The following is a 115277-nucleotide window of genomic DNA, read 5'->3' as shown; positions in this document are numbered from 1 at the left end:
ATTTAAAAAACATTTCTGTAAGTGTTAAGTAAAAACATACAATACATATACAATATAAACATGCAAAAAAAAGTAAGAACTCAGGAAGGGGCAAACACTTTTTCACACCACTGTATTTCTATTTCAATGTAGTTGTACAGTGTGTAGGTCGCCTTTTTTAATGCTATCATCAAAAGTGACAGACATACCTAAAAAGTGTATTTGATATTGGAAACCACTGTAACATACACAGTTTGAACAATAACACTGCTTAAATATAGGAAAATGAAAAAAATACTGAAGTAATCAATCAATTCAAATGTATTGCACGAGTTAAATGAAAATTGTACCTAGATAAAGATTTTAAAAGAAACAGTTGTAAAAGATTTGATGCAAATATATGGAACTTAAAAGCTAAATACAACTGAACTACACAGGCAATGATTCTTCAAGTACCACTGGAGCACGGGTGTCAAACTGGTGGCCTGGGGGCCAGATCCGTCCCGCTGCATCATTTTATGTGGCCCTTAATGTTTCTGTTTCGAAAATATTAAAATTGCAAATTTTATTCACTTGTAATAACGTTTAGAAATTGCAAGCATTTTTTTCTTGCCAATCCCCCTTTTAACATGTTTTTAATGAGTTGGAAAAACATGTTTTTAAAGGTTTATGATTTTAAAACTAGTTATCCATCAATTTGTTGTGTATATGTAATTATATGAGGTGATAATTCATTTATATGGGTTCATAGTCAACCTACCATGCATGTTTTTTGGATGTGGGACGAAACCGGAGTACCCAGGGCAAACCCACGCAGGTACGGTATTTGAACAGGGGTGTGTAGACCTTTTCTGAATCACTTTATACACCTACGCAATCTACATATAAAATGCAAATATGCCTTGTAATTATAGTAGTTTTGTAATAGTGACATACTGTAATTGTATATAGTAGTGAAATATATATTTTTTTAAATGCAGAATGAGCCTTACATCTTGGCCTGGTCTGGATTTGGGACATTCTTTTAATGTGCTCATTTCCCATTTCCTCACATACAGCACGTGACAGTCAGGTTGTCATGGAAGTGCTTGTGTCACAGATACAATCATAGTGAACGCTTGCTCTGTGACAGTGAGGGCTGACAGCAAAATAATGAGACATTGAGAATGGTATCTTGTATTTTTTTGCACTTCCCCTCTATGCCCTGGTTAAAAAAAAAAACATCTGCCCTCTTAGCTAAAATCCATTCTCGTCTTGGGTAGCAGCTTTTCCAACTTTCTGCTTGCTTCTCTTTGCCGGTGGGGAATTAATGAGGGCCCGAGCAGAAACGTCCAAAGGATTTGTGTTTACAACAAACCTGCCAAAGCCATCAAGGATGAGATTAATTAGCTTCAATGATGACTCATTTGTCACACAAATGGCCGGCATGCTGCCAATACTGCTTTAAGTTGGGAGGAGGACAAACACATATATTCAAAGAAGGAGACGTCAATAAATATCTGTATTGTAATGTAATGGGGAGACTTTTTCAGAGAGTTTACATGTGTTTAATGGCACCAATGACTATAATGTAATTTTTAGAATTAGCGTTAAAGAGGTTCAGTAAACGGTCATTCCGTTTACTGAACCACTTGTGCTCCAACGTTCCTACAGTTGTAAAGTATAGAATTGATTACTTTTAAGACATTGGACAAACCCCAGTTCCAATGAAGTTGGGATGTGTAAAATGTAAACGAAAACAGGATACAATGATTTGCAAATCCTTTTCAACCTACATTCAATTCAGTACATTACAAAGTCAAGATATTTAATGTTCAAACTGATAGTACAAATAATAATAATTCATTTAATTTATTTTAAGCCACTGACAGTCACTGTACAAATATTGTTAAAATAAATGGAATAAAAATAACAAAACACAAAACAAATCGTATGGGAAATGTTAAAGTGAATTGGGAGTCCACAATAAGTGTATCTTGAGTTTAGATTTGAAGAGGGTTAAGGAGTCTGTGTTTCGGAGGTGAGGTGATAGTGAGTTCCAAAGACAGCGGTCAGAGAGGCTGTAGGCTCTGTCCCCGACGGTGGACAGAGGGGCAGAAGGGATGGTGAGTTGGATGGAGGACAAAGATCTGAGAGAGCGGGAGCATATGGCAATGTGAAGGAAGTCAGCAAGATATGGCAGGGGATATGAACGTGGAGATCAGTATTTTATATTGGATGGAGTATTGGACAGGGAGCCAGTGGAATTGTTGCAGGGCTGGAGTGATGTGGTGAGTGGAGGGGGTCCTTGCAATAATACGGGTGGCAGAGTCCTGGAGAAGTTTTGTCGTGGCTTGTGGGGGATACCAAACAGGAGAGAGTTGCAATAATCCAGGCAGGAAGTGACAAGGCCATGAAGAAGGACAGCAGCAGTGTGGGGGGTGAGGGAGGCACGGAGGAGATTGATGTTTTGTAAGTGAAAGTACGTAGGCTGGGTGATGTTGTTTATGTGTGCTTGGAAGCAGCGTGTGCTGTTGAGGACGACACCCAGACTCTTAACCTGAGTGGAGGGGGAAACAGAGGAATTATCAAGAGGAATGGAAAAACTGTCAAATTTGGCTAGACCAGACTGGCATTATTTCTCGTGATTATTATTATTATAATTGAGCTAGGAAGCGATGGTCTTTTCCATGATATTTGAGAGAAATGGGTGGTTGGAGATGGGACAAAGGCTATAGGAATTATTTGGATCTGATCCATGTTTTTTCAGTATTGGGGTTATGGCTGCAGTTTTTAATGCTGTGGGAACAATACTAGTAGAAAGAGATGAGTGGATGATGTTAGTGATGAGGGGAAAAGGAGGTAAGCTTTTACCAGAACAGTAGAGAGGAAGTCAAGTTGGCAAGCAGAGGGCTTTGGAGTGCCAAATTTCTGAAATGTCCGTAGCAGAAAGTAGAGTAAAACTTGACATGGTTGTTAAAAACACAAAAAAAACTCCAGGATGAAATCAAACAGGAGCAAAGACTGATGTCTGAAGCCAGGCTCCTCTGAACAGGAGGTCAGGGCTCCCGTGTAGAAACCGGCCAAGTGCGATTCTGCAATAACAGATTAAAAGGAGTTTAAAACGTTAAAACAAACTAGAAGAAATCTTAAAAAAAATAAAATAAAATATCATAAAAAAGAAAGTGGTGACCAGCAGCAGCAGATCATGCCAGCGTTCATTCACTCAACCACTCAACCAAATGATCACGTCTGGACAATGACATCACTGTTTTTTGTTTTGTTGTTGTTGTTTTTTTACAAACAATTTCTCATTTTGAATTTGATGCCAGCAGCACGTTCCAAAAAAGCTCAGACAGAGGCAACAAAAGACTGGGAAGGTCAAAGAATGCTAAAAGAAAAAACCCTGTTTGGAACATGCCACAGTTAAACAGGTTAATTGGAAATAAGTGAGTGTCATGATTGGGTAGAAAAGGCGCATCCTCGAAAGGCCCAGTTGTTCACAAGCAACGATGGGGCGAAGTTCATCAGTGAATAACTGCGTGAGCAAATAGTCCAACAATTTAAGAACAACATTTCTCAACATGGCACGGTGGCCGACTGGTTAGAGCGTCAGCCTCACAGTTCTGAGGACCGGGGTTCAATCCCCGGCCCCACCTGTGTGGAATTTGCATGTTCTCCCTGTGCCTGTGTGGGTTTTCTCTGGGCACTCTGGTTTCCTCCCACATCCCAAAAATTTGCATACTAGATTAATTGAAAAATCAAAAAATTACCTGTAGTTGTGACTGTGAGTGTGAATGGTTGTTTGTTCTAAGATGGACTGACATAAAGTGGAAAACTGTGCTGTGGTCTGATGAATCCACATTTCATATTGTTTTTGGAAATTTGTCCGGGCCAAAGAGGAAAAGGACTATCCGGATTTGTATCAGCACAAAATTCAAAACCCAGCATCTGTGATGGTATGGTTGTGTGCAGCGGTGGGTGGTAACGTCACATTTGCTCAAGTAACATTTTGGATAAATTGTACTTGTTTGAATGCACCATACCTTTTAATTTTACTTAAGTATTTATGTTAAGAATCGATAGTTTTGCTCCGTTGACGGGTGCTGTTGTTGGCAGTGCATCTGGCAACATAAGCTCTATTTTATGGTCATAAATCACTGTAAAACATGCTTTTTGGGGATACGTGCCATGCTGTAATCTTAATTTGTCTCTCTCTCTCTCTCTCTCCCTCTCTCTCTCTCTCTCTCTCTCTCCAGCTCTCTCTCGTGTACACGGATGCTCACATGCACTCACACACACAGACACACACACGCATATTGTTATATTGCAGCTATTTGCTAAAATCATTTTCATTTTTTTCCTCATTAATGTACACATAGCACCCCATATTGACAGAAAAAAACAGAATTGTTGAAATTTTTGCAGATTTATTAAAAAAGAAAAACTGAACTATCACACAGCCATAAGTATTCAGACCCTTTGCTCAGTATTTAGTAGAAGCACCCTTTTGAACTAACACAGCCATGAGTCTTTTTGGGAATGATGCAACAAGTTTTTCACACCTGGATTTGCGGTTCCTCTGTTATTCCTCCTTGCAGATCCTCTTCAGTTCTGTCAGGTTGGATGGTGAACATTGGTGGGCAGCCATTTTCAGGTCTTTCCAGAGATGCTCAATTGGGTTTAAGTCAGGGTTCTGGCTGGGCGATTCAAGAACAGTCACGGAGTTGTTCTGAAGCCACTCCTTCATTATTTTAGTTATGTACTTAGGGTCATTGTCTTGTTGGAAGGTGAACCTTCGGCCCAGTCTGAGGTCCTGAGCACGCTACAGAAGGTTTTTGTCCAGCATATCCCTGTACTTGGCCGCATTCATCTTTCCTTCGATTGCAACCAGATCTGTGCCATGCCACAATTCTGTATCTGAGCTCTTCAGGCAGTTCCTTTGACCTCATGATTCTCATTTGCTCTGACATGCACTGTGAGCTGTAAGGTCTTATATAGACAGATGTGTGGCTTTCCTAAGCAGGTCCAATCAGTATAATCTATGTGTACATTAATGAGGGGAAAAATGAACTTAAATGACTTTAGCAAATGGCTGCAATACAACAAAGAGTGAAAAATTGAAGGGGGTCTGTATACTTTCTGTACCCACTGTATGTGAGGGCATCACTAATGCTGAAAGCCACATGCAGTTTTTGCAGCAACACATGCTCCCATCGAAGCAACGTCTTTTTCAGAGACTTGCTTGTTTTAGCAAGACAATTCCAAACTACATTCTGCGCATGTGACAACAGCGTTGCTTCAAAGTAAAAGAATGCAAGTACTAGACAGGCCTGCCAGCAGTCCAGACCTGCCTTCCACTGAAAATATGTGACGCATTAAAGCGCAAAATACGACATCGGCGATCACATACCGTTGAGCAACCGAAGTTGTTCATCAAACAATAATGGGAAAGTATTCCACCTACAAAGCTTCAACAATTCGTGTCCTCAGTTCCCAAACGCTTAGTGAGGAAAGGAAAGCTTTTTTGGAACGTGTTGCAGGCATCAAATTCAAAATCAGGGAATATTTGCAATAATACAATAAAGTTGATCAATTTCAACATGAAATATATGGTCTTTGCAGTGTATTCAATTGAACATAGGTTGAAAAGTATTTGCAAATGATTGTATTCTGTTTTTATTTATGTTTTAGACAATGTCCCAACTTGGTTGGAATTGGGGTTTGTCGTTGACACACTTGACTTTGGGACTGGATGCCAGCCAATCATAGGGCGCTTAGAATATAGACAAATGACAATTCACACTCACATTCCGATCTATGTACAATTTAGAGTTTTCAATCAACCCAAAGCATGGTTTGATGGTTTGTCTATATGTGGTCCAGGATTGTCAGGCAACCAATTCAAGGTGTAGCCCGCTTCTCTCTCTAAATGTCAGTTTAGGTTAATGCAAGACTCTAAATTGTCCATAGGTGTGAATGAATGCGGTGGTGAATGGGAGTTTGTCTACAGGTGCCTTGCAATTGGCTGGTGACCAGTTCAGTGTATATCCTTCTTCTCTCACCAAAAGTCATCTTAGGTTAAATGAAGACTCTAAATTGGCCATAGATGTGTGTGTGTCTGTGTGAATGGTTCTTGTCTTTATGCAATTGGCTGAGGAACAGTCCAGCACCCCGCTTCTCTCGCCAAATGTTAGCTGGGATAGGTTCCATCTCACCCTCTAATGAGGACAAGCGCTATCGAAAATGGAGGGATGGACGTTTGTGAAATTCAGGCTGATGCGACTATTCGAGCAGCTGACTGTGTGCATGGTTGGGAAAGTAAGACCTTATTAGTAATGTCAGGCAGCCCCAAGGCCAGACAGTCAGATATGAATCACACGTCAGTCTCATCTTTACTCCTTTATGAACAACAGTGCAGTTTGTGCGTGTGTTGTGTGTCTGTCTGTTTTTGTTTGTGCGTTTGTTGTGGTGACCTGGTGGGCGTTGGGCGCTCGCTGCTCATTCCCTCGCCTCGTGTCTCGCTGTGTCTCGTTGCATTGCTTCAGTTTTCTGTGCGCACACTTGGTTTCATCCAACATCCTGATGCAATGTTGTTTCCAGCCTGCACCCAATTTCTGCACTTCGCCAAACAAGCCTGGGGTCCAAAAAGCAGATGTTTTATGGGGTCCTGGTTGACAATTAACCTTGGGATGTGTTTCATCTTCCATTGGTGGATTAGTCTAAAAAGTATATACTCTTTTATTAGAAGTGGAAGCTTCCTGAACAGCAACAATGCAAATACAGTGAACCCTCGCTGGAGCAAAAACTCTTGAATAATTGACGCCCCCACCAAATGCATAATTGCCTCGATAAAATACTTCCTACCCCAAATATTTCCCCAAACTATGATCTCAAAACACTATTTCATTTCAAACTCATTTTACAACATTACCGTTAAAGGGGCTCTGAGCAGGTATCTGTGTTTTGTTTCTAAATACATTAAATATGTTTGAAGTGCTGAAAAGATAAGCAAAGACTTAGAACAACTGAACTGTTGAGATATAAGCATCTTATTCACTGTTTGAATTTTCCTGATTTTGTGAGCGGGGCTGAGGCGTATACTTTCTAGTATGAGTTCCCTCTCCCACTTTATAAGGACAAAGTGCCGTCATTCCGTTTGGTTGCTCAGTTGAGTGTTAGCTGTGCTTAGCTTCCATAACAAGGCCCCTTTACCACTCCAGCTTGCCGACTGCCTGACTACCCGAACTTCCTCTTACCGTCTCGCTGTCGTCAGGTGCCGCGTTCGGCTGTGACATTATGGCACCACCTACGAGGGTAAATTGACGTGTGTTTATTTTTATGATTCTAGTCGACAATAACCATTCAACTTTGGAGTTGAGCCTTTTAACGTGATTTTACATCAAATAAGCTATCACCCCCTCAGTATGTTTGATTCCTTTGGGCTCATCCATTCGACACGCCCACAATGTCTGAGAGCCGAGAGGTGGCCCTTATTATTCAAGTTTTGAAACCTGATTTTATATAAAAAAAAATTTTAATTCATCCAAATTTGGCAGGCTTGCTAACATTACCCTTCTCTGTGGTGTGTCGACTTTAGATGTCATTGTTATGCCTGCTTAGTGCCACTTTAAAAATAAATTGCTGATTTGATTACTTGATTTTAAAAAATGCATCACAAATGAGAGGACGCTATATGTTGCTGCTTCACAACCTGTAAAAAAAAAACTTTCCTAATTAGCAGTTTTATTACTCCGTGATACATACATGCACAAATCTTTTCATACGTAAACAGTGCTGTTTTGCAGTTCACCTACCCTGGTCCCGCTATAGCATGCATTTCTTTGAGTAACTGATCTACTTATCTATCACTGAAATCCTCACTATCTTGTAGATATCTGCAGTGAACAGTGATCATTGTTTATGGGATTTTCCAGCATTTTATTTGGAGTGTGCTCATTTAGCGCTTAATCTACATCACCACGGTGCCCACAGCGCTTAACGGAGGCTCACATTCACCCATCAATACACCAATGACCCAAAGACACTTCGACAGTGGATAGTCGTACCGGCTGACCCTTCGGACACTGGACGACCCGCTCTACTAACTGTGCCACTGGCGACCACGCAATATTCACATTACGTCAATAGAAATATTGACTCAAATGGAGTCAATGTATCATGATTCCCTATCACCGGAGCCCAAGTCCAATCAATTGATATGTATATATATCCATCCATTTTCTGAGCCGCTTCTCCTCACTAGGGTCGCGGGCTGCTGGAGCCAATCCCAGCTATCACATTCACACCTACGGGCAATTTAGAGTCTTCAATCAACCTACCACGCATGTGTTTAGGATGTGGTAGGAAACTGGAGGGGCCGGAGAAAACCTACCCAGGCACAGGGAGAACTCCACACAGTCGGGGCTGAGATTTGAACCCCGGTCCCCAGAACTGTGAGGCAGTTGTCCACCGTGTGTGTGTATATGTGTACACACACACACACCCTGAACTGGTCACCAGCCAACTGCAGAGCACATACAGACAGACAATCATTTACATTCACGCCTACGGACAATTTGGAGTCTTCAAGTAACCTACCATGCATGTTTTTTTGGGGGGGGCGGGGATGTGGGAGGAACGAGGAGTACCCGGAGAAAACCCATGCAGGCACGGGGAGGACATGCAAACTCCACCCAGGGGAGGCCGGATTTGAACCATGTGAGGCAAATGTACTAACCAGTCATCCAGCGTGCCTTATGTTGTCATTTGATGTTTATTTGTTTATCTGCTTGTGGTAAAACGGAAGGTTATACTGTCTATTACTTTTCATTCTGACTGATTTCTAATAATGTCTATTTCTCATTGCTCGTACTTTTTACTTGTCAATTGAATGATAAATTGTGGCTGTCATGGCCCGTTTATCCCTGCGTGTAGCTTCAATTCGATTTACAACGGCATACAAGATAAAAATGTAATTTTAAAAAATTCTGTGTTCATTAGTGTTTGCGCCTATGTGATTAAACTCTGACTCACACATCCAAGTACGGTATATCCATATTTATAAGTTGAACAGTAAGTGGCTCTCCATTTGCTTTGTTGTGCTTGAAAGGCTGCCCACACTTGCTCTCCAGCGGTGGGCGGTTTCTCATTGTGCGGCCACATTAGCTTTGCAGCCTGCAAACACGCACACACACACACAAAAAACATTGTCAGGCCAACATTAACAGAAATACGATGACATCACTCTGATTTCGTCTTTTGTGAGGCTGTTTCGCTAAATTACGTCAACTTACGTGACAATTGAAAGTGATCATTGAAATGCGTTTTACTGACGTCCCATCAAGGCACAAAAGAGTATTTTCAGACTAATGCATTGCTTTACATGATGATAGAAAATGGACGCCTCATTTTCCTTTTCAAACAAGCAAGGGGAAAGGAACAGTACCCACACGATGTAAAACTGAAGTACATTGTAATGTAGTCCATCGAGGATGGTATAATTTACATGTACAAAATGCTAAACGTGAGCACTGACAATAACAAAGATCTATGCATGCATCCAGTGGCTGACTGAAGGGAAAAAAGCCTTGATTTTATAAAAAAGCAAGGTGCAGTATATTTGTGCTTAGTGATACAGATCTGAACACAAAATGATGTGGCAGCTTGGAGATGAAGTGCTGCCTCCTTGATGGAAAATACAATTCATGCTGTGTTTATGCGGGCTCACGTGCTTCGCAGCTGGTTTTTTAGAGACGTGGCTCAAACTGCAGTCACCCTTAGCGCCACCCCTAGTTGTCAGGGTAACAAAATCTGTACTTGACATTGGCCCAACAGTATATGGGTCAGGGTCAGCAGAGGCTGGTGGAGTAGGCGATTGAAGACTGACGAGCTTGACTTGACCAGAAGATGACATGGAAACATGGAATGTGGAAGAACCGCATGCATAGTGATCGAGTCGTGACAGTCAGATGTGATGTCGGCCGGCTCGGAGCGCTGGAATGTAAGCGCCCCACCTTGGTCCACTATTGCATTGAAGAGGAGCTACTGCGAATGTCAAACTTTTAATGAGAGTCAATGTGTAAAGAATTGTGCACCCCGGAACGGAAATAAGTCACAAAATCAGAAAAAAGAGAATCCTCATTAACTATGTAATATTTCCCGGTGCGCCCACAAAGATCGACAAATATAACTGTCAATTCATACTCCCGTAGGACGATTTTCAGAAGTTGGAAAATTTGTCGGAACACTGGCTAATGCAGGATAGTTGGTCCTACTGTGTACAAAAAAAGGTAATTTAGGCAGTGTTGATTTCTTTCTCGCTGAGAAAGCCGGCAATTTCAGCATCTCTTCTGAAATCCTTTTCTCTTATGAGCTCCTTCCACCTGGGGAAGGCTAGCCTGATCTTTCTCCTCAATTGAATGCTCGGCTGCTTCAATTGCCTTTTTCGCTTTGTCATAGAAGGCGTACCTGTCTCCATTGCATATCCATCCATCCATTTTCAACACTGCTTATCCTGTTCAGGGTCGCGGGGCACTGGAGCCTACCATTGCATATCCGTGGTACTGAATTGTGATACTGCAGTGGTGCAGATTTGCCAGGATATTGTAATACGATTATTTCTCCTCTGGTGTCTCAGTCTCCGCGCTGAATAGCAGAGAAGCACCTAGTTATTCCGGCAGACTATCATGGCGCTCGCGTACTGGGTCGCCACTCTTATGTATACATACATTTAAAATTCTATGAGAATGTGTCAGATTATTAGCAGAGGTCATAATACACAAATGATAACACATATAAACGCAGACATTGATTTTGGCCAGTAAACAACGGAAAATGTTACACAGTGTCCCTTTAAGTTTTTGTCTCTAAGGACAGTGATGTGGTGAACATCGTCAGTGGTGGAGTGACCCCTAGTGACCATTTTTTGGGTTTGTGTCAGCTAAAGATGAAATTATTGGGTATACTCTGCGCTGTCGACAAGGTGTTGTATACGGTAGCTTCAAAAATTATGCCAATTTTGAAGAAACAATCTGTGTCCCGCGGTTACATTCATCTTGACAAGTGACATTGTGAGAGACTGTGAACATTTTTTTTATAATGTCTCCTTTATTAGAAATTGTTGTTTGATTAGTGGTATTAAAACATTTCTTAACATATGTTGCAGTGACCATGAGACTCGGAAGGCTTCCAGTCCTCCAAACAAAGGCACGTTAATACTTAGGACTGAATTATTCTCCTGACACGGAAAATAAAAGATAGCTGAAGTTGTGGGATTTTCACGCTGAGAATTTAAAATGAGATGAGTCTGAAAATGTTATTTTTCTGCTCTTACATTTCTCACCGTTATCAGCGTAAATCATCATGCAGCACCATCCTCCGAGGTTTCTACAGATTACTGTATTTTCACGACCGTAAGGCCAACTTAAAAGTTTTAAATTTGCTCCAAAATGGACGGGGCGCCTTATAATTCGACGGCGAGTTCCAAAATCTGAAACTGTTGCTGTGTGACTTTGATGAGCGCTCCGCTTGACTGACTGGGAGCATTTCCTGCCGACAGGCTGCTTATATAGAGGAAAGGCGGACGTGGCTGAGGACAGCATGCGGGCGTTAAAGGGGGAAGGGTGCGCATGAAAGAGGACGCTAAAGGCACGCCCCCAGTAGGTATATAGCGCGGGTATGTGCATTGTGCAAAACAACCTCAGTTTGGCTAAGGACCCCCGAAAATGGCACCTACGAAGAGACACGCTTTTTTTTTTTTTTTTTTTTTAAATAACTTAACCTTATTTTGAGGTTTTAAAAGGAAAAATCCTAAAACATGAAATGGTTTTTCTCTGCTCTGGTGACAGATCTCACGTGATTCCAGCCAGCCAGAAGTGAGCACCAGCACGGTCTGGATTACACTCTATAGATACGTATGTGTTTTCCTTGTGAAAAGGTGCAACACTTTTTTGTCGTACCTGCAAGGAATGTGGGCGTTTCAACACCCACGCTTTTCCCGGTGAAAGGTTTCATCACCAACACATTTTGTCGCACCTGAAGGGGGTATGGACACCCACACTTTTGCTGCAAAAGTTGTTTTTTTTAACACCCACACGTTTTGTTCCAGCCACAGGATATGTACGGTAAATGTTTTGACACCTACACCTTCTTTCGCTGAAATGTATCAACACCCACACTTTTCATCACATTCGTGGGGGTGCAGATTCTTTGACACCCACTTTTTTCCCAGTAATATATTTCTACACTCCCCCTTTTTGTTGCACCTGCGGGGTTTTTGGGTCTTTCAACAGCCACACTTTTCCCTGAGAAAACGTTTCAACAGACACACTTTTCTCTGCGAATGGTTTCAACAACAGCGGCAACAACAACAATTTTTTGTCTCATACAGAGACCCGCACCTTTCCTGATGAAGACTTACAAAACCCATACTTTTTGTCACACGCTCAAGAGATGTGCCTGTTTCGACACCGACACTTATTCTCTGTGAAAGGTTTAAACACCCACTCTTTTTCTCACACTTACTGGTAAATTTGAGTGATTCCACACCCACACTTTCCCTGTTGAAAGGTTTCGACTCCCACACTTTTTGTCGCATCCCAGGGGATAAAGATGTTTTTAACACCCAAACTTTTCCCAGGGAACAGTTTTATCAGACACCCTTTTCATTGTACCAGAGGGGGGCGTGGGTGTTTTGACACTCACACGTTTCAACACGCACACTTTTCATTACACTGGCATAGGATGTGAGTGCTTTGATAAATCAACACCCACACATTTCCCTGATGAAAAATTTCAACACCCACACTTTTTGTCTCACTCCTGAGGGATGAAGGTGTGTCACCCACCCACGCTTTTCCTGGTGAAAGATTTCAAAACCCACACTTTATATCACACCTTTTACTGTAGGATGTGACTGTTCAGACACCTGCACTTTTCCCAGAGCGAGGTTTCAACACCCACACATTTTTGTTGCACCCACATAATATGTGGTTGCGGTTAGCATCTCGAATATAGTAACAGCAAAACCCAGAAAACGGTTTATTCCCCCGACATGCCCCACAATTTATACCACTTGCTTTACCTTTGAATAGCAGGATAATAATTTTCCCATTGATAGAAATATGTGGAAGGTCCAAATATCACCTGAATATAAACAATTACTTGTACATTGAAATTGTTGGTAAGAACTGTATTATGAAAGTGTAATTACATATGGTGCAAGACATACACTTACACAAATTAATGCAATTAATAACGGTTGGCTATGAAGATCCAGCCAGCTGTCATGACTTCTTTCCCTTTCCCTTTCCAATGATGACATTTTACAAATGTCTTTGGAGGCTCCACGCTAGGAGAGCATAATTGTTGACCCCACTTCCCCAGTTGTGGTGCATCGAGTTGTCCAACTTTTAAGATGGTTCGACTGCTGTGAGCAGATATGGCTTGCAAAATGAGTGTCACCATTTAAATCACCCCTTGAAAGCCATTTTCTTTTAACGTGCCGTTGTCCTTTTCCTGCTTTTATTTCGTTGTTCGATCTTTTCTCCATCATGTTGATAGAAGCAGACACATTTCACTTCCAGTCTACTCTCAACTCCACCTACCCTTGCCTGGAGTTCCTCAGACATTTGACTCATTGTTTTTTTAAGTCCAAGTTGCACGGAAAAAGACGTTATTGAATTACTTGGGACCTTCAGGGTAAACAATGCCCCCAACATAAATGACACAAGCCCTTGCATAGGTTGTGTAATCCGACCTTGAGTCACATTTGTTCTTGTTGTTCCAAGGGAGGGCTAGTAAGCTGTCTTTTTGAAGTGGTGAATCAAAATTAATAATGTGGCAGCTTGGTAGAAGTCATGATGCTGGCTCAGTCAATTTGCCAATGTAGATTTAAAAAAAAAAATCTTCAATTGATGGTACATTTTTGCCCTCATCCAAATGTTACAAAGCAAGCCTCTTCATTCGTCTACTTAAGATAAAACTGCCCCACTGGCAACATCCAAATTAATCTCTTCACTTCAGTATGAGGTAGTTCTGTTCTGTACCACTGTAACAACCACAAGAATGAACACAATTTGAAATCAAGTTGCAAGCAGCGATCAATAGGCCCTCACATTATCATGGTAAATCAATAAAAGGATCATAAAACCACATAGCAGAAGGTCTGCTCCTACCACTGCTGATGAAAACAACAAACTCTCAGAGCAGACATTCGCGCAATGCTAGGTAACGTCTGTTTGGAGGGCTGCACTGAAACGTAGCGTCAACAAAAACACACTTCTTCCTCTTGAAAGGTCTCCGCAGGAAGAGATGCTGCAAAGCTTCAGAGAGGCCTGCATTGCAATTGAAGGTTGACCAAAATGGAACTCTGCATCAGCAAAAGCTCGATTCGGCGGATGCTTCGGAGAGTGATAAAGCTTTACGGTACTGACTTCCCGTTGTAGAGCATCATCATCTTCCACTTGAAGCCTTTGAAGAACCTGAAGTCGGTACGGAGGAACTTTATCACTTGCCTGGAGCATCCGCTAACTTAAGGTTTTGTTGATGCTGAGTTCCAGTGCCGCGCTATTCCTCGGTTTTGTGCCTGCTCTGGAAGTTTGGTGTTTTCATCAGTGGTGTTCGTAGCAGGCCTTCCACTGCATGATTTGTCAAGAACAGATCCTGTTTTGAGAAATTTGCCATGGATATTGTAAATTGTACTATGCGTTGGAGCTGTGTGACAGCGATGAAGCTTCTCAAACTGAGCAGATGCCTGTCCGAATGTTATCCGATATGAAATCGAAAAAAGGAAGCATGTAGTGTCACCATGTATTTATGAATAACAATGTTAGGAACAATTAGGTGTCATTGGGTAATTTTCCTGCGACAATGGGGCTCATTTAGGTGACAATTCTACTAGGAGTCCGTCATAGTACTTGCCCTAGAATGAAGCCAAATTGACCGACCTGTTCGATTTGTTCAACCAATTCCGTTTCAATCATGGAAACTGGTGTCTGGAGCTATTTATTTTTCAACTTTCCAAGGGGTGCTGACTACAGAGTGAGATAACTGAGTAAGTGTTATTTCGCATGGCTGTCCTGTCCACAATCTGAGAAGACAAGTCACCATGAGCCCATCTGGACAGAACCTCACTCAAAGTGACAGCAAGTCAAAAGAAAACCAGTTAATCTATTTTTTTCTCTGTATTTATTTATTTTTAGTATATTCTGGCAAGGTTCTCGTTAAGATCTCATCCAGCAGAAGTTCCACTGGGGAAATTGCAAACAAGACAGAAATCCACAAGGGATGCCTGGGAATGAGAGGAGAACACACATACAAACACACACACACACGCACACACACACGTGGAAAATAGCATGTATCCACATTAACTGCTAACATCTGTAAATGACATTATGACGTCCAATTGGGACAAGGAGTGGGGAAACCATGCCCAGTGTCACGTCTTGCTTCTTCCACCACGTATTACATATTGGAGGGTATAAGGTTTTAGCCACACAAAATAGTGAAATGGTGAAAAACGCTATAGCTCCACAAATGGGTACTACATACAGTAGTTATAAATCTTTGCACGTTGTCCGAGATGATCTTCAAACGTGTATTTACATGTTACAAGCACTGAATTTATTTTGTAAGGTCTTTAACAAATACAACCAAAATGATGGGAAGATTACAGAGGATCAGCTCATGATCCAAAGCATACCACATCATGTGTCTAACATGGTGGAGGCAGCATTATGACATAGTGCACATGGATAATGACCCTAATGACCTTCTTTGGCAAATGAATGGAATATTCTTCAATGGGCAAATCTGTGTCCTGATCTAAACCCAATACAGCCACTTAGCCACAATAAGGCCACTAACTGAGGACAAAACAGATTTGTTCTCTTTTCTTCATTATCACAAGGCGCCGGTTGGCATTGCAGATGAGAATCTCGTCAGTTGCCTTACGTGAAATAAAATAAATATTATTATGCCAGGCGGCACGGTGGCTGACTGGTTAGAGCGTCAGCCTCACAGTTCTGAGGACCCGGGTTCAATCCCCGGCCCTGCCTGTGTGGAGTTTGCATGTTCCCCCCCGTGCCTGCGTGGGTTTTCTCCGGGCACTCCGGTTTCCTCCCACATCCCAAAAACATGCATTCATTGGAGACTCTAAATTGCCCGTAGGTGTGACTGTGAGTACGAATGGTTGTTTGGCTATATGTGCCCTGTGATTGGCTGCCGACCAGTTCAGGGTGTACCCCGCCTCCTGCCCGATGACAGCTCGGATAGGATCCAGCATGCCCGCGACCCTAGTGAGGAGAAGCGGTGAAGAAAATGGATGGATGGTTGGATGATTATGCCAAGCAGCATTGGGCTGTTTTTGGCCACAACTGTAGAAACCTGTAGAAACACTCCCTTAGCAATGATGTTATTGGTCAGCAGGCAAGCAGGCGGGCTTTTGGCAGATACTGGGATGTTAAACTGCTTCGGCGCATTTGAACCTTACTGAGGTTGCCATAGTGATCCACTATCTATGGTTAAAAAGAAAGACTATGTAATACCGGAAGACCTCAGTAAAGATCGCTGGCTTGATCTCTGCCTTGACGCCAACGCCAAGAATGACTGTTGGGTGTCAGGAAAGTGACGTAGGTATGAAAACACAGAATATGTCAGGTCACAGATCCGTTGCAAAATAAACAAACACGGCATTGTTCAAGCCTGGGATTTGTGACATTTGGCTTCTCTTCCCTGCCAAACAAATGAGTGAAAGAGAACGCGGGTGCCCACGCTTGCATCAAGTGCCATCCGCAGCATTTTTACAGCAAACACTTCTCTTACAAGGTCAACGATCGCACGGTGACGCAACAGCAGACGCTTTGAAAAACATTTGCAGCTCTACTAATTATTTTCTGTGCCTTTTGTTTTATTCATTCAAACAGGGACAAAGTCAAGAGGTGCCACGTAACTGCAGATATTATTTTACCTTAAAGCACATCACTCGTCGAGTGATTCTAATGCCTTGAGATGCTTGTAGCTCTTTTTTTTTTAAATGTATAAAGTATTTATTATTCTATTCTTTAAACCAATTTGTTGTCTTTTGGGGGCCTCAAAATGCCCCAAAACTCATTCCTACTGGGCAACTCAGCTGAATGAGCCCCAATTAGAAAAAAAAGTAGATGGGCGACGTTGAAGTGGAACACTTTTTTCCTTATGTTGTGTAATGTGAACTGTATCATTACTAATCTACCGTTCAACGGGAATCAAAGACTTTCAAGTCGAAATCCTCTAGACGTTCATTTTATTGTTTGAGCAGTTGTAGCAGAACATATTGATGGATCGAAGTTGAAGGTCCTTCTGTTTATTGTAACCCATGATTCGGAAAGCTCATTGCAATAGCAGACACCCCACCCATCCATCCATTTTCTGAGCCGCTTCTCCTCACTAGGGTCGCGGGTTGCTGGAGCCTATCCCAGCCATCTTCGGGCGGGAGGCGGGGCACACCCTGAAGCGGTCGCCAGCCAATCGCAGGGCACATAGAAACAAACAACCATTCGCACTCACATTCACACCTACGGGCAATTTAGAGTTGTCAATCAACCTACCACGCATGTTTTTGGGATGTGGGAGGAAACCGGAGTGCCGGAGAAAACCCACGCAGGCACAGGGAGAACATGCAAACTCCACACAGGTGGGGCCGGGATTTGAACCCTGGTCCCCAGAACTGTGAGGCAGATGTGCTAAACAGTCGCCCACTGTGCCGGCGAGGAGACACCCCACCCAACAATAGTTTGTGTAGCCCAAAGGAAAGTGAATGTCCAGTTCCAAAACACCAATAAGATACTTTATTAAAGGTTTTCTTCTTGATCATATGGTACATTTAAATACTTTGTGGGAAAAACATACAGACGTTCTTTCTGTTGCAAAAGGCGCCTTCTATTCTCCAAGAGCTTTTGGCACAAAGTACAAAGTGAGAGCGTGTTAGGGAGGAATGGGTGTGTTCTGTGTGTTTGTTGCTGACAGGCAGGTTACAGCTCAATGAACCTAAAGAGGAAAGAGAGCATTCAAAAATATCAATATGGAGACCATTCACACAACACACTCCAACACGCTGGGACATCATAAATCAATACAGGATAGAAAAGCTTCGCTTTAGGCATTGGCAGCGCTTAGCAGAGAAGTGCGTTGGCTAACTTAATCTGTTGCTTCAATTCTTTTTGTGGTTTGAACTGTGCTTTCTTCTTTGAATTCTTTTAACAGTTCAAAAACTATAATTCAGTTGGACACCATGGACGTGTGTAATACAAACTCTGTGTAATAGAAAGAACAGTTTTAACTTGGGTTAGTCAAATCACACATTGGTCGATCCCGTTTGCTCTTAAAAGACACATTGTTAGTGTGACCGCTGGTGTTTCTTTCTACACGATAGTTTTCTTAATGTAGGATAATACCCATGGGGAAAACTTAAGCGGGGTACACACCAGTGGCCGCTGGTCAATAGGGGGCGTCACGGTGCCACCCCACCATGCACGGGGGTCATCGCATTTTCCTTGAAGAGAAAAAAATACATTCATGAAAGTATTGATAGTAAAATAAAAATATTTTGAAACTATTTTTAGATGAGCAGGACAAATAGTATACAGTGATCCCTCGTTTTTCGCAGTTAATGGGGACCACAACCCCCGACCACAACCGCGAAGTAGGATTGCCCCCCCCCCCGTAGGAATTTTCGTGTATGTGTATGTGGGTACCAGAAAGTTTAAAATATGTAAACAGTATTTATACTTTTCATATTTGAGACAAAGATTACAACAGTATACGTATTTACTTAAATCTTGAATTATAAAACCTTCTGCAGTAATTAACATTCCTCAACATTGCCTTCTGAGAGAGGCGAAGAGGTTTGCGTTGGTGGCAGAGGAGAGGCTCTCACTTGACTCGTAGAGGCTTCAGGTTCACTCGGAGATTCTTCTGCTGGAGGCGCTGATGGTGTAGCTGGGGTTTTACTTTGGAGAAAAACATGGTGATGGGTAGTTGTTGTCTTTGTTTTTTCTTTTGCTTCAAAATTCCCCTGTACAAGGACATAACCCCGTCTCTTATTACGCGGAGTTACCACACGTTTCGCTTCCTTATTGAAGCAGTTTTGCGGATGTTTCCTTCCTCTTTCTTGATGTACCGCACTGGAGATTCATTCACGCCAAAATGGCGTGCCACAGATGCATAACTTCTGCCCTCTTTGATCATATCTAAAAGTTTCACTTTTTCGCTGATGGTCATCATCTTCTTCTTCCTCTTGGGCGCCCCGGAGGAAGCTTTCGCAGGGGCACAGCGCTTAGGCGGCATTGTAAAGGCTTCCCTAATCAAAAAAAAGTTATCGCTTAAACAAAAGCAGTTATCACAAACATAGCACTAAGATGCAGTATGCGAGACAGTCAACAGCGTGGACGAGACTGGCGAGACACAACAAGGGAAGATGCTGGGTGAGGCGGCGATGATGCGCAGACAATCAGCTCACGGGATAAATCCACTTGTGCTCTCATTGGTCGATGTCACGCCGGGAACCAATCACGCGCCTTGTATGAGTGCCCGCGGCATGTACAAAGCCTCTGAGTCAATTCATCTCTGTTTGGCATGCAGGGAAACCTTCTCTCTCGTACATCAACATGAAACAACGCGTCTTTCCGCAATATGGCTGCTGATATGGCTGTATTTTTTCATTTTTATTTTTGAATGAATTTATTTTTATTTTTGATGAATATTTTGGAAAAATCCACGAAGCACTGAAGCCGCAAAATGTGAAGCGCGAAGTGGCGAGGGAACACTGTATCGGTAATGATGAGTTAATTTGCTCATGTGTGTGGTCCGATTAGTGACGCACTTCCGGTCTGGGGCGCTTGTCTTTACCCACTGACTCTTGTTAAATGTTTGACATGCACAGTAGCTCCCCACTTAATGCAATAGATAGGACCAAAGTGGGGTGCAAGATTGTAGCACCCCAAGGTGGCCGTCAATTCGCGACAGATAAATGTGACATTGACTCCATGGTGGGGGGGGGGGGGTCGTCATATGTAAACAGCAGCTCTCGAGTGACAAGTCAAACATTTGTTTTTATTTTCTGAGTCCGTACCGACTTCAGATTTTCTGAGCAGACACACCCCTCAACACAAAAGAATCACCATCATCATATATATATATATATGTATGATAATCGTCCTCAGTATCAGGATAATCTTGTAGTGACATCCGACAACTGGGCCTTCACTGACTTTGATCGGAAGGGAGTGAAAAATGGTCCAATTCGGCCAGATTATCAGTAAGCGCATACCCCTCTTAATCCACAGGGGTGTCAGGGCTCATACCCCAACAGAAACCATATTGTATCTTTTCATTGCATGGTGCTGAAAATGTATCTGAAGGGAAAGAATGATTAACTGTAATTGCCCTGAACAGTGTTGTAAATGTCCTTTACAGCTTTCATCTGGAACAGTGATTCCCAACCACTGTGCTGTGCGAGATCATCGAGTGTGTTGCAGGAAAAGATCCAATTTTACTTTTTATTTACTAAAAATAATGTATCTTTGTTCATCTCTCTATGCCAGTGACATAGTGACAGTGGCAGGCAGAACAGTTAAATTCTCCTCCATTAGATGGCAGAAGGTACAACTAACCTGTGTGCCCACCTGTTGGCATTCAGATAAGAATAATAGCGTTGTGTTCAATGAAACTGAAATAGCTGCTAGATTGTTGTAGTCACGAGGTTCCATCCATCATTCACAGAAGAGTTTTTAATGTCCAAGGTTATGTCAGGTCTACGTCCTTTCACTTTAAAGAAAAGATGAGACCTTGTATTAGCAGTTCCACGGAATCTCAACTTCCTTTTCCTCCACTACACGATGCCCTCGCTGCGCTTGCTCCTCCACACCACCAGAGCAGTCATGAGGAGGGTGACCAGGATAGGCATCACGATGAAGGGGCCCAGGATCCGGTTGGGGGGGTCCCTGAGCAGACGCCCTGACAGCGAGCAGTTGTGGAAGTACGTCTTGTGCACGCGGATGAAGAAGTCGTCCACCAGGAGGTTGGGCCAGAAGCAGTCCATCTTGAGCGCCACCAGGTATGTGCAGTTTGTCAGCTCGCCGTACAGTCTGTAATGCGGACCACATGGTGATACACAGCAGTCACAACACAATGACCACTTGGACAATATATTGATATCCAATACAAGAACTGTATAAAATATTTTGCCTTTGCAGAGCTAAGCTTGTTCAGTTTTGTAATGGACGTTGTCAGGGTATTTTAAGGCTCCTCCTGCTCTTCCTATTAACTTGAGTTCTACGGCACATCAATCCGCAACCACAACAACAAATGTGTTAAATTAATACTGCTCTGTGTCAATAAAAGAAATAGAAATATTACATTTGTAAGGACAAACTATTTCATATACGGTGGTACCTTAACATACTGTATGTGCAAGTTACCCATGCCATGGGCACGAACACACCCAGAGGTGGGTAGAGTAGCCAAATATTGTACTCAAGTAAGAGTACTGTTAATTTAGAATAATATGATCAAGTAAAAGTAAAAAGCAGTCCTCAAGAGTAACTGGTGAATATCTACCACTGACGACGCAAATCTGATAATATTTACTGTTGATGGGCTGGAATCAGAGGATTTGGACCATTTTAAGGGAATTAATTAATTATTCAATTTGATGATCGACCAATTGGCGATTAATCGATTAATTGTGACACATCTACTTTTTTTTTTTTTCCTAAAAAGGCGTTTTTAAAAAACAAAGTGTTTCATATTTCCAGTATGTATGCCACTCACCTGCTGACTCAAACTCATATTATATTTAGTAGGGGTTTATATTTAGCGGTGCAAAACAATTGTTCTGCGCTGTTCGGCCCACAACAAATAATTGCTGTCAAAGTAAATTTGACTAACATTCGAGTTTCAGTCAATTTAACCACCAAGAACAAAAATAATGTAGCACAAATTAAATCAATGTTGTTTTTGCTGTCAGAATGCATGTTATGTCCTTCCAGATCGATTGCTACTTGACATCCTTGACAATAGCAAATCAGTGGCAAAGCGACACTCGACCACACAAGAGTCCACATGCGGGCCGAGAAATGCTGGAGCCGTTTTATTGCTATCGCAAGTCACAGACTTGTAAAAGCAGCTTGTTACCTGAAGAAACAACCAATAAAAAAGGGAAAAAGGGCCTCACACTAAATCTGATGCACTTAAATCCATTAGATAATGGATAAAGGCCAATTGATTCATTATTTTAAGTGATTTTACAGCTTTTTTAAGCATCTTAGGACATGAGATACATTAGATTGTGAGTTCCAACTGTTGTGTTTGTATACACTGAAAAAAGTATTTAAAAAAAAGACGTCATTTGTTCATTTAAAAATTTTTTTTTTAGAAAATTCAAATTGTTGAAAAATATTAGCTTGTTCGTTTCAAGTGATGTAAATGTATTTTCTTTACTGTAATTGAAATTTACAGCGGGGCGCAGAACTGACATGTTTCATTTTGACCAAAGGGTTTTCTTGAATTGAATTTGATTTGCGCATGCATTGTGGACTTGGACGGAAGGAGCAACGTTGACATTGGTAATGAAAATAAATAAACTTGGCATTTTGCTAACATGACTGTTAGTATAAAAGTCATTTATGTTTTTAAACATGTATCTGTCCTTGACTGGACGTAATATTCAGCCCTCGCATCGGACGCAGGCCAAGTAGACGGTATCCTACTGGGGACGAGAGGAGCTGCTACTTAAAATGTTCATATTTCGCTCAGATAAACCAGAGAGCCATAAAATGTTTTTAAATAACAACGGTAAAAGCCTATGCCTTGTTTGAAGCTTGTATAAATGTGTGCGTGTGTTGTAAATTAAGCTAAATTAGCAAGATCTAACAATTTAAATATTAAGCGTTGGATTACTTTGATTTTTCAAAATTATGCAGTGTTTTTTTTTTTTTTTTTGTCCCGCCCCCCCAGTATAGCAGTGTCAGTTATTTGCCAACGTTATAGCTATTTGGCTTCATGTGTACTTCAAAAAACTTTTCAAATATGCCAAATACACACATGCAGATAATCGGGCCCAATTTGACCCCCATTACTCCCTTGTGATGAAAGTCAGCAAAGGAACGATTGCCGAATGACTCCAAAAGATTATCCTGAGCGTTTATTCTGTGGTGTGGGACGTGTTCATGACTTTTTTTCCCTCCTCGATCTGCTCAGAAAAAAACGCATGGTTTCGACAATCGTAAATGTAAATAATTGTAATTATTACTAAATGTGGCCCAGAAATGAGTTTGACACACATTGGTATGTGCGTACCTATCTTTACTTTGAGGTGATTTTAATTGTTGTATTAGTTCACGCAGACGTGGTTTGTGCATCAGGTGTCGCCATCCCCCAGTGGAGGGGTCATTTTTAAAATGAGAAATGCAATGTTGAAGAACACATTATTAAGCTGTGTTTTTTTGGGCCTACATGTCCCCTATGAATGCCCCTCGCTATGATGCCCCCAAGGCAAATGTTCAGTTTGACAGAAAAATACAGTGGTGCCTTTAGATACGACTTTAGTTGGTTGTGTGACCACGATCGTACCTCAAAAAACTTGTATCTCAAATCATCTTTCCCCATTGAAATGAATGGAAATGTCAATCTGTTCCAGCTTCCCAAAAGTAGCAAACAAAAATGCTTGTAATGTGTTTTCTAATACGAAAAATAGCACTCACCAATATTGTACTATATAAAAAACATGCTTTACAGTAATGACATTATTAAATAGAGTGTCAAAAAAGAATGCTTTAATTCAATGGACATTGTGCTGTTCTTTCTGGTGTGTGCACATTGACCACCTGGGGGCAGTAAAATACACACAGAGACACACACGAACAGGACTTTCACAACTGACTATACTCAAGTAGGCTGCTGTAATAATTATCGTTCTTTGCAAAATATAAAGAACATACACCTGTGAGTATTGTTATACTATCTGTCTACATGCATTGATTCACCACTTGTGTTCAAATATCCATTGCTAAAAGGGTTATAACACTGCGGCACTGATAATATTTGTTAGCCTGTCTATGGTGTTTTGCATTGTACATTAGCATTAAGCAAAACGTACTGTAGTAAGGTAAAACGACATGGTTGTAACGTTATTCCCTGTTTTATGTTTAGCTTGACAGTTAACCACAATTCTGAAGCTTAAACAAGTCCCTCCCCCCCTGTGCTCTGTGTTTTCATCGTTGGTGAAGGTTGCCAGGGACAGGCGGGTGGTTATTTTCAGACGTCCTGCAAATTGCTATTGTGGACATGCTAATTGGCAACAATACACTTGAGCAGCGGGGGAATTTGGAACAGCTCATTTATTTTCTAGACGACCTGACGTGCATAATCAAATTGTGTCAATGGAGGAGGGAAACAGGAGGAAATAAACTCCCCGACGTGTTGTTGTGGTGGGATAACATAACATTCCACCACTCAGACATACGCTAGACTGCTAGGCGGTGCTGCCCAGGATGTCAGTATTGTTCTATAGTAGAAGGAAGGGTCCTTGCCTCCATTAAACTGTTTCCTGAGCACTGACGAGGAATATTGAGGAAATGGTGCATATTAGAAAACTATTAACTCAACTAAACATCACTGGTGTGTTTGTTATTTTCGATCTTTATTTTATTTGTAGTTGATTTATTTGTATTTATTTATTTTTTACTATTGCAATATTTATTACATTTTTATTTAATTTTGATGATTGTTTTTCCACATAAAATGTATTGAATGTAATGAAAAATCTTTATTTCATTATTTTTAATGTTGATATTTTTAGAGCATTTTTAAAATTTAAAATAAGTTGTAAAATGTGATTAACAATTTTTATTTTATTTCTCATTTTTATGTATTTATTTATGTATGGATTTTTTATTTAATTGCTTGTTAATTAATTCATTTATTTATTTTTGATTGCATTTTTCTTTAAATAAATTGTCATGATCTGTGTTTATTTTGTTTTTGTTTTTACTTCGTTTTGAGTAGATTCCGTTTTTCATGTTTTGCCGTCTCACGTTCATGTCTTGTCTGCTTGTTTGGTTTTTGTCTCCACCAGTTCTCGTCAAGCCTCTACCTTGTATCGACCAATCATCTCCCTCCACCCAATCGAGTCTTGTCCAGGTGTTTCTTGTTTTGTCTCGTCAGTTTGCTTGTATTTAGTTCCCTGGTTTCTTTCAGTCCTTGTTGGGTCATTGTCGTCTCACATCATGATTTTGAGTCCTGTCATGACAGTTTCCCTGTTGTTTTGTAGTGGTGAGCGTTTAGCTTCCCTGTGTTTTCTTACTTTGAAGTCTGTTTTTTGTACTTTGTTAATTGAGTGTTTTCTTCCACATGCCTTGTTTTTTTTTGTTTTTTTAAAAATAAATCTTTTTTGAATACATCCTGCACTCTGGCTTTGCCTCCCTGCCCTTGGGTCCACCTTTTTGCCTTGCCCACTAACACCATGAAAACATTTGTCACAACTGTGACAAAATGATCATTTTTATGACGCATTTTGCGAATAGTGAAATTTTGTTTTATTTGCATTTTATTGTGTTTTTGTATTCACTTTTATTTGGATTTAAAATTTTCGTGTTCACCATATAAGTATTGTAGTTTGATAAGCAAGCTATAGTATTTTAAATTTCCATTTAACTTTTTTCATTTAAAATTAAAATTTTACCACATCAATTTTCAAAAATTTGATCAACAATCTTTTAGTTGTATTTCTTTTATTTTATTTACTTTTTGTTGCAATTTTAGTTTTAATATTAAAGTATACAATTTGTAAAATTAGATTTTAAACTATGATTTATTTTTATTATGCATTTTTGTACTTTTATTGCATTTTTATTCAGTCTAAAATTTTTATTTTTACCACAAATTTTGTAAAATCTGATAAAAAAAAAACTTCTTTTATTTGTATTTGGTTTTTTAACAATTTCTTTTACTTAAGTGATTTTTTTTTTATTTCATGCTTATTTTTTATTTTCATTTCTTTATTTCTTTTATATTTGAATTTTATTTTATGAAGAAAACAACTTGGATAAAGAATATCAAAATCAGTGTATATAGTTGATCGAAATACCCGCCAACCCATATAATTTCACTATCCTTTTCTATGTCATTGTGATTATTATAATCCTAACAAAGAAGACATAATGCAACAAATGCATCTGCCAGATGTGCAGCTAATCACCATAATCAGATGCAAATACAAGCATGATGCTTTAAAGCCACGACATTTGTCATGCCCAATATATAGGAATTGCTCCCAGACAATGTTGTACTAATAATAGTTAAATAAATTGCACACATTACACAAATTTGTTTGTGTAATTTATATTGTGAATGCGGAGACACGCTTAAAGACACCATAACACAAACACTTGAATTGTTTTTCTATCTCCAACTGAACAGGAATGACATCAGGTTGGTATAAGGTGCAAGTTATTTGAACAAATAATCTGAAACATTGGCACATTGGTATTGTAATTTATGCCTTCAATACTGAGAACTTGGAGCCTTTCTTTTGTGTGAATAGACAATGAGGTTGCCAACTGCATTCTCATTTCAACTCTTCGTTGAAGGGAGAAAGGAAGAGGAGCAATGAAGCGTTGGATCGAACAATTGAAATGTAATAGTAGTACGTGAGCAAGAAGATGATGGAACTTGAAATTAAAATGGCTTTCACAGCCAAAAGGAGAACAATGGAAAACACTGACTCTCCTGACACCAAATGAAGATAGGTGAGGAGAGGACGATTGCATCACTGCGGCTTATGCATACTTCCACCCCACTCTCACATTTATATATTTTGTACATCTATCTTGTGTTCAAACTCTTAATACAGTACACGCACGCACTCATTCATGTCATTAGGTGGACTGGCGCATTCTGATGAGATCCAAAACAGGAGCAGTATCATTGTAAAGATATCAAAAGTGGGTTACACACAAACTGATTTTTTTACATGGCAACCAAACACCCATGACTAGGGATGGGCGAGAACCCATACGAGGTGTTGGTATCAGGCCAATACATGCCTTATTTTAAGGTATTGGGTACTCGTGAAGGCTGGGCTGCCGATACCAGCCATTGATACTTAGTGATACTAATACTAAGTCCTCGTCGCCAATAGTTGGCGCGTCACTGCGGCGGTTTAAAACATCGGTGGATCCTCATATGCGCCAGAAGGAAAGAAAGGTCTTTGTTCTCAATTATCTGTCATTGTGTCAATTCAAATTTCATGTATCAAAAGTATAGTGGTATCGGTACTCGGTATCGGTATTGGTGAGTACTCAAGAGTGAATACTTGTACTGGTATCGGTCTGGAAAAAAAAGTGGTGTTAAACATCCCTACACATGACCACAAAAGGCAGAAAGAAAAAACAGCAATCCTAACCCAGCAACTATTAAAGCCTCATAACAGAGTGTGACAGCATGAAAATCTAGACACGAATGGATGTCATCAAGTCATTAGAGCCAGAAAAAAAACGCCAGTAATCCATTTCAAATTCACTGTCTAATGAGACGCTTAATTGGAGCGCGTCACAGAAATGAAACGACACTTAATGTTCCACACTACTGAGTGCACAATTTGTCCCGGGCCTCGCCTTTGTACACAAGCCAATATGAGCTTATACACAAAAGATTTTTAAAACTATTACAGATAGCTGACAGGCATGCACGGATGACTGGACAAAATGGCCTCAAACAATGGGGGGGGGGGGTGAAAAAAAAAAAAGCTCTTGTAAGGGCAAGAAAATGAGCTATTTTTACACCATGAGCCTGGAGTATGACAAACAGAGACAAGGACAAGGGGAACAAATACAGCTGTAATTAAGATTAACCAGAATGCGGAAATATCAGCCTCGAGATGATTTCATGGATTTCTTCTGCGCTCGCACGTAGCTTTTATCATCCCATCTGAGTGCATCGATTCAGTCATTCTTTGAGAATTACTTGTGCAATAAATCATATTTTAAATGTTAAAGTTTCGATGTGTAGCTGAAATTGTGATTTTATTATTATTATTAATAATAATAATAATAAAATAATAACGTGCTAATTCCGCTAAGACACGACAGGCAGATGGATGAGAAGTCAATAAAAAGTCTTGAGTAGCTGCACTTGGCAGACACATCAATTTGAGCATAGAAAGTACACCAAAAAAAAGCGGATTATGTCAAGTGTTTGATTTGTTGCTACCCTTTGGGAAGCAACAAAGGGCATCTGAGGCCAGACTTAAAACAGTTTACCACATACACAGCACAAACTCTTCTGAACAGGATAACAACGAAGCGAGGGAAACTAAAATTGAAACGAGAACTAAATACACAGAAAGACAAGACTGAGGGGAATGAAACACAAAACTCCAGATATCAGTACAAAATTCAACTAAGGTTGGATTTCCAAGTGCCAAATTCCAATTTAATGCTCACATTTGATTGTTGTCTTAATCCATAATTCGCAGAGAACAAGTCGGAGAAACTCACTTCCCTTTGTAACAGAATCCCAAACAGCCACAAGATAAGTAAACAAAGGCGCTAAGGCAGAACTCGTGGTTGGAGGCTGAAGGCGAAAGGGATTCATTCTAACGCCAACTGGGAGTGGCAAGAAACAGCTCGAAGCCTCTTTTCTTTTTTTTTTTTTTGAAGAATTGTTCATTATCTGCCGAACTGCTGCTTGTTGTAAAGAATGTTTAGATGCGTTCACTATCACCATATAGAGCTCGTATCTTAAATTTCTGCCTACGAAAAAGAAAGAAAATGGCCGAACAAAGATCTTGTATCTTGAAAAGTCGGGTCATCCCATTTTGTAAAGCCCCACTGTACATTACAAGTAACATATTACGCTTACCTACAGTAGCATTTAGTCAGCCATAATTATTTTGTTTATTTAATGATGGCCACACATTTAATGCAGTATATTTGGACAATATTTATTGGTCTCTTCTTACCTCAAAGTTAGGATTTATCACCCCACTGGTCTGTGAATAACAATTTATTTTTATTAAGGTTGAACTTCTATTGTATGTGGGTTTAGTAGTCCATGTGCTGAAGCTATTCCAATTAGTTTCATCATGGAAATACCGCTGCAAGATTTCTAGCCACGCTTGTATTCCATTTTTATATTGTTGCTCTGATAGGAAAACCTGGAATTGCACTTGTACTGACTTGAAGTGGTTTAACTGGGAATTACATTGTGACAAAGTAGGGGTATTTCATTCCTGCAGGATTCAAGTGAGGGATTGAGGGAACAGATAACAGTGTTAATTAAGTGTTACAAATAAAGGCAGCTTTAGAGGTAACACGCCATGTTGAAACACTTGGGAAATGAAAACTGCTGTGATCCCATCCTTGTTTGATTCATGGTACCACGAGAATATTTGATCTGCATGTCACAAACTGGACAACTTACAGCAATTGTCTTAGTTTGCACTACTTGTGTTGGTTTGTCATTGTTTCAGTTATGCTGATATTTTCCAACTGTATAATTTCTGTGGTCATTAAATACATTAAACACAGGCAGACTCAGGCAATGAAAGAACTTTTGTGTTGGCTGACTGCAGAGAAGATCATAGTCAAAGCTAGTTGTGCCCATCAGGATGAAACGATTAATTCTAACGTTTCGCCTTGAGTAGCTAATGGTAATTGAACATAGCCGCATAATACAGTGGTCATTTTGATTTTAATTAACTTTGCTAATAATAATCCCTGAAGGAAATTTCAATTTTCGCTCTGCTGTATGTAGCGAGTTGTATGCCCTACACCACAGACTACAGACTAGCATCTCTCCAGATAGTTTTTGTAATCTTTTTTGTCCGCAGAGTAAGTAAAACCTTCGGCTTCAAAGCCCATGTCCTTAGACAGTGAGATACTGCTCATCTCACTGCAAATCTTTGATCTGGTCATCAGATAAGATAATACAAAAACAATAAGATACACGCACTGCAAAGCATCTTGAATACGGAAAAACCCCATGAAATCAGCATTCCTATGTACTTTTTGCCCATTAGAAAGTAAACAACAGCACCCAAAATGAATGGTCATGCATGTAAGACCTCACGAAATGTACTTAAAACGACTAGAAAGTGACATATTTAAGTAACAGAAAAGTTGCACTGGTGTACCATATTGGATGGTGATCACAGGGAGACTGAAAACTTTCCAACTTTCCAGTGACTGTCTTATCTGCATGCAGGGATAATATGTGGTCCTCTTAGAATATCTGTTTATTATTCTTTCAACTAATTCATCTGCATTTTTGGGGCTTCGACAGTCGCAAAAACTCATCTTGGAGAAATTGTATGTACAGGTAGTCCTAAAAGTCTTGCCAATTGACACTGGAGCAGCACTGCAAACTTGCCACCAGGGAAGAGGTTTCTCTGTCCCCGACTGGAGTCCAGCACCAGTTTTAGAAGCGTTATGGCCGTCACGCTGCTCTAACGGATAGTACATTTTACGCTATCCATGTCAAGTTTCTCAAAAGAGGATCTGTTCATGACAAACTATGTAGCGGAAGTAGGGTTGGACATCGAGAACCGATTGGAACCGGGAGTAACGTTCCGGTTCTCCCAGAATTGTTCAAATTTAAAGATTTCGGTTCCCAGTTTCGATGCCTACAGTCCGCCCATCCCGAAGTAGAAGTGGCAAAAACCAATGAAGAAGAATGCGCACGAAGACGTGCTTGTGCCCAACGGCGGCGGCGAAGAAAAGTGATGACCAGTCGCCTCAGTGCAACACTTAGAATTAGATAATATTGTGCAAAGGAGGCGTCTGATGTGATCCGAGCCTCAGCCTACACCGCGGGGAGCTTCAGTGAAGTCTATTTTCAGTCAATTGGGTGAGTGAAACAATAAAATACATCTATGCAAACATTGAGACAGCTAACAAGGTAAACGGTGCTTGCACTTTTGCACTGGTGTTTGTTTTGTCTTCAAACCAACGTAGGCGGCGATGACAAATAAGTCATCAAGTCGTCATAAATCACTCAGTAGCACCTCCTGGAAAGTTAGAAAAAAAATTTGCTCCTGACACCTGTTTGACCGATCAACACGAAATTGGTTGGACACGTCCATCATAACATGATGCATGAAAAGGAAATTGCACAAGAGGTCTGGCATTTTGGTTTGAAGCAGCCATTTGGGGTGAATTCCAGACCTCGTACTTTTATGAACTCCTGCTCGCGAATTTGCAAACACCTCCAGATAAGAAGAGTTTTTTTTGGTTTTTTTTTTTTTTTTTTTTTTTTAAAGATGAGTGCATCACAGCATTGCTCCATCTTAACATTCATGGTACTGTGCTCTGTGCCCCGTCTTGAAAATGACTCACTGATTCAGACGCGTGTAAACAATTTCCCAGTCGTATCATTAGGCAACCTCCCACAGTCTGAAGCCTTCACGTATCAAGTTCTCTATTGCATGTTGAGCAGCAATGAGATGACACAGCCCTGTATTGACTAGCGGATAACAGAGAGGCCATGCTATCTCCCTAAACATCTCTTCTTGCATGCTCCCCTACCACTGCTTGAGTAGCAGGGGAGTCATGAGCAGTCATAGTGCAGGTATGAATCTCAAAATAAACTCGTTAGGCATACTTGCAGTCTGATGAGATAATATATATATGCTAATTGGTGATAATGCTCCATCAGATTGATAGGTCTTTAAAATATTCTGGTTGCATCCACAAGAGAGTCAAAATATAAAGGGAAAAATATATTCGTTTATCGTACAGTGTGGTTCTACATTAGATGGTGCTGGCAAATTTAGCATGTCCCATCTCTCCAGGATCCTTGCTTGTGATTGGGCCTCATTTGGGCAAATTCCCTAGTAGGTAAATGTTCACAAGCCCCGGAATTTGTAAAAATGGCCGACTTCCTGTTTCGGGCATGGGTCCTTGAGATTTTTACGTGCTTCCTGTTATGATCGACAAGTCGAACCAATTTCGTGTTGATCAGTGAAACTGGCTGGTTTGTTCTTTTAAACATTCAAAGAAAGTATGAGCACTGAAAATGTCTGCTTCAAACTAAAATGGGAGACTTTTTCATGCTTCCTGTTATGATCGACGACCGGTGAAACTGGTGTCCGGGGCTGATTTGGTTTCCAGGGGAGTCTAATGAGTGAATTTGAATAGGGTTCATGTTGGGAACCCCTAAAACACATTCCAAAATTGCCCAAACTGGTGAGTTTTCGTGCATGTAGAGGTGTCCCTTAACAAAAGCCAATTCGGTAGTTGGAATAATAACAATAAACACAATGATTCCAAGAGGGCCTTCAACCAAAATGGCCTCTTTCCAGGAGGTGCTACTGAGTGAGTGTTGGCTGGGTCGTAGTAGTCGAAGTAAACTTCTATATGATCTAAACTACGAGGACGTGGGAGGAGAACTCTGGTGTTTCTTGAGAGAAAGAATGGGAAGGACAAACCATTTTTGACTTTCTCTGTCAAAGTGTCAGCTCTTATTATTCAAAGCAGTCATGCAAAATGTGTAACACTCCTAGTGTAATGTAATGCAGGTGCATTCTGGGATGTGAGGGAAATGTGCACTTATAGTGAATAATTTATACTAGCATCCACAATTCCTGAGAATAGACAAAGGAGGAATGTATATGAAAAATACAATGTGTCATTAGGTGTAGGGACTTTATCTTTGAAAGAAATCTGAAATCGCAACAAGATGTTCGAGAGAAGCTAGTTTTCTTTCTGTGCAATGTTGAGGTTAACTTGAGGAATATAGACAATGTTTTGGGACTTAATTTTATTTTTTTAGCTTTTTACTGTCAGGCACCTTTGGATAATTAAACACAACACGAGTAAAACTGGAACATGACGATTAAACCTGAAAGCAAAGAAGAATTGAGTTATCTTCAAGGCGAGTCCTCAAAATGGTCCTCAAACTTTGGCACCATGCTCTGGCCACATTAAATGGATTCAGCTGGGGAATTTCGCATCATCCATCTTTCTAAGATATCTGCTTCCGATTGTGTCTCATTTTGATGATTTCCCCCCTAGTAGGAGTTGGTCAAAGTACAAGCCCTGGAATTCGCCCAAAATGGCTACATCAAACCAAAATGGACCATTTCCTGTTCTATTTTGGACCTGGGTCCTTGAGCTTTTTGGTGCATCCTGTTATAATAGACATGGTTGCCCAATTTGGTGTCAGTTGGTTAAACTGGTCTCGGGGGGTATTTTTTTTTTCTAACTTTCCAGGGGCACTAGTGAGTGAGTGTAAATGTAAAATACATACATTTCAACTACCGGAGACAAATTCCTTGTGTGTTTTGGACATACTTGGCAAATAAAGATGATTCTGATTCTGATTCTGAATACACACCCTTGCCCAAAATGGGAGTGTTTTCGGCCCCAAGCTGAGGCCCCTAAGACGGATGATAATAAACATAACAAGTCTTCACACTGCTTGGTGCTCGAGCCCTAAATATACACGCTAAGTGGAATTCAAAGTCCATACTAACATAACTTTAGAAGTCCTTAACTCTACCATGTTGTATATATGCTGCTGTATTGTTCATCAATTTGTTGCCCACACGTACAGTATATTAAAAAAAACTGTCCATCAGTCTTCTTTATCAATATTAGTGACATTTCATTCTTCACTAAAAACCTTTTATCTCTGTCTGACACTGAGGTGCTAGTGGCAATAAATTCTTACCAGCGACTTGGATCTAACTAATTTATGTGGGTGTCGCGTTTGAGGTGAAAGTAGTCTTTAATCTCTGGATTTCATGACGTTATCGGTGACACTTGAGGACAGGAAGACGAGAACAGAGATAAGGGAGTTACATACACTCACTCCCACGCATGCACACATCAGATTTCCCTTGAGTTTCAATTGACCGCCCCGATAAGCCAACTTGACCTTTTCTGCCGACTTGTACCATATTTGAGATTTGATTGAGCCATCATCCATATTAGTTTTTGAAGTTATTACTCTTTCCTGTGTTTTTTGTGAATAACTTGTGCTCCGAAAATGAGAAGGTGATGACTGCCTGCGGCCCTGAGATCTTCTTACAAAACACACAATGGCTGCCCGACTAAACAAGCTCAATGACGCATGTGATGCTCCAGTTTCAAACTGACTGACAGGTTGACACAAGGACACACACACATGCACACACAGTAGTAATCTCAGAACCGAGGAAAAAACGATGTAATTCAAAGGAGGGTAAACACATACTATAATAATCAGGCTGAATATGAGCATTTTTTCCCCCTCTTCCGAATAAAGTCCGCAAAGGCTTGATTATCCGTTGTCTCTAAAAAATGATCTTGAGCAATGATGCGGGTTCATGAAAGTGTTTCACAGTGTTCCACTTTGCATGAGTTCTCATCCATGTCAAAACTTCCTCTTTGCTCTCAAATGAAGTCGGTTGTTGTTAATCATTAAATTTGAGCACAATGCTGTGTTTCTTCTTAACGAAGCAATGGCAAATATTAGGACAAAGAAGGTTATTTTTATCCTTTTCACAAAAAGTCCTGTTTTCGGAGCGGATAAAAATAATCTTACATTCACTTTCAAGTTTATTGGAGTTCAGTTCTAAACTAATAAATTCAATTGAAATTATACTATTCAGATTTTAAGTGCAATGTTTCAAATTAAACAATACAAATTCAAATTATGTTTTTCAAATTCAGTTTTTAATGCAATTATTCAAGTGTAGAAATTCAAATTCAAATATAATTGATTCAAATTCAGTTCCTGCTGGCACATACATTATTTCAGCCCATAGTATGTGTGTATCCCGCTTTATTTTGATTTTCAGCCACTGTTATCCAAGTCAAAATGCTTTCCAGCCAAAGACTGCAGTCAGTAGCAAGTATACACACTCTAGTAATAGCAGTTCTTTTTGCAACATGCGAACTGAAGTGAATGTACAGCATGCTTGACATTTCCAAGTGTGTTTGCACTGTGGTTGAACTCACGTGAGTCAAATAGCAAAAGCTATCTTAAAAAAAAAAAAAGACTGTAAGCCTAACTTGCACAGATCACGGCACGGTCATACTGGGGCGCGGTGGGGGAGTATCAATTATTTAAAGAAACATTTCCTCTTGACGCTGACCTTTAAGCACGTTTGTGCTTGGAGCACAGCTGGAGAAACATCAACCACAAACCACAAAAGAAGAATTTCATTATTTTTAGCTCAAGTGTATCACCTGAAGATACAATCAAAGAGTCCAGAGAAAAAAAATTGACTAGCGGGAACCTCAGTTTTCCTACGCCCATGTTTTTGTATGATTCAGTTTTGGGGATTTTTAATTCATCAAAATTTTGGCTCTGTTTTTGTATTTGAAAATGGTCCGTACCAAACTCATCCTCCTGCCCGCATGACTCATTCACTCATTTCCTGATATTAACAAATAAGCCACCATGAGAAAAAAGGAAGTTCCAAAGTGCGTCACGTGGCACCGTTCTTTTTCGTTAAAAGAGGAAGAAGACGAGAAACACCAAAGAATTCAAGAAACGTTTCATAGCAAAGTATGAAAATGGCGGATTTTCCTTCCAGACAACAATCTCTCCTCCTCCATCTCCGCTTTTCACCGTCTTTCATATTCCATCAAGAGTCTTCAGGTAAGGTAAAAGTGATGTTTAATGTTCATTTATCCATTTAATTAGTCATATTTCACATTGTATTCTATATGTTAAGTATAATTATTCTTGATTTTGTTTTGCAGGGTTAGGGTTATTTTTGGGAGTCTGAAATGGATTAACTGGATTTACATTCTTGGATGGATTTCTTTCCATCCATCCATTCATTTTCTTCCGCTTATCTGAGCTTGGGTCGCGGGGGCAGCAGCTTTAGCCGGGAAGCCCAGACTTCCCCCTCCCCAGCCACTTCCTCTAGCTCTTCCGAGGGGAGCCCGAGGCGTTCCTAGGCCAGCCGAGAGACGTAGTCTCTCCACCATGTCCTGGGTTGTCCCCGGAGGTCCGGTCGGCCCCCTCTGCAATAGAGGCGCGGAACATGGTCCACTCGGACTCGATGTCCCCTGCCTCCCCCGAGACGAGGGTGAAATTCTGCCGGAGGAGGGAGTTGAGTTCCCAGCAGACCCTCACAATACGTTCGGACCTGCCAGGTTGGACCGGCATCTTTCCCCACCATCGGAGCCTACTCACCACCGGGTGGTGATCAGTTGACAGCTCCACCCGTCTTCACCCGAGTGTCCAAGACATGCGGCCACAAGTCCGATGACACGACCACAAAGTCGATCATCGAACTACGACTTAGGGGCAAACATTTTGGCTCAGGGGCCACATTGACTTTTAAAATTTGATAGGCGGGCCAAACAGGACCAGATGCTTCCATATCAAAAACAAACAAACAAAAAAGGCATTGTCGTGTTAATGCTTAGATTTCCTTTTAATGAGAACAGTGTTGTTTTGTTGATCACCTTTTTTTGCCAGTGCATCAAAGTCTAGTCTTAGTTTTCATTCATTCATTGTTGTGGCAATTACCAGAACACATCTGAGGTGTTCATCACTCAGCTGGGATCTGTAGGATGTTTTGTAGGTGTTCACCACACTAAAAGTTTGTTCACACACATATGTAGAGCCAAACACCACCAGCATCCTTTGTGCCATCTTCCGGAAATTTGTCTGCGCTTAATGAAGCATAAAACCCATCCAGTTTGAGAGTTGAACATCTCTTTTAAGACAGTATCACATTGGAAATCAATCAGTTCCATCTGCAGCTCCCGTGGCGCTGTTTCAGGGTCTTGTGTGACTGAATCTTGGATGGCAGTTTGTTAGAGAAAGGTGTTTTGCTGAGCCTGCAAGCTTGATTTTAACCGCTGAGCTGTAGCCATCAGTTCCTGCGTTGATTGGCTGTTAGCATAATCAGCATGCTTGGTAGAAAAGTGACGGCTGATGTTATATTCCTCTAAAAGTGCAATGGTTTCTTAACAAATTTGGCGGGACTTCAGTGAAAAAGTATTTAGTAGTCCATTCTTTATTAAACTCGGCACTCGCTGTCGACTTTTCTTTTCTTTGGCCCACTCGTGGTTGAAGAAGGGTTCAGAGCAGTAGCAGAGTAAAAAAAGAACAGCCAAAGTCAAGTCAATCTATCACTGTACCTACTGCGCTACCTGGTCGAACCACTGGGCATTACAGGATAAGGTCAAATGAATGTAGTCATGATTTTGATATCATTTGGGCGATTCTGTATCAATCTTTGACAGGCCGGATTGAAATGATCAACGGGCCGGATGAGGCCCGCGTGCCGTAGTTTGCCCATCCCTGACCTAGGGTGTCCTGGTGCCAATTGCACACCCTTATGCTTGAACATGGTGTTCGTTATGGACAATCCGTGATGAGCACCAAAGTCCAATAAGAGATCGGGGGGGCCGTTGCTCACAATCACGCCCCTCCAGGTCTCACTGTCATTGCCCACGTGAGCATTGAAGTCCCCCAGCAGAATGATGGAGTCCCCACGGGAGCGCTCTCCAGCACCCCCTCCAAAGACTCCAAAAAGGGTGGGTACTATGAACTGCTGTTTGGTGCATAGGCACAAACAACAGTCAGGATCCGACCCTCACCCGAAGGCGGAGGGAGGCTACTCTATCATCCACTGGGGTGAACCCCAACGTACAGGCACCGAGCCGCGGGGCAATAAGTATACCTACACCTGCTCGGCGTTTCTCACCGTGGGCAACTCCAGAGTGGAAGTGAGTCCAACCCCTCTCAAGAGGACTGGTACCAGAGCCCAAGCCGTGTGTGGAGGCGAGCCCGACTATATCTAGTCAGAACTTCTCAACCTCACACACCAACTCGGGCTCCTTCCCTGCCAGAGAGGTGACATTCCATGTCACGAGAGCTAGCTTCTGTAGCCGGGGATCAGATTGCCAAGGTCCCCGTCTTCGACCACCGCCCAGCTCACACTGCATCCGACCCCTATGGCCCCTCCCACAGGTGGTGAGCCCATGGGAAGGGGGATCTACGTTACCCTTTCGGGCTGTGCCCAGCCGGGCCCCATGGGTGCAGGCCCGGCCACCAGGCGCTCACCTTCGAGCCCCAACTCCAGGCCTGGCTGCAGAGGGGACCGTGCAAGGGAAACCTACATCCATTTGTTTTATTCATCATATGGGATTTGGGAGCCATGCTTTGTCTGGTCCCTCATATTTCCTTAGAAAATATTGCGTTAGGTTTTGTTCAATTCGGTTTGGTCATACTTTTTATTACTGAAACCAATGTTTGGGGTCTTTGATCCTATCCATCCATTTTCTGCACTGCTTGTTATATAGATAATCAAACATTCATTCACACTCATATTCATAACTTGGACAATTTAGGCTTTCATGAACCTAACATACATGTTTTGGGAATATGGGAGGCAGGGAGAACACGCAGGAGGGCCTTTGTGATTCAACACCAGAACCTCTCAAATGGGAGGCAGACATTTTAATCACTACCTCCCTGTGCTGCCCATCTACGAGTCACATTGTGAGTGACATTCTGTACCAGAATAATATATTTCCGTGCAGTATTATAAGGAGTACTTAGCATGTGTGCCTGACGAGATGAGTTGTTCTTGGTTCGAATCCCGACTCAAACCTTCGTGCATGTTCTCCAGGGTGTACTCTGCTTCTCTTGCCCAAAGTCAGCTGGTATGTACTAGGGGTTGACTGATTATCAGCCATATTGGTGCCAATATTTAGCCTTTTGACGCATATTGGCATCTGCCTTTTTTTTTTTTTTTTTTTTTAAATCCTATAAAGCCTATAAGAGATCAATTTAAAGCTGGGTAAACTTCAGGGGAAATATTTATTTATTTATTTATTTTTTAATGTATTCAATTATTTAATTTTTAAAAGACATGCTACCAAGCCTGGCAGCTCCCTGCACGTTTTGTTACAATTTTAAAACAATGTCAATTGTCTACGATTTAAAAAAAACCAAACAAACAACGTAACATGTTGCAAATCTGAAAAGCTTTTCAATAAAACAAATACTTAAAGGCATTTAAACAAAGTTAAGTGTTGGAGTTGGTATTATTCAAAATTTTGAGGCCAATACTTTCCCTTTTACTGAATATGAATATCAGTCTAGCTCTAGTACAACATGTACAACTTGGTGGCTATGTGGTTCCAATCCTTTCCAGTGATCTGGCAGCAGTCAGACCTCCATAACGACGCCACTGTGACTAACGTACTCCCCTACCCACTGGACCAAAATGGAAGCCACATGCAAATGCTGTACCTGGTGGTTCTATTTGTGTACATGTAAATATTGCATTTGCAGAACTCACTCGACAGTGTCCTCCCAGCTGCACCAGTCTCCCTGGTCCAGCTCCTGCATGTCTAGTCGAAATTTGGCCAAACAGAACTCCTCGATGGCGTATTCGTAATGGAGTCCGCAGCCCAGTGCCGACACACACTGAGTCACTGTTGGGAGAAAACGAAAGAAGGAGGGATGCATTAAGCGGGAGAAAACGAATCTAATCACCAAATCAGCCAAGAAAAAAAAGTAGCTCTTCTTGTCAAATCACTTTTATGTAACATCCTTCATTCGAACAGTGTAGCAGTACATCTTGAATTTGAAGGAAGATGTTCTCATTTTCCCCAGTGAGCATTTATTGATTGAACTTGACTCGGATGAAATAGGGAGGTCTCATCTCCACTTTAAATTACACTTCAGTGTCTTGATATCGGTTCATCTCTTCCAGTATTGGTTTTGTGCCATTATTCTCACTCTGCTTCCACATAATTCACACACTAGTTTAGAAGTTAAAGGCAAAAAAGGGAGACCTAATACTGGAATTTCTTAATTTTACACTAATTAATCGTTAGCTAACTGCTAAATATATTGCATACAATACCCTGAACACCCCTTATACAGCTGGTCCTGTTCAGGGTTGCAGGTGAGTTGGTACGAAGAAGTATTTGGGCCACATTGAATGGAAAAAAGTACACTACCAGATTAAAGCAATACATTTTACTATAATTAAGTGTATATTTTTGAGAGAAAAAAAACCAAATGTATTTTCCAGATAAAAAAAATATATAATTTTTTCAAGATTACCCATCCAACTGTCTATCCTCCGCTTTTCTGGGGGTTGGGTCGCATGGGGAGTGGCTTAAAGCAGGGAAGCCCAGACTTCCCTCTCCCGAGCCACTTCGTCCAGCTCTTCCGGGGATTCCGAGACGTTCCCAGGCCAAATAAGGAGACATAGTCTCTCCAGGTCGTCATGGGTGGTCTCCAGGGCATCCTCCCAGTGGGATGTGCCCGTAACACTTCGCCAGGGAGGCGTTCAAGGGGGCATTCTAACCAGATGCCCGAGGCACCTCATCTGGCTTCTCTTGATGCGGAGGAATAAAAGTCAATTTTATTAATATACTGTAAGGAATACTAATAAAATAGACTTAAATTTGAAGAATTAAGAATTGCAATGCAGCATTTACCTGCACCCATCTATGAAGTATAGCACTTAAAAAAAGTAAAAAAAAAATTTAAAAAAAAGACCATACACTGTATATAGCCTTATGAATCATGGCATTTACTGGTTGTCGTGGGTCTTCTGAGGTTGATACAGTGCAGCCTATGATGATTCCCAGTTGGAAAGTGTCAAATAGTCAGACCTATTTTCCCCCACTCAAAGCCAAAGATTAAATAGGCTCCCAGATCTCATGTACGAAAATAAACTGCTGCTATTTTCTCGCTCGCTCGCTGACGTAATTTATTTATTTATTTATTTTGATGATTCACCGTGAAGGAAATCTCCATTTCTGGCTTTTTCATTAAAATTGGGTTTGACCGCCTCTGCCGTTATTATCCAATATAGCAGCAGACCGCCCACTACTGACTTTTAAAACACTTTTTAGTGGCAGCTCATAGATGACAATGCAAATGTGTTGATTTCATCACAGTCCACGTTATACTTTGTACAGTTGCACAGGTTTATGCATAGTTTAAAACCCACACAGTCATTTCCTTTCCTGGATAAACTTGGTCTGCGTTGTTGAAAAATACTTGGTTTCTATTCTGAATCATCCCTCCAGACAAACATTTTGCATACTGAAAGTGGTCTGATAGGCCGCACTGTCCATTGAAAACGAATCGATATATTGTTCTGACAGAAGCGTGAGGACTTAAAAGGGACGTATTATGGATCATGAGTGTCACCCATCACTTATTCAAATACAACCTCCCATGTCATAATTTGGTCAATTTCATGCAGTATTATTATTTTTTCACCAAGCAATAATATTAGTCAGTCCCGATGTGGGTATTTATTATTTACCAGTATAAAGTGCTGTTGATGGCTTGCACTCGTTAATGATGAAATGTTAACGGCTCAACAAATATACCACGTTTTTTTTTTTTTTGCTTTCCTGAAAAGTGACGGTTTCCGCCTGACGCCAGCCAAATACTAAATCCTTTTTTTCAGTGTACTTTTACTGTTGTACTACATTTTGATTTTATTTGTACTACAATTACTAATGTACTGAACCTACGGAGTGTGTTCAATGGAAAACATTTTTTTTTTACAATATTTACCGAAATGCAGCCCTATGGGGGGCACAAGTCAGTGCAAACTGTAGGCCGGTCCCAAGCCCGGATAAATGCAGAGGGTTGCGTCAGGAAGGGCATCCGGCTTAAAACCTTGCCAAACAAATATGAGCGTTCATCCAAAGAATTCCATACCGGATCGGTCGTGGCCCGGGTTAACAACGTCCGCCACCGGCGCCGTCAACCTGCAGGGCGCTGTTGGAAATTCAGCTACTGTGGGTCGAAGTCGAAGTCAAAGAAGAAGAAGAAGAAGAAGAGGTGGAAAGCGGGTTCTTCGGCAGAAAGAGAAGAGGAAAACACCGAGCCTAGAACTGAATGTGGGGACTTTGAATGTTGGGACTATGACAGGAAAATCTCGGGAGTTGGTTGACATGATGATTAGGAGAAAGGTTGATATATTGTGTGTCCAGGAGACCAGGTGGAAAGGCAGTAAGGCTAGAAGTTTAGGGGCAGGGTTTAAATTATTTTACCATGGTGTAGATGGGAAGAGAAATGGAGTCGGGGTTATTTTAAAAGAAGAGTTGGCTAAGAATGTCTTGGAGGTGAAAAGAGTATCAGATCGAGTGATGAGGCTGAAATTTGAAATTGAGGGTGTTATGTGTAATGTGATTAGTGGCTATGCCCCACAGGTAGGATGTGACCTAGAGGTGAAAGAGAAATTCTGGAAGGAGCTAGATGATGTAGTTCTGAGCATCCCAGACAGAGAGAGAGTCGTAATTGGTGCAGATTGTAATGGACATGTTGGTGAAGGTAATAAGGATGATGAAGAAGTGATGGGTAAGTACGGTATCCAGGAAAGGAACTTGGAGGGACAGATGGTGGTAGACTTTGCAACAAGGATGCAAATGGCTGTAGTGAACACTTTTTTCCAGAAGAGGCTCGAACATAGGGTGACCTACAAGAGCGGAGGTAGAAGCACACAGGTGGATTACATCTTGTGCAGACGATGTAATCTGAAGGAGGTTACCAACTGTAAGGTAGTGGTAGGGGAGAGTGTGGCTAGACAGCATAGGATGGTGGTGTGTAAGATGACTCTGGTGGTGGGGAGGAAAATTAGGAAGACAAAGGCAGAGAAGAGAACCATGTGGTGGAAGCTGAGACAGGACGAGTGTTGTGCAGCTTTTCGGGAAGAGGTGATACAGGCTCTCGGTGGACGGGAAGAGCTTCCAGAAGACTGGACCACTGCAGCCAAGGTGATCAGAGAAGCAGGCAGGAGAGTACTTGGTGTATCTTCTGGCAGGAAAGGAGAGAAGGAGACTTGGTGGTGGAACCTCACAGTACAGGAAATCATACAAGGAAAACGGTTAGCTAAGAAGAAGTGGGACACTGAGAGGACCAAGGAGAGGCGAAAGGAATACATTGAGATGCGACACAGGGCAAAGGTAGAGGTGGCAAAGGCCAAACAAGAGGCATATGATGACATGTATGGCAGGTTGGACACTAAAGAAGGAGAAAAGGATCTATACAGGCTGGCCAGACAGAGGGATAGAGATGGGAAGGATGTGCAGCAGGTTAGGGTGATTAAGGATAGAGATGGAAATATGTTGACTGGTGCCAGCAGTGTGCTAGGTAGATGGAAAGAATACTTCGAGGAGTTGATGAATGAGGAAAATGATAGAGAAGGGAGAGTAGAAGAGGCAAGTGTGGTGGACCAGGAAGTGGCAATGATTAGTAAGGGGGAAGTTAGAAAGGCATTAAAGAGAATGAAAAATGGAAAGGCAGTTGGTCCTGATGACATTCCTGTGGAGGTATGGAAGCATCTAGGAGAGGTGGCTGTGGAGTTTTTGACCAGCTTGTTCAATAGAATTCTAGTGCGTGAGAAGATGCCTGAGGAATGGAGGAAAAGTGTACTGGTGCCCATTTTTAAGAACAAAGGTGATGTGCAGAGCTGTGGCAACTATAGAGGAATAAAGTTGATGAGCCACACAATGAAGTTATGGGAAAGAGTAGTGGAGGCTAGACTCAGGACAGAAGTGAGTATTTGCGAGCAACAGTATGGTTTCATGCCTAGAAAGAGTACCACAGATGCAATTTTTGCCTTGAGGATGTTGATGGAAAAGTACAGAGAAGGTCAGAAGGAGCTACATTGTGTCTTTGTAGATCTAGAGAAAGCCTATGACAGAGTACCCAGAGAGGAACTGTGGTACTGCATGCGGAAGTCTGGAGTGGCAGAGAAGTATGTTAGAATAATACAGGACATGTACGAGGGCAGCAGAACAGCGGTGAGGTGTGCTGTCGGTGTGACAGAAGAATTTAAGGTGGACGTGGGACTGCATCAGGGATCAGCCCTGAGCCCCTTCCTTTTTGCAGTGGTGATGGATAGGCTGACAGATGAGGTTAGATTGGAAACCCCGTGGACCATGATGTTTGCAGATGACATTGTGATCTGCAGTGAAAGCAGGGAGCAGCTGGAGGGACAGTTAGAAAGATGGAGGCATGCACTGGAAAGAAGAGGAATGAAGATTAGCCGAAGTAAAACAGAATATATGTGCATGAATGAGAGGGGTGGTGGGGGAAGAATGAGGCTACAGGGAGAAGAGATGGCAAGGGTAGAGGACTTTAAATACTTGGGGTCAACCGTCCAGAGCAATGGTGAGTGTGGTCAGGAAGTGAAGAAACGGGTCCAAGCAGGTTGGAACGGGTGGAGGAAGGTGTCAGGTGTGTTATGTGACAGAAGAGTCTCTGCTAGGATGAAGGGCAAAGTTTATAAAACAGTGGTGAGGCCAGCCATGATGTATGGATTAGAGACAGTGGCACTGAAGAGAAAACAGGAAGCAGAGCTGGAGGTGGCGGAAATGAAGATGTTGAGGTTCGCTCTCGGAGTGACCAGGTTGGATAAAATTAGAAATGAGCTCATCAGAGGGACAGCCAAGGTTCGATGTTTTGGAGACAAAGTTAGAGAGAGCAGACTTCAATGGTTTGGACACGTCCAGAGGAGGGAGAGTGAGTATATTTGTAGAAGGATGATGAGGATGGAGCTGCCAGGCAAGAGAGCTAGAGGAAGACCAAAGAGAAGGTTGATGGATCTCGTGAGGGAAGACATGATGGCAGTTGGTGTTCGAGAGGAGGATGCAGGAGATAGGCTCTCATGGAAAAGGATGACGCGCTGTGGCGACCCCTAACGGGACAAGCCGAAAGGAAAAGAAGAAGATTTACCGAAACATTTCAAATTAATGTGTAATATATGTTTTGCTTCAGAGGATCAGCTGAGATCGGAACTGTTAGAGAAAGCGGAGGAAAATAAGTGAAAAGAAATGCAGTCCAAAATGGGGTCTGGAGGGACTTCAATGCTGATGAACAGCAAGGCTGATGATAGTCTTGAAACAAGTAAATTGGGTGTTTGCAGCTAATAAAAACAAACATTTAAATGTATCTCGAGTGAATTTTCAGTCAATGGGAAAAAAAAACAAAATAGTTGCCTCTTATATTCCGCAGGCCATTAAAACGCAGTCTGCTACGTTTGATTATATTCAGGGGGAACATTGTGGGAATGTTTATTATGAAGAGTTAAAACTTCATAGGCAGGTGACAAACCTCTCGGCGTAATGATCGTTCACATCCCCAACCAGCTGCTCACTCTACTGCTCAGCTTCTTTACTCATTCTGCTTTTGATGAAAATGCAAACATCCCACAAGTATCAGTCGAATTCGTCCATTAAGCACTCGGAAAAATATTAAACACAACAATTCAATGCCAATGGCAACCAAAATTCAACAATTGTCCTAAAATGAGGGAAGAAGTTCTAGTCCTGTTAAGTTTTCTTTTCTGGTGCCGCATAGACATTGAACAGTGGTGCCTTGAGATATGAGTTTAATTTGTTCCGTTACCATGCTTGTAACTCAAAACACGTGTACTTCAAATCATCTTTCCGTATTGCAATGAAGGCGAAACACCATTAAACCGTTCAAACCTCCCCGATAAAAAAACAATGTAAAGAAATAAACAGTTTATGCATCATGATTAAATCATTGTGGTGTGTGTGACATGGCCACTGGGGCAGTACAATACAGTCATGTTGACACAAACAAAGAAATATTTCACAACTATTGTAAATGACTCAGTAAGCTGCAGTAATGTTAGTTGTTTTTCGCAGAGGATAAAGATCATATGCCTGTGAGTATTGTTATATTATCTGTCTACATTTGTTGCTGCACCATTTGTGCTTAAATATCCGTTGCTTGAAGCATTATAACACCGCCAAATAAATGCCATTTTGTAGCCCGTCTATGGGATTTTTCATTGATCGTTAGCATTAAGCTCAGCAGAATTCCCTTGTTTTAATACAGAATGTGTAATTCTCTTTGTTTTATGTTTAGCATGACAGTAAATTCAACTGGGAGTGCCAATAAAAACCTTGAAGCCTCTTTTTTTGAAAAAACGTTCACTTTTTGCCAAACTGCTACTTGGTGAGTTCACAGTTACTGACAAAAGATTTACTTGGATGTTTAATTTCACACTTGATGGGTTAACTCCATTATTTGGAGACAAGCAATTAAACAAAGCACTGTTCATCCAGGTGAACAAGCAGTTGCTGCACACACACAAACTACTGGGTATGGTAAATGCATCGTTTTCTCTATGTTTTTTCGTGGTCTCCTTGTGCAGTTGCTGTCTGGTGGGGGGGAACTACGCTAAGAATAAGTTATTAATTATGTGTTGGGCCAAAGTCAACAAAACTCAGACCAGAAGGTTGGCTGCAGTCAAATGAGCCGAACAAGGCAGACGTCGTTTCTCTTTTCCATCAGACGAGCTCAGCATACATCTGACGGATTAAACGAGAGATGTGAGGAAGAGATGTGATCTCCTTCTATTTCAGTTGGAACTCTGCAGCTGTCAATCACATGCTAACACACACACACACACACACATACCTCTGCTGACATCTAATAAGACAGTGGTGACCCAGGGGGTGGACTTCATCATAACATCTCTGAACTGTTGACATTGTAAGTAGAAGGATCAAGGACAGATTTTCTTCACAGAAATGAGCAATTTATCCTGTTAGTCTCTTAGGCCTTGAAAATGTACTGCACCCCCCACTCACTGACCAACCCCCCCCCCACACACACACACATATTCGTGGTTCACTATTCACCTTTTCACATTTTTTTAACCTACTTACTATAAAGCCATTAACCAATGATACAATGACAAATGAAAATAAAACTGTTAAAAAATTAATAAATACATTTTAAGTCAACAACTTTAGGTAAAAACAATTGTTGCCGTACTCTTGAAAATTGATGATTGCATTACTGTATTTGAAAAGATAATTATAGTAGAACAAAAGTAGAAAGACACAAAGCAGCAATAAATATCCTGTTTACATGTTCAAAAGCAGTAGGAAAAAGTAAAAATAAATCAAACGTATCTAGTGCCATCCCTTGTTCTCTATATTATTCTGACTTACAATATATCATATTAATACAATAATAGGTTATTGATATACAATACTTTGCTTTATAAATGTATCCAAATAACTTAATAACAGTGTATATAGTCAGTGGGCCGGATTAAAGAATAGAGGCCCGCTGACCATACTTTGCCCACCCCAATGTAGCTCCTCGTCGGTGACTCCATAACTGGAAATTGGCGCGTCACTTCACAAGCTGCTCTCTCCCTGCGAGGTCCCCTCGCCGTGACTATTAAACACCTCAAGCGTGCATCGCTTCAGCGTGGCAAAGTTTTGTGGAAGAAAATAAGCCACTAAAATTAGAATATAGCCTGGAGCGCTCCGTTTGAGCTCCAGAGCTGAGGAGCTCTTCTGTACAGTAAGCCCTGATATCTATCTAACTTTGCTGGCTTCATCTTTTTATTCAAGTGATGTTGTGTGATTCACTCATTACACATAATGAAGAAAAAAAAAAAAAGATTTCTAATCATGTGGGAAAGTGACCGATCCCTGCCATGAATAGTGACGTCCCCTCTAAAAATGTTTATACCTGCCTTTAATAAAAGTTAAAACTTTATCATTTCAAACTTATCCTACATTTTCCTTAAAAACAAATGGCTTATGATTACATTTTTAAAATGTATGCTTGTACTGTATATGCGGCGAAGACTCTCCGTAACGACCTGAGCTATAAACTTACCTCCTGCCTAAAATACAAAGATCTTAACAGTTGCGATGTACCACTTTAACATACTTTCTTGACACAAAATAAATACTAATTTCCAATTAGCCTGGGCTTTGGCAACATTTTATGGAATCATATGTCACAGTCACTGCGACCCTAGTGAGGAGAAGCGGCTCAGAAAATGGATGGATGGATGGATGAATGTCACAGTCAGCCACGGTCAGCCCCACCCCCCTATTTAAGGCTTTTGTTGATGACTCACTCATTTGAGCTCATGCTACAAAGACAACAAAGTGTGAGTTTCCACATCCTGCTCTCTGTGAATTGTGGATTAAGACAACACTGAAGTGTGAGCGTGCCCGGTCTGCTACTTGTTGATTACGGAGCATTACATACCTTTGCCCCAAGACAAATTTCCAATCTTCAAAATATCACCATCTCAACTGTGAAGTTAACTGCTCTTTATCCGGGCTTTGAAGTGACCTGTCAGACTTTATATTAAAGCCATTTAAAGTCATTCCCAACATTTCCGGTGGTTTGGTGACCTGCAATTGGGTTCTACACCATACTTGCCCTGTGTCATCTTAAGAGAGTTACAGAAAGAGCACAAAACATCAGATTTGAAACTATCGTCAGCATCATCATGTCATTCACAGAATACACCGCAGTGGTCCTCGGTTTATGACGGAGTTGTGTTTTTATGGTGGCAATGTAGCCTGAATTTGTATATAAATTGGAATTCCCCATAGTCATAGATGTATATATATACACACACTATAAAAACATATACTTAAGTCACTGAGCAAACTAGTCCTTTATGTGCCATTTGTAGCCTTGAAACATCTGATGTGGCTTCAAAGTCTATATGAATAATGACACAAACGAAGCAAATCAAAACCTGGTTTGAAGGCTGGTTAATTGAATATTCTGCAATGGGGACGTCAGTGACTTGACCTCAACCTAATTTAGCATGTTTTTAAAAACTATTTGTATATTTCTATTATTTTGCATCATGACACGTTCCGTTCTTATGCTGCTGTGCAAACGAGTTCATTACACGGCATTCATAACCTTGAACCGCAAAATATTGAACGCCACCCATAGGTGACACCATTTGATGAATCGCAATGCTCCATTCAGACAGAGGAGGCAGTATTGCACCAATTGTTTTTAGTTCTTTTGATTGGAAGTCATTTTGGGTCATTTGCTTCGTGTGTATTCAACTTACTCTTTAATACAAATGTGTCACTTCATAATGGATGACATTCCTTTGTACATTTCAAACGCAAGTCAGAAACAAAAGTCACACATTTGACGAGAGAGTATTGTCATTTTCTTAGTAGTATGACTGCCGAGATGGATCGTGCCCTACCATTTTTTTTGTCATACAACAAAAAGCTACAACTATGGATTACTCCAGTCAAATAGTTTTAGCGTACAACTAAAAATTGAGATAAATCAATTTAAGTGTTGAAAGAATAAACCAGAACAAACAAACCACAATCAGAATGTGTGAATCGTGTTAGCCAGTATCTACTGAGTCCAAAATGCCATTCGTAGTTATACTAACGGGCTGTTTAATGGGCAGCAGTTAAGCGGCTAATTAGCTGCAGTATCTGGCCTTGCAAACAGCTGTTAGCAGATTATTTGTTATGCAAGAGGTGTGTGTTGCTGTCACTAAGTTAGATAAGGTCACTTGTATGAGTACAAAAAGACATTGTGGCTTTCTGTTTGGATTCTGCGCCTCGGTGTGTCCGTCCATTTTGTCAACAATAGAAGGAGGCGTTATCGCTAAATACAAGATTTGCTTTGCTGTGTGATTTCATTATAACGAATGCTCTGCTGGAACCACCAGATCACAAACGCAAACACAGAAACTGTCATGAACGGAACAAAGGACAGGACCCAAAATGCACGACTCCAATTAGAATGGACAGTTTCAAAAAGAGAGGTTTAATAAACGGGCAGAGGTCGGTACACAGCCAGGCAATCCGCAAAGGCAACAGAATCCAAAAAACATGAGGCAAAAAGGCAAGGTCAATAATCAGAACAGGGTCTAGTCTTACTATGAGTCGGTGAAGTGGAAACAAGGAATGCTGGAACGTGACAACAAGGTACAACGAACTGGCGAACAGAAAGAATGAGACACGAGGTTAAATGCATGGGGTGATTAGGTGAGCAGGTGTGTACGAGACAGAGGGAAGACAACAACCAGAACACACACCCACGACAGAAACGTTTCCCTGCTGGTGTTCTGTTTTCATCTCAACGGACGTGAGATGATCTATGGTCTGTTTAACAAACAACGGCGGACACTTTTTTTCTTTTCTGACCTGTTAGGATATAACATGAAAATGTTTTTTTTTTTTAATAACACAGTGACATTAAAGGCTTGGCTACAAATAGTTGGGTCTTTGGAGAGCTTATCCACCCATAAAGTGTCAAATTAAACAACCTAGTAAATCTTTTTTTTTGTCTGAGCACTTCTAAATTCTGATGAATTGTGACATTAGAATTTGGCTAATTTACATAATAAACGCACCCACACCGAGCGGCTGACGTTGGCCGCATACATTGCCGTTAGCTTCTGAGAAGCAGCGAATACAGGGAGTGATGCCTTGAAATTCGAGTTACATTTTTTACGTGATCATGCTCATTACTTAAAACACTGGTATCTCCAATCATCTTTCCCCATTGAAATAACCTAAAATGCCAATCTGTTCCAGCCTCCTAAATAAAAAAATAAAATAAAAAAATAAAAAAAACCTTTGCAATGTTTTTAATAAGAAAGATAGCACTGTATAATATTGTATTCAATGGTAACATACAGTTGTGAAGTAATTTAATAGAATGTAAAAAAAAAAAAAAAACAGTTTGTGCATCAAGATTAATTCATTGCAGCTCCCTCTGGTGTGTGCGACATGGCCACGGAGGGCAGTATAATACAGTCATGCAGACACAAAAAAAAAAAAAAAAAGAGTTTCACAACGGCTTCAAGTGACTCAGTAAGCTGCAGTCATGTTAGTTGTTTTTCACAGAGGATAAATAATATATGCCTGTGAATATTGCTATACTGTCTGTCTACATGTGTTGACGCGTCATTTGTTTTCAAATAACTGTTGCTTATGGCGTTATGACACTGCCACATTGATGCTATTCATTATCCCGTCTATGGGATTTCGCATTCTTTGTTAGCATTAAGCTAAGTGGACTTTAAGCTATGTGGTTGTTTTAAATACACAAGGTGTAATTATCCTATTATCTTGTATGTTCAGTTTGACAGTAAACTTCAACTAGGAGTGGCATTAAACAGCTAGAAGCCTATTTTTTGAAGAATTGTTCATAATCTGCCATACTGCTGCTTGTTGTGAAATGAGTTGAGTTCACTGGCCCCCTACAGCGCTCATATCTCAAAGCTTTGCTCACAAGTCAAGGCAAAAAAAAGACCGAATGACAGCTTGTATTTTGAAAAACGCGAAAGGCGGGTCGCAAGGTACAACTGTCCTTGATTGCTTGGGGAACTTGTCAATGGGATGATGTTTGTATTTTTGTACACGCTACACTAATTAATGAGTATAAGAAATAATGCTTCCACGTGGTAAAAGTATTTTTTTGTCCTCACCAATACTTGCTTTTTTTCCACACTCTAGGCTGCACTTCCACGAGTCGAAGCCACTCGTCTATGTCGCAACGCAACACCATCGCTCCACTCCTAATTGTCATCGATTCAAAAACAGGACTTGCCATTGGTCCATCAGTGTATGCAGCGGGGGATACAGTCATTTGCATAAGACAGGATGTGTAAAGTGTCCTATAATTCTCGATTTTTGGGGTATTTTGAAGAAAGGATGTCGCAGACATGTTACTTAAAACACCTGGGAACTGTTTTAAGTTGAGAAAAAATGTAGGTCCCTTTAAGATATTACTTGCTTATGTGTTCGCAAGAGTAGAGACTCGCTAATATGATGTAAAAGGTTTAATACCAGTAACAAATCCACAGCCATTCATTGTATTTAAAAGCTTGTTTTCTACAAACGTAACAACTTTGAGTTGTGTTGTAGTATACTTTAAATTTGTGAATGAGCACTGGCCTATTCCCTTGTCTGTTTTTGCATTGACAATTATACGCCGTGACCGGCTGAAGCCGTAAAAGCCATTTATGACCTACTTGGGACTATTTTATGCCGAGAGCAGGAACAAACAAAAAAAACGTGTGGCTCTGGCATCTAGGATACCAAAACACACTGCAAATGTGATGATGCACGCATGAGTAATTCAATGTTATCTGGGTTAAGATGATTTGACACAAACAAACAGCCTGTGACATCGAACAGAAACTGCTTGCCTAAAAGAAGCACAGAAATGTGTAGATTAATGGTATGTTGTTGGGTTTTTTTTTTTTTTTTTTTTGTGGGATTATATAATTCAAGTATTATAGCAATGGCTATAAATAACACACTGACGTTCACTGTAGTGGTGCTACACTACTAGAGAAGGCAACATACTCGAAAGAGGTTTTAGGCTGCTGGGACAGACTCCGCATATGTAACCATAATGGCTCACATTAAGATCATGTCATAAAATATCACATAAACGCTCTCCTGTCAACATGATCCGTGAACGCAGATGAGATTTTTATCAGATAGATTATGTCCCAGTGATCATTTGCCGTGATTTAAAATCGCTTTAATTGAAGAGAGTGACTAAAGAGGGACAAGAAAGGATGACAGACTGCTGCTGTATCATTGACGAAAGTGAATGACCCTCACAATTAAAGTTTGTTCCCCAACAACCTTAAACAATCTCCCAATACGTCCCACCTGCCCATGAAAAAGTGTGCATGTCTTTAATCGTACCATCATTTTAATGAACTGTATTGGGATTCTTTGTGAATGGTTGGTTGCCTATATGTGCACTCCAGTTTACTAGCGACCACTCCAGGGTGGATCCTACAGTATAGAAGATGGAGAGATGACTATACTACTATACTAATATACTTAATTTATGTGCAGATAAAGCCTGAGGGCTCTTCACACACAGGTCCTGATATTTAACAGAAACATAGTAATTGATCGGAGTTGGCGGTTCAAATCATGTTCTTATTTTAATCATACTCATATTGATTTCAAGCAACACGCCACTCTTGTGTATTATAGTTGAACGAACTAAATACAATTGACCTTCATGAGATCAAATAATCTCCAGCTACTTTGCTTATTGAAAATATGAAGAGAAACAAAGCACACAGCCACCAAAATGCTCAATAAGATGCTAGTCAAATTCCCTCCATCCATTTTCATAGTGCTTATTATCATTATTAGAGTTGTGGGTGAGCTGGAGCCTGTCCCAGCTGACTTTGGGTGGGAGACGGGAAACACCCTGGACTGGTCGCCGGTCAATCGCAGGGCACAAATAGACAAATAACCATTTACACTCACATTCACTAGCAATGGCCAATGTACAGTTTTCAGTGAAGCTAACATGCATGTTTTCGGAATGTGGGAGGAAGTCAGAGTGGTTTTCAAATTCAATTCACGGATCCTGTACTAATCTTTTATGTATGTGTCTTTACTGCCACCAATATTTCACATTTCACAGCCCAAATGAATGCACACTTCAGTGACGCACCTTGGCAAGCCCAAGCCTTCTCACATTAACACACACCTATAGTACACCGTGACAATTAGCACGTGCGCGCGTGTGTGTGTGTGTGTGTCAAGTTGATACCATCCATCACCAGGTGGTCATTAAAGTGAGCAGGGCTATCGGCACTCGAAGGTAATAGCATGCAATTAGTGGGGATGAAAAAGTACACGACATCACTGTAGAGAAGCATCCAAAAACGCTGGAGACTACATAGAGCAGAGTACACACATGATGACTTTAAACATATTCACCATTGTTTAAAAGCGATGGACCCCATACCTGACGAGGGGGAAAAAAATCAGCATGTGTGTTCTTACTGCTCTTATATTGTCTGGTATACTCAAGATGACTCATACAGCACAATGCAGCACACAACACACCCACAATAATCTCCTCATCCAAACCAGATTTGTGACCAGACAGTTTGTGGTAGTACCTAAACTAACCTGTGAGAGGCAGCATGGTGCCCCAGGGCATCCAGACAGTCGGAAAAAGGAAAGAAGAAGGAGTAGGAGACGCTCGGCTAACTTCAGTTTGGTGGCAAATTTGGATCCTTGTCTTTTTCATTGTGGTGAATGAATTGTGAGAGATGTTATGCAAACACTTGACCATTTGCTCCTCTATTTGTGTTTGGCAACGGGGTAAGCTTCAGGTTGCTTCCTAATTGGCTACTCAACTCAGTGTTGTCTAATTGAATTACTTGAATAATTTGATTTTTTTTTAAAAGTCAACGCAAAATCTCTGCCTAGAAGCTTTTCAGTGATCATTTTTCAACACAGACTAATATTACTGCAGACTCCCACAACAATCTACGTAGAAATAATTTGGCAAAAGCCAGGAGGACTGCATCAAAGATAGAATGTTGAACGTTTGGGATCATTCAAGAAGATAAAGTGCTATATCTGTCTATGGCAAAGCAGAACTTGCGTACTACAACAGCACATCTTCAATCGCCAACACAAGGTATCGATGTTAGCTAATCGAATATGGTGTACCACCACTAGTTAGAACTTATTGTATTGCCCTCACAAGTGGTCAGGGACAGACATAGCTGCCGGTTTACTTCCATCGCTCTACTGAACAAAAAAATAATAATAATCTGCTTAATAGGACCTTTTCGATAGGATAAAATCAAACATCTTAGTCCTATTATTTACCATTGCTTTGATAAAAATTAGCTTTGTGCTCGAATGTAATGATTAACAACAACAGGCTCCATTTGAGAGCAAAGAGAAAGTTTTAACTTAATGAGAAATTGTGCAAAAGGGAACATCAAAACACTTTCATGATGAGCCGACATCCATCAAATGGGGAAACGTGCTCTTTTGCATCCTGGCTGTCAGAATATTTTCATGATTTAAAATGTTTGACACACAGGGACAGTCCCTTGTGCGAATCCATATTCTTCCTACTCAAATTACTGAGCAAGGTTAGCTCCGCCTCCATTCTTTAGGCTTTGTCTCAACTGCAACATGTATTTGATCTTGTAGACATTGTCAAGATAAATCCAAGCACCCATGACGTCTGCACCACTGCGAACAAAAAGAATAGCATTTAAAGTGTCTAAGTTAAAGGGAACGCTATAGCTTCAGCAGCGTCGAAAAGGTCGAAGCTATAGACCAGTGTGCTTTTAAAAGGGATCATTACAAAGGCAGGGAGTGCGAGTGCCAATCGATGGTTTCAGCCTCAAGAGGAATCTGAGAGTGTCAGCTTTTGAACGAGTATTTCCAATGTGAATCTCCAGAGTTGACGGAAGCAGGCCTTCACTGTGTTTTTTTTTTTTCATCAGTATTTTTCTTCAGGCAGGCTTCACACTGCATGGGGTCAAGTGACAGAATTCGGATATGTGACTCTGGGCCCGATCTTCACCATTCAAACAGACTGATGATTAAAGACCTCGACTCCCAGGGCAATTTCTGTATTGGTTTTGCTCATCTCAGGTACCTGGTCAAGATTTCAGCAAACAGGGAGTAGTGCCAGGCATTGCATGCCACAACCTCTTTACATTCTCTTCACACAGGGCCACATTCCTTAAGACACAGATGTGCGTTCCGAAACAAAGACTCCTTTTGTGATGAATGAACACTACAATCAATCGCAAACGTCTGCTTGGACTTTATTCGAGAATGTGTGCGAACTGACATTTGCTTAAACAAAAGAATGTCAACACGGAAATGTTGGTCACCATGTATCGAGTCTCTCTAGCTCCAATTCATCGATCCCAGACGTAAACGCTGCTCGTCTGAGAAACGCTAATGGACTATAAACGCAGTAGGGCTCTGAGGTCGACAGACTCAGGTCAAATAGTGGAGCACAGAGTCCAAAGCAAACATGGTGAAGCAGCATTTAGCTATTATGCTGCACACAAATGGAATAAGTTGCCAACAGAAGTGACAGCAGCACCAGGTTAAAAACTCTTCTTTTTTCCAATGCTTTTTAGAGCATTTCCACTTTCAAATGATATTTCTTGCACTGTACGCTATTTTAATTGTTTTTTAATTTTTTTTTTACTCTTTGTTTTAAATGTTTATAGAATGTTTATTTTCTTTGTTTTTAAATGTTTTTAATTATGTAAAGCACATTGAGTTACCGTGTGTACACAAGGGGAGACTTGTTAACCATCAAAGAGGCTACTCCGGACTTTCTTTCACCAACTTTCGCAAATCCGCTCAGTTGTTTCCCTGAGTTACTCACCGGAGCAGCGACTGCAGTCTTTGGCGCATTGAGGCGGAGGCGACGCCACAGAGGGTAGCGAGCAGGCATCCAGGTGAAGCTACGTAAGAGAGGATACAGATTGGCGTTCCCGTCCATCCACCTCGCGAATCTACACTCTCTACCCAACAAAATGGACGAGCTTCATCTTCTGATAAAGACCAGTAAAGACTTCGGATGTTCCGCCGCCATGTGCTTTATGGAGACTTGGCTTTGTGAGACTGTACCCGATGGCGCCGTCATGCTTCCCGGCTTTCATCTTCACCGGCCAGACCGCGACATGGAATCATCAGGGAAAACAAAAGGCAGCAGGATATGCTTCTATATCAGCGAAAAATGGTCAAGACTGGTCAAGACTGTAGAGATGACCGTGGACTTCGGGAGGCATCCTTCGCCACAGCTGCCCCTCACGCTGTTCAGCTGCCTTGTGTCAACCGTCGAGACCTTCAAGTTCCTGGGAATTACAGTCTCTCAGGGCCTGAAGTGGGCGATCAACATCAACTCCGTCCTCAAAAAGGCCCAGCAGAGGATGTACTTCCTGCAGCTTCTGAGAAAGCACGGCCTGCCACAGGAGCTGCTGAAGCAGTTCTACACAGCGGTCATCGAATCAGTCCTGTGTTCTTCCATCACAGTCTGGTTTGGTGCTGCTACAAAAAGGACAAACTCCGACTGCAACGGACAATCAAAACTGCTGAAAAGATTGTCGGTACACCCCGACCCACCCTTGAGGGCTTGCACACTGCCAGAACTAAGACAAGGGCGTGCAAAATCCTCTCGGACCCTCCACATCCCGGTCACCAGCTCTTCCAGCTCCTTCCCTCAGGTAGGTGCTACCAATCAATGCAAACTAGAACTAGCAGACATTCCAACAGCTTCTTCCCTCTTGCAATCAACTTCTTTAACAGCTAACCTACAATTCCATTGTAACATGCTGCCAATGTATTTATTTATTTATGTATTTATTTATTTATTTATTTATTGTCTTGAGTTTGTTGTCACATTTCTGTGGGGCCAATTATACATTACTCGTGCACTCACTGTAGTAGTCTGTTGTTCACCAATGCTGGCCACTCATCTGCACCACTTGTACACCGACTGAGGAGTATCTGCAACATGTCAATTGACTGTCTGTTGTCATACTAGAGCGGCTCCAACTACTGGAGACAAATTCCTTGTGTGTTTTTTGGACATACTTGGCAAATAAAGATGATTCTGATTCTGATGAAATATATAAATAAATTTGCTTTGCTTTGCTTTGCTTTGGAGAGACAGGCGTTAGACTGCTTGCATTCTACTTTGGATCTTTTATTATTTAAATAGTACATTATAATCATTTCATTATTTTCATTATTATTTAAGGACCGATTCACACTGTAGATATGTCTAATGGTAGCGTAAATAACAAACAAAATACCCCACATAAAATCGGGTACCCTCAGATCGGAATTAGGCTTCTTGTAAATGTTGGTCTCCATATATCGAATATACCCCTTTGATGCAAGTCTGACATCACCATAATAGACGTGTCCATTGACAACATACATCCATTTTTTTGGGTGGATGGTTTCATCCAAAACATCCCAATCCAACCATTTGGGAGTTTCCAAATGGATGGATGTTTTTATCTCTGCAATAAAAACATCCATCCATTTACGACACTGCCTATTTTGTTGACGGTCGCAGTGAGTTTGAAGAAACACTTCCTATGAGATCTCGGTGTAAAAGTGGCTGTACGTCATTGCAGAAAGTGTAAGTGAACCACCGAGGCGGGATAAAAAGACAACGGGGGTGATTTAGAACCAAAAGAAATTACCTTTCTTATCAGCTGTCCACGCGTGAATGTAACTAATTATACATCCAAAAGCAATTGTAAAGACTTTTGTGTCTCAATTCAGTTTTATAGTAATTTAAGGTTATGGTTGTGCAAGTTAAAAATACAGATTTAGATAAAGACTACAAGATAAGACAGTCTGGCAACACTTTTGTCCACAGCCAGGCAATAAATGGCTGACTACAGTACCTGCAGACTAATCTGTGTCTCATTACTTTGGGCACATTAAAAAAGCGGCAAGGCGGAACTTCAGCAGATTAGCAACACACAACACTCCCGGCAATATTATGCATGCTAGGAAAAAAGGCTGCAACACAACAAGCTTTCCAATTCAGATTCAAATTGTTCCAAAGCATCTCCTGAAACTATGCGTACTCGTTTGTTTTTCTAATTTCTATAACTTTTTCTCTAACAAAAAGTCTTCTGCCGCACTGCATGTTGACATCGTTGATATGGTTGGCATTGAATGACAAGAGTGTTCTTCCAATCAAGCCTGCTTAACCACTAATCCTTTCTTTTATTCCTTATGCTCAAATAGTAATTCAGTGCTTTTTGTTATTTTATTTTGTTTGACCATGTGGACTAGTGACATTTTAGACTCTGGAACTTGAACAACTCATACAAATCATTAAAATCTTTCGTGGTGGCTCCGACCACAATATGAAGTAGTAGTGGAATTAAAGAAATGACATTTTCTGGATGGAAGTGAGTTAACTGCGCCCAAAATGTCACTGCACTGCCTCACAGCTCCCAAAATCATATAGCTTGTTATCTCAACTCCTGCAGTGAAGGATTTACTAAGTGGCCAATCATGTGGGTTAAAAAGCTAATGCCCCTGCTGTGGTTGTTTTTGTTCCTGACTAAATTACAAACTGAATTTTCACGTAATTATTTTCACACATTTAAAGGGGACATTATGTCTTTTTAATAGTTGGTGTCTGCAGTGCCTGCCCACCTATAAGATGTGAAATAAACAACCAAGTAAACACTTTTGTGAGCTGGCTCTTTTCAAAAATGTGTCTTTAAGCAAGCTATTTAGAATTTTGACGAATTGTGACATCACGGCAATGTGTCCGCAAGATCTTCTCCACGAATGAGAAGGTCCGCTTTTAGGTGCTTACACACGGCACTCAATTTTTGCGTTGCCCACAATGGCGGCATCCATATTTGGTGGTGATTGCTAAGTGACCAGACAGGAAGCAGCCTAAAGGACCCAGCTCACCCAATATGTATTTGTCACTGTCAAAACAGAAAGCCCTGCCTTTGCTTAGAATAATAATAATAAAAGGATATTGTTCAGAATGCTAAAATCACGCATTTCCACCACTTTCAAACAACCCGGTACATCTCAAATAGTGCAAATCTCCCTCCATCGCTGTGCCGTACGTCATTTGTCTTTTGTTCTCGCGCTCGGGACAATGGGACACCGCATTAATTATTGATTCCTCCAGTACAGGTGGATGATAAGTGTGCTGTAATCATTTGTGTATTTTTACAGAAGAAAGTTAGACACGTTTTGTTAAGACACCAAGAAACGACTTTCAACTGTGGGAAAGAAAATCACTTTAAACCATCTTTACTATTGGAATAAGGTGACCCTATTGTATTGAGCTCTCTAATACCAGTGTACTTTATACATGCAGGACCCTCCCAAAGTCCCCACAGGATAGACGGGCGAGGAACAATTAGAAACTTATTCTAGTATCGGTTGCCGCAGCGGAAAGTGCGTTATCACACTTCCCTTCAAACAACTTAAATCACAGTTGTATTTCCCATTTGGTTGACCTCAGTGGAGACTTTTGAAGTTTAATCCATAAATGTTTTCATTCAGTGAAACCACAATGTGTGTTTGCACCGCCAAGGTGTTGGTTTTGTAATCCCGTTATAGAATGCTACTAAGCCAGTTAGGCTGTTGCGGCAGTAGCACACAGTTGCCGGCGAAAGGGCAAGTCAGATCTCGGGCTGATGCGGTGGGCGCTACGCGGGACTAAGGGGATGTTTACAGTAGAATGTTTTCAACTAAAATTGAGGTTATATGACAATGGCATTTTGGAGACTGAAATTATTTGAAAACGGATCACAAAGAGGAGGTTTTAGGGGATATGCTCATCTGCAAAAGGCAATTGGAAGAATACGAGTGAAACACGGCGCCGTTGTTGTGCGTGTGCCTTTCAAGATAATGAGCTTGATAAAGCTTCTCCAGGAAAATGTATATTTCATTCGCCTTCCATCCATCAAGTTTCTCTAATATTTATTAGGGTTGCAGGTGCGTTGGAGCCTGTCCCATCTGATTTTCCAGGGCATGAGAACAAAAGCGTATCTTAAAAAGGAAAGGAGGAGAGTGAGCAAGTGGGTGTTGTTGTTTCAGAATGGCATTATGATTTTGTGATTAGGCCCACTAATAACATTGGCATACTTTCAATACTGGGAAGTGTAATTGAATTGAAAATCCTGGTAAGGAAACAGCAGGCGTAAAGGAAGGGAACACGCAGAAAGCCAAATTAATCCTCCCTCTGTCTTCAGCCGTAAATTAGCATGATGTTACGGCTGCTGAATACAAGACGGTGCTAGAATTCCTCCGCATAATTTATAGTGAAAGTACAACTCGGTCTCGAAGACTTTAACGCAATCCTTCTTCCTGTCACCACGTTGCCTGTATATTTCTTCTGCCACTAAGCTTTTCTCTCATGGCAAGCAACAGAGTTGGGTTCTGGCTCCTCTCAGCTTCCACCTGCAGCGATCGAGTGTCAAATCTCCCTCACAAATTCAGATTATAATTCTAATCTGTTCACACAGCATTTCCCATTACATGCTTTTGAAATAGGTTTTCTAAGACGCCCCAGTTGACTGGCAAGCCTTATTGCCACCAAGGCAAATATTATCTATTTTGACATCTTCTAGAGCAAAACAGAGATTAGTTTTCTCATGCAGAAGATCTTAAACATGTTTTTAGATGCCAGGAAACACATTCAACAGGTAGATTTAAGTATTTAGTGTTCCTGCAATGAGGAGGAGTAAGTCACTTACAGTATGTGCAAGTCATAATTCTCAAGTTTTAAAATTCAAGTTTAGTCCCAAGTTAATGTGACAAAAATCAAACAACTCAAATCGAGTCACCACTAAATATCAAGCAAATCGAGTGAAGTCATTACTTGGGTTAAGCAAGCCATAAATAAAGCCACACAATGTACTGTATATTCGCACATTTGCCACTTTTGACTCTGTATCTGTACTTGTGGTATGAAACTGGACTAACATGTTCACAATCACATAGTTTTTTTTGATGGTTCCAGAACGAGTCACTGTAATGTCTATTTATCGTCTTCTCAATTAAACGCAGAACCGTCATAAAGCTTCGGTAAGGTTTGACCAGCTATCGCTTAGCCAAACTGTGACGTTAACATACTGTAGCTTAGCTGTCTTTGTGGCTTTTGTAGTGACTGGTGGAATGATGTCGTAGTTGTTGTGTCTCTTCTGTTCGAGTTGCAAACCTTACATGTCGCATTCTCTTTTTCTCAATTTTATCCAGAACATCATCCTCGAAGCCAAGTTTAAGAATCTTTAGCGCTTCCTTCATGATACTTGTTTCATGCAGTGGCCTCTGCACTCGGCATCATAACATACTGGTTTGTTGTCAGGTTTGTACGCACTCCATACAAACGAATTAATGAAAATGCATATTTTCAAAAGTATACACAGGCAAGTCATATAGTTCAAGTCAGTTGAGACTTTCATGAGCTTCAGCCCAGCCCGGTCCCAAGTCCTAAAATTGGCGACTGAAGTCTCAAGTCAAGACATTGTGTCAGTTTTACAAGTTTAGTATATATTTTTTTAAAAAGCCACTAAAAGCAAAACAATCACATTTACTGTTGTAATATTAAAATTGTGTGTGCCCTCACTTTTTTGTCACAAAAGCTTATTTTCTTACAGATATACACAATCTCATACTTGCATCGGATAATTCGTCGCGTGTGAGTGCTTATGTTTGCCAGCGTGCATCCATGCATAACATATTTTGCTGTTGCAGTATTTGGCTGTGTGCTTGCTTAAAGGCTCAGCCTCATACTGATCTCACAGTATCACAGTTTTCCACAATGGTTAACTTTACCGCTGTGAGTAGGTCTTACAAATTTTTACAGAATTTTTTTTACTCAAGATATTTGGATGTTTAGGGGATAAGGACGAGCTCACAGGAGGAATTGGAAAAGAAAAAAGGGGGAGAAAATATTTAGTTATATTCTTACACATTTGCTCTACATTTATGTCTTCACATTTCCCAAATTCCAAACTGATCTTCCTTCTTAATTCCTTCATTAATATGTGGGAAAGCAGAAATTTAGTAGTAATGTTGACCTTTTACACTGCAGTGTTGGTAAAGCCTTGACCATCTGATGTGACCAGATGGAAATAAATCGTTTGGGATGTGAAAGTGCTTCAGTCCTCTCAAAAAACAGATGGTAAAAAAGGCTAAGTTAGAGTTGGTCAAGAAATAAATAGATAAAATTTATATATATATATATATATATATATTCTTCTTCTTTTTTCTTTCAAATACTTTTATTTTTGCATGTGGTACAAACATACTGAAATTACCTCCACCCACGTAGAAAAGTTTGCCGAACATTCACGCATACGAGTGATCAGAAGCGAATGCTTAAAAACGATGTTAGCTAATGCTACTCTATGCTATCCCGGCAGCTTTGCATAAGCTTTGGCTTAGAAAAGATGATTATTTCGTTTTGTCTGACTACATGTAACAGTGGGATGGAAATTACGACTGTCGACTCACTGACGCATTTTTGGAAATAGGCAGCTAACAAAACATTTATACTCATCCCCTTCAATATTGGTTCACAAATCGTGGTCTCACTATATTGTGTATTTTTCTGTTAAACGTGTGTTTCTGGCGGCACGGTGGACGACTGGTTAGAGCGTCAGCCTCACAGTTCTGAGGACCTGGGTTCAATCCCTGGCCCCGCCTGTGTGGAGTTTGCATGTTCTCCCCGTGCCTGCGTGGGTTTTCTCCGGGCACTCCGGTTTCCTCCCACATCCCAAAAACATGCATTCATTGAGACTCTAAATTACCCGTAGGCATGACTGTGAGTGGCGCCACGGTAGCCGACTGGTTAGAGCGTCAGCCTCACAGTTCTGAGGACCCGGGTCCAATCCCCGGCCCCGCCTGTGTGGAGTTTGCATGTTCTCCCCGTGCCTGCGTGGGTTTTCTTCAGGCACTCCAGTTTCCTCCCACATCCCAAAAACATGCATTAATTGCAGACTCTAAATTACCCGTAGGTGTGAATGTCAGTGCGAATGGTTGTTTGTTTACATGTGCCCTGCGATTGGCTGGCAACCAGTTCAGGGTGTACCCCGCCTCCTGCCCGATGACAGCTGCGAAAGGCTCCAGCACGCCTGCGACCCTCGTGAGGAGGAGCGGCTCAGAAAATGGATGGATGGATGACTGTGAGTGCGAATGGTTGTTTGTTTCTATGTGCCCTGCGATTGGCTGGCAACCAGTTCAGGGTGTACCCCGCCTCCTGTCCGATGACAGCTGGGATAGGCTCCAGCACGCCCGCGACCCTAGTGAGGAGAAGCGGCTCAGAAAATGGATGGATGGATGGACGTGTGTTTCTAATTTTAATGTGAAGCCAGTGTGTTGGATGGGTATTTTTATTTGTATTTTATTGCATGATTACGAATTTTCTATACATTCTATGCTTGGAATTTATTGGGTATTCAAATATATTTACAATGTAATTAAAATGTGTGTTTTAATGAGTTTGAATGTGTTCAAAGTGTGTGTGTGTTTTTTTTTTTTTAAGGCTTAAAACATTTTTTTAATAGGGTCTCTCTAGATCATGGAATTTTACCTATCGTGGACAGGTCAGAAAGGGAACTCGCACAACGACTGTACATTCCACAGTGGCCAAGCCAATTAAGGCATAGGCCACTAACTCTTCCAGTGATATTGTTTAACAGATTTTCTTTCAAGTCTCTCTTGGCACTTGGCTGAGAGAACGCTGTTTTGGGTGCTATTAAACAATCTGCATCTTTTTATACAGGCCTAAAGTCATGTGCACAAAGTCTGGACATATAAATAGACATTGACCTGTGGTTACAAGACGACCACTCTCACTGTGACAGTATTAATGACAGTTCCTTGATGGTTACACTTACTTCACCTACTCTCAGAGCAGATCTGTGAAAGTGACTGAATGGTAAGCAGAAAACAGTGGCAACACCTGTAAGAAAGTACAGTTGCAATGGCTTCCATTAAGTTCAATTAAATTTGCTGGGTTTAAAGCCAATAAAAATAAAGCTTGTATGGCTTTCATTGTTGTTGTACATTTGCAGGGTTCAATCTTGGTGAATAATGTTGATGTAGGAGAACAACACTTCATCAAAATTGTGTACACGTATGGGTGAATATTAAATGAAACATGTTATGCATCTTTTTAACAATTTCAAACAATTTCTAGGTGTGTTAATAACACTACAAAAAAACAGCAACACATTTTTATAACATGGTTTTTATGCGGAAAATAGCACACATTATTGTACTTTTCAAGAACATACAGTAAGACCATATTTAAAGGTCCTATACTTTACCAAACCAACTTCTTCTAGTATCTGGGATTTTATATTGGCTCTATGGTGCCTCAGTAAACGTGAAATATGAATAAAAATTGTCCCCTCATTCCTAAGGTCCAGACGTTGTTCTGCCAAGAGGCCTGAAATCAAGTCATTCGAATTTCTCGAGCTTATCTACGGCACTAGCGAAGATCTCCGCCTGTCTCTCCGTGTTGTCAACATAACAAACACGTGTGCTCTCACAAGTGTAGAAGGAGGTAACCAATCAGAGGAAAGGGGAAAGGAAAGTCTTAGCCAAATATGGACAACGCGGATACAAAACTGGGTCAAACAGAAGTAGCTGTCAGATGGGCCTTTTCTGGACACTAGTATGACAAAACCAAGGTTTTTTTTGTTTTGTTTTTTTAATGAAATTGACATTTTATAGAGTCACGCTATAAAGGTCTAAATAGCCGATGTATAATGTAAAGAATTAAAAGGTTTGTGCATCATTAAAATTCAATGGGCATTGTGCTGCGCCTTCTGGTGAGAGGGCTTTGGCCACCAGGGGGCAGCATAATACATACAGATATACTACATGTCAATTATAGCAGACAGTCACAACTAAGCTGCAATAATGTCATTTTTCGCCAAGTATAAAGAATACATGCCTGTGAGTATTGTTGTATACTCTGGCTGCATTTGTTACTATCACTTGTGTATAAATATTATTTTTTTAAGGCTAATAATTACTGTCATTGAGGCTTTTCTTTGTTAGCCCATCTATGGCATTTGCATTATGTGTTAGCATTAAGCTTGCGGACTTTCGGAAAACAAAGTTAATGTCCATCCATCCATCCATTTTCTGAGCTGCTTCTCCTCACTAGGGTCGCGGGCGTGCTGGAGCCTATCCCAGCTATCATCGGGGTGGAGGCGAGGTACATCCTGAACTGGTTGCCAGCCAATCGCAGGGCACATACAAACTAACAACCATTCGCACTCACATTCACACACCTACGGGCAATTCAGAGTTGTTAATTGACAACTCTGAATTGCCCGTGCATGCCCATGCATGTTTTTGGGATGTGGGAGGAAAAACGGAGTGCCCGGAGAAAACCCACACAGGCACAGGGAGAACATGCAAACTCCACACAGGCGGGGCCGGGGATTGAACCCCGGTCCTCAGAACTGTGAGGCAGACGCTCTAACCATGGGAGGTGAAGGGCCAGTCACCATACCCAATGCTATCGGTCAACGTCAAGGTGTGCTGTCGGAGAATAGTCGTTGATATGTCACACTACTACACGAGATATCCCCCCAAAAAATCGAATTTTTTTCTGCACTTTTCATTTTGGCGTCATATGGCCAATCGTAGGGCCAAATCGTTGGTTGTGGATTATGTCACACTACAAGAAGTTTTGTTGTTCCCGACAAAATATGACGGGCCCGATCTGGAAAATCACCCACGATAGCAAATCGGGCCAATATCGGGGCGAAAATACTGTAGTCTGATCTCGGTGTAAGCTACGTCCCACGCGACCCGACCCCAGATAAGCAGAAGTAAATGGATGTTGACTATTTGCCAAACTGCTGCTCGTGAAATTCGCTGCCACCACAGCTACCACTCATAACTCAAATTTTTGCTCCCAACTCAAGAAAAAAAGAATCGTTTCTTGAAAAATGTGTATGTCGAGGTACGACTGTAAAGTATATAATCTGTATGTCTCTTATGTTTAGCCTTAGCGGAAAATGTACTGTAGTTCACTGGGCTTGCATGTGAAAAAAATTATCACTTAAAATAAAGATTATATACCAATCTTAAGTGCTCCAATACTTAAGTCTTAAGTCTTATTTTGGATTATTTATTTTGTATGAATGCTTAGTCACATAACTAAGAAATATGTCTCACTGTGTAATTCTCTCATGATGTGTGTGTTCATGTGTAGATGAGCAGCAAGTGTGAAAATGTATTTTGTCACAACAAACGGTGATTTCTAATGTGCCCTGCCAAAGTGCAGCTATTACACTATGGACACCAACATACAAAGCAGAGTCTCATGTACACACAAAGAGAGCCCCACACATGCACACTTACATGCTCTAGTAAACAGCAGCGCCTCAACACTTGCTCATTAGCCGCTCAGGCCTGACGATGAAAAACAGCGCTCCCGCTGTCCACAGAATTGTACACATATACACACATAAGCAATCATGAAACAGATTAATGCCAAGAGAACGAGAGGCAGGGGGCGTGCATAAAAACAGCTCCGAGGTCTATTCTCCTTTGTGTCGGCGATCGGGTATCATGAAAGCGGTATCGGGATTTTCACGGGTGACCATTTTTTTGCCCCACAGATGACATGAAGTGATAATTTAGCTACAGCTCATATGTTCGAAGGAGATGATGAGAACCATTACACATCTCTACATTTTGCTGGGAGGTTAAAATTGGACAGATTTGCAGCCTGAGGAGTGAAAAGCTTGCGAGGGCAGGCAGCTCCTCAATACTGGAGGGGAAAGTCGTGCATGGTTTAGGACTGCAGGTGATCACTGATATGACAGGTAAACTGATCAGATTTTCTGGTAGCTGTGGAGATTAAATTTATCTCATGCACAAACCTGGTGACAATTCCCGTAGATCCTTGTTTCAATGGACAAGTGACTTTTTTTGTCTTCATGCCGCCAAATACACTGTGTGTGTAAAGACTGAGCTACACAAAAACAGTTGATTGCAATCAGCATATATAAATGGCATACATTCATTTTCCGTACCGCTTATCCTCACTAGTCACACCTATGGGCAATTTAAAGTATTCAATTAATCTAACGTGCATGTTTTTGGGATGTGGGAGGAAACATGCATGGTAGGTTCATTGACAACTCTAAATTGCCCGTAGGTGTGAATGTGAGTGCAAATGGTTGTTTGTTTGTATGTGCCCTGCGATTGGCTGGCAACCAGTTCAGGGTGTACCCCGCCTCCTGCCCGATGATAGCTGGGATAGGCTCCAGTGAGGAGAAGCGGCTCAGAAAATGGATGGATGGATGGATGGATACAGTCCTGTAGTTTAAAACATCACCAGAATGAATTCTGGATACCCATAATGTTTTTTGCTGAGCGCATTGCCAGGGTCGTGAGTGAAAGGAACGGTGCAAATGGTTAACCCAAGAAACTGCCTGTTCGCACCATGTCCGCATGGGCTGTGGTTCACATCGTTTAAGAAGGGCATGCCCAATATTTGTGTTGTGTGTTGATGGCGACCTCAAATGGACAAATAAAAGACAAATAAAATACATGCATCTCTCGCCAAAGTGCAGTTTCACAAATTGGCATTCAATCATTCGTCTTGCGTACCGCTTATCCTCACTAGGGTCGTGGGCGTGCTGGAGCCTATCCCAGTTATCTTCGGACGAGAGGCGAGGTACATGCTGAACTGGTCGCCAGCCAATCACAGGGCACAAATAGACAAAGAACCATTCGCATTGACATTCACACCTACAGGAAATTTAGAGTTTTCAATTAATCTGTTTATTAAAGCATATATATTTATATAGTAGTATAATAAATAAATGGTCGCTACTTCACGGATTTCATTTGCTGCAGGGGTTTTCTGTAACGTAACCCGCGGGATAAACGAGTTTAGCGGACAGTATGTGAACCACGTGCATCGAACACTCTGAATCATTTTAGAAATCATTGAATGCATTGTCATTATTATATTTTTCAAATCTTCCTACTGTCCGCTGTGCAACCTCGTGCCAACTTCACGGCACAGATGTTTGATCTCCTCCTTACTTACTTTACATCTTTTGCCCGCGGAGGTCTGCTTGCAGTTCCCTTTAAACTGACTTTGCGCGCTTTAGCCTCCCGTACTGGAGCAAATCTGTTTCTTCTTCCGCCACGTCAAAGACGTGCTGGATTTAAACATCAATCCTGTACAATCAAAGCAGAGGAGCTGCTTTGATTGTACAGGATTGATGTCGGCTCTGAACATTCCCACACCAGCGCAGAGGTCCCACTTTTAAATAGGATACGCCGGTCCATTAAAATTACCAACACCAGGTCTACTCCGCCTCTGCACAGAGTTATGCCACGCTTAGTGCTAGATTTACAGCAGTCATGAAAAAAGAGCCCAGAATCTTCAACAAACCTAACATGGGTGCTTTTGAAATGTAGGAGGAAGCTGGAGTATGCTTTCCATTACCATGATAACGTCAGGGCAAAGCTAGGATGTTGCAATTAAGCTAGCGGCTTCTACGTGCAAAAGAAAAGCTCAGCGTGTGTTAAGTATGATGAACAATAAAAGTGTTTAAACTCATGGAGGCAACACTTCTTCCACAACACTTCACCTTTCCTATTCTATTGGGCCAAAAGGCTTTTGTAAAGATGAGCTAGGGTGTTGCAAATAGATGAGCAGCTACATGTTCTCAAACACCCCAGGGTCTGAAGAAAAAAAACGTCAAGCAGCAGAAGAAGAGAAAGCCTGACGGAGGCAGCACTTGATCACCAAGGTGACAAATCACACCTGTCGATTAGTGTGCGGCTCGGTGTAGCGGACATAATGCTGAGCACACAATGTAAATTAGGTGAGAAGTTGCTTAACGACATTTTAAAAAATAGATAACAAATAATTAAATGTTGATAAATGTAGTAATTTAATTTCACACTTGATTGGTAGCGAGCACTCCATAGACCAAACGACAGTTTTACGAGATCTGAACTGTCGTCTGGTTGATATTTTGATTCGACTTATGAGCAAAATAAGAGCATTGTATGATGGCGGTGAGCTCAACTCAACTCACTTCAAAGCAAGCGGCAGTTCAGCAGCGAGTGAACAATTGTTCAAAAAGAGGCTTCAAGCAGTTTATTGCCACTCCCAGTTGAGGTTTATTGTCAAACCAAACAGAAAGTGAATTACACATGGTGTATTCAAAACAACATACCTTTGCATGAGGAAAGTCCGTTTCTCTTAATGCTAACAAAAGATGAAATGTCATAGACAGGCTAACGAATAGCATCGGTGTTGTGATGTTATAACCATTTAAGCAAAGGATACTTACAATACAAACGGTGGAGCAACATATGTAGACAGATAATAACAATACTCACAGGCATGTGTTCTTTATCCTCTGCAAAGAATAACTAGAATTACTACCGCTTACTGAGGAGTTGTAACCATTTCCTTGTATAGCCATGTCTGTATTATACTGCCCCTGGTGGCCAAGTTGTGCAAACAAGGAGCAGCAAAAACTGTTTAATTCTTCGCATGCTATTGAATGATGTCATTACTATCTTTTTATTAAGTATGATACTATAGTGCTATTTTGAAAAACATACATTTTTGTTTTTTAGGAGGCTGAAACAAATGACGTTTTGAGTTATGAGGGAGGTCACGCAACAAATTTAACTCATATCTCAAGACAGCACTATATTTACAAATAAACAATTTAAATCTCCCACATTCCCTTTAAATGCAAATGCTTTATCTGTAGTAATCCATTCATTTGAAACCTGCATAAAACAATGTACCCTAAATAAGCATGATCTTTTGCTTGCTTCCTCTCCTCCTCCCTCCTTTTATAGCTATAAATACCAACATATTTCTTGTCTGGTTAGATAAATGCTTGTAGGAGTTTGAACAGTTTTTTTTATATGTTGCGGCCTTGAATTTATCACACTTTGACGTGTCCTGTCCAAAAAAAATTCATTTGAAGAAAAACTCAAATCTGATGAACTCATAGATTGACCATGAACTATGAACCCTTCTATGGCATGTCCAATTCCAAGAACAGAAAATAACAGGCTCGTTGCACATACAGTGCCATGAAAAAATATTTTCCCCCTTCTCAAATTCTTATTTTTTTGCAGTTTCCCTACTTTAATGTTTAAGATCATCAGAAAATTTTAAATGTCAGGCGAAGATAACCCAAGTAAACATAAAATGCAGTTTTTAAATGCTGATTTTATTAATTAAGGGAAAAAAAACATTCATACCTACTTGCCCCTGTGTGAAAAATTAATTGATCCCCTTGTTAAATCAGATCTCCAGACATATTCAAGCAAGAACTCACTTAAATAGAACCTGTCTGACAAAATAAAGTTGGGCAAAACATGCAAAATGCACCAACAAAATGCCACCATCCAAAGAATTTCATGAACACATGAGAAATAAAGTAATTGACATTATCAGTCTGGAAAGGGTCATTTCTAAAGGTTTAGGATTCCAGCGAACAACATTGAGAGCCATTTTCAACAAATGGAGAAAACATGGAGAAGTAGTGAACCTTCCAGGAGTGGCCGGCCTACAAAAATGACCCCAAGAGTAAAGCGACGACTCATCCAGGAGGTCACAAAGGAACCCCAGGACAACATCTGAAGAACTACAGGCCTTCCTTGCCTGAGTCAAGGTCAGTGTTCATGACTCAACAATAGAGAAGAGGAATAGGAAGAGACTGGGCAAAAATGGCATCCATGGCAGAGTTCAAGGGGGAAAAAAACATCTGAATGATTGGGAGATTATTCTATGGACTAAAAAAAAGAAACAACTTCTTGGAAGATGTGCGTCTTGTTACATCTGGCATAAATGTGACCCGGCATTTTAGAAAAAGAACATCATACCAACAGTCAAACATGGAGGTGATAGTGTGATGGTCTGCGGCTGTATTGCTCCTTCAGGACCTGGACAAACTTGTGAGTGATAGAACCATGAATTCTGCTCTTTACCAGAAAATCTTGAAGGAGAATGTTCGGCCATCAGTTTGTCTCAGGCGATGTGTCAGATCCGCACACCAATTGACAAGTGGATGAAGTGTAGCATATGAAGTGCTGCATCCAGGAGTGAAAATACTTTTATTGTTTATACGGGCGCCGCTCACTTTTTCCCCCACACTCTGAGCTTTGCTTCCACAAGAAGAAACCGCTTGCCTCATTGAACCCCCTAGCTCTACCCCTGTCGTTATGGTAACAAAAGCTGTACTCGTAATTGACCCAACAGTATATGTGGCGGAGTGAACTGTCCAAAGCATGTCACAGACCTGTTATTAAAACACCTGGGAATGGTTTTTGATTGCGGAAAAAAACATGTCTCCTTTAATGACTTTAACTGAATCCCACCACACAATAATTTTAAATGAGTCCATGTCTTAGCGATACTGACTGGGAAGAAGAAGTAACAGGAGGGGGATTATTTAATATTTCACACCTTGTTCTTGACACACTTGAATTGAACCACCCAGAGTCCAGTAGGTGATTTCTATCACGCACACAATGCACTGAAAGACCTCTAGCCAACCCTCACTGACATTGAGGACATTGTTCACTGTAGTGTTCCAGTGCTCTGCTGTTTTAGCAGGATTTAGGAGACAGATAATAGATGATAGTACTTACTCGACAGTGGGTATCTCAGCTACACAAGGTGCAAAATATTAGAAACAGCTCTTCGTACGATGCAGTGCGGTTTTACACCACCGCAAACTGCAATCACAATAACAAATATGCAATGTTGAATCAAATTTAGCATTGCAATTTTTATAAAAACATTATTTTGACTACGGCGGCATGATGGCCGACTGGTTAGAGCGTCTGCCTCACAGTTCTGAGGACCGGGGTTCAATCCCCGGCCCCGCCTGTGTGGAGTTTGCATGTTCTCCCCGTGCCTGCGTGGGTTTTCTCCGGGCACTCCGGTCTCCTCCCACATCCCAAAAACATGCATGGTAGGTTAATTGAAGACTCTAAATTGCCCGTAGGTGTGAATGTGAGTGCGGATGGTTGTTTGTTTGTATGTGCCCTGCGATCGGCTGGCAACCAGTTCAAGGTGTACCCCGCCTCCTGCCTGATGATAGCTGGATAGGCTCCAGCACACCTGTGACCCTTGTGAGGATGAGCAGCTCAGAAAATGGATGATGGATATTTTGACTACAGCTATGTATTGGTTTTCCTTAAATGCAAGCATATCTAATTATATGTCTGAAGAGTGTCTGTCAACAAACGTGTCACAGTTAAACCTTCCACTTGGTATTGTTCACATTTTGGTTTAAAAAGGGAGTCAGTCAGATGCTGTCAGACAGGGAGTAAGTCATCCCACAACTAAAGTCGATTTTGGGGGGCCGAAAGAAAAACGTGAAAAATATACTATATGTACTACTATGTATGATATATATATATCCATCCATTTTCTGAGCCGCTTCTCCTCACCAGGGTCGCGGGCGTGCTGGAGCCTATCCCACCTATCATCGGGCAGGAGGCGGGGTACACTCTGAATTGGGTACACTCAGCCAATCGCAGGGCACATAGAAACAAACAACCATACGCACTCACATTCACACCTACGGGCAATTTAGAGTCGTCAATTAACCTAGCATGCATGTTTTTGGGATGTGGGAGGAAACCGGAGTGCCCGGAGAAAACCCACACAGGCACAGGGAGAGCATGCAAACAACCACACAGGCGGGGCCGGGGATTGAACCCCGGGTCTTCAGAACTGTGAGGCTGACGCGCTAACCAGTCGGCTACCGTGCCGCCATATACATATATACATATATACATATACATATACATATACATATACATATATATATATATATATATATATATATATATATATATATATATATATATATATGTTTATATAATTTGATAGATAGCAGTAAAGACACTTTTCATGTTTAAAACATTTTTTTTAATGCCTCCTTGTTTTTATATGGGTAAATGTCTCCCATGTTGAAAAAGCCAAGCTTAAAGTCCTAATTTCAAAAGGTCTAAAATTTTAGGCATTCATAGTAAAGGCAATCCTTACTGACAGAGCAAATAGTGGTGGCCCATTGAAATACAGTTGTTTTTATAACGGTAAAGACAAACAGCTTCATAAAAATTGTGTAAGTTGCACATTTGCCCTTCAAACTCCGTGGTTACAAGTGCAAAAATGATGCTAACTACTCATTAAACCCATTAAACTCTTTATACAATCTTAACTCATTGACTGACGTGGACGTTTATATTCGTCTAGTGGAATCCAACCATTTACTGCCACCGACGTATACATTCGTCAAGTACGTTTTTCAATAAGTAGGCGTCGAAGAGGGTCTTGGCAAGCTTGTCTGTAAGATGTAGAAATGTAATGGCTGGCAGTGAATGAGTTCAATGTCTGATGAGTGTCTGTCAAACAATGTCTCACAGTTAAACCTTCCACTTGGTATTGTTCACATTTTCATTTCATAAACATGCAACACGGAATCAGTCATGCCACAGCAAGAGTAGATTTTTTTTCGGCAGGAGTAATAAATGTGAAAAATATACTATGACGATCTACTATATATATCATCATAAATACAAGCAATAGTACATCTAGATTTTGTCTCAATGTTTCAACGGTGACAAAAACATCCGTTTTTGATCATCTTTGTTGCCGAGAAGAACTTCATGTTCAATTGGGACTGTGTCTCTCTAAACCCTGAAGAAAGTTTGCAACTTCTAGACAATTCCGTATGAATGCACACAAACACACAATGCCGGAAACACAGAGAAATGAGAGAAGCAGGAGATTTGTACCTGTAGTTATTTTTGTGTGCTGGATTCTGACCACAAGTGCAGTTTGAAACTATGAGCCTTTTCCCCCCTGCATTCTCTGCACACAAGCTAATTATCGTGAATTAATTTTCCATCCGCAGTCTTATAAAAAGCAAAATACGCCCACGCTTCGGCCCTAGTTCTCTTTGTATGCCAGTGAAAAAAATATCATCGCCATCTGGGCTGCTTTCCACTCCATTCTTTTGCACATATACGTGCCTGCCGCTGATGTTGTCTTTCGACTTGCGACTTCTCCGTTTGCTTGCCGTTGCGGTGAAGAAAAGCCGAAAGACAACTAACTCTCTCAAAGATGCTTAATACGATAGTAACAGTAATTGAAATGTGAAATGGTAACACTGAATGGGAAATATTGGAGCCATTTATCAGTCAGTCACTGTTTTGGCCACATTGAAAAACACTGAAATGCAAAATGTAGCAGAAGATGTACTCAAGATGCAATAACGAAAACAGAGGCTCACGGAGGAAAAAGTGGTTAACACATCTGACTCACAGTCTAAAGGTGCTGGGTTCAAATCCTGGCTTAGGGCCTTCTGTGCAAAAGCTTCCTCCCACAAGCCAAAAAAAATGCTTCTTAAGGTACCCAAAGACTCTAAATTGTCCGTAGGTGTGAATGTGAGGTTATTTGTCTACTGTATGTTAGCCTACTTATTGTCTAGCGACCAGTCCAAGGTGTACCCCACTTCTCTCGCTACCAAAATCAGCTGGGATAGGCTCAAGCTCATCTGAACGAGGACAAGCGCAGAAAATGGAAAGATGGAAAGAAAACAGAGAACAACACAAAATGTTCTCTTTAACCAAGGACTTATTCCAATCAAAAATGAATTATTAACTGGAAGCTTGCTTAAATTTCTGTGACCAATCCGCTCTAATTACTTCAGGACTTTCTTTTCAACTTTGTCCCACACTGGATGAAAAGAAAGTAACCAACCTTGCTATGTGCTGCCCCACCAGATAATGTCTCATGACCCAGTCTAAGCCCATTTCGATGACCTCGGTGCAGCTATCCAAATGAGCAGATTACTCCCCTTCAAATGACTCTCAAATAGTCCTCTTGTTCGGTACGTCAGCAGCTGATTTATTTTACGTACATCAAATGTAGATGGGGGGGGGGGAAATGGGTGACTTTGTTGTTATTGAATACATGTTCAAAAGCGAGTGATAAGGTTTGAGTTGTATTGACCCGAATCAGTTATTGATATGCTGCCAAACATGCCTGCAAGACAGAGAGAGAAAAAAAGTATTCTCAAAAGATAATGGAAGAAATGGAATAGGACAAAAATTCATGGAAAATTGCACTGTATTTAGTGGTGGATAGTAGAAGGCAAATTTAGCCTTGACAAAGGGCAGAAAAGTGTCGCACCACCTTTAGTAATTGACATTCTTGTTACAGAACAGCCCATGTCAACACAAAACAAACCAACGAAGCTGTATTTGCCTGTGCCGCTCATGCTGATGACCTTGGTTACATTTCACCAGCAAAATCTATTTCCTGTTAGCAGTGGAAACACATTGACATTAACTGTAACACTCAACCCAAATACACAACCTCCCCTGTTTATGACGGAGTTTCGTTTCCACAGCAGCGATGTTAACCGAATCAGTACGCAAGTCAGAACGTATCGTAGTCTCTTCCTAATCTGTGCCAACAACGGAGTAAAGTACAATAAATAAACATTTGTAGGGATGTCCGATCATATCTTTTTACACCCGCGTCAAGTCACTTGATTTTGAGTATCTGCCCGATACAGAGTCCAATCTGATACCCACATACAGTATATACTGTGTGTGTGTATGTGTGTATGTGTGTGGGTATAAAGGCGGATTAATCATTAAGCAAACATAGGCAATTGTCGCCCCAGATTTAAAGGCCCTCCCCAAAACATCTTATAAAAACTGATAAATAAAGTTGTCTTCAATTTAAAGAAATGACTATTGTTTTAATCTTACACTTAAAAATGCATCAAAATGCTTAATCTATCAAAATCATTTTGAGTGCTCCTCCTTCCCTTCACATGCAATAGGCTATTCCATCGTCCTACACATGGGCAGACTTCATTCGGGAAGACGGTAGCAAAGGCAAATAATTTTGTTGGCGCGTTGTGAGGAAAATGAGGTAGAGTCGTCCCAGTAGAGAGGAGATGAGAGGAAAGCAAACAGTATTTATCAAAACTACCAAGGGTCAACTTTTTCACTGTGACATCATATGTGCGTAACTGACAAATGCAAGAGCCAAACGCTCTTGCCAATTGCAGTAGCACTGCTGTCAGTGTCAGTGATGCTTTTCAGCACAAAGGTGAGTATGAAAGCGGTCCAAATGGAAAATTATATGAAAAGTGGATTAATGTTCTTATCAATTACAGTAAAATCAATGGGAATGATTTTAAGGACTTTATCTAGCTGAGGAAATATGTACAATTTCTCAAATTCAAACTTTTTAGTTGATAATGCTTGATATCCAGAATCTTTGAAGTATACAGATGTGGAGGGTCCCATGGCTAAATACGCCCCTGTTCATTGGTCATCTGTCCAGGTTTCAGTCCTCAGGGACAGGCTCCAGCAGACAATTATTTTACAAAGCTTGACATAACCGCATGTCTATTCACAACTACTCAAGTGCCCCTCTGCTGACTGTCGGAAGCAGGGAAGTTTAATTAAGGTGCTGTGGGGGTTCATTTGTCAAAGGCTGTATAAATAAATACTGTATATAACCATGCAACTTCTTGAACATAACTTTACCCTGGTGAATAAACACTCGTGTCTGCAGACAAGTAAACACATTTTTTTTCAACTCTCTCTTTGGATTTTGTGTCAACAAGATCCCGGATCTCAATGACAAACCATTATTTTTGGAGTCTCGAATGGCCGGACTATGTATGTTCTCAAAGGTAGTCAATTAATAGGCATAATTTAATTACACGTTCCACTTCTTTATTTACAAAAGTCAAAAACAAAGAGGGAGAAGTACTAAGTGGCAGAAATTCATTGTTTTAAAAAAGAGCTACAAACGTTTGAAAACAGCTCCGCTATTTCAGTGGAAGGGAATAACCCTGAACACTCCCTTTGATGCGGAATTTAGGCTTTGTTCCTTGCCAGTCATTAGGGGGCACACAAATGTGTTATTTGGCGACCTTTAAGAGAACGCTATGTGCCATGGCCCAATGGTTAAGATCATCACCTGCCACCGTGGGGGACCTGGGTTCAAGACCCCGACTGGACCGTCCGCCAACATCCCCCGGACTCACGGCTGCGGTGTCCTTGAGCAAGACACTGATACCCCAAAATGCTCCCCGGGTGCTTCAGCTGCCCCCTGCTCCAGTGTGTTCCACTAATGTGTGTATGTGTTCACTGGGATGCAGAGAACAAATTTCGTATGCGTGTTCATGATAATAAAAGATGATTTTTCTTCTTTTTTTATAAAAGCAGATTCTGCATCTGCCCTTATTGCAACCAGTTATAAACATTCCAGTCTTGACACTAAAGACATTTATATGATCTGATATACAAATATGTTGGTTCTGAAGAAATGAAATTAAGTACCCTGCTATGTTGCTCCAACTGGACGAAAGATTAAAGAGATTAAGATAGCTAATGAAATACTTAAAGCCAGCTCCCACCAAAATAGTCTGAGTTATGACTATGGAAATCACCAGGGAAGTTGTTTTGAGTTACACAACTCTCCTAATATGCAAGGTAATTGCATATTTATTCTAATTGGATAATTTTATTGAAAAGAGTCAATAAAATACTGCAAAGAAAGAAAGATTATGAACAACCACAGAACACAAACAAATTATGAACTGATAAGTGAAGTTATGAATTTAAAAAGTACATTATTATGTATGTAAAAGGACTATTTCAAAATATGTCATGATAAGATAACAGTAAGTACATTTTCAAATTATTGTATATATATTTTTTATTTTTTAAAATAGCAATATAAATAACTTTTTTTATTTGAACACAATCTATTGTATTAAATGCAGTAAACTAAACATCTAAGCCATTGTGATTTTGAACAGATAGTTGTATAGTGCATTAATATGCATCTATATACATAGCAGCTCAAAATACATCCTGATGTAACTTTACAAGACATTTGAGTAAATGGCAATGGAAGTTGTGTGTGTCTTTTCAAGTTGTTTCACTTGTAATAATGAATCCCTTTTTTTTCTGTGTGGTCACGACACGCAGCAGCAGCAGCAGTGACATTGTTGTGTTGTTGACTTACCCACGATGATCCACAGCAGCGTCTGTTTCTGCTGGGCTGCCCTCATCCGAACTCCCATCCTGGCGCTCACCCTCCGCCCCTCTTTAAAAAAAAAAAAAAAAAAAAAGACCCCCAGACACAAAGTTATTTGGGAGCACAGGAGGCACTCAAAGGGGCTCAGTAAAGACTCCTGCTGGACGCCGAAGAAGACGCATGGCGTGCGGATCCACCACTGTCAGTGAAAGCGCCGTAACAAAAAAATAACAACAAAAGAAGAAGTCTTCGTGAGGAGCCCCACCACCGTGACATGCAGCAAGGGAGGTGGAGAGGTGTACGTGGGGGGGTCATTTGCAGCTACCTGCTTCCACCTCGCAGTGCGCGCTGTTGGAAAGCGTTTGATGCGCCATGGGGCGCACGCAGCAGCGTGAAACGGTCCGCAGCTGGTGGCGACAGTGCTTGTCCGTGCGTGAATGTGATGTGTGTGTCCTTCCCCACCGTGAGGACGGACGGCACACTGGATGGGCGGAGGCGACACGTACGGGGGCAGACCCAAACACAGCAATTACTGCACCGGGAGGCGGGTTGAGGGGTGTCGGGATGGGGGTCGGTGCACTCATTGGGGTAGATTCCCATTGGCTCATTGGATACTTGTCACTGTCAACTTTATTTTAACAAAGTATTCTTTATTCTGAAGAAAGTATTATTTGATGTTGTGTAGCACAGTTAAATATTTATTCAAGCGTAACAGAGCTAAATGCAATAATAAAGTCAAGTGTTGGTGTAAAATTATATTCAAGGTGTCATTTAATGACTATGTAGCGTTTGCTGCTTGGACAGGTGCAGAGCCTCCATGGTTTATTAAAATTGCATTGTCAGCTACTGCCATCTAGTGGTCATTTGGAGACCTACAAAGTTGGTTCGTACCCATGGTCCTGTATTGTTCATAACTTCAATGAAAGTGGCTTTGCAACAAGAGGTAGTAGCAGAGCTTCTGCTAAGTTGTTTGTCAAGAACAGAACCTGTACTGGAAATATGTTTTCGCAGGCTATTTTTAAACAAAAAATCTTTATTGTTCTTAACTTCTATTAAGTACGTCATGACCTTACAACAATAAGAAAATGTGGGTCCCAGGTTGACAAGTTGAGAACCACTGCTATAGAGTAAAATACTGTAAACTGATTATACAGCTGGCGGCACGGTGTCGCCACTGGATTGCACATGCGCCTCACAGTTCTGAGAACCCGGGTTCAAATCCGGCCTCACCCGTGTGAAGTTTGCATGTTCTCCCCGTGCCTGTGTAGGCTTTCTCCAGAGACTCTGGTTTCGTCCCACATTCCAAAAACATGCATGGCAGGTCAATTGAGGACTTTAACTTGCCCGTAGGTGTGAATGATTGTTTGTTGATATGTGCCCAGCGATTGGCTGGCAACCAGTTCCGGGTGTACCGCATGTCTCGCCCGCAGTTAGCTGGGATAGGCTCCAGCATACCCGCGACCCTAGTGAGGATAAGCAGTGTAGAAAATGGATGGATTATACAGCTGCATCAGCTGAGTCAGCTATATAATCAACTTGCAGTATTTTACTCTATGGTATGTTGTAATAACTGTCGAATTTATAGAAATGTCTTACAGTGCAATTTAGAGTCTTAGAAGAACCAAACATGTATGTGTGTTTTTTTGTTTTTGTTTTTTCATTTCGGAGGAAGCTGGAGTACTGAGGGAAAAATCTACACAAGCACATAGAGAACCTCCATCCATCCATCCATTTTCTGAGCCGCTTCTCCTCACTAGGGTCGCGGGCGTGCTGGAGCCTATCCCAGCTGTCATCGGGCAGGAGGCGGGGTACACCCTGAACTGGTTGCCAGCCAATCGCAGGGCACATAGGAACAAACAACCATTCGCACTCACAGTCATGCCTACGGGCAATTTAGAGTCTCCAATTCATGCATGTTTTTGGGATGTGGGAGGAAACCGGAGTACCCGGAGAAAACCCACGCAGGCACGGGGAGAACATGCAAACTCCACACAGGCGGGGCCGGGGATTGAACCCGGGTCCTCAGAACTGTGAGGCTGACGCTCTAACCAGTCGGCCACCGTGCCGCCACCATAGAGAACCTGCACTTTTCAAATCAACAACCTCACTATATTATTTGTCAGCATGGTCTGAAGTTGCCCGCATGGTGAAAGACCGGTTAGCACATCTGCCTCACAGTTCTGGGGACCGGGGTTCAAATCCCGGCCCCACCTTTGTGGAGTTTGCATGTTCTCTCCGTGCCTGCGTGGGTTTTCTCCAGGCACTCCTGGTTTTCTCCCAAAAACATGCATGGTAGGTAATTGCCCGTAGGTGTGAATGTGATTGCGAATGGTTGTTTGTTTCTACGTGCCCTGCGATTGGCTAGCGACCGGTTCAGGGTGTACCCCGCCTGGATGGATGGATGGTCTGAAGTTGTGTTGCTTCCACACTGTAAGTAAGCATGATGATGAAGACCTTTCTTTCCCTCCCACTGGGCAAACAATCACAGACTGTGGAGCAAAGGGAGGATGAAGAAAACAATGGGGAAAGGAGTGCCCTAAGCACTGGATTATGTATTCTTTTTATTTTTATGTAAACCATTACAGACCACAAACAGGATCTCAGCCTTTAAATACTGCATTGATGATGACAGAGAACGTCAATATTCCCCCTTTTTTTTGTCTTACGTGCCAGGCAGCAAGCAACCTGCTGGTAGTCTAAAATGTGCCAGTCTGTCTGGGTGTCTCCCGGGCAACCGAGTGTAAACATGCAGCAGGAGTTGTGTAAAGAAGACTGGAAAAGACTCGAGAGTTGAGAAAAGGACTTTTTTTTTTTTTTAATTACAGAACTCGGGAATGAATGAAATAATGAAACATCACATCACAGTAAGTCAAGAAAAGTTTGGTTTTAAATGGCAATTTAGCATAAACACTGCAAATCAAAATAAGTGGCAGCTAACAATTGAGTGCATCGCCCCACTACTCACCACATTACCTAGAATTAGACTAAAAAATATATTTTGAAATAGATGTGTCTATTTTTAGATGAACAGCATAAATATTATATTGCTAATGACCAGTGACGGTTGTAGACCAATTTTTCTGGGGGGCCGGGCTGGGGCCAGGGATTTTTGTCAGAGGGGCACATGCACGCATGCACGCACACACACACACACACACACACACACACACCGTCTAAATTGATTTATCCATGTTATTTATGAATTGTATTAGTTCAATGTAGGTTTTTGTATTGAGTACATTCTTTCATTTTACTCTAAAGCCTGACCAGGGACTAGTCAAGTCAGCATGTGATATGCCCTGCACAATGTAACACAAGTATTACTTCAGTACTGCATAGTAACTGTATGGAGGGGGAACAAAGGGGGGTCCAGGCACAGTGTTAAGGGGTTAATTTTAATTTTGAGTAATACAAACTCAAACACCTAACTTGGTTTAAATGCCTTTAAGTATATGTTTATTAAAAAGCTTTTCAGATTTGCTTGTTTATTATTATTTTTTTTTAAATCTTAGACAGACATCTGGTTTCAAATTCAAACAAAAAGTTAAGAGAGCAGTCGAAAAGATTTTTTTCTATGACCTAAGTTACCAAAAGGGCTTGACTAACTGCATGTAGCAAGGCTAATGCTTTATTGTTCTTTCCCCGCCTCCTCTTCCAAATGTCAGGATCTGACCTTAATGATCTGGTTCTCATCAGTGTCGTACTAATGATTGATTGTTATTTCTGAATAGTTCCTCACAACTGTACATACCCCGTAATGTACGCGCATGCGCAATAATGTGCATTGCGGTGATGCATTAGCAGGGATAATGTGACACGTCTCTGTGGAAACAAACCGACCACTGGAGACTTAGATCACTGGGCTAACGCAAACAGCATACAGTCGTAATCAGAAACTGAGGTCTTAGCGTCTCTCTTTGTTGCACATTTTCATTCTTGTGTTAATCAGTGTTTGGGTTCATGTACCTCCATCATGTCTGTGAAGAAGGAGTGAAGTGAGCAGTGTTGGAGGTACAATGCTGCGAACGGAGCAAGAGGTGGAGGACTTGCGGGATGTCACTGTGAGCATCAGCCAAGAGGCGGAGAGTGAAGACGACCTGGAGGTCTCCAATGCTGAAGATGAAGAGGAGCAAGACTGCAATCCTCTTATCAAAGCCTGCCGTGATGGCAACACCGAGGTAAGTTGTGAAATTGGCTTCAAAACCACTGAAGGCTCTCTACATGCAAGTCACTAGCACCTCCATTAAAAGTGCAATGATAATAAACCTTCAGCGTGTGTGCTCATGGCGGGTTGGATCTTTCCTACCAATAACAATTACCCATGTTGTTCATATGAGTCATGTGACTCTAAGCTTGCTCTTTAGCTCAGCCCCCTGGGAGTCGTTTTCAAAACAAACATATGACATAAGGAATAGTTTTTCCCTTTTCAAAGACGAAGTGCAGTGCGGCGTACCACATTCCATCTGTCAGTCTATCTATCTATCAATCAACCCGTCAGTAGGATTCCATGCAGTTCTACACAACTGCCGCAAATTGACACTTTTCTGACAATTTTCTAGAGCCCCTTTCACTCATCACTTTTCTCCCCTTGTGACGCCCCTGCATATTCTATGTATACACATCTGTACACACTTCTCAATGCCATCATTCTACATCTTCCACTTAATGTTTTACCCGTCATGTTGCGTACAGGCGGCGGAGCACCTGCTGCAGGCCGGGGCTGACGCGACTCTGTGCAACGGCTCCAAGAAGACAGCGCTACATGTCAGCCCCCCTGGGCTCCAGAAGAAGCTGATGGGCTGGATGCGGAGACCCCATCTGTCCCCGCAGGCAGAGCTGCTGCAGGCCTCCTGGCAGGGGGACCTGCGCACAGTGCAGCGCCTGCTGGTAAGACAGCCGCAAATGAAAAGCAATGAATACACAGACCAAAAAGTCATGACTGAATTGAATTCATTGTTAAGTCCACAATATAGGGGTTAACCCTCCAATTTTTTTTACTGGCCTGCTGCATATTCTATCCATCCATCTATCCCAGTTGACTTTGGGCGAAAGGCCACAGAAGATTTAGTCTTCAATTAACCTTAGAAACATGTTTTTGGGTAGTGGGAGGAAGCCTGAATACCCGGAGACAACCCATGCAAACACAGGGAGAACATACAAATTCCACACGGGAAGGCCAGAGCCCAGATTTACACCCACAACCTTAGACCTTAGAACTGTCAGGGTATGTGCTAACCACAATTCCACCGAGCTGCCCGCTGCATAATCTACAAAATTTAAATGTAATTCTATTAAACAAGGCTCACATCAGAATGTTAACACAAAAAGTTAAGTTTTCCATCCATCCATCCATTTTCCGAACCACTTATCCTCAGAGCTGACTTACGGCGAGAGGCGGGGTTCACCCTGAACCGTCCATCCATCCATTTTCTGAACCACTTCTCCTCACTAGGGTCGCGGGGGTGCTGGAGCCTATCCCAGCTATCATCGGGCAGGAGGCGGGGTACACCCTGAACTGGTTGCCAGCCAATCGCAAGGCACATAGAAACAAACAAACAACCATTCGCACTCACATTCACACCTACGGGAAATTTAGAGTTGTCAATTAACCTACCATGCATGTTTTTGGGATGTGGGAGGAAACCAGAGTGCCCAAAGAAAACCCACGCAGGCACGGGGAGAACATGCAAACTCCACACAGGTGGGGCTGGGATTTGAACCCCGGTCCTTAGAACTGTGAGGCAGATGTGCTAACCAGTCGGTCACTGTGCTTCCCAGTTAAGTTGTCATTAAAAAAAAAAAAGAAAAAAAGAAACACACACATATATATATATATATATATATATATATATATATATATATATATATATATATACAGGGGGCATGGTAAGTCGTAAGGGCGACTAATGTCTACTGAAGTGTGAACACTTTGTTCATCTGTGTCTATGTGTGTGATTCAGACGGACAAAGTGGAGGTGAACGTTCCCAACAGCGACGGCGCAACTTCAGTCATACTGGCCATCAGAGACATCGACCTTTTTGAAGGCATGGCGCCGTTGCCCTGGGAACACAGACCCGTCCAAGTGGTCAAACAACTTCTGAGGCTCTCAGCGTAAGAAAAAGACTAATTTCTTCATGAGTACTTTGTCACTGATGAAAAAAGACACTGCTATTTACTGCAGCGATGAACATTCATAAATGAACACATATACCCTAAACCTGATGCAGATTTTTGTTGTCTTTGAAATATATACACCTAACTCCTGGAGAGTGTTCTTGATCTGGCCAACTATTGTGAAATATTTTTCTTCACCAGGGAAATAATTATTTGCTTCACAGTGCAAATGGACCAATGACCCGAAGCATAACACAAAAGCAACCAAATAGTTTTTGAAAGCAAAAAAGTGGAATGTTATGCAATGGCCAAGTTAATCACCTGACCCGAGTCCGATTGAGCATGCATTCCACTTGCTGAAGACAAAACTGAGCGGCGAATGTCCCAAGAACAAGCAGGAACTGAAGACAGTTGCAGTAGAGACCTGGCAGAGCAGCACCAGGGATGAAATCCAGCATCTGGTGATGTCTGTGCATTCCGGACTTAAGGCTGTAATTGACTGCAAAGGATTTGCAACCTAGTATTAAAAAGTGAAAGTTTGAGTTATGACTGTTCATTTGTCCTATTACTTTTGGTCCTTTAAAAAGTGGGAGGGAGGCACATACACAAAACTGTTAGAATTCCTACATTGTGTTCACCTGATTTGGATGTGAATACCCTCAAATTAAAGCTGAAAGTCTGCAGTTAAAGCGCTTGTTTGTTTCATTTCAAATCCACTGCGGTGGTGTATAAATGAGAATTGTGTCCATGTCCCAATATCTATGGACCTGACTGTATATATTCAAAGATAAAGGTAACGGGATGAGCGTTTGATGTTTTTGAGCAGGGAATGCATAGTTGCGTCTTTTTTCCTAATTCTAAAATGAATTGTTTGATGTTTCTTTAAAACTTAGAAACCTATGGTTACGAGATCACAGCGGCTGCTCTGCTCTCCACTACCTCGGCAAGATAAACAGCCCAATGAAGGAAGACATCCTCCACATGATGCTCGATGCCATAGGTCTCTCAGGTAGAGACAAACATACAGTACACACATATGTGCAATAACCAAAAACAAACAAACAAACAAAAACAATGCACCTGCCTCACAGATTGTCGTTCTGAGTTTGATTCTCAGTCGGGCCTTTTTGTGAGGCGTTTGAAAATCAGCTGGCATAGGGTCCATGAAGTTAGATAAGGGACATAGAAGACACCTTTTTTTTTTGTTATTGTTTTACCACTTCTCCTTTGGGCCCTGTGTAAACAACACTGGACTGAAGGAGGGTGGGGATGGGGAAGTTCTTAAAATGCTTGACCTGCTCTGACAACTGACTCTCAGTCAGTCTCGGAGAGTGAAACAGTTCCAAGTGAAAACTTTTTGTGATCATCTTTTATTTCAACCACAGATGCCGGCACGGCGTCGCCACTGGCTCTGGAGGAACACGATTCTGGCCAGGATTTAGATTCAGAGCTTGGACTTTTGGACCTCGAGTTTGACCTGGAAAGCATCAGCGATCAGTCAACTGCAAGTTCCCCCACGCAGTTAATAAGTCAACAAGACCAATTTCTAGCCTACAGCCACAGTGAGGTGAGTGACCACATTGTACCGGGCAACCTCTGTCACTGTCCATGGCATAATTGCCTGTGTCACGTATTTATTTATGTTTTCATTGTACAAACACAAACACACAACAAATTGAACAAATAAGAGTCCAGTCACCTCGGTTCAACTTTTGAGGATTACCATGACCTTGATGACTGAGTGTCTACATAGACATGGAGAAAAAAAAAAACTACATTTTTAGCAAGCATATTGGTATTTTTTTTATTGACATTGCAACAAAAAGATAAAAAATGTGCAGGGGTGGGCAAAAAAAATACATATTTGTAAAATTTTAATTTTTTACAATATTTGAATATATGCAATAGCTAAATTAACCGATTATATAATTAGATACATTAAAGGGGGAAAAAAAGCTAAATTAATAAAACCAACAATGCAGGACACTTGGTAATGTAAATGCTTGGTGGACTGGATTAAAGCTTGTATGCCATACTTTGCCCACCCCTGGTATGGTGTAATAATATGCTTTGTTTGTTGTTTGTAGGAAACATTTGACTCTTCAGGGTGTCAACCTGACCATTGCAAAAGCCCCAGAGAGGGTAGGGAGTGTTTCCAATGATTATTGCAGCTGTAGGGGGCTAAATGAGATGTGTGGATGTAGGACATTTGAGTCTAATCGTTAGGCCCGCATGCTATCCTCTGACTTGTTTGCTTCTCGATGGCTTCTAGAGCTTTATCAAATGTCATAACTGTTGATATACTGTATATCTTTCAAGGTGTCATTTGGGTATCATCTCCTTCAAAAGGGAGTGAGTGTGAGTGGGTGGGAGGGAATGACCAAGGTAGGACAGGATGGGATGGACTAATGTGCGTGGGTGGGTGGGGTCTCCCTGGCGTTACAAGCTCCCCGCTTGGTAGCTTACTTCAGAGCCAGCAGCTTCATTCACACACAGGGAGAAAACAAAAGCAAAAAGAAACACGGGTTTAGGATTGGATAATGCTGTACAAACATCAGCGGGCACCGGGCACAAAAGGGTAATAACCTTTGCTTTATCCAAAAGTATTAGTACTTTCCATGTACGTATGTGGTTGAACATGCTCTTGTCGTCTCTGAATAAAGTGGCTAAATGTACATCATTTGTGTGTTTGAAGCAGACAAGGAAGATGACGAGAGTCCTCACGGAGTCCAAAACGCCACGGAAACGCTGATGGACTTGACTCAAGCCAGCCAGGAAGCAGTGACAGGAAGCAGGTGGGCAGTGCGAAGCATGTTTAAGCCCCTTTTCCAAGCATCTGTTTATCCGTAATTACATACATCAGGAAATGCGTGTACAGTTAACACACAGCGACTTCAATACACACCACCTCCGTGACTGGAATTGTCAACAAGTGCCTGCTGCTTTGACATCAGCATGAGAATGGATGCCTCTCCGGTTACACTCGCAGAGTTGTATGCAGCCACCTGTCATTGTGGCCAGAGGACAACCTGTTCTCCCCAGACAGGTTAGAAACAGAAAGACAGGGAGTGAGTGGGGGGGGGGGGGGAGGGATGAATCAGCCCCATTGTCATTTACATGGGAGCCTCGCTTTTGAATCAAGTCCAAGTTATGCGAGGAGAAAATAAGGACTATGAGCAGGTTTCCAGTTTCTGGAGGTTGACACAGAGAGATAGAAGGGATGAGTATTTTGGTTTTATAATCACCTCAACGCAAGACAATATTTGTAATCACCACCTGTTCATCATGGAAAGCAATGTATCAATCAGGCCCTAACATGGCTCAATATCTAAACTCCCATCTGTGCATCCTATCCTTCTACAGGGGAACTTTGCCGAGCATGGACAATAAATGCAGGCGCCCGAGCCAAATGGATCCTGTTCCCTCATCAAGACAGCTGACTCAGAGAAGCAACCGCCTGCCTGTATCCCCAACACACAGGTACAGAGTGAACAGGTGGAATGAGGGAAAATAGATAGACTATCTTATGATGCCTGGCTTTGACTCATTTTCTGGACTTTAGCAAGGATGAAGTACAAACAAATACTTTGGCAAACACTTGTCATGTTCCGAAAGCTATTTCAGCTCTTTTCTGTTCTTTTTTTAAATGTCATTTCTAGTATGTGACACACTGTTCACAAATGCACACCCTCTAATCCTTCATTTTTTCCAGCCAATGAGGTCCCCTTTTGACCTGATGTCTTACAGCAGTTTGTTTGTTTTGGTGTCTTTTGTTCCTTGGTTAGGATTAGTCTCTGGTCATTGTTCAGACTTATCCACACTAAGCAGGTTTTGGAGTGTTTTACAATTTAGTTTCCTCATTATCTTGTACAATGAATATCAACGTACATTCACACAATTATAAATTACTCAGTGAGGAGTAGGTCATCTTAGTTCCTCATGAATCTCAATACAAACAATGCTGAACATATAGACAGAGCGAGACCGAAGAAGAAGAAAGATGACAAGTTATCATGATTTTCCACACAAGTAGGTGATCCAGTAAAGTTCAAAGAGCAAATGAGGGCAAAGGGTTGCCAGTTTGCCGACAAATGAGTTTTGTTGGCAGACTACCACTGAATGAAAGGTAGGGATTTGGATATCAGCTACTGCATGATTGAAATATTGAAGAACTCTGGAGGAATTTCAGTTTGTAAAGGGCAATGCTGCACACCTGTGATCTTCAATCCCTCACAGGGCAAGGCAGCAATAGCCATCATTCATTTCCACAAAACAGGATGACTTTATCTGGCTAGCACTGCATTGAGACAAAACATCAGAATCATCTTTATTTGCAAAGTATGTGAAAAACACACAAGGAATTTGTCTCCGGTAGTTGGAGCCGCTCTAGTACGACAACAGACAGTCAATTGACAGAGAATACTTTTGAGACATAAAGACAATTTAAAAAAAAAACAGTCACTGAGCAATAAAAGTTTACCAGTAATGTGGTAATGCCGGTACAATTCCCCCCACGATCGATTAAAGTCGAATTTTTGTGTCCCTCACAGACAGAGAACAAGAAGTGTGGCCGACGCATCGCCATCTTCCTTAGACCTGCTTTCCGTAGCAGAACCAAGCAAGCTCAGCCAATCAGCTCCCAGCATCATGGAACCACTACTGTGTGCCAACTATGTGTTTCAGGCCAGGACACATATTCAGACACGTATGGGCGATATATAGATATTTTGTTTAAGAAATTGGGTTTCACAATTACATCTCAATGTTTTGTGGCATGTAGCTGTACCGGCCAGGAGAAATTTTGGTAGCCACATTTAAGAACGTGAGTCAAAAATTTGAATAATGAATATACGGGTCATTTTCATATAATAGTAAAGACATGGCCCAAATGAATTTCCTTTGAAAATCAATTAATTTTACTGATATGAGTATTTGAATTATTGGCAGTATCCATCTATCCAATCCATCAAAATTATTTCTTAAGAAAAAAAAATGCTAAAGTAATAGTTTTTGAACTTTTGATGCCAAAATGTCTTTACCGCTAGGTGTCAGAAATGAAGTTTTATGCTTTGCAACATGTTTTCTGAAGATGCTAGCTACATTTTTTGCTCCTGTTGTTTTAGATCCATTTTCTATGGAAACGAACACAAACTCATCTCAGTATCTGCAAAGTTCCTTTTTGGGTTCTTCTACAAACGGTCTTTCCTTGTCACTCAAACTATCTTTGCCGTTGATGCCACTGGAGAACTGGAGAGAGCCTCATTATGTTGTTACAATACATCAGCGAGATCTGTGAGCTGAAGTGTCAGGATGAGGCAGGCATTTTGCATTCGCAGAATAGTAGACAGCAAAATAAATGGTGTTATTTCTGAGATATGAATATGTATGAATTGGTGAAAGTGTCTGAACTATTACATGTCTTTACCGTTACAGTATTACAATTGTATGAAGACAAGAGGTTAGTGGGTTTAATGAATAGGTAGGATCATTTATGCACTTGTATTTATAGCGTTTGAAGGGCAACACCTGTGAATTGTGCAACTCACACAATTTTTATTTAGCTGTTTATGTCTTTACCATTATGCTCTTTTGTCTTTACCGTTATATAAAAAAGTGCATTTCAATGGCCCACCACAATTTGCTGTGTCAATAAGGATTGCCTTTAAGTCAAGTCACGTTTATCTGCATAACCCAAAATCACAAAAGCGTCTCAAAGGGCTTCACAGGTCCAAAGCTGACAAATACTGACGACATGTCCTGATCTAAAGCCCCAATTGGGCAAGGAAAAACTCAAAACCCCTTTTGGGGAGTAAAGAAGAAACCTTGAGAAGGGACCTAGAATCAATAACTTTTTGAAAATGGGACTTTAAGTGTGGCTATTTCAGCATTGGAAACATTTACCCATATACAAGAAAAACCAACGTGACATAAAAATTGCCAAATTAGAATATTTTTGACCTGTCTTTACCGTTACTGATCTAATGATATAATAATGATTCATATAATGAATTGTAATTTGTAAAATGCTATGTGTGTCTGCAGGACTGGGCTCTCATCAACCTAGCAATCAACAAAAGGTGTGGTTCAAACAACAAGTGACGAAGAACATATACACCCTCTTTGTAGTCACTGTCCTGACTTGTTATTTATATATTCTCCGGCTTTACAACAGGTTCCAGTATTGGCTCTGCAACCTCCTTCTCCTTTCCGGATGCCCAAGCAGCTGGAACCACTGGATCTCAGGCTAAGAGACAATTCTAATGCATCAGTACTAAAGCAGAGTGTTCCCTTGAAACCTATCAGCAAGAGCCCTCTTTCCAGGACCCATCTCAGGCAGAGATTTTCATGGGGCACCCCACGTACCAGCACCCTCACCACTAGGGTTGGAAGCGACGACAGCGGGTCCAGTGCCAATTTGACTGATCTGGAAGATGAGGATTACGAAAGGGATATACCAAAAGATATTGACTTGATGTTCACTAAGGCCAAGGATCCAAAGCATCCAAAAGGCAGGTGTAATGAGGAAAATATTGAGCTCTACTATGGAGAGATGCGGCAGAGTTTAAAATCTCAGTCAAAAAGCGGTTCTATTTCACTGATCCACAAGTCAACGTGCATACTGAGACCAGAGCCTGTGAACTGTCAGACTCTGATAAATCGCAACAACGCAACGCATGATTATAATACGAGCCCAGTTAGAGACGGGGTGAAACACAAAACACCAATACCATCAAAACCTAATTATTATATTCACAATGGCTGCACTAAGACCGCTAAGCAGGACAGTACATCAATCAAGGGTTACTTTGAGGATAAACCTGCAACTGAAAAGGATTACAAGATAGATGAGGAGCTCTCTTGTAAAACTAAGGGTGTCAAGTTAAACAGCAGCTCTGCTGTAGAGGAAACACAATTAAAATACCCAATTAACAACCAAAGAACAGATCTCAAGCGAGCAAAAGTGAAAAAAGCATTAAAGCCTGCCCAAAGCACTGAATCCAGAAAAGAATCCAGTGCAAACTGTCAACTGAGGACAAACCTGCCCATAACCAGACTAGGACACAAAGACAGAAGCATCCTAAATCTGAACAAATCCCCTAAAAAACTCTCTCTTTCCAATAAATCCACAGATGACGCTAGAAGAAGCCCTGAGCAAATTGTCGTCGAAGAGGTTACTGACTCTTTGGTTAAATCCAAGCTTAAATCAGTTAATAGGACCTGTAATACCCCCTTACCATGGAAGAGGGGCACAGTTAGTGCACACAGCGGAAGGGCAAATCCTGACAAGGTGTGCAACAGTAGAGCACAACAATGCCCAACAGTCAGTGAACTGAAGAATGCCCGGCAGTTTAAGAGTCCAGAGGCTGCTGGGCCACAAAGATCGAAATCTGCTGTGGATTTCATCACATACAAAGACATGTTTACAACCATTCAGAGTGAGGGAAAAGGACCTGCTATTTATGAGATGTTTGCTGGTCCTATTTACGATAATATTAGAAATCCGATCAGCTCTGAGGACAAACAATTGCAGTCTGCTCCATCCAGGAAGTCACGAGAAAACCGTAAAGTCAAATACAGACCCTTGAAACAAGTGCAGACAAAGATAAGGAGAAGCCCAACAGAGAAAACTGTGGTTTCAACTAAAGGCAAAACAAAACCTTTATCCCCACGGATTAAACATCACCTCACACATGCAACTAAGGGGGCACACAAACAGGAGATTAATACTAAACCAGAGACTACAGTAGTTTTTTCTAATGATGGTGACATAGGTCATCATGCTCTAGAAACGCCTGAAGGGCCAATCTTATCTACCATAGAGGAAGATCTTTATGGACAGAAATCTGAAACGCTAAAAACAGATGAAAAAGCTATTAAGTTGACATGTAAAACTTCTGTCCATTTGCATAAAAATATCGAAGAAACATCTTTAAATCCAGCAGATATCAGAATTCAGCCACGAAGTATAAATCAAATGATTCCTGAGTCATCAAAAAACACCCAAATCCCAATGACTGACACTTGGACATCTGATGACAGTAGTGGCCATATGGTTATGTCGCCAGTGTATCAGAAGTTTCTGAATGGTGTAGGGGATGGGCCACTTACAGATGACTTGTTGCAATGTCTGGCCGAAGAGCTGAACTCATTGGATGAGAAAGATATATCCATTGACGCATATCCCCAAAACCTGGAAATGGAGTACCAAAAAGGAGACAATCACATATTAGAAAGGAATGATTACTTGGAGGTAAATCTGAAAAACAATATAGCTACAATTGCCCAATGAAATAACATTTGGAAATGTTAATTGTAACCTCTTTTTTTTTTTTTCCAGACAATGTCGATGGACTTGGCTGCCTTGCATGGATCTGGTTTAGGTGACATTATATCTTGGACTAAGGGTGAAGTACTTGGCCGTGGAGCCTACGGAACAGTGAGTCTACCAATATTACTTCTCCTATTACCACCTCTGCCCCATGTTTAGACCGTATACTTTGAAAGTATGAGGTATATTTACACAAATCAACACATGACCAGGGGTTTAGGTTTCATACATTTGAACACAATTTATAACAAAGCATCACACTTTTGGGAAAGTCTAAACCATCAAATCTCATAAAGGTTATTTAAATGTTGAGACACAGCAAAACAGCAATGGATAGGATTTATGAAAAAATTGTAACCCGCCTAATTTCTGAAGACAACACATTTTGATATAGCAGCAGCTCTACATACACATCAACAGTATGCATTCTTTTTTTTCTGGGGTAAACCAGTCTCCTATTGTGATATAGGGACTTATTTGGGGGGCTGTTATAAAAGAAAATGCAATAACATAAATTGACTTTTGTGAGGCGGCACGGTGGTCGACTGGTTAGAGCGTCAGCCTCACAGTTCTGAGGACCCGGGTTCAAACCCCGGCCCCGCCTGTGTGGAGTTTGCATGTTCTCCCCCTGCCTGCGTGGGTTTTCTCCGGGCACTCCGGTTTCCTCCCACATCCCAAAAACATGCGTGAATTGGAGACTCTAAATTGCCCGTAGGCATGACTGTGAGTGCGAATGGTTGTTTGTTCCTATGTGCCCTGCGATTGGCTGGCAACCAGTTCAGGGTGTACCCCGCCTCCTGCCCGATGACAGCTGGGATAGGCTCCAGCACGCCCGCGACCCTAGTGAGGAGAAGCGGCTCAGAAAATGGATGGATGGATGGATGACTTTTGTGAATACTTTGAAAAATAATATATCAATCCTCTCTTTGCTCCTCCACTCTCTCAGTGTCCTAATAGGAGTTCCAAAGTTAACGAGCATTCAGTCAGTAAAATTGTGTGCAGTAGCACCTTGGCTTTAATATCATCACATACACATCACAGCTAGCTTCTCTCATTCCAGTTCAAACAGAGGACAGTGATGCTGCGTCTGACCACCTGAAATGTTTCCTTGCTACAAGAAATGTCAGCTAACGCCCACCTAACAACATAAAACAGTTAGCTACAATTGCACCAAAAATGAGGAATGGTAAGGTTAAGAGTGTGTTGATAATTGAGTGTTAGAAATCGCAAAATGTTTCACCATTGCTGGTTAAAAGGCAGGTACGTACAACACAACTATATATTACTGGAGGGCAGCGTATTGCTCTATGCAGATAGCGGAGCGAGTCCAATGGGGGGAGGGGGAGGGAGAATTTGACGGAATGGAACAAACTATTTTTGAGGCAAGGAGTTGGTGCTTTAATTTTCTTTGTATGTTATTTCAACCAAAAGCTATGCACTTGTTTAAAAAGGGAGGGTGCTGGGGTTCATTTTAGAGGCGCTTGGGCACGCCCAAATATGGGCTAGAAACGCTTATGAAACTTCAAGTTTTACACTACATACAGTACCTCTGGACCGATTAAATATCTAACCTGGGCTTGGGTTGGACAAAGTGCTTTGCTTCTGAATCTTAAAGAAGTTAAAAGTTGGATTATATAAATCTGAAAAAAATAAGAGCATTCTGGATGAATGGACAGAAATTACTACTCCAAAATCTTACAGAAACTCTTTCGAGAAGAGCGGAAACTGGTATAGCCAGATATCCAAATACAAATCAAACATGATCGACTTTCTTACCAGGTATACTGCGGCCTGACCAACCAAGGCCAGTTAATAGCCGTGAAGCAGGTGACGTTGGATGCCTCCGACCCAGAAGCCGCGAGGAGAGAGTATAGTCGACTGCAGGGGGAAGTAAAGCTTCTTAAAACCCTGAGCCATGCCAATATTGTGGGTTTCCGCGGGACCTCCCTTTATCAGCACATGGTTTCCATCTTCATGGAGTACATCCCGGGAGGATCCATTGCAAGCATCCTTCACAGGTTGGTCAAATTACTGTTGCAAGTTGCAACTAACAACATGAAGTCTGTTTCAGAACTTTTGTTTCAGATTTGGTCCACTGCCAGAGCGCGTTCTGGCTTTGTACACCTACCAGATCCTGGAAGGGGTTGCATACCTTCATTTAAACAAGGTCATTCACCGTGACCTGAAGGGAAACAATGTCATGCTGATGCCCACTGGGGTCATCAAGCTCATAGACTTTGGTTGTGCACGCCGCATCAGCTGCGTAAGCAACACCACTAAGAGCAGTGGGGACCTGCTCAAGTCTGTCCATGGTACACCTTACTGGATGGCTCCAGAGGTATAGTTAATCAGACCTGTGATTCACTGAAGTACTACTGGTGTAACACAATAAAGACAAATCTTGTCACATTCCACAGATTATCACTGAGACAGGTTATGGCAGAAAGTCTGATATATGGAGTGTGGGTTGCACTGTCTTTGAGATGGCCACGGGGAAACCCCCCCTCGCACACATGGACAAGATAGCAGCCTTGTTCTATATTGGGGCCAAAAGAGGATTGATGCCATCTTTGCCGGAGGGATTCTCAGAGGGTGCCAAAGAGTTTGTGAACATCTGCTTGACACGGTGGAAATTTTTAAACGGCTTCCAATGCATAACTTTGGATGGAAATGTGCTGTACAACTCACTAAATTGTATTCCCTCTTGTCCAGTGACCAGAGTTTGCGGCCATCGGCAGACCAACTGCTCCGACATTCATTTGTCCCAAGAAACAGGACTGTGGTTACCTCTTGGAAAGAACAGAAGAACAACTTCTGTGGTCACTCAGATGGAGTATGTCGTTAACAAGCTTTTGTGTTTGATGTGCTTTTATTAAGTTTTATCGCTTGAATTGAGCTTGGTGCCTGAAAACACCAAGCATTGTTTTCTTGTCAGCTCAGGGAGGAAGGCAGAGGTGGAATATTGTATTTGAGGACGCAGAAACACAACTTAAGCACTTTAATGTATTATAGGTGAATAGAACTGCAAAATCTGATTGATTTTGTACATAGCAGTTAGTGTCAATATTGAAAATTGCAACCAATTTAGTGCAACTCTTCAATCCAGCTTCAAAGACGGCTGATAAGAATCATGATTTGCTTTTGGATACACCACTAGGTCTGTCACTATGAAATATTTTTAGAATCAATAAATCCATCGATATTTCGTTTTTTCTTTTTTAAGTTTAATGCAAAATCCTTTCCCCCAATTAGTTTAATTACTATCATTTTATCTTGTTTAATGATGATAATTAACCAATATCACACATGAGGGAGTGATGTACTCACTAACCTTTTTGAAACTGAGAGCAACAGTGGGTACGGAAAGTATTCAGACCCCCTTAAGATTTTCACTTTGTTATATTGCAGCCATTTGCTAAAATCATTTAATTTCATTGTTTCCTCAATGTACACAAAGCACGCCATATTGACAGAAAAAAAAAAATGAAACATTTTCAGATTTATTAAAAAAGGAAAATTGAAATAGGCGGCACGGTGGACGACTGGTTAGAGCGTCAGCCTCACAGTTCTGAGGACCCGGGTCCAATCCCCGGCCCCGCCTGTGTGGAGTTTGCATGTTCTCCCCGTGCCTGCGTGGGTTTTCTCCGGGCACTCCGGTTTCCTCCCACATCCCAAAAACATGCATTAATTGGAGACTCTAAATTGCCCGTAGGTGTGACTGTGAGTCCGAATGGTTGTTTGTTTGTGCCCTGCGATTGGCTGGCAACCGGTTCAGGGTGTACCCCGCCTCCTGCCCGATGATAGCTGGGATAGGCTCCAGCACGCCCGCGACCCTAGTGAAGAGAAGCGGCTCAGAAAATGGATGGAAAATTGAAATAGCACACAGCCATAAGTATTCAGACCCTTTGCTCAGTATTTAAGAGAAACACCCTTTTAAGCTAATACAGCCATGAGTTTTTTTGGGAATGATGGAACAGGTTTTTCACACCTGATTTGGGGATCCTCTGCCAGTCCTCCGTGCAGGTCCTCTCCAGTAGGAAGGTGAACCTTCAGCCCAGTCTGAGGTCCTGAGCATTCTGGGGAAGGTTTTCATCCAGGATATCCCTGTACTTGGCTGTGTTCATCTTTCCTTCGATTGCAACCAGTCGTCCTGTCCCTTCAGCTGAAAAACACACCCACAGCATGATGCTGCCACCACCATGCTTCACTGTTGGGACTGTATTGGACAGGTGGTGAGCAGTGCCTGGTTTTCTCCACACATACCGCTTAGAATTAATGCCAAAAGTTCTGTCTTGGTCTCATCAGACCAGAGAATCTTATTTCTCACCATCTTGGAGTCCTTCAGGTGCTTTTTTAAAAAAAACTTTCAAGCAAACTCCATGTGGGCTTTCATGTGTCTTCCACGCTTCCGTCGGACCATTCCGCCATAAAGCCTTTCTAGAACTTCCTCCCGTCTTCCGACTGCATCTCTGGAGCTCAGCCACAATGATCTTTGGGTTCTCCTTTACCTCTCTCACGGCCAGCTCTAGGAAGGGTTCTGGTCGTCCCAAGCGTCTTCCATTTAAGGATTATGGAGGCCACTGTGCTCTTAGGAACCTTAAGTGCAGCAGAAATGTTTTTGTAACCTTGGTCAGATCTGTGCCTTGCCACAATTCTGTCTCGGAGCTCTTCAGGCAGTTCCTTTGACCTCATGATTCTCATTTGCTCTGACATGCACTGTGCTGGTCTTATAGAGACAGGTGTGTGGCTTTCCTAATCAAGTCCAATTAGTATAATCAAACACTGCTGGACTCCAATGAAGGTGTAGAACCATCTCAAGGATGATCAGAAGAAATGGACAACACCCGAGTTAAATATATGTCACAGCAGAGGGTCTGAATACTTACGGCTCTGTGATATTTAAGTTTTGTTTTTTCAATAAATCTGCATAAATTCCAACAATTCCATTTTTTTCTGTCAATATGGGGTGCTGTGGGTACATTGAAGAAGAACAAATATTTTAGCAAATTGTTGCAATATAACAGTGAAAAATATAAGGGGGTCTGAATATTTTCCACACCCACTGTAATTCTTGGGTACTGATTAATGTAAAGGGCTACTAGCTTAAAATACACTTCTGAGGCTGCTTCAGGTTCAACTACATGGCAATTACAGGTTATGGATAGCACGGCTGAAAATAACTTTTTGTAATAGATTAAACTTTTTTTACATGATTATTATTCAGTTACTGGTTTGTTGTTTGGTCCATAAAATGTCAGAAAACAGGGAGAAAAGTTTGTTTTTCAAAGTAAAAACAAATACTTGAAAATGTCTTATGAGTAAACACAAAAATAATCAGTCTGCTGTCATGAAGGACGACAGAAATCAGATATTTTTGATATATTGGTAGGGTGAAATCAGAGGATCTGGACAATCTTAAGTTAAACCCTAGCTCTATATAACTAATCGATTATCGAAATAGTTGAATAATCAATAGTGACACCTCTATACACCACAAGAGGAAATTACTCAACCTTTTGATCTCAGTGCACAGAGGGCCGATCGAGGGTTACGACGAATGTGCCACCCATGTTAGATGCTAGCCAACTGTTCATAAAAACACTAGTTTCCTCACTGCTCAAGCCCAATACTGCACAGTACATTAGCATTACCCAAAATCATTATGGGTCCGGCCAGTCAAAAGTACAGATAAACTAATATAAATCTCAATTTTGAAAATTCACACTCATGAGGTTGGATGCGAGTCAATGGACAGAAGAGCAGACTTGATGCATGGCAAGATTTAGGAGTTTAATGTCAACAACTGATGTGGTGACAATGGTTGTAAATGTACCAAACTGGATAAAGGTTGACAACCTACCATATTTGTCCACAGAAGAATCAACTTTTCTCAAAATAAAATAAAGAAAAACACAGCAGGTCATTCCACTTAACTGATTCTCTTCAGAATAATATTGAGTAAATGTCGCTGACAAGTAAAAGGCTTTTTAGTGCCTCATTATTTTGTGATGCACTGCATAAGAGGTTATACAGTATAGACTTCTATGGCACACTACTATAGTCTTTTTGTTAGCCTATTTTAGGCGCAACTCTTTCCGCTTGGATAAAATAGTAAAAAGCACATGCCTCTTGAACACTGCATTTTCCCCATGGTGCCCAATCGGTTTATGAACAGAGAGCTTTTTTAAATTTTTTTAAAGTAGGTTTTACAATTATTTTGTCATAATTACAACTTGCTCCAAACCTGAGTAGTCACGATATAATTGATGTCTTAACATACAAAAACGTATGTACATTTGTCTCCACTTCCTGTGAATGGTGAGCGTGTTTTTCCACATCCCTTTGATGAAAACTTGAAAATCAAACCGTACTCGTGTAGAAAACAAATCAAAGTTACTGAGGAGATCAAACAACACTTAAAAAAATGCATCCATCAATATTGCAATAAGGAATGACAACATACAGAAGTTGAACTCCTCTCCGGCTGGCCATTAGCATGCTGCATACAATTGCATAACTTATTTAAACATAAAACTATAGGAAGAAAATGAGGAGGGCGCCCATTCCGTGCCTTTTAAAGAACTTGTAATACTTTTGTTTTCCTATGCGGAGATGTGAAATGTAGGGAGGTGCTTCCCCTCAATGTAAATACACTTTTCCACCTGCCCTCCACACACAACCTTTGCGTGTTCATCACCATATTTCAGGAAGGAGAGACCAGCAGCAATTTGACACCAGGAGAAAGATGGGACTGAGAATCACAGTCCAGAGGTCAGAGTACGGAAGCGTTACGTTCCTCTTTCATTTTTATCAGAGGCCCACACACATTCTTCATTTTTTTTGTACAATGTTCTGCCTTTCAATAAAGGGTATATCATCGCCGAAGTTTCTCCTAGGGGACTTAACAAGGAGGTGCGCATAGTAGTTTGAACTGTGGGTAGTTTCTTGCAATTTCCATGTGAAGAACCATGGCTGCAGAAGAGGTGCGCATAGTAGTTTGAACTGTGGGTAGTTTCTTGCAATTTCCATGTGAAGAACCATGGCTGCAGAAGAGGTTCGCTCAGTGTCTCTGGTCTCCCACTTCATGTGGCGACCCGCTAGGAGGGAGGTACTGCTGAGAGGTCCGCAGCCCACCTGAGTGTAACATGAGGGGAGGGGGAGAAATGAAGAGGAGGTGGAGGTTAGCCACAGCGCTGCAAGCTAGACGAGACACACTGCAGTATAGGAGAGCAGCAAGGAGGAGAAAACGGGGAAGAAGTACCTGCAGCACCAGTGCCAAGCTTGGAGACTTTGCCTGATTTGGAGCAAGAAGGAGCGGAGGATGAGGAAGAAGGGTGTTGATTGTGATTGACCTCGGGGTGCGGCCTCTTTCGCGATGACGAAGTCAAAGACATGGATCCGCTATGAGGAAGCGCAATTCCTTCGAGAGTTATCAGTCCCGGAGGACCTCGAAACAGGCCCTCGGAGCCCCCTTGTCCATTCCCACTGTGAGAGTGGGGGTTGTGGTGACTGTATTTGTGATGGCGGTGAACACTGTGATCCGCGCCTCGGTGCGGTTTCTCTTTGCTCACTAGGGGGCTGGAATGTTTACTCTTGTTGTTGGCGGCCGCGCCTTCGTCCGATGAACTGTGCCGCTCTGCTGATGAGGAAACCTTTATTTTCATCTTAAGCTCCTCCTTGCTTCTGTCCAGCTGGGAGCTTCCTCCAGAGCCAGGAATTGCCAGGTGGAGATTAAGTGAACTTTTGTCCCATTTGTCACCATGATGGCGTCTGTCCTGCCCTGACGTTGTGGAAGGAACTTTATTCTTCATTGGCGACGCAGTAGCACTGCTACCACTACCTAAACTATGAGCACTTTGGGACATTTGATGCATCTGTGAATACTTTCTATGATCAGCCTGGCTCAAAGACGGTGGTGCATAGTTTGAGGAAGACGAAAGATCCCCTTTCACGTTGTTCTCTGTTGGTGTGGCACGCTGCTCCTGACGGCTTTTCTGCCCAGAAGCAGCAACTTCTACAGCATGTTTTTCTCTGTATTTATCCAGCGACATTTTGCCCGCTGAGGAGTGTTGTGGCGGTGGGGGATATGAAGATAAAGTAGATGGCTGATGCTTGCCAGCTTCACTTGCACACGTTCCTTTTAGTTCCTGTTTGATGTTAAGATCTACAGTTTTCTCAGTCTTGATTGCTAATGGAGGTGGAAGCAAAGAGGAAGCAGAGGCCTGTAAGGACAGTGTCTGCTCTTGGTGAGAAGTGGTGAGGGGTTCCTGTTTTATACAACTGGATGAATACCCTGCTTGACTTGGGTTGGTCTGGGGCCATTCACTGTGGCTAGGTGGGTTGTAAGGGCCACCGAAAGAGTCCAGGGACAGCGGTGCGCCTCCAGACTGAGCAGAAATAGACACAGTAAAGGTGGCACCTGATTTGGAAAAACTTGAGCGGGGTACTCCAACAAGTGAGCCGTCAAGCAAGGAATGGTCTTGGAGCATTGAAGGTCCAGTGACGGAGGTATCAGTCAGTTGGCTGTTCTCAGATTTGGGTTTCTTGGCAGCTTGGGTTGCCTAAAACATAGAGAACATATTTTATGCTCCATCTTCATCAAATCAATGAGTCTTTCAACTCAATGGACGGCATCAATTGAAAACTATCATGCTAAGAAATTCTGTCCTTAAACGCCTTAGACGTGTTGTGTCAGAAAGGTTCCAGAACAGGTGTCACAAGAAAATACATTTCTAACCCAAACTCAAAATTTCATTTTCCACTTGTGGCAGGACAACTCGTGGTTGCTTCACCATGACAACACGCCTGCTCACAATGCCCCATGATCGTTGTCAACTGCGGGTCTGTGAAGCCCGTTGAGAGTCACTGGGCTGGACGCATGGATGTTAATGTGGCACAACGCGCTTACGTCTCCTACGCAAGCAGCGGAGGAGGCGGAAAGCGTAGCTATTTGGTAGTGATGCACTGAGATTTCGGCCACAAATAGCCCAAAAGTGCATTATTGGTTTTGGATCGAAATACCTTTTTCACCAACATACAACTATCAAAATAACATATCTCATGCATAGCGTCACATTTTGTTGATCACCGACAGCCGGGGCATGTAAGTGTGTAAATAGAGTAAAGAATTACTATTAACATGCAAAGTACTATAGCAGTGGTCCCCAACCGCCGAGATACGGACTGGTACTGGTCCGTGAGGGATTTGTTACCGGGCCGCATAGAAGGGATGACCAATTTATATAATTTCTGTTGTATTGCGTCTTTGCGTGTCAAATGTGTTTTATTTTGAAAAAGGACCGAATCGTCTCCGTCGCAACAGCTGCACATCACAATCGATACGTCAAGACAGCACAGGAACGCTGCAGCAGTTCCGTTTCCACTTCCAGGCGACTCGCTCATGGCGGCGGCCAACCTCAAAGAACAAATCATTTCATAAACTGATTCAATTAATTACCTTCACTGAAAAGATTCATTCTTTTGAACGAAACGTTTGCGAACGAAACAACACTAGACTGCAGCTCGGTCCACAAACTAGCAAAAAGTAGTAAAAAACAAATGTCTTCGGAAAGCCTGGGTAATCAAACATGAGTAAAACTGCGCGTTTTCTCATTTACTAAATAAAAATAGGGCTGTGAATTTCAAAATAAGAGCAAGTATTACGTGTTCACATAAAGTGCTGAACTTCAGAATAAATCTTTGAAAAAACTAACAAAATATAGATAATACTTCATGTTTTTATCATATGTCCCACAATGGGGAAATTTGCATCATTTCAGCAGCAATAGTGGATACGGGAAAAAGGACATGCAAGAGAAGTCGTGGCTGCAAATGTGTCTGCCAGGTTCATACAATAAATTAGATCTTAATATATTGACTTATCGTTCAATAAATAAAATGGGCAGGGATAGTTTTGGAATGCGCTGCAGACCATTAGTAACCTATGCTAGCGCAGTAGTGAAGTCATAATCATAGTAAATATTGGCGGGGCAAGGGGGGACATTGAGGTTATAGATTGCAAACAATCTAAAACAATCCAAGAAAACCGTACTTACGGTGGGAACAGAGTGTGCTCTCGTTCAGCATGACAGCATTTTCTTACCCCACTACGCAAACTAGTTCATTGTACATCATTCACTCAATAAGAGTGAAAATAGGAACAGTTTTGTTTCCGATATACTTGGTTTCTTTATTCAGTATCAAAAGCATTTAATGGTATGCCAATTGTCACTGGTGTCATACTGTCATTACACCCACACAGCTTGTGGTCAAGTGTCAAATTCGTCATTCTGATGCATTTAGAACAGACAAAATGATTTCTTACTCTCCAGTTGCGTATTCTCTTTAACCGGCTGGGCGTCTTTTCCAAAATCTGTAGAAATTCATGCGTCAACTCTGTAAAACACAAGAAAGTTGGATTAATATAACGCAGTAGGTCCTCTTCCAGTGCTCAATCATAAATCACAGTTACATGAAATGAATTCAAAGAGATATAGGTACAAATCATGCAAGTATATTTGTACGTCTTGTCTTACCATCAAGCAGCTCAAGAGTAACAGAGCTGTCCACATACACCCACCAATGTTTCCCATCGGTAGACACTGGTATCTCCCAGTTGGACCACTTGCATGCCAGGTGAATACACACACAGGCAATCACTGTGGGCTTGTACTGTAGGCAGAATGTAGTGAGGTGTAGACTGTTGTGTATGTGTGAAGGTATGCCCAGTGGACAAAGAGTGTGTGTATGCATTGCATGTATGTATGCATGTATGCATGTATGTATGTATGTATGTATGTATGTATGACATGAATGAGTCGATTGAGGCATTCCAGCCATGGTCAGGATTGGTCCCACATGTGAACAAAAAAAGGAGGACAGAAGGCGCAAATGGTTTTAATGCATAGCTTGTATAAACACAAAAAAGCTGCAAAATATTTTAAGCTGTTTGAGTTAATATTGAAAAGCTGAACAGTAAAACAAGTTTTTCCATGTCAAACCAGCTAAAACAAATCATGAACTGGATTATCAACTGAGGAATACAGTGTAAACGCTACAGGCTATTGATTACCATTAACGTTACCGCAGGAACTAAAACGTACAGCATATGAAATTGACACTTCTATAGTGGAATTTGATCTCTGCCGCCATTTAAAAAAATACAAAATACTTGTACGTCTAAATATCAACAACACCCAAAAATGTTGCTGAATTCTTAACCTGTAACTATAAATCTGGACTTAGTTTACAGGTTTGTAATGACTAGATTAATCACATTTATAACATAAATTACTATGTCAGGTATAACTTAGGGCTGGCCGATTAATCCAAATTTAATTGTGATTTCGATTGTGTCTTTTCACGGTCATAAAAACGATTGTGTTGAACGGCGCAGTGTGTTCCCACGGTGTAAAAGCACCCCATATGCACTGTGTGACATGCTATTCTGCCCTCCCTGATTGTGCTTTAATATGTTTAACACTCCAGTTGGAGTTTACTGTAAAACCAAACAACAAAAAGAATTACGCACATTGTAAATTTAGATTTAACATACAATTAGCGTCATTACTGAAAATTGATAGCTTAATGCTACGCAGACAAACGAAAACCCTATTGACTGGCTAACAAAAACAAAAATTAGCATTTGAAGTTAAGACTAACAGGAGTGACACATCTTCAAATATTTTCACACAAATGCGATAGGAGCACATACAGACAGGTAATATAACAATATTCACAGGCACCTATTGTTCCTAATCTGTGAAAAATTTGTTATATTAATGAAGTTCAATCGAAACCACCTTCTACTCTTTTTATTGTAAAGTTTGTATCTCCATGCATGCACCACTCTGCCCCTAAGAGGTCAAGGTGCACACAGCAGATATTTATTTGTATTTATTGTTTTGAAATGCCATTATTTTAATATATTATTTTCCTTGTTACTAATTTATGTCTGGTTTTCCTTCTAATTTATATTTCAAGTTGAGTTTTGGTAGTTCTATAAATACTTAGTTTGAAAATCAATTAATAATTGTGTTTATTAATCATGATTTCAATAACAAATTAATTGCGATTCCCCCCCCCCCCCCCCCTCAATAATCGCCCAGCCCTGGGATAATTGGCCATACATATGCTAAGTAGTCTTTGTATTTGTAATAAATTAGTCCTCTATAGCTTGTAAAAGTTGAAGGTTGGGCTCATTGAATAGCCTAATAACAAATAACACGTTAAGTTATTTTACAATTTGTCTATATCATGGCTAAATCTATCACACCTAAAAGGAAAATTATGAAGGAGAAAGTGTCTTGGAATAAAATATGTAGCATTTGGCTGTGCAATGGGAAAACGGCGACATTATGATCTGTTAGATCGGAAAACAGCCTTAAAGAAAGTTTGTTAGCTCAGGGAAAAACGATTCATATAAAGATACTACAATCATAAGACATCTTTAAACAAACCCTTTAAGGACCCACTTTCAAATACATCTAGTCATGCTTCAAATAAAATTTATCTGGTAACCTAGAACATTTCATACATACTCAAAATTTCGTCATGTGCCCCAAAAAATTCTATTAGCATGCAGGTCGTTAATGGGTAAGATTAGATTTAGAGTAATAATACTTTTCGTAAAACAGCTAGAAATATCAATGTGCATTTACAGATATAAACATATAAAAGGTATGCATAAGAAATGAGTATGAAAAGAGAATTAAAAAAAAAATGATTTTGCTGTACTCACCAGAAGGACCTCTATGAGAAATGTTTACATCTGTGAAATCTTTAGCGGCTATTCAGGCTACCAAAGTGTCTTTTAGAATTCTGCACTTTTTCGCAACCGAACAAACATGTGGCTTTTCAAGCGCACCACTACACTTCGCATCTTGCATTCAACCCATCGGTGCCAACACATGGTCCCTTGTACAATACACCGCACTGCGACTGGGGCCGGTAACGCCACAAGCCACAAGCCCCTGTCCCGCTCCCTTTGATGGCGGGAGGGGAGCCGCGGGCGGTAGGCGAGCGTCCCAACAACCACCAGTGCAAGTAGGGCCCGTTGGACACTGAAAGGGTACCCTGCATTACAGGAAGCAATGGTGTGCAAAGTGCAACAAAGGAGGGGCAGGATAACAACCTGTTGGTAGCCATGAAATAGGAAGTCTGTGCCAGATCCTTGCTTGCTGTGTGAGACACAAAGACAAACAATATGACAGGGAAAGCAAATAAAATTCCTTAAAGTCAAACAGCACACGAAGATGTACATGTCATTTATATTCTTAAGATTTCCAAGTAAATTATATTTTTAAGCTTTTACTTTTACTTCAAGTGAGACTCATTGAGCCAAGACCAAGACTGAAAAAAGCAAGCGATTTTGTTGCCTTCCATGTTGACAATTTGCAGAGTTCAGAATTAGACAATATATCCATTTGGCTGGCATTCTCCAATTAATTTCATAAAACACTGTATAGTGTCCCAAAAGTCACTATACGCTTTCTTTTTTCTACTTCATTTCAGATATGATTCAGACCTACACGAGGCCATCTGCATTTGACAGCTTGGGCTTTGCAATTTTTCCCAAGCATATTCATTCCCCTTACCAATTGACGTTGCCGCAGTGTTGCAAAGCTGCCACCTAGCAATACGTTTTTCTGTCCCTGACTGCAGTTCAGTGCCAGTTAGAAAAGCATTATGGCGGCCACTAGGGCTATGAAGGAATTAGTGGTGACTCGAATTGGCATTTGGACCTGCCGGAAAAAAACAAACGCTGAAACTGAATTTTCGGATCTGGACCACAACGAATCAGAGAATTAAATACTACTAATAGTAATTTCTTGTGCATGAAGTAAACCCTCGTTTATCACAGGATTTACATTCCAAAAAAAACCTGCAGCAAATGAAATCCATAATGTAGTGACCAATTTCTTTATTATACTATGATTCATTGTTTTTAAGTATCACTTATGCGTTTCAATGCCAATTTGTACAAACTGGACTCTCTTTCGAGAGAGGTGCAGGTATTTTATTTGTCCATTTATTTGAGATCACCATCTACAAACACAACAGAAGCACATCCCTATGTAATACTGTGCTGGAATGATGTGAACAACAACCCATGCGGAAATGTTGTGAACAGGCAATTTCCTGGGTTAACCATTTGCACCGTTCCTCACACTCATGGCCCTGCTGGCAATGAAGTCACCAAAAAGCATTATGGTTACCCAGAATTAATTGCTGTGATGTTTTAAACTGCAGTACTTTAGTTGTAAAAAATAAATAAATAAAACTGTCAAATGCCTGAATGGCCTCACGTCTGTCCGAATGATAGCTAAAATGAAATATAAAAAACGAAGCGTATAGTGACTTTTGAGACACCTTGTATACTCTATGTACAATGAAAGTTGTTTTCATAATTAGGGTTCCGACAATGAGGGCGACTGTGAAAATCTTTGGAATGCCATTGAAACCGAGGAGAAAAATGAATTAACTGAAGTGGTCAACGTTGAGATCTGAAAGACCATAACATAACATTTAAACTTTATTAGAATCAAAATATGACCTGCGCTCACGACTTAGCGCAAATGCTTATAATTCAGTCTTGAACTAGCCTAGTGAGTGTCTCTACTGGTCCCAAGGGTCCAATAAACACCCAACAAAGTCCAAATTAATTAAAAGTGATGAAGTATACGGTCATACAATCATGTCATCTGGGGTTCACAGGCCTCCCCGCCTATTTTATCAGGTGGGGTTGGACAAGAGCAGAGGGCACAAAAAGCAAAGAAAGAAGCCTCTACCTCGCACTAGCTGGGAACATTTCACCACATCAGTGTGTGGGTGATCAATAGTAATTTCAAAGCCTGGAACAAAATATATGAAAGGTGAGTTCAACACACACAGTTGGGAGGTGACGTGTCATTTTTTTCTCACCATTTTACACGGACTTGCTGTTCTTCAGTCTACGCTAACAATGGCAAGTGAGTGTTGAACTGGGACATACAGTAGGATTATTCTAGTCGTTAATTTGTTGAAATTCCATCAAACAATTAGGCAACCAATGAGTAATCGTAAATCCTGTGCCCAAATTTAAAGGAGAGATATTATGCAAAATTGACTTTTTAATTGCTTTTACACAAATACTGTAGTCTTTGGGTCTCCGGAGAATTAAACAACCATGTCAATCTTTTGTGACCTGCCTATTGCCGAAAATGTGCATATGAGTGAGCTCTTCTAAATTTTGCGGGATTGTGACAGCACTATTTGGCTAATTTACATAAAAATTCTTCAGAGTTTCTTCGCAAATGACTTGGAAATTAGGCTGGTCGAAGAGCTGCCATTTCCAACCAATGGCCAAAGTCCCTACTACACAGAGACACCATTGTGTCAACTCAAAAAGGTAAGTAGAGCCTAAGAATTTCAGCTTTAGCTTTTGACAACTGGCACATATTCAAATGTTCAGCGACGTCGCTTGACAAGTATAACGGTGCCTTGAAATATGAGTTTAGTTTGTTCTGTGACCACCCTCATGATTCAACTCTTATCTCAAATTGTTTTTCCCCATTAAAACGCATGGAAATGCTGTTAATTTTTTTATTGATTTAATTAAAAACATTTTAATATGGAAAAGTTTATTTATTTCCATAATTCCATTAAAAAAGTTAAACTTTCACAATTTAAACAATTTCAAGTGTTTGTTTGTTTATTTTTACATAATTTGGGCTTCCAGCTTAAAAAAAACCAAACCATGAAATCAGGAATTCAAAAAAATTGAATACTGTGAAGAAATCACCATTTACTTCTCAGTTTTTGTAGAAAAATTAAAATTCTGCCAAACAACGGCTCATACCTCAGAAAAGTTGGGTCGCTGATACTGTACTGGTCTTTACACTAACAAAAACCATACTCGGAATTAAGTGAGGTGTGGCCCATTTGCATTAGAACCGAGTATTTATCCTTTGTGTATTTTGACAAAAGAATGCGTGGGGGGCCATAACATGTCTCCTTTAAGTGAATTTCTGAGAATGCTATAAATCCCACTCAAGCCATTTCTATAGTTCACAGAAAAAAGAATGACATGTCACCTTATGAGAAGTCATACAGTCAGAGTATACAGTAGTGGATGTTGAGTTGACAAACTGTCATCGATAAGACACCCTCCTATACGGTAAGCCAATAATGTTTATGATACATGTGCGCTCTCTCGCTCTCATATCATATCATATCATCATCCACTCGGGTCACCACTACTTACCAAGCGTCTGCAGCACTATGGATTCAAGTATCACCAGCTCTTGAGCTTGCTGGAGGTATGCCTGAAGTTTGATAGACAGTCATTACATATAACAATTGTAATGAGTCTATGATCTCACCTAACAGCTGAGTTGAAATGACCAAAGCTGAAACCAGAGAGGCCATAATGCTATTTAACGTAAGCATGTGTAGCTTTTTGGATGTACCAACAGCAAAAATGACCCCAACATCGGGGAATACCGCAGGTTATACATTGGGAAACCGTGGCCAATGAGTGGACTGGAAAGACGAAACATGGAAAGCTATATAATTATTTTAAAAATAAATAAATAAGTAAAAAACTCACACCATACTTGACATTGAGATCCCCCAACTTACATTACTCTTAGTGTCAAGAGGCGATTCCTGCGGGTTTAGGCAGGCGTGCGCAACTTTAATCACATATTCCAGTTTCCGTGGCTGCTCTTCCACTTTGGCGGCCAAAAATAGCGTGGTAGGAGATATTGTCTGGAACAGAAATAACGGAACACATTAAAATATCTGTCTCCAAAATGTAACAATGGGTTTAAAAAAAATCTTTGAAAAGACAATGGTACTCACATTCCTGTGAAATTTGGTAAATGAGTGGTGCATATAAAATCTATGCATGTAAACAATTGCTGTATTTATAGTTAGTTGAGATCTGGAATGTGGATCAAGGGAAATATTTGGATTGTTGGCTCACTCATCACCTGTTTTCAGACTAAAGTCCAGGTAAAAACAAGTACCAGGGACCCTCGGTTTAATACGGCATTCAATTCCTAAAACAGCCATGTAACCCATATTTCTAAGTGGTAAATCAACATAGCAAAAACAAACGCTATAAAAAATAAGAATAATCTTTTGAATAACACTTCTTGGCTAATATCAATCCATCCATTTTCTATAGTGCTCGTCCTCAGTGTCGCGGGTGAGCTGGAGCCTATCGCAGCTGACTTTGGGCGAGAGGCAGGGAGACCCTAAACTAACCTTAAACCCTAAGCCAGTCAATCACACGGCAAATATAGACAAACAGGCATCCGTACACATCTATATTTATGAACTCGGGCTGTAAAAGTTTAACAAATACCTAATAATTTGATTACAAAAAAAGTTGAAAATTTCTGACTCAGGCAATTCTACTCTCATTTGCTGACGCTGATGGCACCCACCAGGCCCCAACTTTTATAGCCAAGCACACTAAAAATCACAGCAATGAGTGTGAACACCAAGCAGACAGCAATAATACCTGCACCTCACGCTGTGCTTAGAGTTGGGACTTTACAGTTTTCAGAAAATGAAAATACTTCCTTTATGTTTAAATGATCTGTATGACCGAAAAGTAGATTATTATTAAAATGAGCTTTTGAAAAAAAAAAACATCCCTTTTTGGCTCCATGTTATGCCTCTAATTTAATATTAATGATTTTAAATCTCATCCCGCAGTGACAGGAACAGTCAATCAGAGACTGTAGAAACAGAAGGTATGACATAGTAATGTGTCAATCACTTTCTCATTGAAACACACCCGCTGTTGGTACACCTAGTAGCCTTTTTTTTTTTGCCGTAATATTTACATCTGGTTAGCAACAAAAGTTAAAAAGAAGGAATTGGACAGCTCTCGAGACAAAACAAGGGTAAACGTTCGTTACAATGGACGACTCGTTCATGTTTAGAGACGCGTTCTTAGGACTCCCACAGTTTCCAGACAGGACACGCCCCGCTCCAACATTACTGGCTCCAGGATGCACGATGCCGCACTATGATTGGCTTCTGTATCCCAGCAGAACACGCGCTATTGCTTCCAGACGGGAAAAGAAGTATGTGACTTGGTTTCCCACTAACCCTAACCTTAACCCATCCTCAACCACTTTAAGCCCCAACCCTTGCCCTAAACCTAACCATAACAAGCTTCTTTGTTTTGATTTAGTACAAATGTGATACATTTTTAGGATGAACAGCTTGTTACATGTGCACAGCCTGCCCTTCCTGCAATACAGGAGCCAATCATGTTGCAGCGGGGCATGGCCTGCCTGGAAACTATGTGAATGTCCTACTAACGCATTAGAGACAGGGGTGGGGGAGAGTGAAGTGAGGCTACATTCAAAACTTGCTCGCAGTTTGAAAACAGCAAACTACCCCTTTAAGTATCGGTGGCCGGTATTGACAGCCTACAAGAGTACCCAATAACTAGTATCGATACTTGACCATCCCTTCTCTCAACACACTAGCAAAGCATTCTGGGATTTGTAATATTAGTGGCACAAGTGCTATATACTGGCGGTCAGCTCTAATACACATTTAATATGGTCTTGTGGGCCAAATATAATTACATCGTGGGCCAAATTTGAGTTTGACCAAGCTCTCAGAATCCTTCGTTGACAATCTGTATGTACAGCCCATGGCGGAATACGACACCACCACTTATTGATTAACGGAAATAAGCGTGGAAATCCCGATAACTCGTGGTCGGCCATTGACTTCCATATACTTTCTGTCACCACGTGACCATTTGGTGACGACACGGCGAACGCTCCCATAGGCACGGCCCAAATACCTCAATGTTGCGCAAATGACGCTTCGGGGAGGCACAACTGAATCGATCCGTAAAGAGCGACGAACAAACAGCTCGGGCGTCCTTCGCTGTCGGGATTGAGAGCAAACCCGTTTGAGGTTTTAGTAAACAGGAGGGGAGGGCAAAGTTGCCACAGGCGCAAACCTGATCCACGCACGGCCTTCTTAATGACGCGAACCTATTGCTACCGAGTTAGGATGCTACATGCTACCCCTGGCTAAGCACACCGCGTTCCCGTCGGTTTAGCTGCAAAATAACGCACGCAGTATAAAGTAAGACACTTGAACGTAAGCATTCGCTCTTAAATGGAAAAACTCTATAGAGACATTCGGTTGGTATCGTAACGCTCGTTAGCTTCCGCGTGTGGCTTCGGAACGCGTTTGTTTACTAAGGATACACATTGAGCCGCTGTCCCATGTCTTGGATCAGATACGCCGCTTGCTGGCGGTAGGACAGCTCGCGGTCCGGTTCCACTCCGCATCGGCGAGACGGCGTACTTTCGAGCTGCTCCCGGGTGAAAACCCATCTCGAAGACGATCCCCGGCTCGCCGCCATTGCTCTTCGACGCTCATGGAGAACGCGGATATGACGTCAGAAGACCGGAAACAGTGAAAACATGACTTGAAATCAAATCAATGCACGCAAGCAAGGCCCAGGCACAAACAAGCAGGATAAAACTCTTCAATCCATCCATTTTCTGAGTCGCTTATCCTCACAAGGGTCGCGGGAGTGCTGGAGCCTATCCCAGCTATCATCGAGCAAGAGGCGGGGTACACCCTGAACTGGTTGCCAGCCAATCGCAGGGCACATACAAACAACCAACCATCCGCACTCACATTCACACCTACGGGCAATTTAGAGTCTTCACTTAACCTACCATGCATGTTATTGGGATGTGGGAGGAAACCGGAGCGCCCAAAGAAAACACACGCAGGCACCGGGAGAACATGCAAACTCCACAGAGGCGGGGCCGGGGATTGAACCGAGGTCCTCAGAGCTGTGAGGCTGACGCTCTAACCAGTTGCTCAACGTGCCGCTGGATAAAACTCTGCTTTTTGAATTGAACGACTGAAATGAAGTACATTTACCGCAATAGTTTAATTTTTGCACCTGTATATGAGGTGTGTCTACTCTATTTTTAGTGGCCGAAGGTGTCCCAAGTCATTACCTCTGACAAAATCAAACATACAACATTTGTTAATGTAGCATTAAAGATACTTTATAGTCACACACCACACAAGGTCCCTCCGTCCCCAAATTTTTTTCTCCAGCACATTTCCTTCATGACACGTACCGTAATTTCTCGTGTATAATGCGCACCCATGTATTACACGCACCCCCAAAGTTGACCACAAAATTGACCAAAACCTTTCTACCTATGTATAATGCATTTTTACAATGCATGATTTTGCTTATACCCATATGATCAAAACATGAAGTATTATCTGTATTTTGTTAGGTTTTTTTTCAAAGAATTATTCTGAAGTTAAGCACTTTATTTGAACACGTAATACTTTTTTTTTTATTTACATGCTCTTATTTTAAAATTCACAGCCATTTTATTATTTAGTAAATTAGAAAACACACAGTTGTACTCATATGTTTGATTACCATCCATCCATCCAATTTCTATACCGATTATCCTCACTAGGGTCACGGGCTGCTGTAGCCTATCCCAGATATCTCCGGGCAGGAGGTGAGGTACACCCTGAACCGGTCGCCAGCCAATCGCAGGGCACATAGAAACGAACAACCATTTGCACTCACATCACCTACGGGCAATTTAGAGTCTTCAGTCAACCTACCACGCATGTTTTTGGGATGTGGGAGGAAACCGGAGTGCCCGGAGAAAACCCACCCAGGCACGGGGAGAGCATGCAAACTCCACACAGGCGGTGCTGGGATCTGAATCCAGAACTGTGAGGCAGATGTGCTAACCAGTCGTCCATCGTGCTGGCATATTTGATTACCCAGGCAGAATTTGTAAGATTGGTCCAATTCTTTAAAGAAAACATGAAGGACCAGGCAAAACACATTTAATTTTATTTTAATGGGATTCAAATTAAACGGTCAAGCATTTCAGAAAAGCATTATCATTAAACAATACATAACCATAAAGAAATTAATCATGGTTGTTATTGTAAAATAAATAAATAAATAAATATTTCACAAATTCTGCCAGGGTATGTAAACTGCACAACTGTACATATAATGCAGTCATACGTACCCCTGTCATATTGGAATGAAAGTGTAGACTACACCTTTTTTATAACCACTAGGTGGTGGTGGCATATTAGAATGAAAGTGTACCACTTTTTCATAACCATAAATGGCGGCATACATTTATAAAATGTGAGAGTTTTTTCTATTTGCCCTTATAGCTATGTATAATGCGCACTATTGACTTTTGACAATTTTATTTTAATTTTTTTTGGGGCAGGGGGGGGGGGAAATTAGCATTATACATGAGAAATTACGGTAACTCTTTGACGTGTTCCACCACAATGTTTTTAATAATTAGTCTTGGATAACCCATTCAGTAATTGAAGGCAGACTTCGACATGTAAATTGTCTTCTTCAAATAGCCACGAATCAGCAGGTGTGATAAAATGTTGCCACCAGGGTTCAGGTCGAGTACTTTGGGTGGGCTGAGCCCATGACCTAATTTTGGAAAGTACCCTTCTGAAATTACCAGTACCAGTCTCTAGCTCTATTTAAAAAGAAATAAGGTGTTTATAAGCTCACCTTTTGATTTGAGTAACAGATAACACTGTTGGAAATGTATATACAAGGTAACTTCTACACAAAAAAGAAACAAAGACAAACTCATTATCATGCAATAATGTTTTTTTTTTAAATATAGTCTCTCACCTGCACCTGGCTGACTTCTTTTAAAAATTGTATATGTCCAGCTATAGAAAAGCAGACATTTGCAAACAGTGTTTCATAAGGAATGTAGTTGTAGCAATGAAAGCGACGGGATACTGCGAGCGTTTTTTTTTATGTTTTATTTTTTATTTTTATTTTTTTACTGAAAATAAACACCCACACTGCACAAACTAAAATCTTAAATAAAATAAAAATAAACTAGCATTTAAATAGATTCAGTACATGTACTTGTGGCAATGAAAGCGACCTGATACATACAGGATTTTTTTTAAAACTGAAAATAAACACCCACACTGGAAAAACTCAAAATCTTAAAATAATAATAATAATAATAAGACTTGGCGGCCATGTTGGGAAGGCCGATGATCCCTTCAAAGGCAATGCCTGGACACTGAAATTAAGTCATAACTTTCTCATTTCTCAACCGATTTTCACAAGGTTTACTTATTTTTTGTCAATGCCAAAGCGTGTACTATCACCACATAACATTTGTTTAATATATACAGCCTTTTCTGCCACACCTCCATGCACTTTTGGAAGGATTCTTCCAGGATCCTGCGAATCGTTGTCATCACTGCCATTGATGTCATCCACGGGTCTCTTCGGAAAGTGAAATTGCCTAACCTTTGTGGTATATATCATTGAGTCAAAGAGGGATGGAAATAAGGTTGCTTTTGAACATAGGAAAGTACAACACTAAAATAAATGCAAGCACTTCCTAACCGACATCACCGCACGACGGCGAGTGTTGCTGACATAAGTCTCTACCTTGCTTTCTTTTTTCTGTCCTTTTTCTCTCTCAATTGAAGTTTTATCCCTCGCTCATATAGATATTTTACAGCGGTTCCTTCCTTTCATGGAAAAGTCGGCTTTACCATATGACAGTAACATTATTGCATTAGTCAATGAATCCCAAAAAGAGCAAATCCAAAATC

General features: G+C 41.3%; 4 protein-coding genes across 13 annotated transcripts; 1 reads left to right on the top strand and 3 right to left on the bottom strand.

The window, feature by feature from the left end:
- Positions 1 to 17766: 17766 nt before the first annotated feature.
- On the bottom strand, positions 17767 to 78694 carry LOC133487025 (receptor activity-modifying protein 1-like). 7 transcript variants are annotated; one of them, XR_009791198.1, is made up of 5 exons: positions 78163 to 78694; positions 39257 to 39392; positions 20787 to 21086; positions 18426 to 18493; positions 17767 to 17988 (listed from the first exon to the last, which is right to left on the bottom strand). XR_009791198.1 is itself a non-coding variant. In XM_061792968.1 (4 exons), exons 1-3 carry the CDS (start codon positions 78218 to 78220, stop codon positions 20831 to 20833), a joined length of 450 nt encoding a protein of 149 aa, XP_061648952.1. In that variant the 5' UTR covers positions 78221 to 78694; the 3' UTR covers positions 17767 to 18493; positions 20787 to 20830. The 7 variants fall into 7 exon arrangements, 3 of the variants coding, with proteins under 3 accessions (XP_061648952.1, XP_061648951.1, XP_061648953.1); XR_009791197.1 differs by having other exon boundaries at positions 20613 to 21086; positions 78163 to 78692; XR_009791196.1 differs by having other exon boundaries at positions 18426 to 21086; positions 78163 to 78692.
- Positions 78695 to 80701: 2007 nt separating this feature from the next.
- Positions 80702 to 95823, top strand: map3k19 (mitogen-activated protein kinase kinase kinase 19). 3 transcript variants are annotated; one of them, XM_061791738.1, is made up of 17 exons: positions 80712 to 81038; positions 82160 to 82352; positions 82867 to 83061; positions 84135 to 84286; positions 85183 to 85298; positions 85675 to 85856; positions 86377 to 86431; positions 86988 to 87084; positions 87653 to 87769; positions 88840 to 88994; positions 90332 to 90366; positions 90462 to 92540; positions 92628 to 92726; positions 94398 to 94636; positions 94704 to 94956; positions 95036 to 95244; positions 95331 to 95823. In XM_061791738.1, the coding sequence occupies exons 2-17, from the start codon at positions 82191 to 82193 to the stop codon at positions 95461 to 95463; spliced, it is 4278 nt and encodes a 1425-aa protein (XP_061647722.1). In that variant the 5' UTR covers positions 80712 to 81038; positions 82160 to 82190; the 3' UTR covers positions 95464 to 95823. The 3 variants fall into 3 exon arrangements, 2 of the variants coding, with proteins under 2 accessions (XP_061647723.1, XP_061647722.1); XM_061791739.1 differs by lacking the exons at positions 95036 to 95244; positions 95331 to 95823 and having other exon boundaries at positions 80702 to 81038; positions 94690 to 94872; XR_009791045.1 differs by lacking the exons at positions 94704 to 94956; positions 95036 to 95244; positions 95331 to 95823 and having other exon boundaries at positions 80706 to 81038; positions 90462 to 90798; positions 94398 to 94537.
- Positions 95824 to 99781: 3958 nt separating this feature from the next.
- On the bottom strand, positions 99782 to 105351 carry LOC133486491 (cyclin-T2-like). Its single transcript, XM_061791740.1, has 3 exons — positions 103154 to 105351; positions 102943 to 103013; positions 99782 to 101179 (listed from the first exon to the last, which is right to left on the bottom strand). The coding sequence occupies exons 1-3, from the start codon at positions 103455 to 103457 to the stop codon at positions 99800 to 99802; spliced, it is 1755 nt and encodes a 584-aa protein (XP_061647724.1). The 5' UTR covers positions 103458 to 105351; the 3' UTR covers positions 99782 to 99799.
- LOC133486492 (cyclin-T2-like) lies at positions 103178 to 112237 on the bottom strand. 2 transcript variants are annotated; one of them, XM_061791741.1, is made up of 7 exons: positions 111851 to 112234; positions 109461 to 109542; positions 109239 to 109367; positions 108862 to 108922; positions 107408 to 107470; positions 105358 to 105796; positions 103178 to 103317 (listed from the first exon to the last, which is right to left on the bottom strand). In XM_061791741.1, exons 1-6 carry the CDS (start codon positions 112006 to 112008, stop codon positions 105486 to 105488), a joined length of 804 nt encoding a protein of 267 aa, XP_061647725.1. In that variant the 5' UTR covers positions 112009 to 112234; the 3' UTR covers positions 103178 to 103317; positions 105358 to 105485. The 2 variants fall into 2 exon arrangements, with proteins under 2 accessions (XP_061647725.1, XP_061647726.1); XM_061791742.1 differs by lacking the exon at positions 107408 to 107470 and having other exon boundaries at positions 111851 to 112237.
- Positions 112238 to 115277: the final 3040 nt, after the last annotated feature.

The sequence above is a fragment of the Phyllopteryx taeniolatus genome, chromosome 12 (assembly GCF_024500385.1).
Source record: "Phyllopteryx taeniolatus isolate TA_2022b chromosome 12, UOR_Ptae_1.2, whole genome shotgun sequence".
NCBI classification, from domain to species: Eukaryota; Metazoa; Chordata; class Actinopteri; order Syngnathiformes; family Syngnathidae; genus Phyllopteryx; species Phyllopteryx taeniolatus.
This window is presented reverse-complemented; position numbering and strand designations above follow the sequence as displayed.

Coding starts and splice junctions, on each gene's coding strand:
- map3k19 (XM_061791738.1), top strand. CDS start 82,191: ATGCTGCGAACGGAGCAAGAGGTGGAGGACTTGCGGGATGTCACTGTG. Junction 82,353..82,866: donor GCCGTGATGGCAACACCGAG/GTAAGTTGTGAA, acceptor TGTTGCGTACAG/GCGGCGGAGCACCTGCTGCA. Junction 86,432..86,987: donor TTGCAAAAGCCCCAGAGAGG/GTAGGGAGTGTT, acceptor TGTTTGAAGCAG/ACAAGGAAGATGACGAGAGT.
- LOC133486492 (XM_061791741.1), bottom strand. CDS start 112,008: ATGGCGGCGAGCCGGGGATCGTCTTCGAGATGGGTTTTCACCCGGGAG. Junction 109,543..111,850: donor ATGGGACAGCGGCTCAATGT/GTATCCTTAGTA, acceptor TCCACATTCCAG/ATCTCAACTAACTATAAATA. Junction 105,797..107,407: donor ATGTTCCCAGCTAGTGCGAG/GTAGAGGCTTCT, acceptor TGTCTCACACAG/CAAGCAAGGATCTGGCACAG.
- LOC133486491 (XM_061791740.1), bottom strand. CDS start 103,457: ATGGCTGGAATGCCTCAATCGACTCATTCATGTCATACATACATACAT. Junction 103,014..103,153: donor TACTCTTGAGCTGCTTGATG/GTAAGACAAGAC, acceptor TGTGTTTTACAG/AGTTGACGCATGAATTTCTA. Junction 101,180..102,942: donor AGAGAATACGCAACTGGAGA/GTAAGAAATCAT, acceptor TCTATGTTTTAG/GCAACCCAAGCTGCCAAGAA.
- LOC133487025 (XM_061792968.1), bottom strand. CDS start 78,220: ATGGGAGTTCGGATGAGGGCAGCCCAGCAGAAACAGACGCTGCTGTGG. Junction 39,393..78,162: donor GCTGCTGTGGATCATCGTGG/GTAAGTCAACAA, acceptor TTCTCCCAACAG/TGACTCAGTGTGTGTCGGCA. Junction 21,087..39,256: donor AGCTGGGAGGACACTGTCGA/GTGAGTTCTGCA, acceptor TCCGCATTACAG/ACTGTACGGCGAGCTGACAA.